General features: G+C 28.0%; 13 protein-coding genes and 1 pseudogene across 16 annotated transcripts; 6 read left to right on the forward strand and 8 right to left on the reverse strand.

Moving 5' to 3' along the window:
* Positions 1–2335: 2335 nt before the first annotated feature.
* LOC132927524 (calpain-A-like) lies at positions 2336–13828 on the forward strand. 2 transcript variants are annotated; one of them, XM_060992067.1, is made up of 15 exons: positions 2336–2597; positions 5633–5828; positions 5911–5980; positions 6678–6795; positions 6862–6996; positions 8534–8714; positions 8809–8966; positions 9054–9301; positions 9384–9541; positions 9661–9881; positions 9955–9997; positions 10078–10219; positions 11314–11441; positions 11503–11698; positions 13277–13827. In XM_060992067.1, the coding sequence occupies exons 2-15, from the start codon at positions 5637–5639 to the stop codon at positions 13360–13362; spliced, it is 2076 nt and encodes a 691-aa protein (XP_060848050.1). In that variant the 5' UTR covers positions 2336–2597; positions 5633–5636; the 3' UTR covers positions 13363–13827. The 2 variants fall into 2 exon arrangements, with proteins under 2 accessions (XP_060848050.1, XP_060848052.1); XM_060992069.1 differs by lacking the exon at positions 2336–2597 and adding an exon at positions 5428–5573 and having other exon boundaries at positions 13277–13828.
* A 5979-nt stretch (positions 13829–19807) lies between these two features.
* Positions 19808–33233, forward strand: LOC132927587 (calpain-A-like). Of its 3 annotated transcripts, XM_060992144.1 has the most exons (16): positions 19808–20036; positions 23160–23355; positions 23439–23508; positions 23690–23807; positions 23869–24003; positions 25327–25507; positions 25608–25744; positions 25831–25877; positions 25950–26078; positions 27111–27277; positions 27389–27609; positions 27683–27725; positions 27802–27943; positions 30854–30981; positions 31043–31238; positions 32987–33233. In XM_060992144.1, exons 2-16 carry the CDS (start codon positions 23164–23166, stop codon positions 33070–33072), a joined length of 1992 nt encoding a protein of 663 aa, XP_060848127.1. In that variant the 5' UTR covers positions 19808–20036; positions 23160–23163; the 3' UTR covers positions 33073–33233. The 3 variants fall into 3 exon arrangements, with proteins under 3 accessions (XP_060848127.1, XP_060848125.1, XP_060848126.1); XM_060992142.1 differs by having other exon boundaries at positions 25831–26078; XM_060992143.1 differs by lacking the exon at positions 19808–20036 and having other exon boundaries at positions 23073–23355; positions 25831–26078.
* A 1663-nt stretch (positions 33234–34896) lies between these two features.
* Positions 34897–35632, forward strand: LOC132923751 (uncharacterized). Its single transcript, XM_060987707.1, has 2 exons — positions 34897–35180; positions 35238–35632. The coding sequence occupies exons 1-2, from the start codon at positions 35099–35101 to the stop codon at positions 35534–35536; spliced, it is 381 nt and encodes a 126-aa protein (XP_060843690.1). The 5' UTR covers positions 34897–35098; the 3' UTR covers positions 35537–35632.
* An 11582-nt stretch (positions 35633–47214) lies between these two features.
* On the reverse strand, positions 47215–48257 carry LOC132925477 (uncharacterized). The gene is made up of 2 exons (XM_060989872.1): positions 48246–48257; positions 47215–48012 (listed from the first exon to the last, which is right to left on the reverse strand). The coding sequence occupies exons 1-2, from the start codon at positions 48255–48257 to the stop codon at positions 47215–47217; spliced, it is 810 nt and encodes a 269-aa protein (XP_060845855.1).
* A 3435-nt stretch (positions 48258–51692) lies between these two features.
* LOC132925478 (zinc finger protein 717-like) lies at positions 51693–53162 on the reverse strand. The gene has a single exon (XM_060989873.1). The coding sequence runs from the start codon at positions 53160–53162 to the stop codon at positions 51693–51695; it is 1470 nt and encodes a 489-aa protein (XP_060845856.1).
* Positions 53163–55242: 2080 nt separating this feature from the next.
* LOC132925479 (uncharacterized) lies at positions 55243–56636 on the forward strand (annotated as a pseudogene).
* A 9280-nt stretch (positions 56637–65916) lies between these two features.
* Positions 65917–66759, forward strand: LOC132925480 (uncharacterized). Its single transcript, XM_060989874.1, has one exon. It carries the CDS (start codon positions 65917–65919, stop codon positions 66757–66759), a length of 843 nt encoding a protein of 280 aa, XP_060845857.1.
* A 14100-nt stretch (positions 66760–80859) lies between these two features.
* Positions 80860–81590, forward strand: LOC132926878 (uncharacterized). The gene is made up of 3 exons (XM_060991299.1): positions 80860–81073; positions 81203–81362; positions 81428–81590. Exons 1-3 carry the CDS (start codon positions 80873–80875, stop codon positions 81556–81558), a joined length of 492 nt encoding a protein of 163 aa, XP_060847282.1. The 5' UTR covers positions 80860–80872; the 3' UTR covers positions 81559–81590.
* A 7346-nt stretch (positions 81591–88936) lies between these two features.
* Positions 88937–90804, reverse strand: LOC132925481 (piggyBac transposable element-derived protein 3-like). Its single transcript, XM_060989875.1, has 4 exons — positions 90800–90804; positions 89953–90072; positions 89750–89859; positions 88937–89628 (listed from the first exon to the last, which is right to left on the reverse strand). Exons 1-4 carry the CDS (start codon positions 90802–90804, stop codon positions 88937–88939), a joined length of 927 nt encoding a protein of 308 aa, XP_060845858.1.
* Positions 90805–94727: 3923 nt separating this feature from the next.
* On the reverse strand, positions 94728–95690 carry LOC132925483 (zinc finger protein 239-like). Its single transcript, XM_060989876.1, has one exon. The coding sequence runs from the start codon at positions 95688–95690 to the stop codon at positions 94728–94730; it is 963 nt and encodes a 320-aa protein (XP_060845859.1).
* A 5629-nt stretch (positions 95691–101319) lies between these two features.
* LOC132925484 (endothelial zinc finger protein induced by tumor necrosis factor alpha-like) lies at positions 101320–101898 on the reverse strand. The gene has a single exon (XM_060989877.1). The coding sequence runs from the start codon at positions 101896–101898 to the stop codon at positions 101320–101322; it is 579 nt and encodes a 192-aa protein (XP_060845860.1).
* Positions 101899–117633: 15735 nt separating this feature from the next.
* LOC132925486 (uncharacterized) lies at positions 117634–120237 on the reverse strand. Its single transcript, XM_060989878.1, is given in 4 exon segments — positions 117634–117797; positions 117800–118050; positions 118145–118200; positions 120088–120237. Coding segments are annotated over 4 exon segments (621 nt in total).
* A 5235-nt stretch (positions 120238–125472) lies between these two features.
* On the reverse strand, positions 125473–127717 carry LOC132925487 (uncharacterized). Its single transcript, XM_060989879.1, has 7 exons — positions 127610–127717; positions 127040–127528; positions 126787–126932; positions 126453–126657; positions 126023–126398; positions 125760–125954; positions 125473–125687 (listed from the first exon to the last, which is right to left on the reverse strand). The coding sequence occupies exons 1-7, from the start codon at positions 127715–127717 to the stop codon at positions 125473–125475; spliced, it is 1734 nt and encodes a 577-aa protein (XP_060845862.1).
* A 5543-nt stretch (positions 127718–133260) lies between these two features.
* On the reverse strand, positions 133261–135619 carry LOC132926877 (uncharacterized). The gene is made up of 2 exons (XM_060991298.1): positions 135342–135619; positions 133261–134194 (listed from the first exon to the last, which is right to left on the reverse strand). The coding sequence occupies exons 1-2, from the start codon at positions 135582–135584 to the stop codon at positions 133376–133378; spliced, it is 1062 nt and encodes a 353-aa protein (XP_060847281.1). The 5' UTR covers positions 135585–135619; the 3' UTR covers positions 133261–133375.
* Positions 135620–144179: the final 8560 nt, after the last annotated feature.

Consider the following 144179-nt stretch of genomic DNA (forward strand, 5'->3'; position numbering starts at 1 on the left):
TTACCTATTATCCAACTTTTTGATAAGAACATTATCTGTGTTCTCTCGTTGGTATTTTACGATATTTTAATTTTCAAGTGAGTTACGAGTATGAAAAATATAAATATTTGAAAACGCTCATAATTCACTTAAAAATTAAAATATCTTAAAAACTCGACGAGAGATCACAGATAATGTTCTCACCTAAAAGTTTAATAATAGGTCAATTCACTCTAATATAAAAACTAAAAGCACACTATTGAAACTGGTGAACGAAAATTTACTATGCCGTACGTGCGTAAGACGGAGACAACACATGCGGGTGCGACGTCCTCTTTAGTAATAATATTTTTAAAGTAAATAATATTTAATTTTATAAACTCCTTATATAATATATATATATATATATATATATTAAAGAAATCTATCGATTGCGCTGCTTATCAAACTATCAACTATGCCGAATTTTTATACATATCGATTTCGCTGGCTATAAATCCGCTGAATATTTGTAAATTTTTTATTTTTACTGTACTATTTTTGCCCTTTTGGAGTTATCTAAATAAATTAAAAATATTTCGTAAAAAAACCAATCACTTTAGGTATTTAAATTATATTATTTTACTATTTTAACAAATTTCATTTTGTATTTAAATTGAATTGCTTTTTTTGGTCATAATATTATGTGTATAAAATTGTGTTATATTTCCCGTTGTGGACCACAATGTTTGAAATGTTTTTATTTAAATAAAAACAATATTATGGTTAACTGGGTGTTCTTTGTACCTAAACTGTTGACAAAAAAAAAAAAAAATACTGTATATAATATAATACATCGGTTATTGTTTAATAAACAGTCGACGGAATCAACATAGACACATATCCGGAGGAATCGATAGCCGACGGAATTGATAATAAAACGGCGGAATCGATAAAACCCCATAAGATTTTATAAAAATGTTTTGTGTCGTATTCTTTTGTTGCGCCCTATATAATGGTCTTATTATATATCGGTGGAGTACGATTGCGCGCGATTTACCTATTTGGGCATACGATTGCGCGCGGTGCCGGAATAACAAAGAACATGCTTTTGACTATTCAAAAGCGTACGATTGCACGTGAAATTGGATGCGACGTTGCCAACTTATTATTAAAATTTAAAATAATTATTATTATTAAAAAAATTATAAAAAATTTTGTTATTGTATTTATTTCTAACAACATTATACAAAAATATTCATTAAAAAAAATCGTTATAATAAAATAATATAAAATATTCGAAAAAAATTTAAATTTTAAAGCCCTGATACCTATTTCCAATTATGGCTAAACACTTAAGTAAGTTTTCTGGTCTTTTATTTTTTAGATATTCTTCGTGTTGTTTACTCACAAATTCGATTTTCTTTAGTTCTTCCTTTGATTTTGGCTTGATTTTTCCTTTGGAAATGGTTGTTATTTAGTGACGGTTTCTGCCGTGTTTCCATAAGCGTACTTATAACAACAAATGTCGGAAGATGAGCACTAGTAAACTGGGCGTTATATGTTCTATGGAAACTTTCAGCCCCGTACGGATCGCTACAATCGGAACCTAATCGGATATTTACCACGCATCTATAATCTGTATATTTGACAACGTTGCTTAAAAGGAAAAATAATTTAGCACGCGCAATCGTATTGCAGCCTATTATATTGATAAAGAAACAGTGATCTTTGATCTCAAATAATTCGTATAAATATACTATAGCTATTTCGGTAGAGCCAAGTTCAAATATTAATTACTGATAAAACTATATACCTAGTTACCTAAAACGTTTTACCTGATATGTATATATATAAAAAAAAAATTATCATCATTATAAATTGTGTGTACCTATTCTTGAATGTATACGTATATATTATAGAAGTAGGTACAAAGAAATAAGTATGTTATGTAGGTAGGTTTTTTTTCTTGTAAGTCGTGGAAGTAAAATATATATTAGATTCAAGTATTCAACTAATAAATAAATAAATAAAAGTCTGTGTTTTTTAAATATGCGTCTATTGCATTTATACTTTTCTCTACCTAGTAACAATAAGTATACCGCAACATGCATTATTTAAAAAAAATAAATAATTATTAATATGGCAAAATAATCAAACTAAATTGATTTTTTTATTTTCGTTGTTTGTAACTAGACACTCAAATCGTCTTGTCGTATAGTGATTTTCGATTTGTCATTAAAATCGTTTTATAACAATATTATGACGCCCGTTGTACACTACCGTACCATCTATGTACTTCGTAGTCGCATACACGCGTAACCGTGAGATTCGTAGAATACGCTGCACAGACACAGAGACTCAGCAAATTCCGATCGCCCAAGCCGCGGCGTGTACTCGGGCACTGGACTGCAGGAGAACCGATCACGGGTTTAGTGTAGTCTCGCAGCTCTATCGTTACGCATAGTCTCTTATCGATTTACTCGTTTCGTGTAAATTCAATTTATTGACACGGACAGACTGTGGACAATTTTTCTTTTGCGTGTAGTTCGGCATCCGGTTGTTCGTGCACATACTTACGAAAAGGATAATAAGCTAAATTAATTTATCAAAGATCAATTTTTTTCAACATTGGGCAAGTGAGTACCTCTCTAGTCTCTATCAATATATATTTACTTACTATAAATTATAATAAGTCAAATAAGTTAATACATTTAAAATTAACTTCATAAATATTAAAAATGAGTTATGAGTTAGTTATTATATATTATAATACATAAATATATAATATGTATGTACTCATTGTACTCATTAGTAACGAGTTATTATACTTGCTTAATGATATTTCTTATAGATACTTGTATAGTTATTATACTTTTAGCAATAGTATAGATGAATACCAACGTCATACTACACACAATAATCCCGGTGGTGACAAAATTATAGGTACTCAATAGGTACTTTTTATGTCTGTTATCACTTTTTGGAGTAGTAATAATGCTTCGATTTTTTACTTCAGCCCCTCTTTAAAAAGGAAAATTCATCTAGTTGGTACTTTTTGAGGGGGGGGGGAGTCAAAAGTAAAAAATTACCAATAGTTTTCAAAAGCGTCGGGAAAAACACTGAAAAAATAACGGAAAAACGGGAATTTTTACGCATAACCACTTTTTGACAAAATCGATTTTTTGATTTTGCTGTAACACAAAAACGAATCATTGTAAATACTTGAAATTTTCACCAAATGTTTATATTATGGTTATCTATTTACGATTAAATTTTTAAAATATTAATTAAATAATTAATTAATAAATTAATTAAAAAAATCAAAAATCGTTGGTCACAATTTTTGTTTATAACTATTTAAAGTTCAAATGTTTACGAAATATATCAAAATTGAGAAAATTTGCAAGGAATTTTGAAGTTTAAAACTCATAAAATGTTTGTGATTTATACTTAAGGTTCAAAAATCCAATACCTTGTTATTCATAAGTTTTCCTTTATGTAATTGTAAAAAAAAAATTCTAGCGTCGATAAAGAAAAAATTTTATGAGCTTAAGAAATTTAATTTTTTACGAAATCGCGTAAAATAACGATATATTACAATTTAAATATAAGTAATAATAATATAATATATCCAACTAATTATCATTGACTGACAAATCATCTCCGTTCAGAATCGTTTTTCGTATACAATGATACCCGTCATTGCATTCAAATTTAACACATCCACACGACCAGTGACCTACTCTCCATCTCTACAATACAGCAGAGCGATACCCACTTGCCCACTTTTTTTTTTATTAATTCTCATAAAAAGTTTCCATAATTCTATTATTGTATAGCTTAAATTTAATAATTATTCAAAGTTTCTTAATAATTAAAAAACTACAGTTTTTGCGTTATCTATACAATGATCCGACTACAACAGACACCTGTCTATAACCGACAATTATTTTGGTTCCGAAACTGCCCGTTATATACAAGTTTCACTGTAATAGTTAAATATACTTATAATATAATAAATGCAAAAGTAAAATAAATGATTTTAATAGCTATATAAAAAAACATATCACGAAATGTTTCTGTTTCCGCTCACAATCGTTTTCGTATAAAATTATATGTAATTGAATTCAAAATTAACAGTGACCCACTATATATCTAATGTACCTACAACAGAGATGTATTCACTTGCCAAATTTTTATAATTTTACGTTTCTCGTGTATTAATTATACTTATTTCCAAGTATATTAAATATTTATGTAACCAATATTTTTGACTGATTTTCTAAACAAATATAAATATTTATTATAATTTTAAGTATTCATGTATAAAACAATAATCAATAAAGTTATGTTTATGTGTTTTATTATTTTGAACAAAAAATAAAAGTACCGACTTATTAATTTATTTAGCTGACATACGTATTATACATATACGTTGTGTATCAACTTCTATGTGAACTAGTAAAATAAATTAATTTAAATAATAATGCTAATTACTACAGCACTACACGATATACCAATATTTAGTCTTTCAAGTTTTAATATAAATAATTTCATTGATTTATATCGCATTTACTCGTGTATAGAATGGAGTCTATTGTCATGTTATCTCGTTTGAACCGAATAATAGACACGCATTATGTAATATATTTTCAAAGAATCGAGTCTGATTAAGATGGAAATTAATTGACATTATTAAAAATAATATTATAATTACATTATTTTACTGTGTACCTACTAATGCGATAAAAATACAACGATAATTGAATACTGTTCTGATACAAACGAGAAGCTTAAATTAATAGGTTGGCAGTGTATTGAATGAATTTTAAAATTGATATATTTAAGTATTTCAAGACAATCAATAATAATATTTATTAATTTTTATAAACACTAGCTGAATAACCCGGCTTCGCTCATATGTTAAATAATCGATTTGTATTTAAATTGTTTTTTTTTTATAATTTAACTATTTAAAGTCTAACTATGTAATGTATAATATTTTTTATACATTTATTTATTTTATGATATTTATAACTGAAATGAAAAATAAAATCAAATTGGAAATAATAATAATGATTTACTCGTAGGCTGTTTTGATACAACCTTGTAACAAAAAAATTATTTAATTATTAAAATGACATACTAAACACCGTAACCATTCGAGAGGGTATTTGGAACATCTATATGTGAAAAAAGTCAAATAGTGTTGTCACAAAATAGAACATGGAAAAGGCTTGTTCTTCTTTTATTTAGTTGTAGTTCAATAGTATCATTTAAGCAATTAATATTTTTATCAAAACAATACAAAATGAAAAACATTATCGAGGGATAATTCGTATCTAATAAATTGGCAATAATATTATTATCTTATGTATAATAATTAATAATTAATAAGTAGGGTACATTAACTAGGTATGTAGTTTAGATATTATAATGTTATCTATATAGTATATTATTTTAAGAAACATTGACCTTTAAATTCAAACAAAATTATATTATTCTTAGGAACACAATAATTACGTATTTAATGTATTTTAGATAGTAATATTGTATATTATGTACGTTACATGTACGTTCTTCTTGTGTCTTAGTGAAACAATCTAGTACAAGTAGGCTTATATCAATTTTTTTTTGTACAATTATTCATCAAATACATTCAATTTTTTAGTAAAATGTCAAATATCGAAGAACGGGGTTTTGGTGTTCGACAGAGACCTGCTGAATTTGTTCAAAACTTTGAAGTGCTTCGAAATCAATGCTTAAAAGAAAAAAAACTATTCAGAGATCCGGAATTTGATACATACGATTTAACTATACATCATAAAAATCTTCGAAAAAGTCGGTTTGAATGGCGAAGACCAAACGTGAGAAAATATTTGATATACGTTCTGTTAAAAATGTAACAATTATTAATCGATAAAATTATAATAAATATGTAATTATCAGAAAATTGCAAACAATCCCCAATTTATCATGGAAGGAGTTTCAAGATTCGATGTAAAGCAAGGAGAATTAGGTAAATAAAAGGAAAAGTTTATTATTTTTAACTATCTACGAGTATTTTTTTCTTGATATTTATTTATGAACGAAATATTTTATTTCATACACAATGTCCCGTAAGGATTTACCCATTTCAATATCTCGTGAAATAATGGAAATATCATAATTTTGGTTTTTTTAATAAGATTCATAAGGATATGACCTACAAATATTTCATATTTTAATTTATTTTAATGTTTTGGTAAAAAAGTTAATAAATATATTTTATTATTTATAATTATTTTCAAAAAAATTGAACATAGCTATTTTGTAGTTTATTTTTCTGAAAATATTGACGTTTTAACATTTTAATTTTATTAATCTCCTGATTTTTAATATTTTTTCTAATTTCGAAAAAAAAACTGTGAATTATTTAATACGATAGTGTTATCATTGTATCAAACAATTTTTTCTCGAAACTAGCAAAAATATTAAAAAATCAGGAGATTAATGAAATTAAAACATTTAAACATGAAATATTTATAGAGCTTGTCCCTGTAAAACTTATCAAAAAACCAGAATTATGATATCTCCATTATTTTACGAGATATCGTAATGAGTAAATCCTCTCGGGACACTGTATTGTACAATTAAAAGTTTATCAATAATAATTATAAATATTAATATGTACATAACAACATAACTAATGTAAACATTTTTTTTTATTACGGAAGGCGACTGTTGGTTATTAGCTGCTATAGCAAATTTGACTTTGAACGATAAACTTTTTTATCAAGTAGTGCCATATGATCAAGGATTCTATACTAAATACGCGGGTATATTTCACTTTAGGTAAATGTGTTATTTTTTTTTATTTGAAATTTGGATCATACCTATTATATTCTTTGGTTATTTTAGATTTTGGCAGTACGGCAAATGGGTTGACGTGGTTATTGACGATCGTTTACCGACTTATGATGGAAAATTAATATATCTTCAATCAGCAATGAAAAATGAATTTTGGAGTGCTCTGTTGGAAAAAGCTTATGCCAAGTAAATAATTAGAACGATTGATTGAAAAAAACTAAAACTACATGATCACATTAAAAACATAAGTATACGCTGTACAGGGTAAATTTAGCGATTTTTAATTTTTGAAACAAATGTAAATAAAACCTTTGAATTAAATTGGCAAAAGATTAAAATTAATTTTAAAATTTTTAAAATGTCATTATGGCATAATGTAGATAGCAAAACATAATAATATTCGTAAAATATTATTTTTGAATAATAATAAAATAATGAAAACCGTTATTCTTCGTTGAAATATCTAATTTCGTTAAAATTTGAAATTTAAATATCTTTTAAATATAATTGTACTTTTATATTTCTAGACTTTTGAGTTTTTAAAACAACTACTTATCTCCATAAACAGCATGAATAAAAACCTTTATACAGATTTCAAGCGTTATAGCTATGTGTAATAAAAATAATATTTCCGGAATTAAACTAACTTTTTTTATAAGTACCTATTGTAAGAAAATTTATTTCATAAATTGTATTAAAATGTTATTGTTTGTTATGAAAATTAAAAATGTTATACATTATTAACTACAAAATAATTTTCAATAATTTACGATTTTATTAAAATTTCAGATGTTTGTAAAAATATAATATAATTTATATATATTTTTAATAGTTTTAAATTGATATAAAAACAATTAATGTTGGATCTTGCATTAAAAAAATTTTTAATCAAGCTTCAATTTTAAAATCACCTTTTTTAGCAAACCTAAAAAAATGTAGAAGTCTATTTAACACCTTAATATAGCTTAAAACTAATTGTCTAAATATTTGAACATTGTTCTCAGAACTTTTAGAAAACAATTCAAGTAATAGACAATATTTCAGGTTCTACAATCAATATTTTTGAACAATAATTAAATGAAAAAAACCCCCAAGATTATTGTGACTTTTTATTGATTTTTTTTTTTTCATTTACAATATATATACTTATGAGTTATGACTTATGAGGAATATTTTATCTAATTGTATTTTATACTATATAGTACAAAATATACTTTGCAATTTTGCAAATGTTTGTGACTGAATAAATTCATAATTTGAATTTTAAATAATTATTCAAAAATTGTTATCTTATTATTTAAATTTTGTATTAGTTATAATAAAAACTTAATAGAATCCTAATGTTAAAATGTCGACATTTTTTTCCCATAAATACGAATTAAAAAAAAAGAAATAATATTTTTATAATTTTGTCATGTTTAATAAATGTTATTATTCATATAAACCTACTATATAGTGAAACCTACAATTTTCTAAAATTATTGATACAATCTTTTTTGTTTATCTTAATACATTTGTAAAGTACTGAGTATTTTTACTTTTGATTTTTCCAAAATATAAATAAGATCCAATTAATTACCAGATACCACCCTGGAAGATAAAGATCCATTTTGTTTTTGTTTGTAACGTATATACGAGATACTCAAAAACACACACTTCATTTAATATATCATATCACTCAAAATCTAATAACTTATCAAAAAAAAAAAAATATATATTCTAGAATCCATGGATCATATAAAGCATTGGAAGATGGTTTTACAATGGAGGGTATGGGAGATTTCACAGGAGGTGTTTCAGAAATATATGATTTAAATGATGTACAACATGATTTATTAACGATTATGCTAAATTCTATTCAACGACAATCGCTCATGTGTGGTTCGATATTAAATTCAAAAATGGTTAGATATTTAATTTTATACAAAATAAAATATTGTTTATGATTCATCTCATTTTAAATATTATTTTTAAATTGTGTTTAAATTATTGTTATAGATTGATGTATCTGAAAAAGGATTACATGAAGCTCATGCATACAGTATTACCAAGATAACTAGTATTTCTATAGAAAATAAGAAAAATGGTACAATAAGTTTGATTAGACTTCGAAATCCTTGGGGCGAAAATGAATGGAATGGTCCCTGGAGTGATGAGTAAGCTTTTTATCCTTATGTCACATCTTATTTTATATTATTTATAAATATTTTAATTTAATGAATGATTTTAAAAATATTTTATAGATCCGTTGAGTGGTTATCTATACCTCAAGCAACAAAAATATCTATCGGTCTGGTGATAGATAACGATGGAGAGTTTTGGATGTCATTCGAAGATTTTGTCAAATATTTTTCTGTATTAGAAATTTGTAATTTGGCTCCTGAATATATAATCTGGGAACAATATGGAGCATGCTATAAATGGGATTTGAGTGTATTTGAAGGTGAATGGGTTCGAGGCGCAACCGCCGGTGGATGTGATATATCTCAAGGTACAATTATTTTGAATAGTTGTTACTTGTTAACTGTTATAATTTTTAGTGGTAAACTAAATATTTAATATTAAATATTTAGAATCGTTTTCAAGCAATCCGCAATACAATATAACATTAGAAGATTCTGATGATAGTAACAATGAAAATATGTGCACTATAATTATTTCATTAATGAAAAAATACAGACAACGCAATAGGAAAGGGGATTCATTTTCAATTAAATTTTTTTTGTTTGATGTAAATATTAAAAAAACAAAAATGTTTAATTGTTGTTTTAATACTTTTATTATAATACTGTTTTACATAGTTTTCACAATATTATTTTTAACGATACTTATTTTAATTTTATTGTTTAGCTCAACAAATCGATGTCTGTGCCGAAACCATTAGACATGGATTTTTTTAACAATAATACTGCTTTATATAAGTTCCATTCTCTTAAGTACAACCCAAGAGAAATTTCTAAGAGACTAAAGGTACCACCTGGTAAATATTGTATTGTACCTTGTACATCTAACCAGAATGAATCAGGGGAGTTTTTACTCAGGGTATTTTCAGAAAAAAAAAACAATTTGGAGTAAGTGATAGAAGGAACTCCAATATATTTTTGAAACTATAATTCGGTGTTATAATAAATTTTTTTTTTTTAGGGAGTTCGATAATGAAGTAGGAATGTGTCCAATTAATTATAAGGTAAATAATAAAAAAATATGATTAATTATTGTAATAAGAAAAATAGAGTAATCTTATATAAACCATACATTTTTGCTTAGTTCAAAGAATTGGTAATTAACACAAACAAAAATGAGGATTCGAATGAAAAATTAAAAAAATACTTCCTCAAAGTAGCTGGGAGTGATAAAGAGGTCGATTGGATGGAACTTAAGGATATTTTGGATGTTGCCATGAAACAAGGTATTGGATAGCTATGAAACTATTAACTATTTTACAAAATGATCATCTGTCACCGATTAGGTTAAGTTACAATTCTTGTAATCAAACTGATTATTAGGTATATTATGTTTGAAGTGATTCGATATAGAATATTGTTTATGAATTTAACATAGAACAATCTAAATACTTGAGTATCGATTGTATGCCCAAGTAATTAATGATTATTAGTATTATTTATAATGGGGCTGAAGTATAAAATAAATACCCAGATATCACTAAACCGTAGTCCAGTAGTCCATGAATTATATATTTTAATAAAAAAACGTGTCCTTTTTCGAATATAGTACATATATACAAAAAAAAAGCTAGTATAAGTACTATAAGTTAGTGGTTTTCAACCTTTTTGGGGTCACCTAATCTCACGGTTGCTTTTGATTTTGGCTTTCATATGAATAGTGATAATGATAAAAAAAAATGTATTACAATTTTATTTTTAGTTTTCACTACAAACTCGGCTCCCTTGAATTATAACCGATGATGCCTGTGGGAGCCGCGACGAACAGGTTGAAAACCACTACTATAAGTCATTTAAAAATAAATTTAAATTCGTGATGAAGTTCACTTACGTGAGAACAATAATCATATTTTTTTTACTTCCATATAATTGTCTTTAATAACTGTTTAAATATTTACCAATTTTTATATTTTAAAAACAAATTTAATAAGAAAATAAGTGTAAAATTCTGAAAAAGTGGACGATTGATCTCAAGTAAACTTCATAGCAATATTTATTATGTGTTCAGATTTTTTATGGTATTGGTAGTTTAATTGGATATGTATTCGTTAAAACAGTTATTATCGGATACTCTTAATACTTTAAAGACTATATAATATGAGTATATTTAATTTAATCATAATAATTAATTATAATAATATAACTATTATACGTATTAGATATTTAATTATATTATTAAAATAAATATGAAAACTTATCAAACAATTATTCCGTCTGATTTCTTTATATCAAAGAGTTACCTTAATAATTGAAACGTTAGTGACTGTATGTTCAGCTATATACTAAGCACGTTATTAACTAACATTTTTGATATTTATAGAACCCGGGAACATACGATTTTCAAATGATGTATGTCGTTGTTTGATTGCTATGATGGATTGGGATAGATCAGGTAAACTTGGTTTTAAAGAATTTCAATCATTATGGTTGAACATTAAACACTGGAAGGTAAGTCACATATTTAATAAAAATTTAATGTTGTTTTAAAATATGTTCTATACTGTTTTAGGTTGTTTTTAAATCATACGATATAAAGAACAAGGGATATATCAAAGGATATCACTTAAGGTCAGCATTAAGTTCGGTTGGTTACTCTATTAAAACACGTACCATAAACACTATGTGTCATCGGTATGCGAACCGAAAAGGATATATAATGTTTGATGATTTCATTATGTGCGCTATAAGACTTAAAACCACAATAGGTTAGTTAAAATTACTAAAATTAGATTAAAAAATAATCATAAATATATAAAATAATGTAAGTTATTAAGAGAACTGAGGGACCTCGTGTTTTAAGAGGAATTATCTGTATAGACAAATTTATATTTTGGTGATTGGTTCATTTTTAATACGTATAAACGAAGATATATCGATGGATATACTATACAATGTCATTTTTTAAGTAGCTTAAAACGACATATAAAATGATTACAATAACTGTGTGTTTATAATACAATAATTAATAATAATTATTATTAATAACAATAATTAATTTTAAATTTAAACAATATAATATTCTTATATTCATTGATATTATTGTTAAAACACAAATATTAAATATCATTTTGATTTCAATATACTAAAATTGTATACAAATTAAATTTGATCAAACCAATGTCCTATAATTTCGTTAGCGATTAGGTCTAAATATAATCGATTTATGTAATAATTGTATTGCTTTAATCAGCTTAATCTATATTACACTAACACTTATGATGCATTTATTATGTAGATCTATGATATAACTATGATATTACATCATCTTTGTTTGGATTTAATAAAACTATTTCATAGACTAGACTTAAATCAGAATGTTATTCCAAATAATTTTAAATTCAGTTGATTTTTGGGCTGCAAAACAAAATGGTGTAAACTTTTGACCTATAAAATTAACGTAAGCTAACGTCAAGTTAAAACTAAGGTTGATTATAATGGCATAAATTTCAAGTTTAAAATTAATTACATAACGAGTTAAATTGCATACGCTATCACTTATTTTGTTGCTTTAATGTTTGAATTTCTTATTAATACCTACTAGTCATTATAACGGTAATACATTTGTAAAGTTAACGTTCTGTTCTCTGATAAAGTGATAAAGTCGATTAAGGGGCCTCGCTACGGTTATTATTTAAGGGACAACGTTTAGGCAATTCATCGTCTTAGCCGGTCGAGATGTATGTGTTGGTTGTAAATGATTATTAGTGTAAGTGAAATGCAATGCAATTACCGGCTGGAGTCACCGACGGTTGCCACTCTCGTGCGCGCATGCACATGTCAATAATTCGATAACAATAAAAATTCAATAAACGAATTTTACAACAACATACTTATCGATTTGACAAAATTAAAGTTAGTCAACGTTGTCTGATCTTAATTCTGAAGAAATATTTAAATTCAGCAGAAAAATGTCTGTAGATCTTACGAAACATTCCGGTTTTAATTTAAATTTTAAATTTTATATTATGATTTGAAAAAATTCATATTTTCAAGTTTTTATTACCACTTCATTAGAATATAAGATTTAATTGTTACAACGTATTCCGTACGATCTATAGATAATTTTATGCAGAATTCAGAATTTTTTTCAGAATCAAAATCGGACATCTTAAACTAACTTTAATTTTGTCAAAACTTTACGTCTTTTGAGCTCAAATTTGAGGCCACCTAAGTGTTTTAATTATTAACCTAATTCATAATTGATCTATTTAATTTTAATTTATTTATTTTGTAATATATATATTTTTTAACTGAATTATAAATGGTTAAATTTTTATTTTTAGACATATTCAAAGAACGTGATCCTGGTAATAAAAATGTGGCTTCATTTACATTGGAAGAATGGGTGGAAAAAACATTTTACTCATAAGTTTATAATAATTATAAGTTTAATTGAGCGTTCTTCGTAAAAATGTAATTTATCAACAATAATATTATACTATACAATATTGAATATTTTTTAAATAATTTTACTGAATTAGAGCTTTTTATAATATTTAGAAATTGTTTCATATACAATTGTATAATTGTACATTGTTAGTTGTTACTTATCGTAAAATATATATTACACTGTATACAAAATATTCGATAAAAAATATTGTTTTTATAAATATTAAAATGAGTATATAATAATAAATATAATATATATATATTTATATTTAGTATATTTAAAAATTGTTTTTTCCGAGGAGTATTCAAGAAAGTTATGATAGTAAAAATCATCATCATTTTGATATTGGAAACGTAGCTTTTCGCACTGTTTCTGCCCTGCACACATCCAACGTCGAAATGTAGTCGTGTTTTTATTGAAATGTACTTATAAATCTATTAAAATAATATTCAAGAACAAAATTTGAATTTTTTTATGTCAAATTTACTTCTAAGAGATTTTCTTATATGTGTTTTTAAATTAAATATAATAATATAAAATTTAATTTTAAAAAGTTGTGTACATTTGTTATAGGTTATATAACTTAACCTTAATAAAATTAATTGAGGGTTAATCGTAAAAATATTATAAATCATGAAACAAATTGCATTATACAATGTTTAATGTTTTTATTAATTTCTAGCTGTTACAAATAGAATAATTTAAGAAAATACTTCAAATATCCACAATGAAATAATAGATTTATTTAATTTATTTATTTTTTTATGATAAAAAAAATGATAATTAATTTAAAGACATAGTTAACTATGCATTTAAATGTACTACATTATTTATGCATACATATTTAATTATTAATCTACATTACCTGTTAATATCAGTTGGTAACTTGTGCATACTTGATAATACTTACAATTTGATTGATTAACTAGCAAAATGTATTATGGTATTGAATTGTTACAATACTCACGACGTTAAAATTTCTTATGTATGAATGTATGTTAGGTCAATATAATGGAAAGGAAAATAGTACCAAATTCATGAAATCAGCAATGCCATTGTAGAATACGTTATAAAAAAATTAATTTTTAGCGCTTAAATATGCACATAAAAACATTAATATCAGCGCTATAAATAGCACTAAAAATTAGAAAATACGCAAAATAAAATTTTTAACAAATTTTTTTAAACATGAAATTTAAGATATATTTAATTGTACAGATTTTTAATGTATTTCATAGATTATGATGGTAGGTATCGACAGGAATACGACTGCAGCACGATAATACAACTAATCCAATGACAGTGCGATAGTACGATGTGACTGACACGATTTTAAAAATAAACAATTTATTGGAAACCAACGGAATTGTCCGATTTAATCGACGATAACAACGGTCTAACTGGTCTAAAAGGCTGTTTATTTCAGATGCGTACCATCTTAAAATATAATAATTTGTTTTCGTTCACATATTCGTAGGCAGCTGTTTGGTAGGTTAACTAAATTTAGTTTTTAAAAATATGCCCATAAACAGCATTTATAACTCCAAATTAGCAAAATAGCAGTAAAAACCGTAATTATGTAAAAAAAATAGCAAAATAAAATTTCGTGTATGACATCAGAGAAGTGTGAAACATATTTGTATCTTACTTTGGATGTTCTAGGACGAACCAAGAAAAATATGCATTTGCTAGAACTTCCGAGCCTCGGTTATAATACATTGTTAATCTGAAGGGTATGATAATAGAGAAAATGTTTTGATTTTCACTTTTTAAAATAGTTTTTGACAACAATTTGAATCAAGTTGGTACATTTGAAAGGTTAAAATCGAAATGATATAAATATAGGAAAAACATAATTAAGAAAAAAAAGAAATTTTTATGCAAAATAGAATTTGATGAAATCAATTTCTTTTGTGGAACTCAAAGAATTTGTCTTTTTTCTTGCAAATATTGAAAACCGTTTTTTAGCTCAATTAAAATTTTTAAATTTTAATAAAATTGATAAAATTTGTTAGGTACTATGGTCTCAAATAAAGACGATAAGAACATTTTCAAATATGTTTTCAAAAATCTTTATTAAAAAAAATAAATTAGGTACCTATTTTATCGGGGCAACTAATCCATTTAAAATGAATATATTTTAATTTGTTTTCTATATGAATTACACAACATTAAAGACATAGGATCACCTGTAACTTTCTTTGAATTATTATTAAAAATTATATTATTTTAAATGTTATTTGTTCTTAAGTCTTAAGTTAAACCTTAATTTTACCTATGTGAGTTATTTTCGTCTTACAAACGTACAACATAGCAAATTTGTGTTCAGCAGTTTTAATTTTGTGTAATACCTACCTAAGTTGTAATATTACAGTGAAGGGAATTCGTAAGTTCCTACACAAGAGTAGCAGATAAAAAAAACATATACGTTAATTCCTACTTATATGCTGTATAAGTTCCTACTTCCTACACGGTAAAAAAAGGTACGTATGTAAAAAGAATAAACTTTATTTTATATAATATAAGTTATCAAACTGATGAAACTGTCATAAAAAGATAAAAATATCATAATAAATACACTTAATAACTTAATTTGCATACATTTTAATATACTATTTCAATAGTAGATATTGAAATTCTCAAACTATTTAAAGTAAAAATACATAAAAATAAGAACTACAGATATCTATAGTCATACAAAAACAAAAATCAGTCAAAAATATGCCAAAAAAGAAAATGTATAAATGAAAAATTGTAAAGTATTCAACAAATAAAATTAACCAATACGATTATGTTAAAAATTTATACGTTTCCAAAAAATCATCCACATAAAATATAATTTTATTTTTTTTATTAAATTAAAATGTATGACAATAGCACCAGAATAATTTTATAGTATAATAATAATATAAAATATAATAGTATTTTTATAATTATTGAATAATTATATATAATCTTATATGTAGTGTAATAACTTACATACGTGCCTTTTTTTTACCGTGTAGAAACTTACATAATATATAACTTACTCTATTGTGTAGGAACAGGGGCGTATTTAGGCACAGGCCCTATAGGCCCGGGCCTAGAGCGGCAACATTTGGAGGGCGGCAAATTTTAACGATATTTTTTTACAAAATTACAATAAGTATTTTTCATTTGATGAAATCAAACTTATAACTAATTTTTTGTTCGCACAAAATTAAACATCTATTTACATGTACCTACTATATTTATACAAATTTGCCGAGGAAAAAAGTAGAAGAAAAAATTTAAATTTTTAATATTTGTAATTTAATGTTCATTAATAATGTATATTTTTTAATATAATATTATAATATAATAAATTGTATATTTAAATATGTTTTATAAATAATTTTAGGAATGATGGAGGGGGAGGCGGCAAATTGGAAAGTGCCTATAGGCAGAAAAACCTTAAATACGCCACTGTGTAGGAACTAATATAATATGTATTTTTTTACCTGTTAAGTCTCGTGCAGGAGTAACATACATTCGCCTGATAAAAAGCGGAATTGGTAAATTGGATTTATGAGAAAAGGTTGCATCCAGATTGCATGCCAAAAAAAAAAAATGTCCAAATTGCATGCCACCTCTTAGACGAGTGTAAATCCAAATTGCATTCTGTGTATCCACAAGTTTATTTATCATGTATACGATTAGATTGAAATATTTTTATATCCGAGTAAACATTTTACCAAACTGTACCTATTGTAGTGTATAATAATTATTGTGGTCTGTTTCATAGAAATACGTATCGGTCACTTCAATGTTTGTTATTCAAATGTATAGGCATTATTATATTAACCTGGAACAATTTTATTATCATTACATTGTAACGTAATTTTTCAGTTTAACTTAGGCCCCTAAATAATTTTAAACTATTCCCTCTTAAATATTAACTGTTATTATTAAATTGTTATATATTTTCCATATTGACATATTTTATTATTATAAACTATCATCTTTATTATTTTATTATTATTATACGTCATATTATAATTATACTATATTGTATATTGTCAAAAATACCACCAAATTTTATAATATTATTATTTAAAAATGTAAAATACATTCACTTGAATACCTTAAACTACAATCGTTTTATTTAATATTCACAGTGTCATATTCTCCAATTTGGTAAAATGTTTACTCGAATATAAAAATATTTCAATCTAGAAACTAATCAGTTGTAACAACTATATCATAAAGCGTTTCTCTTCATGATTTTTTTTTAAAAAATTATAAAAATCAAGTTTAAGTTGTGCACGTAAGTGCATTGTGCATGATAAATAAAGATATACTTGTAAGTACACGGCATGCATTTCGGACAACCTCTCTAAGAGGTGGCATACAATTTGGACATTCCAATTTATGTTTATTTTTTTTGAAATATAATTCGAATGCACCGAGGAGAAAAAAAAAGGTAGTAGGTATAAGTTGAATCCTGGAAAAAATATACAAATTAAAATATATGTAATTTTTTAAAATATCATGATCTAAACAAGTAATATATGGTATATTGGTATATAGCTCGTTATTTGTTTTGTAATAATATTTTTAAAGTTAATAATATTTAATTTTATTAACTCGTATTATAATATAAAAATATTTTATAGTAGTTTTGTAATTATTATTATAGAAATATATTACCTATAATCATGTATAATATATAACGATGTTATTTTATTTATATTTAAAGAAAGTTTGTACAACCTTCGTGTTTTTATTTTAAATGTATTTGTAATAGGTGATCAAATAATATTAACATCATAACAACATTATCAAATATACTAACTTGACAATTATAAAACATTTAAAGTTAAAATATTAAACAATAGTTTATTTTATATCTAATCATATATTTGTATTAGTTATATTAAGTCGAATATAATATATTAGAGCATTTATATTGTTTATACGATAATAATACTAATACAATTATATTTACTTACGGCATAATATATAGTGTTCTCACATAAAATATGTTTTGTGTGGTTCCGAGTACCTACCTACGGCGTAATAATTATCACTAGATAGTAAGATTTTATAAAAATGTTTGTGTCGCGTTCTTTTGTTACGCCATATTTAAATAATCGAGTTTCATATTGACAAAGAAACAGTACCTTTTGAACTCAATTAATGCGTATAAAATATCTACTAGCTATTTCGGTAGAGTCAAGTTCAAATACTAATTGCTAACGAAACTATATAGGTAATCTATATATATGTATATAAAAAAAATTATCATTATTATTTTATCTGTCATGATAAAATGTGTGTATACTCCCAAATGTATATTATAGAAGTAGGTTCAAAGAAATAGGTATTCTTTTATGTAGATAGGTTTTTTAAAAACTCGTGGAAGTAAAATCTATTAGACTCAACTTCGGTAACGTAACTATCCTCGTCAGCGTCCCGAGCCAAAATTTTTATTTCGCCCTACCTAATATAAATCCGATTCTTCGACCTTTGTCATTAAAACTTTGCCGTGACCAAATGTATGTTTTTTTTTATTAGATTAACCTGATTAACCCAATCACACTTGTATCACATTAAACATTTTGTTTCAAATTAAATACGAATAAAATGTACTATTACCCAAAACCAATATTATTTTATTTGTTAGTTTGCGCCCCGAGGCAACAACTGCCTCTGTTGCCCCTGCGGTAACTACGCCACTGCTCAACTTACATAGTATCGCGTCTATGTTTTTTAAATATGCGTCTATTGCAGCGGTTCTCAAACTGTGGTACGCGTACCACTAGTGGTACGCGAAAGACTTCATGGTGGTACGCGGAGGGCCGTTTTTGGATAATAAACCCATTCAATTATTTCTTCCAATTCATATCTTATTTTAAAAAACTAATAAATAAAAAATAATTATACTGCAGTTGTAGTATTTTACTGATTTATTATTTAAAATAAATGTATTTAACTATACAATTTGGAATTTGGATCGTTCTATTTTTAATCATTAGTGGTACGCGACTGATTGATAATATAGTTAAGTGGTACGTAAAAAAAAAAGTTTGAGAACCGCTGGTCTATTGCATTTATAATAGGTACTTTTCTCTACCTACTAACAATATAAGTATACCGCATCACACATTATTAAAAACATATATATAATTATTAATATGGCAAAATAACTAAACTAAATTGAATTTTTTTTTTTTCGTTGTTTGTAACTAGACACTCAAATCGTCTTGTCGTATAGTGTTTTTCGATTTGTCATTAAAATCGTTTTATAATAATATTATGACGCCCGTTGTACAATACCGTACCATCTATATACTTCGTAGTCGCCTACACGCGTAACCGTGAGATTCGTAGAATACGCTGCACAGACACAGAGACTCAGCAAATTCCGATCGCCCAAGCCGCGGCGTGTACTCGGGCACTGGACTGCAGGAGAACCGGTCACGGGTTTAGTGTAGTCTCGCAGCTCTATCGTTACGCATAGTCTCTTATCGATTTACTCGTTTCGTGTAAATTCAATTTATTGACACGGACAGACTGTGGACAATTTTTCTTTTGCGTGTAGTTCGGCATCCGGTTGTTCGTGCACATACTTACGAAAAGGATAATAAGCTAAATTAATTTATCAAAGATCAATTTTTTTCAACATTGGGCAAGTGAGTACCTCTCTAGTCTCTATCAATATATATTTACTTACTATAAATTATAATAAGTCAAATAAGTTAATACATTTAAAATTAACTTCATAAATATTAAAAATGAGTTATGAGTTAGTTATTATATATTATAATACATAAATATATAATATGTATGTACTCATTGTACTCATTAGTAACGAGTTATTATACTTGCTTAATGATATTTCTTATAGATACTTGTATAGTTATTATACTTTTAGCAATAGTATAGATGAATACCAACGTCATACTACACACAATAATCCCGGTGGTGACAAAATTATAGGTACTCAATAGGTACTTTTTATGTCTGTTATCACTTTTTGGAGTAGTAATAATGCTTCGATTTTTTACTTCAGCCCCTCTTTAAAAAGGAAAATTCATCTAGTTGGTACTTTTTGAGGGGGGGGGAGTCAAAAGTAAAAAATTACCAATAGTTTTCAAAAGCGTCGGGAAAAACCCTGAAAAAATAACGGAAAAACGGGAATTTTTACGCATAACCACTTTTTGACAAAATCGATTTTTTGATTTTGCTGTAACACAAAAACGAATCATTGTAAATACTTGAAATTTTCACCAAATGTTTATATTATGGTTATCTATTTACGATTAATTTTTTAAAATATTTTGATCTTTTTAAAGCTACTTATAGACAATTGAAATTTTCGACTTTTCTAAGTTTTTTTTTCTTAAAATGCCAATAAAAAAAATTTGGCTATCCAAAAAATCTTTAAAATTTAATATAAGGTTTATTATAAGTTGTACCTATCGTAGTAAAAAAAAATCAAAAATCGTTAGTCACAATTTTTGTTTATAAGCATTTAATGTTCAAATATTTACGAAATATATCAAAATCGCGAAAATTTGTAAGAAATTTTGAAGTTGAAAATTCATAAAATTTTTGTGATTTATACTTAAGGTTCAAAAATCCAATACAAGGTTATCTATAAGTTTTCCTTTATGTAATTGTAAAAAAAAAATTCTAGCGTCGATAAAGAAAAAAATTTATGAGCTTAAGAAATTTAATTTTTTACGAAATCGCGTAAAATAACGATATATTACAATTTAAATATAAGTAATAATAATATAATATATCCAACTAATTATCATTGACTGACAAATCATCTCCGTTCAGAATCGTTTTTCGTATACAATGATACCCGTCATTGCATTCAAATTTAACACATCCACACGACCAGTGACCTACTCTCCATCTCTACAATACAGCAGAGCGATACCCACTTGCCCACTTTTTTTTTTATTAATTCTCATAAAAAGTTTCCATAATTCTATTATTGTATAGCTTAAATTTAATAATTATTCAAAGTTTCTTAATAATTAAAAAACTACAGTTTTTGCGTTATCTATACAATGATCCGACTACAACAGACACCTGTCTATAACCGACAATTATTTTGGTTCCGAAACTGCCCGTTATATACAAGTTTCACTGTAATAGTTAAATATACTTATAATATAATAAATGCAAAAGTAAAATAAATGATTTTAATAGCTATATAAAAAAACATATCACGAAATGTTTCTGTTTCCGCTCACAATCGTTTTCGTATAAAATTATATGTAATTGAATTCAAAATTAACAGTGACCCACTATATATCTAATGTACCTACAACAGAGATGTATTCACTTGCCAAATTTTTATAATTTTACGTTTTTCGTGTATTAATTATACTTATTTCCAAGTATATTAAATATTTATGTAACCAATATTTTTGACTGATTTTCTAAACAAATATAAATATTTATTATAATTTTAAGTATTCATGTATAAAACAATAATCAATAAAGTTATGTTTATGTGTTTTATTATTTTGAACAAAAAATAAAAGTACCGACTTAGTGAAATTAAAGATAAATTTTTTTCAACATTGAGTAAGTAAGTACCTCTCTATCATTACATATTTACTTACTTTAATAAGTCAAATAGGATAATAAATTTAAAATAAACTTCATAAACATTAACAATAAGTTATAAATACTATAAAATACTTGTAAGAGTTACAGAAACTATAGGAATAGTAGATGAATACCAACATCATACGACACACAATATTCTCGGTGGTGGCATATAGTTAGGTACTCGATAATCAATATTATAGATTTATAGGTAAAATAGTTGTTACACTGTGTAGGTAGGTATAAAATATAAATGTATTATATATTTACCAAGTATTGTTTGATTTAAAATTAGAATTTTGACAACTTGTCAAAATCTCAAAAATTACAAATTATTTACTTAGTGGTTAAAAATTCATAAAAAAGTTCTGTTTGTAACAAAGATTTAAAAACATTATATAAGGTTCTTTATAAGTCTGCAAATCTATATGAAAAATAAAAACAGGAATTAAATTGATATTTGATGACTGTTTGAAGTTATAATTTTAAAAACATTCAAATTCAATTGTTATTAAAATTTGAATTATATAAATTGATATAACATTATTTTATCGTAAAAATATACATTATCATAATAGCTAATTATCTACTAATAAATAATAATTTAATGAATTTAAATATTTTCAGAAAAAAATACATCAAACTACCGTAATACCAAAAGTAAAATAAATGATTTTAATAGCTATATAAAAACATATCACGAAATATTTCTGTTTACGCTCACAATCGTTTTAGTTTTATATTGTTTTTAAGTTAGTCAAGTTAAACTAGGTTCATTATCATCACAGGGCGAGCAATTATTTTAATCGATTAATTATTTTAAGAAGCTACTGTAATGTAAAGTATAATAGAGGCTCAATAAATTGGCAATATTATTAATTTATATATTATTAAAATAATTACCAAATAACTAATAAGTAAAGTATATTGAATGTATAGTTTAGATATTATGTTATCTGTTGCATATTATTTTAAGGCACATTGACCTTTAAATTCAAACAAAATTATATTATTCTTAGAAGTTAGAACCACAATAATTAGGTATTTAATGTATTTTAGATAGTAAGAATGTATATTATATTTGTTACATGTACGTTGGTCTTATGTCTCAGTGAAACAAACTAGTATTGTTTAGGTTTATATCAATTTATTCTTTGTAAAATAAAATACATTAAATTCTTTAGTAAAATGTCAAATATTGTCGAACGGGATTCTGGTGTTCGACAGAGACCTGCTGAATATGTTCAAAACTTTGAAGTGCTTCGAAGTCAATGCTTAAAAGAAAAAATACTGTTCAGAGATCCGGAATTCGATACATACGATTTGTCTGTACATTATAAAAATCTCCGGAAAAATCAGCTTGAATGGAAAAGACCAAACGTGAGAATATATTTGAAATACGTTCTGTTAAAAATGTAATATTTATTCGATAAAAATTATATTAAAAATTGTATATACTATAGGAAATTTCAAACAATCCCAAATTTTTTGTGGAGGGAGTTTCAAGATTCGATGTAAGGCAAGGACTATTAGGTAAATAAAAGGAAAAGTTTATTGTTTTTAACTGTTTATGAGTATTGATTTTGATATTTATTTATAAATAAAATATTTTTATTCCATATATTATATAATTAAAAGTTTATCAATGATAATTATAAATATTAATATGCACATAACAACATAACTAATGTAAACATTTTTTTTATTGCGGAAGGCGACTGTTGGTTATTAGCCGCAATAGCCAATTTAACTTTGAACGAAAAACTCTTTTATCAAGTAGTACCAAATGATCAAGGATTTGATAATAAATACGCGGGTATATTTCACTTTAGGTAAATGTATTATTTATTTTATTTGATATTTGGATCGTATTTTATTCTTTGGTTATTTTAGGTTTTGGCAGTACGGCAAATGGATTGACGTGGTTATTGACGATCGTTTACCGACTTATGAAGGAAAGTTAATGTTTCTTCAATCAGCAATGAAAAATGAATTTTGGAGTGCTCTGTTGGAAAAAGCTTATGCCAAGTAAATAATTAGAACGATTAATTTAAAACAGTTAAAACTACCTGATCTCATTAAAATCATAAGTGTACATATTATAGTGGTTTTTAATTTTCGACTTAAAATTAGGTCAATTTTAAATTTTAAAATGTAAATAAAACCTGTGGAATGTATTGGCAGTAGTCAAAATTTAAAATTTGAATGTCTATTAAATATAATTGTACTCGTATATTTTTAAATTTGTAGATTCTAGTAAGAACTATTTATCCTAATAAATGGCATAAATAAAAATCTTGTATACAAATTTTCAAGCGTTAACTAAATATATTATAAGAAAAATAATATTTTTGGAAATTCAGCTTTTTTATAATTGTTGTAAGAAAATTCATATCAAATTTTTTATTAAAATTTAATCCTTTATCATGAAAATTAATAATGGTATGAACTTTAACTACAAAATAATTTGCAATTTTTAACTTCAGACGTTTATAAAAATAGATAATTTCTATGTAACATTTCAAATACCTTAAAAATAGATAATTAGTTGTCTTAATGTTTTAAAAAAAGTTCTCAGTTACCTAATAATAATGACTTAAATAACAGAAAATATTTCAAGTTACTACAATCATTATTTTTGAATAATAATAAAATGACAAATGATTATTGAGACTTTTTGTTGTCTTTTATTTTTTTAAGTTCTAATACATTAACTTAAGAAGAATATTGTATTAAATTTTACAAATTTTATACTATATATATATATTGCAAATGTGTGTAATTTTAAATAAATTCATTATTTGAGTTTTAAATGATAATATAAAAATTGCGACTGTATTTTACTATTTTACTAACTGTATTAGGTACTTATAACAAAAATTAACCTTATGTTAAATTTTTGAGATGTTTTTGCCATAGTTCTTGCCAAAGTTTGGGTACACATAAAATTAATTTTTTTTATTAATTTGAAAAGTTTAACTAAATAAATATCTCAAAAAGAGGCATTATATTTTTAAAATTGTATCATATCTAATAGATAATAATATATATATATATTATGGTAAAACCTTCAAGCCTGTAAAATGATTGATTTTTTTTTTATATATCCTAATAAATTTGTAAGGTACTGAGTATTTTTACTTTTGATTTATTCAACACATGATTAAGATTAAATATTTAACTAGAATAACTAGAATACTAGATGCTGCCTTAGAAGTTAAAGATAATTTTTTTTTTATTATTATCACGTATACACAAGGTACTCAAAAAACACACTTTATTAAATACATTTATTGCATTACTCAAAATCTAATAATCTAAAAAAAAAAAAAAAATATATTTATATACTAGAATCCACGGATCATATGAAGCTTTGAAGGGAGGTTTTACAATGGAGGCTATGGGAGATTTCACCGGAGGTGTGTCAGAAATGTATGATTTAAATGATGCAAAACCAAATTTATTCACGATTATGCTAAATTCTATTCAACGACAATCGCTCATGTGTGGCTCAATATTAAATTCAAAAAAGGTTAATTATTTAATTTTATACAAAATAAAATTTCCTTTATAATTTTATTCATTCAAGATAATATTTTTAAATTGTGTATATAAATGTATTGTTGTTATAGCTTGATCTAAAGGAAAAAGGATTATGTGAAGGTCATGCGTACAGTATTACTAAGCTAACAAAGTTTGGTATAATATGTTTGATTAGACTTCGAAATCCTTGGGGAAAATATGAATGGAAAGGTCCTTGGAGTGATAAGTAAGCTTTTTATTATTATATCACGTCTTATTTTATATTATTTATAAACTTTTAATTTAATTAATTAATTTAAAAATATTTTGTAGATCTGCTGAGTGGTTATCTGTACCACACACAAAAAAAGAATCAATAGGTATGGTACTAGATGACGATGGAGAGTTTTGGATGTCATTCGATGATTTTTTGAAATATTTCTCTTTATTAGAAATTTGTAATTTAGCACCTGACGATCTAAAGAGAGAGCAAAATGGAACATGCTCTACATGGGATTTGAGTGTATTTGAAGGTGAATGGGTCCGAGGCGCAACCGCCGGCGGATGTGATATATTTCAAGGTACAACTATTTTAAATAACAGATTTTGTTGTTTGGGGTCGTGTTAGATTCGCATTGGCTAGGAGAACTGCAGTGAAGATTTTCAGAACTTTATCTTTCATAGTTAATTTACTACAGAACTTCAAAAAAAAAATTAAAACACATTTTATTGGGTATTTTTTTATGTTTTTCAGATTTATAGCTTTATAGTGAGTTGACCATTGAAGATAAAGTTCTGAAAATCTTCACAGCACTTCTCCTAGCCAATGTGAATCTAACAAGACCCCAAATTACAAAATCTGTTTTCAAGTTTCGGTAATCTAACACGCTAAATGAAAATCTAACAAAAAATAACTATTTTTTTAACTGTAAAAAATAAAATTTCACAAAATCGCAAATTTTGTATCTACTTAATCTCCCTTTTTAATGAGCTATCAATCAACTTTTTAGTTATAATAGTTTTGGAGAAAAGTTAAAAAAATAGAAATTTTGGAACTGTTCACGCCGACGTTTTTGTGGATTCAAATCGTTATACCGCTTGGGTGTGATATCGGATCTCTCTCAATAATATTTTATGTTAAAGCTAGCTTAATTATCCACCTACTCATTACAACTGAATTACATTTTAATAATTTTCCTATTTAACAAAAATTCTCGAAGTTTTAAAAATTCAGACTTTTTTCATTTCAATTACCATACTTACTTGATTAAAAATCAAGAAAGTAATAATATAAATAAAATATTCTTCATTTTGTTTACTAATCAAATCAAATAAAAATAAATACCTCAATAATATATGTATTTTGTTTACTTGGCACTTTCAGTACTGGCCATTGTGTACAATAACTAGTCTTTATATATATATGTATTATTTACTTTGGCCAAACATCTTAAACATTGTATACAATGTCCGGGCATTGTATTACAACGATTGATTTATCCACTTGGACCATAACATATATATTTATATATTCAATAGTTGTTAACTATAATATTTTTTAGTAGTATACTAAATGCTATGATAAATATGTTTATTTAATGTTAAATATTTAGAATCGTTTTCAAGCAATCCTCAATACAATATAACATTAGAAGATTCTGATGATAGTGACAATGAAAATATGTGCACTGTAATTATTTCATTAATGAAAAAGTACAGGCAACGCCATCGTAATAAAGGGGATTTGAATTCATTTTCAATTAATATTATTTTGTTTGATGTAAGACTTAAAATACAAAACTTCTTAAATTTAGTTTTAATATTTTTATAATAATACTGTTCATTTGCACAATATTTTTTTTAATGATACTCTATCTATTTTATTGATTAGCTCAACAAATCAAATTCTGTGCCGAAACCATTAGACATGGATTTTTTTAACAATAATACTGCTTTATATAAGTTCCATTCTCTTAAGTACAACCCAAGAGAAATTTCTAAGAGACTAAAGGTACCACCTGATAAATATTGTATTGTACCTTGTACAACTAACCAGAATGAACAAGGGGAGTTTTTACTCAGAGTTTATTCAGAAAAAAAAAACAATTTGGAGTAAGTGATAGAGGGATCTCTAATATATTTTTAAAATTATGATTCGGTGTTATAATAAATTATATTTTTGTAGGGAGTTCGATAACGAAGTAGGAATGTGTCCAATCAATGATAAGGTAAATAATAAAAAATAGGATTAAATACTAAATGAAAAATGGAGTTGTCTTTTATAAAACATACATTTATTCTTAGTTCAAAAAATTGGCGCTTTACACAAATAAAAATGAGGATTCGAATGAAAAATTAAAAAAATACTTCCTCAAAGTAGCTGGGAGTGATAAAGAGGTCGATTGGATGGAACTTAAGGATATTTTGGATGTTGCCATGAAACAAGGTATGTACTATATGACTGTTATGACTTATGAACTTATTAACTATTTTACAAAATGATTATCTGGCACCGATTTATTGACTGTTTTTTGAATTGTTGTATTGGTAAATTGTTGGTATAGGCATGTTTTAACTTTCCTAAGAGTCACAACTTATTTTATAAACATGACATTGTTTTACAATAATTTGGTATTTATTAATTGTATTCTCTAATGGAGCCAATGGAGGGTAAGTGGATTAGTATTGAGCCCCCTTCCCTCAAAACATTGTTCAACCATTGCTCTTATCTATACCTTATTTTGTTATTATTTTAAATTTTACTTACCACACATTTCATAAGTCATAAAACAAATAAAGAAATAATATGATATCAACATTTTTAATATAATTATATAAACTTATGCTTTATGCACAATAATAATATTACAATAAATAAAAATGAAAATACATTTATAAAATTAACAATTTTGTAAATATGTTGAATACATTTATTAAAATTATTATATGAAATATTGGGTAAATATTTTTGCAAACTATAAATTATAATATTTTTTATAAAATATGCTTTGACTTTTGTTTAGCGAATTGGCCGATATACATCCATCCCATGAAATAGATTCAAGCAAAACAATTTAAAAATTAAGAATGGCAAATGAATTTAAAAAAGTATATCACAAATAATTTTTGATTTTTTTAAGGGCGAAAATCGTCTTTCGGCAGTGGCGGCATCAGATGTTTTCTATTGTGGGTGGTGGGGAGCCCACGATACCGGGCGAAATTTTTGATGGGGGGACATTTATGTATGGTTACTCGATAATTGGTAAAAAATGGCACGGTAATAAACGACAAGGTGAAAAACGTTAATTTTGGTTAAAAGAAATAAAAATAATTGTCGTTATAAATAAAATTATTTTTAAATATATATAGAAATTCGAAAGCACATTTGTTGAAATAAACTTAACATTTATATTAATTTTTACACTTTAGGTTTTGATTAAGTGATGTTAAAATTTATATTAAATAGGTAATAATATAACTTAATTAAGTATATTTATTTCTAAATGCGCAAAAAAAGCATATTTAATATTATAGTCAAACTTAAAATAATAATACATTAATACTCAAGTATACAAACTCTTTAAAGTAATTAATATTATTTGATATATTAATAATAATTTACTACTTCTTTATTTACTTACATATTTTTAACACTAAATTATAGAGGAGGCAATGGAGAGGAAATATAGAAATATAGGGGGGCACTTAACCCCCATTTAGTGCCGCTCCTGTCTTTCGGCGGAACAGTTGAATATGGCAGAGTGCCAGAGTATAATACAATCGTAATGCAATTTCAATATTAGAAAAAAAATTATCCAACACTTAGTTTCTCGAAATTGTCAATATAATTTATTGTGTATTTGGTTTAGCTTGGTTTGATTCATCTAATTTGGGGAAAATAAAATTCACTTTAAAATTCAATTGCAATGAAGACTAAAGAGGTTTATTTAAAAAAAATAATTTGTTTGTTTTTTTTTTATAATTTCATTTTTGCGTTTCGCGCTCTTCTTTTTAAAGACTTTATTACTTGAACGCACAACCGATTAGCTTTTTCGCCAGGGAGTGAATATATTTTAAATATGTAAAATATAAAAATACAAGTAAAATTATAAAATTATAGTAAAGAAAATGAATAAGTTTGTATAAACGGTTGACAAATTAGTAATAATATTACATTAAAAACAAAAATAATCGATGGATATCAATCGATTGAATATTATGGTGTATGTGCGCCGAAAAACCTAACTAGGTTATTTGATATTCGTTTGCTCGTATAGTCGTACCGCATTTATCGCGTACAATGGGTAAACTAAAATATTTTCTAACGTTTGAATAATAATTGTTCACATTTGTCGGGGGAAATGTTATCCACAGTAATTTAACCATTTTATTGCTATTATTTTGTGTAGTGTGTACAATTTTGTGTAAATTAGTTGAAACGCGTAAGTGAATGCGCGAGCCCACATCACACACAATCGTAATCGCCAATAGTATTTTTTCTCTGAATAGGAAATTCTTTAATTTCTTTCATATCTTTCCAGATATCACAATACTATAGTCCATGATTGGTATATTTTAATAAAAGGCATTTATATACCTATCCAATATACCAACAAAAAAACTACAAGCTAGTAAAGTAGTAATGCGATAAGTAATTTTAAAATATATTTAAATTTGTTATGAAGCTCACTTAATTAAGAGCAATTTTTTTCTACTTTCTACTTTTTCTACTTCCATATAATCACTGGTAATCACTGTTTAAAAATTTACCAACTTTTATACTTTTAAAAACAAATTTAAAAAGAAAATGAGTGTAAAATTCTGGAAAAGTAGGACGTTTGATATCAAGTAAACTTTATAGCGATATATTCATTATGTTTTCAGATTTTTATGGAATTAGTTATAGGATATGATTTCGTTAAAACAGTTATTATTGGATACTCTCAATTGACTGTTAAAAAAAATTTCTGGCTTAATAAACGTAAAAAATTTAAATATGTAATTAAATTTGTAATTTGTAATTCTGAGCTGTAGAAATTTAACCTAAAACAATATATAGATACGTAATTTATCAAGAAATTGTTTCACTAAAATAATATAATAATATTAATGAGGTATTTAAAGACCTTTAATAGGAGGCTATTTAATTTAATCATAATAATTAATTATAATAATATAACTATTATACGTATTAGATATTTAATTATATTATTAAAATAAATATGAAAACTTATCAAACAATTATTCCGTCTTATTTCTTTATATCAAAGAGTTACCTTAATAATTGAAACGTTAGTGACTGTATGTTCAGCTATATACTAAGCATGTTATTAACTAACATTTTTGATATTTATAGAACCCGGGAACATACGATTTTCAAATGATGTATGTCGTTGTTTGATTGCTATGATGGATTGGGATAGATCAGGTAAACTTGGTTTTAAAGAATTTCAATCATTATGGTTGAACATTAAACACTGGAAGGTAAGTCACATATTTAATAAAAATTTAATGTTATTTTAAAATATGTTCTATATTGTTTTAGGTTGTTTTTAAATCATACGATATAAAGAACAAGGGATATATCAAAGGATATCACTTAAGGTCAGCATTAAGTTCGGTTGGTTACTCTATTAAAACACGTACCATAAACACTATGTGTCATCGGTACGCGAGCAGAAAAGGATATATAATGTTTGATGATTTCATCATGTGCGCTATAAGACTTAAAACCACTATAGGTTAGTTAAAATTAGATTCAGAAATAATCATTAATATAAAAAAAATGTATGTTATTAAGGGCCCTCGTGTTTTAAGAGGAATGATCTGTGTAGGCAAATTTATATGACTGCGTTTTGGTGATTGGTAATTTTTTTAAGTATCTTAAAACGACATATAAGATGACTGATATTGCAAAAACTGCAGTGTATGTTTACAGTACAACAGTTCAAATTTAAAATTTAAATAATATAATATTCTTATGTTCATTGATATTATTATTTATTACTAAAATACATATATTAAAAATCCTTTTGTTTCCAATATAGTAAACTTGTATATGAATCAAAATTGATCTAACTAATGTCTTATAATTTCGTTAAGTGATTAGGTCCAAATACAATAAACCGGATACTTCTATAATAATTTTAGTTTTATAATTAGTCAAATTCATGTAACTATTTTAAACAAACAACTATGATAAATTTATTATGTAAATCTATGATATTACATGTTTATTAGTCATACGATAATTGCTATCAAATCATTGCATTCTAAAAGCTAATTTTAGGAACCTCATATCATGAAATGATTTTAAATTGTACTTTACATTTTTCTTTGGTTACAATAGCAGGTAAATTTCACTAGTACTTACTTTTCGGTGGAGTATGATTGCGCGCGTTTTACCTTTTTGGGCATACGATTGCGCGCGGTGCCGGAATAACAAAGAACATGCTTTTGACTATTCAAAAGCGTACGATTGCGCGTGAAATTGGATGCGACGTTGCCAACTTATTATTAAAATTTAAAATAATTATTATTATTAAAAAAATTATAAAAAAATTTATTATTGTATTTATTTCTTATAACATTGTACAAAAATAATCATTAAAAAAAATCGTTATAATAAAATAATATAAAATATTCGAATAGATATCGAAAAAAATTTAAATGTTAAAGCCCTGATACCTATTTCCAATTATGGCTAAATACTTAAGTAAGTTTTCTGGTCTTTTATTTTTTAGATATTCTTCGTGTTGTTTACTCACAAATTCGATTTTCTTTAGTTCTTCCTTTTATTATGGCTTGATTTTTCCTTTGGAAATGGTTGATAATTTAGTGACGGTTTCTGCCGTGTTTCCATAAGCGTACTTATAACAACAAATGTCGGAGGATGAGCACTAGTAAACTGGGCGTTATATGTTCTATGGAAACGTTCAGCCCCGTACGGATCGCTACAATTGGAACCTAATCGGATATTTACCATGCACCTATAATCTATATATTTGGCAACGTTGCTACTTGCGTAGAAGCAAAAATAATTTATCACGCTCAATCGTACACTTAAAAAGGTACCGTTGATAAGGACCGCGAGCAATCGCATTGCAGCCTTACTTTTGACCTATACAATAAATGTTCTATTGTTTTTACTAATCATTTTTTAAAATTTTTATGTTAAAACTAAATTTGATTATTATGGCACACATTTCAAATCTAAAATTAATTACATGACGAGTCAATTTGCATAGGCTATTTTTTGTTGCTTTAATGTTTGATACTCTAATTAATATCAACTCACGTGGATCATAATATAGTAATACATTTGTAAAGTAACGTTCTGTTGTGTGATAAAGTAGATTGAGTATAATACTTAATTGTTCTAATTATTAACCTAATACATAGTTGACACATTTAATTTAATTTTATTATTTTGTATTATACCTACACTTTTTTTTACTGAATTAAAAAATTGTTAAATTTTTATTTTTAGACATATTCAAAGAACGTGATCCTGGTAATAAAAATGTGGCTTCATTTACATTGGAAGAATGGGTGGAAAAAACATTTCACTCATAGCTTTAAACATAAATTGAGTTTTGTTTTTACGAACTTAATATTTGTTATAATATTACAATACTGTTTACCATTACCGGCGTTATAGTTCATAAGTTTGATTGAGCGTTAATCATGAAAATATAATTTATCAATAATAATATTATACAATACAATATTGAATATTTTTAAATTGTTTTTTAATGTTATGAACATAGTATTCAAATAATCTTACCGATTAGAGCTTTAAATATTAAATAGTGTAACGTCCCCTCTTCACCGGGCGTTCGTCTCTCGAACCCTACGGATTTAAGTTCTGTTTATTTTTTCGAGGTCTCGAGTACTCGACCTCGGTGTGTAATATTAATACTAAGAGATCAGGGTTACCTTATTGAAGTAAGCACATAGGTATAAGATATATAAATATATAATATAATAAGTGACTTAGTGACAGATATATAATTATTAATGGTTTACCGATCCGGGTAGATGATGACATGCCGTGAGTGTGGATCGTTGATGGGGCCGTCGGATCGTCGCGGAGTCGATGTTAATGTTGTCGTTGTTTCCGTGTCGCACACACTCTCCTCACACACTCTCTCGGTCATCATTATATACGCCGCTGCCGTGTGCCTAAACCCTTAGTCAGCAGTCAGCTGCGATCGCTATTCCTCACACTCAGCATATTAGGTAGCGGGTGCCCTACTTAAGGAATAATGTACGATGCCGATAGACGGCAATCGTTACAATAGTATATCGAAATTGTTTTGTAAGTAGTATAAAGATGTACACACGATAAGAAGAATACACGTTTTGTTTAAACCGTTAGCAAACACAAATTGGGGTTATAGAAATGTAATAAACTAATAACAGATAAGTACATACTACAACGTACAGTAATCTCAGTGGCTTTACAGATTTACTCAATATAAAATCTATGTTTCACTGTGTAATGATCGAGAAAATGCTAGTAAGTTAGTCGGGGACTATTATATATTTCTAAATCATTACTTGTTAAATAATTATAAATTGATGTTTTATGTCGACTTGCTTGTTGCAATCGCAGTTCGTATTCAAGATATAACGTGATGTGACTGATTTATATATTTAAATAATTACACCTTTATTTTTAAATTAACTATTTATATTTAACTTAATAGTTTATTTTATAAAGACATGAATTATACATTAACAAATGTTTTAACAAATTTTAACAATTATTTAATTGTATACGCCTTTTGTTTAACGATCTGCGTAGTCTTTTACACTCGCTTTTGAATCCTTATACAAAAATGACGGTAACAACACACACCGGGGCTGTCGGCGACTACCAGTCTCCTTATATATCTAATTCTTATACAGATAAGACTATGTGCGTGTGTATATGTGCATATGTGTGAGTTTTATCTTATATTTAAAGCTATCAATTATTATAATTATTGTACATATGTTATTATTACAATTATTATATATATTATTGTATACTATAAAATATTATTTATTATACATTTAACATCTAAGATATATGATGGCTAAGCGCACATCATTACATCCACCCTAGTCCTTTTTTACTTAGTCTTTAGTCCGCTATCTAATGCATGCCATGGCTATGCCTTCGGCAGCCGGCGTATGATAGCGGTTAGGGGGGCTGGGTCCCGCGCCTGTCGTCGTCGTCGTAGTAGTCGGAAATATAAATGTACATTTACATTTCGGGCAAGCACCAAGCTCGATTTTTTTCATGACGCAATAACGTATATATATACATATACTGATATATTTTTTATTATAAATAATTAGGTAATTATAATTAAAAAGAACAATACACATCGATTATGATGATCTTTGATATTTACGTAATTATAACAAAAAACTCTATGTATTATTTTACTATATAAAGGCGTACTACATTATACACATTCATTATACGACAATATTTCAGAGTGTGATTTTCTATTATTATTTTCGTATAAATTTTCTCGTGCATTACGTATTTTTTATTAAATATGAACCATAACAGCGATTTCGAATCAGGAGCACTTTTGGACTTGGAATGTTCCCAAACTTTCAAACCAACACAGACATTAGCCAATTTTTTGGAAGCAACGGAAACGGAGTTACAAGCCGAACGAATGGTAATTATTACAAACGTAATTTTTTTTAATTGAAAATTTAATTATTTTTTTTAATAGTCGACACCGGTGAAAACGGCCAAAGTTGGTATCAAGAGGAACATACATCAAGTACAACAGAATCTGGAACTCCGGTGTTCGAAAAGAGCGAAACCGACGAGTTCTTCGAAGAACTTGAAAAGTTCATCAGTGCCTCCGACGACTACGGAGACAGCGACACCGACGGAACAAGCCGAAGTTTCGAAAGGAGAGCAACGCCGTCTCACGATGTTGGAATTGCCAATAACAAAATTGTTGAGTTGGGTCAAGATGAACATAGGGAAAAATCTCCGGGATTCGGAGATTTTTTTTTGAATTAATGAAAGTCATATTCAACCTGCCAACAGAGTCAGAAGATCCTACATTTTACCCACTGACGATAATAATTTTGATGATGACAGTAATTTTACCGAAACAAATACCCGACATGTAAATATATTAATAATATAAAAATTTTTATTTTTATTAATTAATATTTTTTTTAGTCTACACCCGAAGAAGTGGACGACCTATATACCGGAGACAGTGACGGCGATGACGGAGATGAAAACAACGAACTTTCAACCAATAATCCCTCAATTTACAAAATTGTTGACGAATCTCAGGTTGAAAGTAAAAACCTCATACAACGAGCTGCCGATCAACTCGCTCGTTACGATTGGCCAGGAAACATTATATATAATCATTATATTTATCTATGTAACATTTCTTTAACATATTATCTAAAAGTATAGCTGCAATCTGCATTTAATATTGTCGATAAATGACAAATTACATTATTTTAATTTTTTTTAATTATATAGTAATGAATTTTTTTACATTTTTACTCTTAAACATTTTTTAACCCTTTGCTGACCAATTCGTACTATTGAAACATGATAAAATAAACCTTTACTATTTAATTTCAATATATTATTTCAACGGACTTATAAGTCCCATTGGTCTGTTGTGACTTCAAATTTGTTTTTACTATCGTTGACGGGTAACGCGTTCCAACTAACGTCTCATCACTCGTCGTATCTTGTACGTTTTACCGTGTATACATTTAAAAAGTAGAGTGATTTTGAAATAGAAACTTTTAGAAATTTCTGGTGACAATCGTGGACGTACGGATATTGAAAATGATAATTAATAGTGATGATGAATACATCATTGATATAATATTTATAAAGCCAAATATTTCATATTGTATGATAAATGTACAATTTACAAGGACATAAAAAAATATTTAACATATAAATTTTAGATTTGAAATGTTTTAATTAAAATAAAATATGATAACAATTAATTAAAATATTTATAGATTAATTTATTATGATCATTCTTTTCATATAAATTTAAAAAATAAAAAAATTACAATTTCTTTACAATCTCCATTAAAAATAATCAAATTAATTTTCTGTAAAAGATCAATAGGACTTTTAGATCTGCATCGTAAAGGACCAATGAGATTTATTTGTCCCAACTCTTAAAAAACTATACATTTTCAAAAAAACTTTTTTTTTGGTTTTGAAATTTATCGAAGAAATACAAAATCATTATTGTGCAGAAAAAAAATCACACTTTTATTAATCTAGAAAGGATTAAATTATATAAGTACAAATGACAAATTACAATTAACGACAATATTAAATGCAGATTACAGCTATATTTTTAGATAATAGGTATATTAAAGAAATGTTACATAGATAATATAATATTAATGATATTATATAATATAATATGATATTATTGTAATGATAATATTTAATTATGTAAATCATAATAAAATAACGAATATTGACAAATTTTGATAATTTTCTTTACCAATATGCAGTATATAATTAGTATGAATTTCTACAACAATTTTAAAAATATGTACGATCATCGTTCAGCGGCTATGCGGTTATTTAAAAACATTTCTTATATGTTAGATTACATTTCGAATAATTTGTTTTAAAATTAATTACATTATGCATAATTTGAAAATATTACTAATACAGGAGTAATGAATTTTACTACTAAAATATTTTTATTCAATTATTTTATTGAAATTTTAGTAACATCTTGCACAGTGACGTTATAAAAAATGTCATTATAGGGATTAACATGTTTTTAGTAGAAAACTGTAAACTTTATCACTTGCAAAAATTAACCTTTAACTCTATTAAGAACACAATTATTTATAATACTAAAGTTGGATTTTACTAATTCTTTTAGATTTTGAACGGAGTGATGAATGTATTGATTCTACAAAGATGTGTTTTATTTTTTTATTTTTGTGTCTGTCATCACGTTTTAGAGTAGTAATAATGCTTTGATTTTTGACTTCAGCCCTTCTTTGAAAAGGGAAATTCATGTAGTTGGTACTTTAGGGGAGGGAGGGGGGGGTCAAAAGTAAAAAATGGCTAGTAGTTTTCAAAAACGAAAGGAAAAACCCTGAAAAAATAACGGAAAAAACGGGAATTTTTACGCATAACCACTTTTCGACAAAATCGATTTTTTTAATTTGCTGTAACTCAAAAGCAACTTGAAATTTTCACCAAATGTTTATATTAGCGTTATCTATTTATGATTCAATTTTCAAAATATTTAAAACTTTTTAAAACTATTTATAAACCATTATAATTATCGATTTTTCTAAATTTTTCTTGAAATGCCGATAAAAAAATTTTGGCTTTCCAAAAAATTTTAAAATTTAATAAAAGGTTTATTATAAGTTGTACTTTCATAGTAAAAAAAAATCAAAAATCGTTAGTCACAATTTTTGTTTATCAGGATTTAAAGTTCAAATGTTTACGAAATTTATCAAAACCGTGAAAATTTGCAATGAATTTTGAAGTTGAAAATTCATAAAATTTTTGTGATTTATACCTAAGGTTAGAAAACTCAATACAAGGTTATCCATAAGTTTTCTTCAAGTAAATGTAAAAAAAAATTCCAGCGTCAATATAAAAAAAATGTTATGAGCTTATTTTATGAAATTTAATTTTTTACGAAATCGCGTAAAATAACGATATATTAAAATTTAAATATAATATATCCTACTAATTATCATTGACTGACAAATCATCTCCGTTCAGAATCGTTTTTCATATACAATGATACCTGTCATTGCATTCAAATTGAACACATCCATTATAGTGACCAGTGACCTACTCTTCGTCTCTAATATACAGCAGAGCGATACCCATTTACCCACTTTTTTAAATTATAATAATTTAAAAAAGTGCGTAGTTAGTTAGTTTTTTAAATTGTTTTAAATTTGTTTAATTTTTAAAGTATAATAAATAATGTCATTAGTTTTTTATACATGTAGTCAATTGTTTTATTATAATAGTGAATTGTTTTACTAATTGTTGTAATTAATAAATTAATTTTTAAGATAAGTATAACAATGAAACGTCGCGGACGTCCTCGTTCTGTTTCTATAGAGGAAGCGATTTCTGCTATTATGTCATTTAAAGAAGAAATAGTTTTAGACTTTGGTAAGCAACCATTATATTATTAAATTATGTATCTAAATATATTATAATAGATAACTTATACAATTGTAAAATTGGTAAATATTAAAAATTAAATTAAAATTTATGTTTTTAAGTTAACATTCTGTTTAATTACATATTAGTAAAGTTTTAATTTTAATTCTAATTTTAATTACTAACAATATAACAATGAAAATATTTTTTTATTATATGTATATAATGTGATATAGGAATCCCAGGACCAACTGCTTCAGTTTGGAACAGTATTTCCCAAATGGAAAATTTAAAGGGAGATGATGGTAAACCAAAGTTATCCGCAAATGCGATTTATACCATGGTGTGTAAAAATTATTACAACATTAAAGAGTTACTAGGAGTTGTATCCCAGTTACCAACAGTTGATAAAAATGTTTTTAAAGGTACTTAATTTATAGCTTTTTGATTATTTAAATTAAGCAGAATACGTAAAAAAAAAATGCATTTTTATATTCAAAATATTTCTAGATCAAGGTGATAGTTCTGATATTTGTAGTTCAGATGACTCTGATATGTCTAAAGTGCAACGGACATTTACCATTACTTTTTCGGCAGAAGAATGGAATAATATAAAACCAGTGTCAAACATTTGCAAAAGAAAACGAAAGGCTGTAGTTATAGGGGATAGGTCATATTTAACCTTGAAACCAGGCCAATGGACAAACATAGTATTTGAACATTTTCATTTGCACACAAGACTTCCCTGTAGAATTACATTTAAAAGAAACCAAGTATTTGACAATGGTTTATCTTATATCAAAATTGAAGGTTATTGTACAAGCTGCGAGTCATATTTTACCGGAGAAGTTGTCGATAAACCAGGCGAAAATGAAAAGTATTTTAGTCATTTTTGAATTAAAACAAATAATAATATTTTTAATTTATAAATTTTAATAGGACAACTATGATATGCAAATACACGGCAAGTGAGAAACATTTTTGTAAAATTGGCTCAAAAAGGCGACTTTCAGGACAAAATCGACAAAATTATTTAAATTCGATGATAAACAACGGTATTGCACCAAGTGAGCTTAGGAAAGATGCTGCTAGACAAATTATGAATAGTGGTATGTATGGCATATTATTATATAGTATGCATTATATTGTATGCATATACTTAAACCGAAAAACTAATTATATCTTATTAGAGAGCATAACTGACAAATTAAACAACGTTATATTTTTGAACTTATTTTTTTTTTTAATTGAAAGGTGAACCTGAACCTAGCCACATTCCTTCAGCAAATACATTAAGGATTGCTAAGTGTCGGGAAAAAAAAGCAAGACTTCTCCACGAAGATCCGTTTACAGCATTATCAATGATGAAGTATAGTGATCCGTATAGACTATAGAGTATCAATGCATTCTATAGGTTTGTTTTTTTTTCTAATAAGTTAATATTTTTATAATTAATAATTATCAACTTTAAACTTAAAGAAAATTAAATATATTATTTGTATTATTTATTGATTTATAATTTCTGCTGAACATATTTTTATTTATTTTTTTATAAAAATCGTCCTTTTTCTTAAAATTAATGCATTTACTGTGGATAATAAAATATAAATTTCATAAATGAATATATAATCTTCATATAATAGATTTTAATAAAATAACAACTAAATGTATTATTGTGTGTAATTTTATTTTGAAAATAAAAACATTAAATTCTAAGAAAATATTTTCTAAAGATTTGAAAATTTTGTAAAATACCTAAGTATTTTCAAATATGTAAATCGTTTTTTAAATAATAAACATCTTGTGTTAAATGGATAACTATATATTTACAGTATGTAAATTAATTGGAAAGTCAGTAGTTGTAATTAAAAAAAATAATGCAGATATTCTAGCGCAGTTTCTTTCATTGTAATGTAATATGACTAATAGCCCATATCTTTTACAATGATCTAAAATAAAAACAAGTCAATAGCTACTTAAAAATACTCTAAGTAGCCATTTTGTATAGTTATTTGTAATATGGAAAAAAATCAATTTTGAATAAATGAAATAAACTTTTATCTAAAAAAATACAGGATAATATTATGCTAAAATTCTATAGTTTTGGTAACTATAATACTAGATAATCCAAACGTTAATAAAGAATGATAAAATATGTTTGAATAGCAAATTTTAATTATTAAATTAATGTGAAAACCATACAATATTACCTTAATATTTTTTTTATAGAAGTTTCTGTCGTTCATTCAAAATTCAACCGATTTCAAAATTTTATTGTTTTATCTCCATATTACAAATGAATAACTATTAACTATACAAAATGGCTATTTTAAAATTTTTGGAAAAAATCAAAAATTTTCAAGTGGCTTTTGACTTTTTTTTTTATTTTTGATCATTATAAAAGGTAGATTATTAGTCACATATTACAATGAAAAAAATGGCATTAGAATATCTGCATTAATTTTTTTAATTACATCTACTGAATTTCCAATTAATTTACATATTATAAACATATAATATAATAAGATATTTTTGTACAAATAATTTTAGAAAAAAATATTGATAAAATCTTCGAGTGTATTTTTTCAGATAAAATACATATCAAATGTTATATAATAATTAATAATATTATACATATAATTCAAAAATCTCTATAAAAAATTAATAATAAAATACATTTATTATAATTTTCTTTTTTAATACTTTAAAGACACTTTTTTATAGGTTTTGATCCATTTTTTATACACTATTGGACTCCAACTCAAATCAGAATTGCTAAGACATCTTCTACAAAAGTTCAAAAACTTAGGATTTCAGCTGATGCAACAGGTGGTGTTTGTAATAGACTGTCTAGAGTATTTGACAATAGATCGGCGTATATGTTTTTGTATGAAATACAAGCGTACTTTTCTGCAACTCCTACTATTCCAATTGCACATATGATATCAGAAAAGCATGACACTGAGACAATTCGTGAATGGCTTACAAGATGGAAGATAGATATCGGTTCACAAGTTCAAGAATTTGTCAGTGATCAATCTTTGGCTTTAATGGCAGCTGCGGTAATTTCCTTTACACAATTTAGTAGCCTTCAGCGGTATATTGAAGAATGTTTCAAAATTCTGAATGGGAATGAATTTGAATTGCCACTCTGCTTTATTAGAAATGACGTAGCTCATTTTATGAAAAATGTATCGACATGGAAACCGTTGAAAGACTTAAAATCTACAATGAGCAGAAAATTTTTTTTACAGTCATATGCACTCCTAATGCAATCAACATCATTAAATGAAGCAAGAGAAATAACGAAGTCAATTTTAATAGTTTTTGGTGTCAGTCCAACAGATGGAATGAAGGTCTGTGAAAATGTATTTACTGATGAACGTACCATAGTTGAAGAAAAACGATTACAACTACGTAAAGCTATTGCTGGAGTGCCCTATCAAATTTCAGACTTAGCTAACGAAATTTGCAATGAGTATTCAATTGAGGAAGAGCTCTGTCAGGTAATTTTCTTATTTAATTTAATATACTAATTAATTATTTTAATGCATTTTATTTTAGTATTTAAAATTTTTAATACTAATTATTATTATTAAAATCTTTAATAATAATTTATTATGTTACAAGTAATAATTTGTTAAATGTTGACAAAATAATTTTTATAGAAATAAATAAATAATGCTATCGATGATTTTTTAGTAACTTGATAAATGATAAGTAGAACCCAGATTTCAATGCAAAGTGCATATTTTTTTGGTTGATCTTAGACAATGCTTTCCAAGTATATAATTTACTTCATGTAAATGTTTCAAAGCTAAAAATCTTAATTTGCATTTTTAGCATTATTGAGTCATTTTTTTGGTTTTTAATGCATATTTGTTCAATATACTATACAGATTCTAGCAGATTGTAGAAGATCTTTGGTGTTTGAACATATTAAATAATATATTATTCTTCAATGTAATTCTAAAAATTTAGTGAGTATTAAATAGACTAAGGTATAATTTTAATTTTACACAAATATTATTGTATATTTTAGTATGTTTAGCATTCTAACTAAATAATATTGCCCCAATACATATACGTGTCAATACCATAACAGCATCGTAAATTTTTACAAATTTCAGATTTTTTTTAATAAAAAATTAATAATCTTACCTTATTTATAAATTCCAAATCAAAATACCAAATTGTATAAAAAAAAAATATTGCATTTTTAAGGTTATTTTTATGATAAAATGCATTTTTTAAGAGAATTTATGGCTATTTTTTAGAGCATATATTTTATATTTTATTTTATTTATTTATTTAAATTTAAATCTATGAGATTACTGGGCCTCACTAAGACATACTCGTGTGGAGGCCTAGAGTATATGGTTTTAAGTGCATTTAAATCCGAGCCTTATTTATTTATTTATTTATTATAACAATACCGACTGAGCCTAATAATTATCCATAATATGATAATACTAATTAACATTTTTTCAATGAATAAAAACAATAACAAAAGTGATAATTCTAATTATACTTAAATAAAAAACATGAATAACACATGAAAGATATAACAAATACTAAAAAATAAGCTTTAAAAATAATACAGGCAATAATTACAATATTACATGTAAATAAAATAATTAAGATGTATAATATTATTTTATAACTTACTTATATGATTTACTATATTTATTTATTTCAGAATAACACAGTTAAAGAATTTGAAGACAATTTGTTACTGGCATGTAATGAAATGTTTAATAATATGACATTTAAAACTTGGGCACAATCAATATTATTAGAATGCGAAGAATTGGTTGAAGATGGTGATCATGAAAATGCACAGTATATTCCCGCCGTAATCCCTTTTATTTTAAAATCATTGGAATTATTACCATTATGGTCAAACATAATGTGTAAAGCGTTTAAGTTTCCTGTAAAACTTGCTAGTAGTTGTGCATCAGAAGCTAGTTTTAATAATGTTAAAAACAGAATATTTAAAGAATTACCGTGTCGAGTAGACGATTTTGTTCAAAGCCATTTGGATTCATTAGACGGGGCAATGATTTTACACGAAGCTAGTGAATTAGAATCCTATAAAAGTCATTGCAATACAGAGGAGAATATAGACGATCTGACAAAAGAACAAATGACAAAACGATTAATGACAATTTTATAGATTTCCAAGATACACCAATAACTTTCGATGACAACGGCTTACATTCAGTGGTATTTGAGAAAATAAACGACGATGAACTATTAGCAGTTGAAAATTGGCATGGACAAGGAGAGCTAAAATCAACCAATAAAAAAAGATCATATTTCACAAACGATTCAAACGCTTTACATGTAGACCTAAATTCTCAAAACAATAAAAAATCTTTAGGTGTAATTTTGAATGGTAGTTCAATAAAAATGAAGTGCAGAGTAATAAACAAAAATAAAATTGAACTACTTAATACTTGTGCGTTTGATACTCTGGTTCAATTGTTTGCTAGTGCTACAATAGATAGTATTCAATTTGGAAATTATATTTTAAATGAAAAAAATACAGGACTCTTCTTTGAACTTCTCCAATGTGTTACGAAAAATGGTGTAAGTAACAAAGTATATGACTTAAGGGCTAGAATCTTATATCACGTATTTCCACATGATGAACTGTTACGTTCAATTATACGAGTTGGCTGTCACTGTCATATAAGAGAGATGATAAACAAAGTATTGAATGATATAATTATGGCCGATGAAATCCACAAATGCTCTAGTGAACAGTGTCAACGTGAAATGAAAACTGTACATGTTACATGTTTTCCGTTTTCATGTCATTTTAATAACTTTGGGGATTTAGAAGAGCATATTAATGATTTAATAAAATCGCAATCATCAATATGTAATTTCAATAAATGCAAAGGACTATGGACTGTTGAGACAATATTAAAAAACCATATTTTAATTGAAGTGTCAAACATACCAGAAGGTAAATACAAATTGTTATAATTTTTACTAGCAATCCTAAATATTTTCATACAATTTAACTATATTGCACAAGTTTTATTGTTTAATGTAAATTATTTCCATAAGGAAATTATAAATAATTATTAAAAACAATTCAATGTAAATACAGTTTTAAAACAATTAATAAATTAATTTTATGTTTAATAGTGGTCTTAAATGTTAGAATATAAATAAAATTTAATTATTTCTTATTAAAAATTTTGTTAATAAAATAGTTAGTTATAAAATAATATAGTTAAACGTGCCCATTGCCCCATTCTACAGAAATAAAATTATATTATGAATTAAACTTTCGCTAAATATTTGTACATTTTATTTTAGATAAATTATTCAATCAAGAAAACAATAGTAATGAGACAAGCTTATTGGATGTGGCAGAAGCCGTCTCTGATGATGTTGTTTGCAGTTTGGATAACATACCGACAAACATAACAATTTTAAATAAATTATTTAAATTGCGTGGAGCAGCTGTGTTTATTGGAAATAGAAGTACTGCAAGAACTGGTATGGGTCATTATGTAGCAGTGTCACTGAGAAATGACGGACATTGGGAAGAATATGACGATTTTAAACATAAGCCAAAACCCATACCAAAATTAAAAAAATGTAGTATACAAATTCTTTTGTACACAAAGGAAATTTAGATATAAGATATTATAGTAAATAGTTGTGTTTTTTTTTTTAATAAAGTTACATTTTAATTTTAAAGACAAAAAAGTTATTTCAATATGGTTTAAATTGATTATAAAAAAAATAAAAGGTTAAAAAAATAATTTATTAATTTCACGGTTAACAAGTATGATGAAAATAGAGGTAAAAATTAATACAAACTAAGAAAATTAGTATGCAGGTTTTGGTAGTCAAAATAATAACATGTCTATAAAAAGTATTAAAAAATACAGTACCTAATCAGTTTTTTTAAATTTTGGGAAAATATTGTTTGATTTGTAAAAATTATAATTTTTTTATGGTAATTATAATATGATAAATGTTTGTCAAGTAAATTTGAAAAGTCAGCAAAATCGTAAAATAGTATTATTTGCTAAAAAACTACTTGTCCGCAAAATTTGAAAACAAGTACAAATATTTACGCAAATTATCCGCAAAATGATGGTATACCAAAAAATAAAATAAGTGGTTTTTTAAATTTTTGCAGTTTTTTTTGATTTGCTAAAAAACTATTTGTCCGCAAAAATTGAAAACTAGTCCGCAAAATCACGCAAATTATCCGCAAAATGATGATTTACAAAAAAATAAAATAGGTGGTTTTTTAAATTTTTGCAAAGTTTTTTTTTATTTGCTAAAAAACTGTTTGTCCGCAAAAATTGAAAACTAGTCCGCAAAATCACGCGAATTATCCGCAAAATAATGGTATACTAAAAAGTGAAGTAATGGAATTTTTTTAATTTTTGCAACATTTCACCAGCATGTCAACTGTTTTTTTTGATTTGCTTAAAAACCACTTGTCCGCAAAAATTGAAAACTAGTCCGCAAAATCACGCAAATTATCCGCAAAATAATGTATATATAAAAATTCAAAAAATCGCAAATGTACATGCTGTTGAAATGGAGCTACCCAATCTTGTTTTGATTGTGGTAAGTTTATAGCATTGAATTGATTTTTGTCATCTACGACTTTATTGCCAGGTCCTGTAAAATTAAAAAAATAAATCAAACATAGCAGATTATTTTCATTTATTATTTGATAACGTGATTATTCGTATAATTACTAGTTGTACTAATAAATATATAATATCTATCGCGGGAAATTTCGAAAGAGAAAGGTTAGGTTCACATGGACGCGCGTATGACCGTTCAGATGGCTGCATATGCTACGCGCGTCGAAGAAATAAATAAATAATAGGTATTAATGTAAGACATATTTTAGTACTGTTCAGACGTACATCGAGAATGGACGTAGTAGATGCTATGTGTTTGTGGGTTGTCCACCGAAGAATAAGAAGACGAAGGCAAAAAAGGGAAAGAAAATATTGGGTTTATCCAATTTTAAAAACAAGACTTTCAACAAGTCTATATATCACATTATATCCAAAACTTAGAGATCACGAAGATAAATTTTTCAATTATTTTAGAATGTCTATTAAATCGTTCGATGACCTATTGGAGACAATTAAAGACTCCTTAGAAGCTGATGAAAATGCAATAAGATATTGCATTTCACCACAAGAAAAACTTATCGTTACATTAAGGTAAGTCTGTCTAAATTTTATTAAATTTTTTATTTACTGAAAAATATTACAAAATTATAACAAAATAAAAAATCAACCTTTCGACTTAACAAATATTTGCTGAACTACTTAATAAATTATAAAACAAAATTACTTTTAATATTGAAACAAAATAAAAAATCAACCTTTCAACTTAAAAAATATTTGCTGAACTACTTTATAAATTATAAAACAAAATTACTTATAATATTGAAACAAAATAAAAAATCAACCTTTAGACTTAACAAATATTAAAAAACAATACAAAAGAATCACCTTATATATTACTTAAATTATTTTTTATCCAAATAAATCAAGGTCAGACGACTCTTGAGAAATCTCACTATTAGTAGACAAAGGTGAAGGAGCTTGTAGAGGTTCCATATTTTGGTTGAATTGAGTGTAAATGTGATTATAACGAAGCGTATCGTATGTAGGAATAGTTGTATAATTTGGACGATCATATTGTGGGTATGCATATCGTTGCGTATTTTGTTGGCTGTACGGTGTGGATACATGGTTGGATTTAGAGGTATCTGTACTTGAAGGTTGAGTATGAGTTTGTATTGCTTGATTTTTTAAAAGTAGGTTATAAATTTCGATTTTAGTTTTTAAACGCATTGCATCTGGTACTTTTTTAATTTCTTTATATAAAGATAAACAAAATAATTTATCTTCGTCATCTTCTTTTTTATCTACAGTATTCCTCTGATTTAAACTTTTTTCTATGATGTTGGCAAAGTGCTCATCAGCAGGATGAAGTTTTATTTTTTTTCGTTGCTGAAGAGGACTTTTGAAAGTACGTTCTTCGTTTGGAACTCTGGAACTATCTTCCTCAATTGAAGTTTCAGTCGATGATTCTAAATTTCCATCACCGCCAACGTCTGCAATTTCAAAACTACTCTCGGTAGAATTTTTTTTTATGGTTGGTTGTAGAAATTGCAACCTTCTATAATATAAATATGACGACTTCTCTGCTCCCGATCCAGACTTAACTTGTTTCATATTTTTTACTTCTTTTACATATGCATCTCGAATACCCTTCCATTTCTTTTGTAATTCTAATCCTGAAACAAATAATCGGATTGTAAGCTGCGCCTATAGTACAGGTAAACATGACTCATGTAAACTGTGCCCGTGTATTTTTATGCATTAAAAAGTATCCAGAATATCTCATATACTATTAAGTCAAAACTATGAAAATACACGGAAAAAAAGTCTTATATATAAAAAATAATCATAAATTATTTTCTTATTTTATATTTCAGATACTTGTCAACAGGTTTCTCGATAACAGATATACACTATAATTACAAAATTGGAGTATCTACTTTGAGTGGCATAATACGCCAGGTATGCCAAAACATATGGATTAAATTAAAAAATACTGTAATGAGTGAACCTAACAAACAGAAATGGTTAGACATTTCAACAGGATTTGAAAAACGTGCATATTTCCCAAACTGTATTGGAGCTTTAGGTAAGGCTAATTTGATTATTATTGATAAAAAAACGTCAATTTAAAAAAAGCGGGTAAGTGGGTATCGCTCTGCTGTATATTAGGGGGTGGGGTGGACCTCAGACTATGGTAGGTTAAATTTGAATGTAATGATAGGTATCATTGTATACGAAACACGATTCTGAACGGAGATGATTTGTCAGTCTAGGATATATTATTTATTTATTTCATATCTAAAACCGTTTGATAGAAAATCGTTATTTTACGTGTGAATTTTTAAATTTTTATTATTGTAAAAATTTAAGTTTAGACGCTAGAAAAAATGTATAAATTGACTTACAATCGATTTTTTTTATAATTATTATGAGAAAAACTTATGGACCACTTTATATTCAATTTTAAATTCTTAGGTATGAATACAAAAAAAAATTATGAATTTTCAACAATAACTTCAAAATTTCGAGATTTTATCATATTTCGTAAAAATTTTAACTTTCAAACGCTTTAAAAAAAAATTGTGACTTACGATTTTTGATTTTTTTTAATGGCAATAAGCACAAATTATGAAAAACATTGTATTAAATTTTCACTTTTGTCCTTTATAAAGCATCAAGAATATTCACTTTGCTACCGAAAACCACCCCTAAAATTGTGAATTGAAGCATTTTTTCGACAAGTTATGGTGTACACAGTCACAAAAAAAAATAAATAAATAAAAAAACACACATCATTGTAAAATCAATACATTCATCACATCATTCAGAATCTAAAACAATATTTTTTATATAAATTTATGTCTTTTCATTTATATAAATAATTATATTAATGGGAGAGTGGTCACTTTCATTTATTTTTATAAATAAAACAATAAAATAAAATTAATGTAATAATATCGTATATTTATTATCGTTCTGCGCGCCCGGCCCAACTCGGCGAAAGGGTGCAGAATGACTATCTGCTGATAGACATCAGACATACTTAAAAAAACATATTATAATTATTATAAGAGATGCTAATCCAACGTCGGAAAGTGAAATTGAAAGTTTAATTGGATTATTGATATTAGCTGGTGTAAACCGTTCAGGACGGCAAAATCTCGAAGACCTTTGGGATCAGTCTGGTTTTGGCGTTGAAATTTTTCATGTAACTATGAGCCTTAAGCGTTTCCGATTTCTACTTCGATGCCTGAGGTTTGATGATATGGGTGATCGTATTCAACGATGTGAAATAGATAAATTAGCTCCAATTAGAGAACTTTTTGAATTATTTGTTGAAAATTGTAAAAAATGTTTTTCACCGTCAGAATACGTAACAATAGATGAGCAACTGGTCAAATTTCGAGGTAGGTGCCCACTGCCCATTCAGAGTATATTTGCCTAATAAGCCAGCAAAATATGGTGTAAAAATATTTGCACTAGTTGACGCTAAAATGATGTACACATGGAATATGGAAGTTTACTGTGCAAAGTAACCAGTTGGCCCTTATAATATTTCAAACTCTCTATCCGACGTAGTTATGCGATTGATGAATCCAATTTTAGGATCTGGAAGAAACTTAACCACAGATAATTGGTATACCAGCATTCCATTGGCTGAAAATTTATTGAAAAACAAAATTAAATTAGTTGGTACGATGCGGAAAAATAAAAAATAAATTCCAGTTATTTTCCAACAGCAATTTTCAAAAAATCGTGAGCTAAACAGTACTATATTTAGTTTTTAAAAAGACCTTACTCTTATATCCTATAAACCAAAGCCAAATAAAATAGTTATACTTTTATCATCAATGCATCATGACGCAGCTATTGACGAATCAACAATTGATGCTAGAAAACCTGAAATCATAACTTTTTACAACAGCACCAAAGGCGCTGTTGATACGGTAGATGAAATGTGTGGTTCATATGATGCAGGAAGAAATAATCGTAGATGGCCATTGACAATTTTTTTTCATCTTATAAATACTGCAGGTATACATTATACGTTTATAATACTGCTTTCATATTTATTGTTTAATATTTTTTTGATGAATCTATTATTATTTTTTTTTTTAGGAATCAATTCAGAAATTTTGTACCATTGCGATAAATTGACTTCAAATACTCTAAAACGTCGCGTATTTTTGAGAAACTTGGCTATGTCGTTTTAATTTCCACTGATGACTCAAGGAGCTATAACAAGGAGACTATAGCATCCTCGAAATTTTTTAATGCCTGTTGTTATTATTTTACTTTTGTGTAACAGTTGTAACTTCTTATTGAACCATTTCTAACACAATTTTAAATGTATTTTTACTCAGACGGAATCTGACAAAAAAGTCTTGATCGTCCCATTTATTTAAATCGTCTATTCTTGTTGACAATAAATATGGTCTTCGAGGTTTGTTCAAACATTGGTTCATATAACATAACCCAAAAACTCGATTTCTTCATCAGTACTACAGTCACTAGTGTCACTACTACTGCTGCTACTTAAATAAGTCATCTTAAGTATTTTTTAAATTAAATGATAGGTTCCTACTTACATTCAAATAATTACCAATTATAAAGATACCTACAAATCAACGAATAAAAAAATCTTTGAAATTAAAAGTAACATCAAACAAAATGTAATCACATACCAAAATAAATAATATTACTGATAATATTTCAGCTAAACTCTAGTTAAACTCTTTAACTGGTCAAATATCTCGGATTTATTAATTTGCAGTTAAACTCCGGTTAAAATATTAATCAAGTATTAATAAAATCACATTTCTAGTTTAACTGGGGATTGATAAAATGGCTCTAAAAATGAATAGTCTTGCAGTCAGGAGGAATATTTGTTCTAAATATCGTACACAAATTAATCAACGGTTATACAGTCAATTCTGAATTACTAAGTAATTTAAATTTACACGTTCTTCAACGTAAATGTAGGTCTACAAATATTTTTTATATTCAATTACAGAAATCTAATTACTAAAAAAATGGTAACTAATGATAACAATATAAATATTTTTTTCATATTAGATACTGATGTCTGATTTAAATTATACCATGTTAAAATGCACCTTGTTATATATATATATATATATTTCGTTATTGTATAATAACGACTAAATGGTATTCGTCACAATTGTTAATAAATATATAACTTTATTTTTGATGTACAGAAAACAATGCATTTTACATGAATGTGCACTGTGCGTTATTAACTGTCAACGACATAATGATCAACAGTATCATTAATTATTAAAATCATAGTAAATAAATCATAGGCATTCTTTTGTAAAAAAACATCCAGAAATTTACCGGGGTGTCCACAAAAACATCGATTATTATTGTGACTCGTCAGACTGTCCCAAGGACATGCCACTGACATCATTTGTCACACTTGTGCTTTTTTTTTCACCCGTATGCATCCGCTTGTGTATATTCAGTAACATTCTTTGAGAGAATACCATATCACACACGTCACATCGGTACGGTTTTTCACCCGTGTGCGTTCTCTGGTGTCTGGTCAGACTGCAGCTTTGAGAGAATGATGTTTCGCACACATCACACCGGTATGGTTTTTCCCCTGTGTGTGTCCGCCGGTGTGTAGTCAGATTGTTGCTTTGAGAGAACGACTTATTGCATAAATCACATCGGTACGGTCTTTCACCCATATGTGTCCGCTGGTGTACAGTCAGTTTGCTATTACCGATAAACTTCTTGTCACATATTTCACATGCGTAGGGTTTTTCACCCGTATGCGTCCACTTGTGTATAGTTAGTGCACTCTTACTGATCAACTTCTTGTCACATATCTCACATGCGTAGGGTTTTTCACCCGTATGCGTTCGCTTGTGTATAGTCAGGTTGCTGTTTTGAGTGAACGACTTATTGCAAACTTCACATCGGTACGGTCTTTCACCCGTATGCGTCCGCTGGTGTACAGTCAGTTTGCTACTATTGATGAACTTCTTGTCACATATCTCACATGCGTAGGGTTTTTCACCGGTATGTATCCGCCGGTGTTCAGTCAGTGCACTATTACTGATCAACTTCTTGTCACATATCTCACATGCGTAGGGTTTTTCACCCGTATGCGTTCGCTTGTGTATAGTCAGGTGGCTGTTTTGAGTGAACGACTTATTGCAAACTTCACATCGGTACGGTCTTTCCCCCGTATGCGTCCGCTGGTGTATAGTTAGTGCACTATTACTGATCAACTTCTTGTCACATATCTCACATGCGTAGGGTTTTTCACCCGTATGCGTTCGCTTGTGTATAGTCAGGTGGCTGTTTTGAGTGAACGACTTATTGCAAACTTCACATCGGTACGGTCTTTCCCACGTATGCGTCCGCTGGTGTATAGTTAGTGCACTCTTACTGATCAACTTCTTGTCACATATCTCACATGCGTAGGGTTTTTCACCCGTATGCGTTCGCTTGTGTATAGTCAGGTGGCTGTTTTGAGTGAACGACTTATTGCAAACTTCACATCGGTACGGTCTTTCACCCGTATGCGTCCGCTGGTGTATAGTTAGTGCACTCTTACTGATCAACTTCTTGTCACATATCTCACATGCGTAGGGTTTTTCACCCGTATGCGTTCGCTTGTGTATAGTCAGGTGGCTATTTTGATTAAACGATTTATGACAGACATCACATCGGTACGGTTTTTCATCTGTGTACGTACGCGGGTTTACCGTCAATTCGCTATTAGTTACAATGCTCAGATTACAAAAGTCGTTCAGATAGGGTTTCTCTCTCGATTCTGTCCGTCCACGAATCGGCAGATGACTGTATTGAGTAAATGTCATTTCGCACACAAGATTTCGTCACACGTATTTTCACAATTGTACTAAAAAATTTAACAAGTGTATGTCAACTTATTAAGTTACCAAGGTATTAAGAAACATTCCAACTGGTACGAGAACGTAAGTGTTTGAAATAACGTATTTAAAAATCAATATACTGAGTATTAGATTAGTTGTCAACACAATATTTTAAGCCAATATTATGTGTATCTCTGCCGTTATTAGCACAATAATGGGTTAGATATGTATATTTACTATTTTGTTTTAATGACGTCAAAAAAAAAAATTAAAAAATTTAGGGTTTTTGAATCGTTTTTTATTTGTTTAACAATAAATAATAAAAATAACGTTATTACTACCGCACTTATCCTCTAGTTATGTCTCTTATGAACGTAAAACACGGTAAATTTGAGATCACCGATAAATTTAATAATTCAAAATATGAAGAATTAATGCAATTTAATTTTTTAAAGTTAACTTATTGCTTAGTTTTATTTATAGGTCTTGAGTAATTCAGTGGCTAATGGGTTATTATTTTATAAAACCTATACAATTTCTGGCTTCGAAGATTGTGAGCCAACTGCCATGTTTTGTCGTAAATTTAATGATTGCTTTGATGCTCTCAATAGAAAATTTGGCGCTGAAGGACTTAGAGTCGATGGCACTCTGGCCCAGATAGGAGAATATCGAGGTTAAGCTGATAAGACCGCGGTGGCTCATTGTTACGAGACTGTCAACCCCAGTCTCGTGGGTCGCGGGTTCAAGTCCCGTACCGTGCGTAATTTTTTCACCTTAATTCTCGATATCTCTCCTATGACCGGCCACATCACGTGTTGTCGCGTCAAATGGCTCCCCGGCGGGGAATCGACTCATCCATTTTTATCCTTGCACATCACATACTCGCTTCCTCACGCACAAACGCTGAACCTGAAACGATCCTGAGAACATTTTACGCAACGACAATACTCGAAGTAGGAAATACACACTTTACCCCTAACAACTTCATCGGTGGATACTTTGACCGTCTACAACGACCATCAGCTTACTCTAATTGGCTAAATTCTAGATTTGAAAAGATCTTCAATCCAGTTATCGGTCGCGCTCTTATTCAAAGACCTACGCTTGCTAAAACACGCTTACAGTCACAGCACTATCCAAATGCTGAGTCAGTAAACCCCTACGACTTCCTACTATGTTATTCCGAGATGAACATTGAAAAGATTCTTGAAATCATCAATAACGTATCCAATTTTCTAAAATCTGTATCTAAAGCTACTTAAATACTAAGTCAGACACTTGAAAATTCCATAAGTATTAACATTATATATCATTTGATTTGGACCGTTACCTTACCAACGTTCCATACCCTGCCTCCTCCAACGGTAACATCCGTCCAAGATACTGATGAACTTTATTTCGCTCGATATATCAAGTTCCTTCAACCGGCACCCGAATTTAAGTAAAAACTTCCGCCCCCAGTACAAGATATTGAAGCATCACTTTACCTAGTTGGTAAAGAACCATACAATCCGGCACAGTCTCCCTTTTCCTAAGAAGAGTTTGACAAACAACGCCACGTCTATCCAGATGTATTATGGTTCCAACCATACTCAAAGAACCCAAATGCTATCAACTTCTCACTAACTCTCGGTCTCCTCATCGAATCCGGTGACATTGATTCAGTTTCCATTCCCATTCCAAAGATATGGATGAGTCTGACTGAAAACAACTCAATGTATCTCCAAGGCACCCTGCCTATCGAAAACGTCCTTAAGTTTAGTCCAAACTCCGAACCTAATAATATATTCAGACTTTGTTCCAGAGAACTTAACGTAGACGAAGACCAACCATCGGTGGTGCCCGCGTGTACGGCTTGGTGGGGGAGTATGACACGGCCCTAACGCTTACGCTTCGCCTCAGCCGTACACACTGCCACTCTGGCCCAGATAGGAGAATATCGTGGTTAAGCTGATAAGACCGCGGTGGCTCATTGTTACGAGACTGTCACCTCAGTCTCGTGGGTCGCGGGTTTAAGTCCCGTACGGTGCGTAATTTTTTCAACTTAATTCTCGATATCTCTCCTATGACCGGCCACATCACGTGTTGTCGCGTCAAAGATTATCAGGTAAATTTATAACTTACCTAAAATTATTAAAAATGTTTTTTAATAAAAAAATTAATAAATGAAACAGTGTACCTATTATTGTTTATTTATTTATGACTGGTTTCAATTTAAAAAATCATAAGGTTGTAGAATCAATAATTATTTATTATTAATTAGTAACTCCTTATTACCTGATTATGGTTTTCAAAATCAAAAAATAAATTGTAAATAAAACACAATCAATAGTACTCAAGACTAATATTTTTTTATATTTATTTTGTTTTTAACTTACAGTTTCTTCAATCATTTTTAATTTGGATGAATGATTGGGAAAAACAGTTTATTAATGGCCAAATAAAAAAATCTGAATTCCTAACAGACAGTACTGCTTGTAGTTTGAGAGTTGCTATCCAGTCTACACTTGACCTATCCAAATATTTGCATTCTTGTTGGAATTTTGGAATTTCAAATATTTATTAACTGGAAAGATAAACTAGAATTAAGTATAAAAACATTACTTATATGAAAATCCTCAACAATCAAATTTTACCTAGATGTTTTTTGGAATAATTCGTCAGGCTGCAGGATCCAACGATCACCCATCAGCACCGACGTTTCTCCAAATATAAAAATTATTATCAACATATAGCATTTTGAAACCACCCAAAAGTGGAAATTGCACTATAAGTAATGATTCTCCTTTAATTCCATTATTTTCCATTTCTGATTGAAAGAATATTTATCATTCTGAAAAATCAAATTTACTACAAAATTTGAAAATTAAATTAAATACAATAATAGAACAGAAAGAATGAGAGTTCACGGATATAGTTGAACATAATTATGCAAAGGCTGAGGTTGTTGACTGCTTAATATACTATTTAACTGGTAAGTATAACTGTCCTAACCCTCTAAAAATCTCAATATGCATATACATTTTTTTTTTTATAGGATACTTATCAAAACAACTGCTGAAATACATAAAAGATTGTGATAGCTGTAAATCTTCTTTTGTAGTATCATTAGTATCAGAAGTATATTCTCAGCAGATGCCTGCTACTTTAGTAAATTTAAAAACAAGAGGTGAATTAATTTACCCAAACGTACACTTCTTTAATTTTATAAAAAAAATTGAAAAAAGTTTTGCTCAAAATAGTTCATCAGCAAATGTTTTTGATCTTATTATAAACGATTTGATGAAAATTAAGCCATTAAGTTTTCCATGTACAATACATGGTGAACAAATTATAGCATATACTGTAGTCATGTATTATGTTAGAATGCGTATGAGACAATTTTCCTTCCAAGAAAATAAAAAATAAAACAAGGCTAATAGGAATAAAAAAAAAATTGCCAAGTTTTGCAAGACTTAGCTGAATTTTTAATTTATAAAACTAACTTATTAAAAAAATTATACAAACATTTTAATTATTTCATTCTTTATACCGGACCTTTTTTATCTGATCTTCTCAACTCTTCCTTGGATGTCCCAACGGCCTCTTTCCATTTATAAACATTAGGAACACCAAAATGTTGTTATAAATAACAACAATAACAGTAAAATAATAAATAAATAATAGTATATTATTGTTGTTGATTAAACATTGGAATCATTGGATTATTTTTTCTTAACCTTAAAAACGTATAACTGTCAGCGCTCAATTTTACAGTGTCAATATTTTAAACATACGAGGTATGATCAAAAAATACCCGGACTGTGTTAATAATATTTATATCGATTAAAATAACGAAATTCCGATAAAGTAACTTCTAACGAGGATTTGAGTGTTGGTTTAAAATCGATAACAATATTTATTTTTATTTTATGTTATTTTTACAAAAACATGCTTCAGTCGTGTGGCGAATTCCGTAATGGAAGGAATAGAAGAACAACGTGTGTGCATAAAATTTTGTTTTAAATTAGGAAAAAGTTTGAGTGAAACTTTTGAACTTTTGCAGCAAGCTTTTGAATATGATGTTCGTTCTGTCTCGGACAACATGTTTTGAGTGGTTTAAACGGTTTAATGGAGGTAGAACATCCGTCAAGGATAACGAACGACCCGGTAGACCATCGACCAGCAAAACAAATGAAACTGTTGCTCTTGTTCGTGAAATTATTCGAAATAATCGTCGATTAACTATCAGAGAAGTAGCAGAAGACGTCGGAATATCTTATGGTTGGTGCCAAGAAATATTAACAAAAGAATTGAGCATGAGCCGAATCGCAGCCAAATTTGTTCCTCGCCTCTTAACCGATGAACAAAAACAAAACCGAAAGACCATCGCTCAAGAACTTTTTGAAAGAACAGAAAGTGACCAAGACATTTTAAAAAATATTAAAACAGGTGATGAAACTTATGATGTTGAAACCAAGCGTCAATCTTCACAGTGGAAGTCAGCAAATTCTCCTAGACCAAAAAAAGCAAGGCAAGTGAGATCAAATGTGAAAGCGATGTTAATCACATTTTTTGATTTTCGTGGTATAGTTCATCGTGAATGGTTGCCTCAAGGACAAACAGTAAATCAGCATTATTATTTAGAAGTCATGAAAATATTACGAGAAAATGTTAGGAAAAAAAGGCCAGACAGTTGGAAAAGTGGTTCTTGGATGTTGCATCACGATAACGCCCCGGCTTACAGCTCATTACTCATTCGTCAGTTCTTAGCAAAAAATCAGACTCCAGTAGTTCCACAACCACCATACTCATCCAACCTTGCTCCATGTGACTTTTTTTTGTTTCCAAATTTAAAATCAACGCTCAAAGGACATAGTACTTTGTATATTATAGTCGATTGCTCAAAAATTTCTTTATTAATTTATTATAAAACTGAAATGCTGCCATGCTGGTTTGTAATATAAAAATAAAAATAAATAATAAAAATATATATTTACTGTATGTATTTACTATTAATGTTATTGATTACACTTTCTAATTACAAGCAATAAACAACTATAGCCATTTTATCAATTCCGGCGAATTCCGTTCAATTTTATACCTAAAAAATAAAAATATTTTCTATTAACATAATATTTTTTTTTTACTATAACTAAATTATAATGTACATCATAAATCCAGGATTCAGGAGAAGAAAATTATTATTTGTAATAGATTAAACTGAGCCAAACCCACAATTTAGAACAATGTGGGTTTTAGTGTACGAAAAATAAAAAATGTATACTAACTACTTTTTATTACAATACCTGTAATCATAATATTTCTGCTTAGTTGTCATTCAGCATGATCATAATTATGGTGAAGAACTGATACAAGACGAAGTCAATAATGGTGTGTAAGTACTTATAATTGTGTAAGTTTTAATAAAGCTCGTGGGAAAGCATACTCATTTTCTATTATCATCAGCTTTTAGATGAGTAATACTATCATATTGTTTTATTAAAAATAAAATATTAGTTATAATTAAATATTTGTGAAATACAACTTTTTTTTTTATTTCAAAATTTATATTATATCATTTGGCTATTCCAAAATAAGCACAGATATATTTTTATGGTGATAAATAGAATGATATAATATAAAATTATTTTTACTTTGTTACCACCAGATGCTATGTTTTATGATGACCCAGCTGAACAAGTTGACAATGGTATATTTTATACAGTATTATAATAATCCTTAAATTTCTTGACTATCCACATTTTTTGTCGATGTACCTCCGAATGTATAAATTGACGCAAGGCCCGAATCTTATACATTGGTTGTTGGGGTTCAGAGGAACACTCAAATATTTAAAGATAATCTGGGTTTTATAAACTATAAAAACAGAGAAACCCAATTTAAAATGTAAGTTATAGCTTATAGAGATATGAAAAGTTTTTGTTTGCAACATACATAAAAATAAATATATTAATATATAATCTTCAGGTTCTTAATTGAAAAAAAAAACAATAATATTAAAAATGTTTTACAAAAATTACACATAATCTGAATCTAGTCTATTTATATAACTTACTGTTTAGATATTTGGTATGTTATGAAAAAAAACTTGTTAATCAATGTCGTGCTACGGCTTTTGTCAGCACTAACCATAATAATAGGCGTTTGGTGTTAACAAAACGTCATAATCATCTTGTAAGGGATTTTAATGAAGAATTTCCTTTACTTCGACAAGAGTTAACCACAAGATGTCTGGAGAGAAATATACGGTCATACACTCCACGAGGTATCTACCTTGAATCAATCGTGAAGTAAGAATTCAACAGTTGTTTCTTATGTGTTTTGTTTACATTTTAGTTATGTAATGTATATCATTATATAAGGTATCCATACTAATAACTATGAAATTACTTTATTACTTGATTGAAATAATTATAATTGGGATAAATCTATTTATTAGTTACCCTAATGGTGCTCTTAATTACACCTTTGTACAAGCATCGGAAAGAATGCGTCGTATGAGGCGTAGTTATTTTCCACCAATTCCACAAAATGTGAGCCATCTACATACATTAATGGTTCAAGAAGGTAACAGACAGTTTGTAAATACATTACAAAATCCACCTAAAAGGTAAAATTTTTTTCAACATTTATAGAAAAATTAAATAAATTACTAAATTTTTGTAGGTTTTACCAAGGTCCTCTTATGGTGAATGGCAATATAGAGGTTGTACTGTTTTGTAATAAACAAAATATAAGAAATATATATAATTATAATTATATTGGGTATTTGGGTATTGGGTCATGTTTGTGCGGTAATGGAAAGCGCCGCATTTATCTTTAATGTGACCCGTAGGTACGAAAAAGTACCTCTTTAGCTACAAGAAAAAAATAAAACTGATCCAAATTTAGAAATATAACTGTGTAAATAGATGTCAAAGTAAACAATGTACACGAACATTCTTAGAAGTAAACATGCCAACATCAGACTGGTTTTTAATCACGTACAAAAGCTATTTTTAGCATTCTTATCCGCTGGAATTATTTGTAATTGTGTCTAAATTATAAATATTGTTATTGTTTATATCTCAATATATTAAAAGAAGGGACAAAATCATATGAAATGCAATGGACTCAAAAGTACCGTCGGTCCATTAGCTATTTCACGTTAGTCGTTGGCTGTCGTGATAAAATAATGTATATGGTGGTGATCTAATATTGTTGATGAATTATTGTTTTCGCTACCTGTTATACTAATATTTGTTACAATATATAACATTGTACATTATATTAAAATGAATAAAACACACGAATTGGAACAATGGTTACTTGAAGATTTTCCATCTGATATTGACACTGACAGAAATATCTGATGATGAAAGTCAATGCATCAATATGGGTAAGTGCCTATATTAAATTCTACGAAATTAATTTTTTAATTATACTGATATTTTTTATTAGTAAACTCAAGGCCAAATGATTTTACTATGTTGAACAAGTCTCCATAGTTTATAAATACATTCAACTTGATATAGTATGAGTTTAAATACTAGGAATAAAGCATAACTATAATATTACTTTTTAAGGGTTTATATATAGTCTATTCGGAATGAGATCGTACCTCGCGGCCAACTTGTGCGCATGGGCGTGGCTTTACTACACAGCAGATCTGCAGATAGTTGACTCGGTAGGGTGGGCAAACGGGTGTTGTCTGACCCCCGCTCGACGAAAACAGTATACGGTCTTAGACTAGAAAATAATAATAATTATTATAATAATAACAATAACAATTTATTTAAAATGTATAAATAATTTAAACAATTTTAAAATGACCGTGCGCAAGTGTGTGCACGCGGTCGGGTAGAACGTGCCGCTTATCATCCGATCTGTTTATGCATAATTTAGTCGTTCTAACAGTATTGAGCTGGTGTTTAAACGAACGAATCGACACGTTCTCTCTGTACGGGGTATACACCTCGTAAGACCGCTATCTTAACGTCAGTGCTGTCGGTGATGCTGCATTCTGGTGTATTGACTCGACAACTTGTTGCGCGCAAGCTGACGCCCTCAGCTTCCCCATGTAGGAACTCATCGTCGCGTTCATCGGAATCGAGATCGTCGGCGTACTCGTCGTCGGCGAATAAACATCGCTTATGGTCGGCGAACGTGAGGTGATTTCTTATTACGTGCCTCTTAACACCTTTCGCGCGAATGCAGACGTCCTGTTCCACGTCGTAGGCGTAGACGATTTAGCACGCAGCGCTACGTACCTACTCGTAAACGGTACGAGCATTGGTCTCGTTATTGAACAGGCCTGGAATCCGTTTCCTAGCAGTCGAATATTAATAAATGACGAGAACATTACAAAATTGGTAAAAATATTTATTGTTAATAAATAACATGTTTATAATAATTCACTTTTTATTAATGAAAATTTGGTTTCAAAATAATTTGATTATTTCTATTGGTGGATCTGATACCAAGCTGTTTATTAAGAGAGTGCTTCCAAAATTATTTTCAAATAAACTTGCTACATTTTGCTCATGGACGGGCCAAAAGAATAATTTTAGACTTGTTTATCATCAGTTAATGAAAGTTATGAAAAGTATGATACTACAACTTTTTTTAACTTATATCAATTTATATGTGTTACTTCTATTATATTTTTAGAAATTTCATATGATTTATACCAAAATAATGAGCATACATTCGAAATGGTTGTCAAAGATTGGTTTAGGCATGGGGCTCAACGCCTAAAGAAAGAACAAATGGCTTCAGGTTTGTCTTCTGTTTACTGGTCCCAAGAGTACCATACATAATAAGTAACAGTATCTATATTATATTCCATCTTAATTTTTTTTAAATTTTATTTGGAAGATATTTATTTTCTATACTATAAATCAGTCCATTGTGTCTCCTTTCCCTATATAGCTGCATTATAATGCTGTAACTATTTTATTATATTACAAAAAAAAAAAAAAAACAATAGTATTGCTGATAGAAATATGAACTTAACTTTTACTACAAATATTAATGCTAAACAAGTCTTAATACGTTAAACAATAATAAAAACATAAATTTATTTTTTTTCCAAAATATAACAGATTTAAAGTTTTAATTTTTATGAATATATAATGTTTATCTTGTAGATTTCTCGCAAAAAGCGCAAGACAATTGAAGATATGTCTCTTCGACATTTCAAAAGACTTCAATCATGTGCTACAAAAACATCAGATAATGAAGTATGTATATTAACAACTTGTTCAAATACTGATAATGATATTTTTAACAACACGAAGACATTCAAAACAACAATTGAAAACTCCGACTATAATAATTCTGTTTCTGAAAATCCTGCTATACCTCATAATCAAATTAATTTATCACAACAAATAGGATAGACATAATAGATACAACTGATACATTAGAATCAAACAATTATACTACTTGTAATAAACTTAGCATTAGAGATAAACTCCAACAGTGGGTGTTAGCTTTCAATGTTTCAAAAAACAGTGTAAATAATTTGTTAAACATATTAAGATATGAAAGATTAGGTCTACCAAAAGATGTCAGGACCTTGATGAATACCCCTAGATCCCACAATATAATTGATATAAATCCAGGCATTCATTTAGGATTAAACAAAATGCTATTTACTGTATTAAACTTTAATAAACATTGTTTAGGAAACATAAATGAAATCTTCTTGAGTTTTTATATAGATGGACTGCCTTTGGCACACAGTTCTAAACAGCAATTTTGGCCTATACTCTGTTCAATAACAAATGTGCCTCAGTTATCAAAATTAGTTTTTGCCGTTGGTTTATACTTCAGTACAGATAAAAATCCAGAATCTATAGAGGACTTTTTGAACTTATTTATCAATGAAGCAATAGAACTTTTAAACAATGGAATAAGTTTTGAAAATAAAATAATTAGTATACATTTAAAACAAATAATTTGTGATTCTCCTGCTAAAGCATTTTTGCTTAATGTTAAAGGCCATAATGCTCGTTTTGGAAGTTAACGCTCCATTGCGAACAGATGATAGTTTCAGAGCTAAAAGTGATGATGAATATCATAAAGGTATTTATCCTTTAGAGCGTTTACCAATTGACATGATTAAGGATGTACCAATAGATTACATGCATGCTGTCTGTCTTGGGGCAATGAAACGTTTACTGAAATTTTGGGTAAGGGGTAAACAATCAACTAGAATTCCCTCAACAGAATGTGGTGCTATTAATATGGACCTTAATAGTTTAAGAGATAACTTTCCATCAGAGTTTGTCAGGTTATCTATGATGTCTTTAAATGATATAGAATATTGGAAAGCAAACGAGTTCAGAACCTCTTTATTGTTTACCGGTCCCATTGTATTAAAAGGAAGACTCAAAAAACAATTATACTTAAATTTCATTAAATTACATGGGGCAATAAAAATATTGGTAACCCCAAGCCTATGTTTAATTAAGAATGAAATTGCATATAATTTACTTGTCGATTTTGTTAAAGAATTTAGAATAATTTATGGGGCACATTTTGTTACTCATAACTTTCATAGCTTAATACATTTTCCATTTTATGTTAAAATACATGGCTGTTTGGACAACTTCAGTGCATATAAATTTGAAAAATTACTTGGGGCTTATAAAAAAAGTATTTATCATTCACGGTTTCCATTACAAGAAGCTACTAATAGAATACTAGAAAAAGTAAATAATATGTACAGTGTACACTTGTCAGGAAAATACTAATTATCAAAATCATAAATTAGGTAAGGAATGCAAACTAGATAATAACATTTTTAATAGAGATCTGTATTGCACCTTTTATCAAACCATAAAACTTAGTAATACTAATTATATAATATCCACCCAACAAGTTCCAAAAAATAATTATATAATGTTAATTACAAATGAAATTGCATCAGTTAAACATATTATAAAATGTAAAAATGGAGATATTTTTTTTAATGTATATATTTTTAAATCATCTAATTTTTTTAATGTTCCTTTTGAATCACCAGTTATTGGCTCAGTTATTATAGATATTAAATCACAGTCCAACTTATTGCGAATAAGTGTTAATCACATAAAGTATAAATGTTTTTTTATCCCTTTAACAACTGACAATGCTATTGCAATGTCTTTACTCATAATGAGTTGTAAATTTTTAAACAATCTAACATTAATAAAATTTGTACAGTAATATTATTAGTATAAATAAGAACCTATATGAATTCTGTTTTTCTAGGTTAATTATATAGTATTACGAGAAGTGCTATAAGAAAGTTTTTTTTTATATTTTTATTATACTTGAATAAAATTACAAATAATATTATTACACTGTCATTTATGAAAATTTAATTATTTAATATAAATATTATGTTCAAATTCATTCATTATTAATTATTATATTGTATAACTTATGTTATACCTATATTGTATTGTTAATATTAATATTATATAAATTAATGTTAAGTAAGTAATAAGCATCTTACCTTAGGTTAGGTTAGGTTAGGTTAGGTTACTGTTACTGTTTTTAACTATTTTTTAAAATATTAAATATATTTATCATTTAATATATATTTCTGTTTTATTTTTAAATAATTTTACCTAATCAATACCTGTCTACCTATCTAATTTTGGTAAAAAAAAAAAATCGGAATTTTTGAAACATTCAATGGATGTCGTTAAGTGAACATCACATGGATGTTTATTATATGAACAAAAAATATGTTATATAGTGGTTGAGACTTAACTTCAATTAGATGTTACAAATTATCATTGATATAAATGTTTAAATATGATATCGCATTGATGTGTTTATAGGTTATTTTTGACGTGTTATTTTTTAACTGCTTATGGATGATGTTTTTAAAAGTCGATCAACCTGGCATTAGCAATCCCATAAACATATTAAGAACGTATATTGGATATAAATAATAACATCGCACAACTTTCAGTAACAACCTTGGGATATTTCTGGGATTGGATTTTGCACAGTGGGAGGTATACTTATATATAATATTATAATATCGTTTGTATCGTATAAATCGTATGATAGACGCGTAACTATTAATTATTCGTCGCCGGGTTTAAGTATATTATTTTATACATATTAATTTAGTTTTTAAGATAATGATTATTATCATACCCTATTCTATAAGTTATAGTTTTTGGCGGCCGAAGCTTTGTTCACGCTAAATTTTAGCGCTAAAGGTTCAAAATAAATGTTTTACTAATAGTTTTTCAATATGTTATCTACAAAACTTCTTTGTAGACAATGTTCTTCACTGATCTATTAGTAGGCGACAAAATCACCAAGCTACTGCGTGAGCAAGCCACGTAGAACTGCCCATGTGAAACAGTTTTCTCGCAAATCTATTCGTGGAAATTTAAGAGTTTGGCCTTGAGACTTGTTTATAGTCATTGCAAAACAGACTTTGAGGGGAAACTGTAATCGTTTAAATTCGAACGGGTGATCATTCGGAATTAAAGGGATTCGTGGTACAAACACAGTTTCCCCTTTAGCACATCCAGTTAAAATTGTGGCTTCTACTATATTGAGATGTAAAGCTTTGACTTTAAGCCTGTCCCATTGCACAGTTTAGGTGGTTTCAAATTTCGCAACAACATAATAGTAGCCCAAAGTGCACCGTCCGATATAGTCGATTAATACGTCGACTCCCTTATCTCTTTCTTTTTCTCTCAATTAATTAATTACCGTTCTCAGATTTCACGTTAATATCATGAATACAGAATGTGCCAAATGTTCAGAAACTCTAACCCATAATGAAGATACATTAATATGTAATGTTTGCAAAAGTACGGTACATTTCTACTGTACAGGTATCTCTGAAACTAATTTTAAAAAACTATCAAAGTTAAATAAAAGCAAATTTGTTTGTTGTGATTGCAAAATAACGGAATCTAGCGTAACCAAATTTCAACCAACAACCAAGATGGAAACTAAAATTGAAGAACTTATTAGCTCTGTTGAATTTATGGGTAAGCAGTTTGATGTTTTTAATAATAAAGTAGACTCGATGCTCAGCGAAATAAAAGTTTTAAAAATAGAAAACGAAAATAAATATTTATCAAGCGAGGTCTCGTCACTTAAACTCAAAATCGATAATATTGAACAATTCAATCTAAAGAAATACATCGATATAACTGGAATACCACCAACCACAAATGAAAATTGTTCTGAAATCGTTAAACAAATTGGACTAAAAACAAATACTACTATCAACGTCATAGAAGCAAAAAGAATATACATCAGCAACTCCAAGAACAGTATCATTGTTGCCAAACTCGAAACTACTGAGATGAAAAGAACCCTTATACGCAATAGCAAAATTTCCAAACTCTCGGCAAATAATATTCTTAGTACTTGGTCTAATGAAATCAAAGTGTACGTCAATGAAAGGCTTACGAAAGACCGTCGAACTCTATTTGGGCAGGCAAGAAGAACTGGAAAAGATAAACAGTTCAAATTCATATGGGTCAACAACGGAGACATTCTCATGAAAAAAGATGAAAGCTCAAAAACAATCCGTATAAGTATACATCAAGACCTAGAAAAAGTGTAATATCAACGTCAACATCACTATGTAATATAACGCATATATATATATATTTTTAATCTTAATGTGTACATATTCATTAATATTTTCTTTAGCTTATCATCACGAAAAGACCTTTAACACATATAATTTTATATTGCCCCTTAAATTTAAATTTAATCTTAGTTATATAATCAACGTTATTGCACATTCTCTAAGCTTATTATGACTTCAACAAATACACTATTTGAATTTTTAGACTCCGATACAACTCCATTACAATGCATTAATGATATAAATACAAACTTATCTAAACATAACGACAGCCTCAATATTCTACACACAAATATTAGAAGTATAAACAAACATGTAAACGATTTAGAACATTTATATATCTCTTTAAATGAAAAATGTCATATTATAATTACGTCAGAAGCATGGATAGGTAATGACTTCAACTCGAAATATATTCCATTTTGTAAAGGCTTTAATATTGAATCTACAAAAATCCACGTCCGTAAATCCGATGGTATTATTATGTTTATAAAAGAACACATAGTTCACGACACAATCGAATTAATTATCCAAGACACAAATTGTTTATTCTCATTATTAGAACATAATGGCCATAAATATGGCATTTTATCTATCTACAGATCTCCTAATGGCAATATCAACAACTTTCTTATAGAATTCAATAATGTAATTACAAACTTACTCAATACTCATAAAAATACTAAAATAATTATCATAGGTGACATAAACATTAATATACTTGATACATCACATACTACGGAAAACTATTTAGATATACTAAACACACTGAATTTTACATCACATGTGAATATTGCCACACGCCCCGAATCACAAACCTGTTTAGACCATGTTTTTACAAACATCAATACCTATACTAACTCACAGATTTCTGTCCAGGTATCTCTTATCGACTCATTAATAACAGACCACTATCCCGTAATTACTCAAATAATAGATAGTAATTCCAACATAAAGAACATCAATATAAATGCAGAAACAATTATCTATAGTTCAATTAATTATAATAAGCTAAATGATCTAATTAAACTTACAAAATGGGTTGACGTAATAACTGATAGTAATAATGCAAACACTAATATAAATATATTTACAACTACATTACAAAACTTATTAAAACAATCTACAACTGATAACCAGCGCAAGCCAAAAAAAATCAATAATCCATGGATACAAACAGGCATATTAAACTCCATTAAAAAACGAGATAAGTTACACAAATTATCCAGAAAAGAACCGTTTAATATATTATTAAAAAGCAAATATAAAAAATACAGAAACAAATTATCCGAGATCATCGCAAAAGCAAAAATTAATTACTTTAGTGAAAAAATAAAAACGAACATAAATAACCCTAAGAAAATCTGGTCCACCATAAAACAAGCAACTACACAAAATACATCAAATCCATCTAATATCAGATTAAATATAAACAATAGTACATACGATTCTAATACAGATCCACTTCTCCTTGCCAATGAATTTAATAATTATTTTTTAAAAATGGGCAACCACGAAAGTAATACAATAAACCAAAATCCAAATATTTCTAATAATCAATCTCACTCACTATATTTAAGAAAAATTACTAAAACTGAAATATCAAATATAATCTCCAATATGAAAAATGACTCCGCTCCCGGTATAGATGGTATATCTATTAATGTTATTAAGAAATTTAACAAATTCATGTCCAATATATTAGAAATAATCTTTAATCAGATATTAAAAGAAGGGCTTATTCCTGATTCATTTAAAAAGGCAATAGTAGTACCGTTATATAAAAGTAGTGGGCCTAAAACGAGTTTAACTAACTACAGACCAATTAGTTTATTAAATGTATTCTCTAAGGTATTTGAAAAAGCAGTTAAAACAAGACTTCTAAATTACTTAGAAGAAAATAATTTATTGCAAAATTCACAATATGGTTTTAGAAATGGTTTTGGTACTGAAGATGCATTAGCACACCTTACAAATGAAATATATAATAACATAGACAAACGTAATAAAACTATCGGTATATTCCTAGACCTAAGCAAAGCCTTTGACCGCATATCTCATTCTATTTTGCTAAATCGACTACACTCTCTTGGCATTACTGGGACAGCTTTCAAAATTTTCGAATCATACTTAAACCAAAGAACCCAACAAACTAGAATAGGTAACACAATAAGTGAAATAGGTCAAATTCATAACGGAGTCCCCCAAGGTACAGTACTTTCCCCAATTCTATACATTATATACGTAGCTGAATTAAGTAATCTTTATATAAATGGAAAAATTTATTCATACGCAGATGACACGGCTATCATAGTCTCGGACTCTAACTGGGATACAGTTTGGCGAAAATGTGAAGCTGATATGTTAGTAATTGATGAATGGTTTTCGAATAATAGTTTAGAAATAAATTATGACAAATCAAAATTTATAGCTTTTACCAATGACATTAAAACTACACCACTTAAAAACGAGATCATTATACACAAAAAATTTAATTGTAACACTATAACTTGCACCTGTCCAAAATTAATTAAACACCCTTTCATTAAATACCTTGGCATAACAATAGATCAACACTTAAAATGGAATAATCATATAGAATACATAATAGTTAAACTAAGACAACTAACATACTTTTTCATCATAGCAAAAAAAAATACTAAACAAACAGCTAATTAGAATAACTTATTTTGCAATGGCTCAATCACTAATTCAATATGGCATAATAGCTTGGGGTGGTTGCAATACCACTTTAAAATGCAACTTATCAATAAGACAAAAGAACCTAATTAAAATCATTCTAAATAAACAGAAAACCTTTCCTTCATCTGAATTATATAAAATGTTAAGAGTACTTGATATTGACAATTTATACAAAAAGCAAGCAATTTGCTTCATCTTCAAAAATAAATTATTTAATATTAAAAATCTAACATACAACTTCAGAAAAACAAATCTTGAAATACCTTTCGTTGTTACTAAAAAAGCTTCAATGTCATTCTTACAAGTTGGATTACGGTCTTTAAATGAGATTCCTAAAGAATTATTAATTATTTCAAATTATTCATATTTTAAATATAAATTAAAAAATTGGTTTTACAATAATCTTTAAATATCTAGCATTAAATTTTCTTTTTTTACTATTGTATTAATTATTATTATTATTATTATTATTGTTTTTTATAAGGTCTCTTACTATTTTTCATTATTATCACGGATACAAAAAAAAAAAAAAAAAAAATGTACTCTTACTCTACGACACGAGGTTTCACCTCAGTGTAGAGTAATGCCTAGTTAATATCTGTCTTTGTTATATCATGTATTTGTCTTGTAACTAGAAATAAATAAATAAATAAATAAATAATAGGTGTGCCCACACGCAGAATAAGCCTATGATATGGCATGCCCGGTGGTTTCAATAAATTTAAAAATTTAACCGGATAATTAGTTGCATCGTCCATGTTGACCACCGTATCTATCGAAGTATATTCTTTTTCTTCTCCTTCAAAAGACATCAGCAGTGTATCATTGATAGCCGCCGCTTGGTCATTTTTTGGAGTGAGTATAGCACGTTCACACAACCATTCCATAGGCTTATCATGAATATGGGCAATATCTGAATAAATTTTTGATATTAAATCTTGACAACGTATTAAATATACTACGCACTACGATGTCAGATTAAAATAATTTACGTACAGCATTTACACAACAGGCGAGAACGACGTGTGAAAGATAAGTGAAACTTCGGTTCACGTCTTCACCAGTCACGACTCTGCGCTGTCAGTGACGACGACGAGCAACGTTCGTTTACGTGTGTATGTACGAAAAGTGGTGGGGGAAGATATGGGATGGTCGGCGATGGGTTTATTACGACTGAAGTATTATATTTCCGTACTTTAATCATGAAAACGACAACGCCAACGTCGCGGCTAACGACGCGATATTACCTCCACGGGCTCTACGTGTAAATAGCTAGGTAGGATAGCAGGAAGGCTTCTGCTTTTAATTTAACTGTGGATAGTTTATCATTTGAAGGTGAATTATTAACAGGTGCAATATAGGGCTCCAAAATAACAATGTTGTCTTTATTTACTTCTATTGCATTATTGGATACAACAAAATCTGGCTTCATCCTAGTTTGTAGTGTTTGTACACAGAAATGTATATGTTTACAAATATTATTTTTAATGATATAGTCAATACATTCACATGAATATGTATGAATACAAATATTGCATGGAATACAAGTAAAGTAGCAATTTTCACTATCAGGACTTCCTTCTCATCTAAGATTTTCACCACTTCATAAGTAATATTTACATTAGTAAAAGATGTGACAAACCAAATCCTATCTGATACTTGAATTAATTTTGTCACTACTCCGTTCATTGCATTGCGATGACTTAGTAAAATTGCTTCCATAATTTTAGAAGGCTTACTTTTGCATAATTTCCGTGCCCTTTTAAAATAATGGTCACGAACTAGTTTTAAAAGGGCATCAATACATGTATCAAGACGTTTATTTTTCCTAACATCTAAATAATAATATTTGAAAGTTTTATGAAAGCTTTCTAAATACATGTTTGTATTTATAAAGCTAGCTTTTCTATAGCAATAAGCCCATTCATTAACACGTTTTACATAAAAGTTCTCAAAATATAAAGCAAACTCTTTAGTATCATCATCACTATAAGTATCTATTAAAAAACCTTCCACAAGTTTAACAAATTTTTCAACATTTGTCTCTTGTAATAAAACTCGTAGTCCTTTATACACCAAGGCTCTCTTTTCTTGTATTTTAATTTTCCATTGAAGGTCTGTTCTCCAAGCTTTATCAACGTTCCATGTACACAATAATTTCTTCTCAGCAGATTTCATGACAGTCCTCCATGCATTGTAAAATGAGTTATCAATATCAGACATAAAAACTTTTGGATGGAGAAAAATACCGCGAACACGTATTTTTTCAAAAAACGTAATCCATGTAGCAGTATCTTTTTTATTTGATATACCGAATGCTGTTGGAATTCCATTCCCAAACTCGTCTACTACAAGAAGAGTAGTTAGATGAAAATCATATATATTTGTCCCATGTTTTAAATCTATACATACAATATGATTACCAAATTTTTCCAACATACTTAATTGAAAATCATTTGCTATAACCAATATGATGTTCCTATCTTCTTATACATTATTTGCTGAATATTAAATTTTTTCATCGCCTTGTTCTTTGTAATAGAGGACGGACAGGGTTCTCCTCTTTTAAATCTTGAACATTCTCAACCCATAACTTAACACTGATGAAATCATTTGTATGTTGACGGCCTTTGTGTAACTGGAAATCACGTCTTATATTCCAAATGTCTCGTTTTTCTAAACACACCAATGCATTGTCTACATATATATCATTGATCGAATCTCGAATTTTATCAAGAATCGTATCAAAAGGGACACCTTCCTTTACTTTTCCTGTAATAATAAAATTATATAATATACTTATTACTTATACATATTTTTAAACATAATTATTCACTTTTCTGACAATTAAATTTGTTTGAAATATAAATACATAATAAATTTTTACTGTTTGTTTCCTATTCCTAATATATCCTAATATAACTATTATAAGTAGGGTTACCAGATCCTTGTTATTCAAAAAGAGTGCATTTTTTTTTTTGAAAAAGTGAAAAAATACAACAATTTAAAACACTAATTTATTCAAAAAATAAAGTATATATAATCATAAAACTTTGAATAAAAGTATAGTTCTGAAACTCAGAATAAATTAAGTTTAATTTATTTTTCTTTAAGACGAATGCAATCTAAGCTTATTAAGAATAATTGTTATAGACAAAACATTGATATGCGCAAGAGTTAAGTAACTCAATAACGCAAGAGTTTAATAAATAATTCCAATAGGTTTAGAATCTAACAGTTTTTTGAGCAAACAGAACTTATAGAATAATTTATTAATAATAATTATTATTATTGTTTGTTGGAACATATAATCTGTTTGTCTTGAATTAAGTATATTAATAATAATAGCTTTATTATAACAATAGCATTCATAATTGACAATTTCAAAAATAGATTATAATATTACCACTACCCCTAAAAGCTAGAGCTTGTACTGGGGTAGTGATTTTTATGTATTTAAATAAGTATACATATTACATATACATAATAATTTATAGTTCATTTAAATTTAGTTTTTAATTAAGATGTTTTGTATCAGAATTAGACAATTAGAAAATTTAGGGAAAATAGAAAATAAAATTACTAGACAGCTGTATTTTAAATTTATTATGAAAATTATTTATGTTTATATTTAACTTACTACATAAACTTAAACCCATATTTAATATATTATTTTGTCCATATCTGGTATTATATTCATGATTAGAGAAAGATATTAAGTCTTATGCTTATAAAGTTCCATTAAATTTGATAAATTATAAATACAATTAAGATTTTTTACATTTATTCTTTTATAAATTATAGTGGTGCTAGTTTGCATAGATATATTAAACAGGTATGCTGCAATTTATTGTTATATTAATTTTAGTTAAGTGAACATCAAACAAATTGATATACCATAAGAAAAAATTGATTGGACGATTGATAAATAAATTATTCTTTTATACCTAATAGTTGTTAAATACATAAAAAAAATTACATAGGATATTATTTAAATTATTTATATGACTATCCCATTCTAGACTATTGTTAATAATTAAATCAAGATACCTATTTAAGTTTTTTTACATTATTAAGTTGTATGCATTTTGAATCACATGCATTGATTAAATTAGCAGGTACTAGATTTTAATGAATGTACTTATTATAATATTATTTAAGCAGTTTGTAATTTTTGGAGCAAATAAATATAATTTGATTTGCTTAAATTCAATTTTAATTTGTTTTGACAAAACCAAACATACCTAAATTTTATTTAAAATTGTATCTGCTTCACAATATAAGTTTTCTACAGTTTTTTTCGATAATAACCCAGATAGCATTTTCGGAATGATAATATTTTATTAATATTATATTTTCATTAAAATTATTATATTATAAGAAAAATATTAATATAACATTAAATAATCGTTCATTAAATAATATTATGAATATATTATTAATATAACATTAAATAATCGTTCATTAAATAATATTATGAATATATTATTAATATGAAATTATAAATGAAATAATTTAATAATATTCTGTTTATATTATTAATATGTTATTAAAAACGAATTGTTTAAATTATATTATGAATGTATTAATTATATGACATCACAATCGAAATAATAAAATAATATTCTGAATATATTATTATTATGTTATATATATGGATTGTTTAAATAATATTCTTAATATATTATCATTACGTTATCAAAAATGGGTTGTTTAAATTATATTTTTAATATTTGATTAATATAATATTAAAAATGAAATACTAAAATAATATTGATAGGTAGTATATATTATTTTTATATTGTAAGATATTAAGAAATTTATTGTCTTATAATAATTATGACTGGGATTTTAATTTTAAAGTACCTATTTAAATTTTATATGTATTTTTATGCGTATAAGACAATAGATTTTATGTTTTTATGGTCTTATATTAGACTTCCTCTTCCTCTCCCGAGGACCTCTAGCTTTTTTTACTCTTGGAGTACCTATTTATTTACAATGGATTTTAAGGCATCTTTTTCTATCGTAGTTCTTATAATACTTAAATACTGTTCTTACTAATTTTGAAAGAATAAGATATTCAAATCAATTGAAGTTATTATTCGCGCGTCCACGATCTGCATTACATATGTAATAATGTATTAGTGCGTGTTTCCACGATTGTTTTAATTTTTATATCAAATAATTAAAATAGGTAATGATGATATCTGCTGCGGCTTTTAATTGCGTAAAATGATTATTGATTATATTAAATGCTTTGTGTTGTAACGTTTAAGCGAATAAAATCGCATAGTTGGTCTATAAAAAAAATAGTGTTAACAATATAGTAACCATTGTTATATAAATATATAATAATAGTCGTCAGACACCGACTAAAATATTATCTGTATTAACTATTAAGTATAAAATTATTCCCCACTTTGATTTAAAATTAGAAATACGGCTATCGGACGATGGCGAAGACGACGATAACGAATGCATTTACCCGATTTAGGATTTTCCCAGTAATAACCGTCCGTGTGTCTTGCAGTCACAATAAACACATATCTTCTCACTGTTATTTTTCCATGGAACGTCGAAGGTATAGCCGCTACTCGTAAATACTCCGTGTCTATATGTATCATATTGTTCAGATTTTACGGTATTGTGCACATTACATTTTACTTTGGTGAAATAATATTATTATATTACGATTGGCTTTGGCACTTTGGCTATTAATTATCATTATATTATTATAACTTCAGTCTTCAATAAACTACAGAAGTGTCTACCCAGACAACTGTTTTATAGGTAAGTAATATAATAAGGTACATACAAATTTTAATTTTTTGATATTTTTAATTTTTTTTATTGTTTATTTAAATACAATTGTAAGTTGTTACTATAGGTAGGTAGTAGGTACAAATAGTATAAATAGTATATATAGTATAATATATAGTATTAATAATAGGTACGTACCTATATTATTATTCTTTAAAAATCTGATTTCTATCTATTCAAAATGTTTTATTATATACATTTCTCAATTAATATACTTATTCCTATCCATTAGTAATGTGTAAGTAATCTTAAAATATATTGCACGTAGTACGTACAACATACTTATTTTAGTTTTAATGTGTATAATATAATGGATAAAGTTTTCTTTTAATAAGTTATCAATTGTATTTAACTAACATATTAGTTGTTATATAAATATATAACACAATAGAGTGAAACAGTAAATTCCTAGGTACCTATATGATCCTTAAATTTTTAATGTTTTATGTTTTATTTTGTTTTTATTTAATTCATAAACTGTTCTTACACAACATAACACTATATAGTTATTTCAACTGTTTACTCGATTGTATTATTATTATTATTATTATTATTAATATTCAGTGATGGAGAAGAGAATGTTAATTAATTTCTTGTTAGAAATTAGTGTAAAATTATTTGTCATTGATTTAATAATTATTTGGTATCTAAAAAGTTGAGTACCTACCTAGGTACTATTATTTTATAGGTAGTTAATTTTAGGTACTATTTACTACTAGATTTTATTTTTATTTTGTTTTACATTTTGAAATAAAAAGTTGTCTCACTTATTCTATTATATGTATTATCCAACTAAATACTCATAGAAGAATATATGCACACATTTTAGGTACATATATTACATATGCATATAGTATTATAATATTTCATGAAGTATAAAATTGTGAAATATTATTAAATCACACATTAGTACTATTGGGTGTAAGCTCATTATATATATATAATATATATACCCAAATGCACCTACTACATATTATAAAATATTTAAATCGTGAAAGTTATACCCAGTGCAGTAGGTACATAATATAGTACATATATCCCAAAAATATTATTTTAAACATATAATTTTTAGACATTTGTTTAAAACTTAATATTTATCATAAATTCTATCAATTTTAACTATTCATATTTTTTTATTCATACTATAATTATATACTTATTGGACACAAATTATTCAATTATTATTTATGGATAATAACAATAATATATATATATTATTGCGGTTTTATGGGAACTTCTGCTTTAATTTCTATTAGATTTTGTAAGATGGATTTTGAAAAAAAATCTCATTTAAGTGCTCGATCAAAACGAAGACGAATTCAAGAAGAATTAGAAAGGGATAATGGAATTGTTATGGGTGATTCAAATTATGGTCCTACTACAATAAATAGCAATTTTTCTTCTCAAACAAACAATCAATCAGGCTTTCAACCACTAAATGCAACAATTGACAAATCTTCTACCAATCAGAACCCTCAAGAAATAGTAAAAAATCAAGATTTAACTTTTGAGTTTTTAAATAAAAAATCAAGCGTAATATTTACTTCATCTTCATCAGAATCTGAACAAGATGAAGATTATTTTATAAATGAAACATATGATCAAACTTTTCTTTTCCGTACATTAATTGCTAAGTGGGCTGTTGATTTTAATATTCCACAAAATGCATTAAATAAACTATTAGTTGTTTTAAAACAACATAAATGTTTTAAAGATTTGCCTAAAGATTCAAGGACTATTTTGCAATCAAAAACTGTTGAGCCCTATAATTTTGAAACTGTTGAACCTGGAATATATCACCATTTTGGTATATTGAATGGTATTAAAAACAATTTTCCAGAATGTTTGAAAAATAATAATGATATCCATATTGTGGTAGGAGTTGATGGGTTACCAATTTTTAAAAGTAATCCAGAACAATTTTGGCCTATACTAGCATACATTCGTCCGGAAAATAACAAAGTTTTTCTAGTTGGACTTTATTGTGGCAAAGAAAAACCTGCTGATAGCAACAGTTTTATTAAATCATTTACTGACGAAGCACATTTATTAAATAATACTGGTATTTGTATTAATAATAAAGTGTATAATTTGTATATAGACACATTTTGCTGTGATGCACCAGCAAAATCGTTTTTATTAAAAACTAAAGGACACAGTGGATTTTTTTCGTGTTCAAGGTGCGAACATGAAGGTTTATATTTATCAAATAGATTGTGTTTTCCCTTTACTTCGCCTACAAAGTGTCCATCTAAGAGGACACATGAAAATTATGTAATGCAATCCAATGAAGACCATCATGTTGGTAATGTATCTCTCATATCAACATTACCTTCATTTGATGTGGTAAACAATTTTTCACTGGATTACATGCATTTAGTGTGTCTTGGTGTTGTTAGGAAATTGATTCTTTTGTGGATCAAAGGTCCAGTAAGTATTAGATATCCTTCATGGAAAATCAGAGAAATATCAAAACATCTTGAAAATATTAAAGTTAATATTCCATGCGAGTTTGCCAGAAAAACTCGTAAGCTTGATGAAGTAAACCGTTGGAAGGCAACAGAGTTTCGCATGTTTTTGTTATATGTTGGTACAACTGTGACTAAAAATGTATTGACTGTTGAACATTGGAAACATTTTTTTGGTTTGAGTATAGCAATGACTTTACTGCTCAGTCCAGACCATGCTAAATTTATCAATATTGCCAGAAAATTATTAGACAATTTTGTAAAAAACTTTGAAAATATTTATGGTTCTTATTTGATATCCCATAATGTACATGGCCTGACACATATTTGTGACGACTATGATAAGTTTGGACCACTTGATAACTGTTCAGCATTTCCGTTTGAAAATTTCATGGGTTCTCTAAAAAAAATGTTGAGGAAACCGGATAAGCCTTTGCAACAAATTGTCAAAAGGTATAATGAAATCTGTAATTTAAAAACTCAAATTCAAACTCAAATTGCTCCATATCAACTTAGTGGACCACATGTACGTGGACCAATATTAGAAAATGCATTGAAAGGAAACCAATTTACCTGTATTGTATTGGAAACAATGACAATAAAAACAAACATAGAAGCTGATTCCTACCTTCTAACTATTGATGATGATGTTGTAAAAGTTTTTAATATAATATGCAACAACAATTTAAATGAAGTTATTTTAATATGTAAAAAATTTAAAAACAAACACATAATGTTTAATAATCCTATAAAATCATCCAAATTAGACATTTATATAGTTGATGAATTGTATAATAATTTTAATTGGTATGAAATTGGTAGTATTAAAAAAAAAGTTATACTTTTACCTAATAACAATAAATTTATTGCTCTACCAATTATTCATTCTACCAAAATATAAACCTTTTTATAACTTTACTTGTAATACTTGTAATATTTGTACTTAATATATTATTATTATAATTTTTTTTTATTATAATTATAAGTATCAAGATAATTTTATATTTATTATGTGTTAAATCTTACATTCCTAATTTTTTTTATTTATATTATATTTTAACTTGAAAAAAAATTTTTTGTTGGTTTTGAAATTATTAAAGGAAAAATTTTTATTATAGTATAATGTGGTCAATTGTTGCTTTCAAAGACAATTCCGTAGAAGTTGTCCCATCAAATTGGTTTAACAATGAAATGTGTGCTTGGCCAAAAAAAAATTTAAGATCATACATAGATAGTCAAGTATCGCCAAATGAAAAATGTTTTCGTTATTTAAGTGCTCGCAAACTAGGAAAAGATTTAAGTATGAACTTGTTTTTAAATTTTCAGCAATTTAATTGAATTATATTATTTTCTTTGATTCAATATACAGATAATTATAAAATTGCCGAGGAAAAGGCTAATCTGGCTAAACTAACATCTGATTTGTCCACAAATGAATCTTCTCAAGAAAATGACAAAAATAAACCTAAATTGAAAAGAAAACTATCGCTTGATAAACAAACTAAAGACATTGCAAATTTCTGGAGCCCAGATTCTGGTGATGTTTATGGTAAATAAATAAATTTGAATTTATCTTTATTTTTGTAATTTTATGAGATTAAATTATATAAATTAAATTAAATTATATTTTGTAATTTCAGATGATAGTGATACTGATCCACTATACTCTCCAGCATTAAATACTGTTCAAGGTAAAATTAATGTTATGTTTGCATTTTTGAAAAATTGAAAATGTATCATGTTTTCCTCATTTCATTAATATATATTACCAATAGCCATATAAAATATTAATATTGTGGTTAATTCTTTAAAATTACATTTACCAGGCCATTTAATTTAATTCAATTTATACTAGGAAGATAATTATAATAATCTTAATTCTTTATTAATTTATATTATACTCATTGATGATATCATTATTGAATAATTTATAAAAATTAATTTCTGATACTTAATATTACTATTGGATAATGATTTACCTAGTTATTAAATCTGTGAGAATCTGATCTATTTTTCTTAAATATTTTTATTATTATTATTATTATTTAAATATCTTATAGAATATTCTATTAAACTCAATAACTCCATTATCTTCTTATAAATTAGTTAGTTATATTTTAAATATAATATAGTATTTGCTTTGTACATATTATATATATTGATAATGATGTAAATAAATACTTTTAGATGATTTTAAGTATTAGATATTTATACATTTATTATTTAGTAATATTAAATGCTTATTAGAACATATTATTACAGGTAAATTGTCATCGCCAAAACATTTCTCAGCAAGGAAAAAATTAGACTTCGGCAATTGTTCTTCACGTAGCCCATATATTATGTCAAACAAAATTCAAAAACTCAAAAATCCTGGTAAATAAATTGATTTACTAAATTATTTTAAATTTTAATTAGAATTTACAATATATTATTATTTCAGATCAAATTCAAGAAATTTCAATTTTTGATAGTAACAAACATACTACGTCAATCATTAATACTTCATCATCACCATTTAAGGTGACTCATGAAAATTATATTGCAAGTACTTCTCAATCTAGTCAAAAGCAGATAAATAATGTCTTCAATGATAAAAGTGGTATGTATTTATTATTTATGTTAATTTGAGGTACTCCCAAACTTCTTTCATGGCAATAAAAAATCAATAAATATTTTATTTGTATGGCCAGGAAACTGATGATGTGATAAAGTTTATTTTAAAATAATAATATAGTATTTAAAAAATTAAATAACAATTACAGTTTTAATTTTAAATCTATTCATATTAAAGAATATCATATTGTTTTGCCTTTATTTATTATCTAATAAAATTTAAAAGTGTATTTATCAAATACTATTATATAATAATGTAAACAAGTAAATTTCATAATAATGGTAAATAATGGTTTTTAAAATAACATTATGATGGTATAAAGATATATAGTTAAAAATAAATTTTATATTTTTATGATATTTCGTGTCAGGCCCAAAAATTATCAAGATAACAATAAAGTAATTCCGGATATTTTAAATTGAATTTAGATACTCTTGAAAAAATTAACCGTAACGTGTTAAATTTGAAGTATGAAATGAGATCACTTCATGAAAAGATTGATAAAATTGAAGAAATGATCAGAAACAACACAATGAACAGCAATGCTGAATTGAACAAAGATGCAAGTGTATCAGATTTATTTATATCACTAAACAGTGATTTTCCTTTAGTGGATGAAGATGCTCTTCAAACATTTGAAAATAAGCTGTTAGATAACAATTATAGGATACAATTGGTGAGTTGTTATATATATTTAATTTTATATATTTATTTATGAATAAATATAAATATGGGTTTAATGACTAATTGTGTAAATTAATTTTAAATTACCTAAGTATAATTTTTCCATAATTTTATGCTTTAGGTGGCTGAACTTGCCCGTTATGTGCGCAATACATTACCAAGTACCATAAGGGCTATGATGCGTTTTCTTTTCAAAGACACTTTACTACAAGAGTATAGTTATAAGGGGCAAAAGAAAAAAAAAGTGTTTTCAACTCTTGGAGCTAGCTCTATTATATTTGGTAAATTATAGACATTTTACTATGAAGTTGATACAGAAATATTACAACTTTGTTTAAAATTTTAGATGCTGTGAAAAACATGAAACGTTATCAAAAGCACGATAAAATTGATGTGGAACAACCTATGAAAATTTTTATAGCTGGTGCGAAATTTAGAGAGCACAAAATTGTGGAACTACAATCAAATACATTATAATAATATTAAATGTAATCATTGTTATTTATGATTATGACTGTAGTAAAATATATCTACTCTAATAATAAATTTGTTAATATAAGTTTATATTATTAGTGTTATAATTTATTGGTGCTGTTGATGTATTTAATCACATGATTCTAATACAGAATATATAATAAAATATTTAATTTGCATAAAAAAAATGGAAATTATTATATTGTGTTATAATAATAAAAAGGTACCATTTGAAATAATATTTTGATACTCGTTATTATAATAGAACTAAAGTAAAAATATAATCATTTATAATTTTTAAACTAATTTAAATTATTTATATGATATTGATAAAATATTTTGTATGTAAAAAGTATGATTATATAAATATTTTTTTCTACATTTTTTTGATTACAAAAATATTAAAATAATATTTATAAAACAATAGTTGGCCACTGAAGTTATATTTTATAAATGTTATTTTGATAACATTTTAATAATATTCTTATAATAATGTTCTTTTAATATTCTTATAATAATGTTCTTATAATATTCTTAAAATAATATTTATAAAATGTAACTTTAGTGGCCAACCATTATTTTATAAATATTATTTTAACATTTTTGTAATCAAAAAAATGTAGAAAAAAAACATTTATATAATCATGTTCATTACATACAAAATATTTTTTCAATGTCAAATAAATATTTTTTTGCTATCTGGGAAAGTAGCTGTATCATCAACAAAAATTAGAATCTCAATGTTTGGATTTTAATAATAATTAATAATTAGTAGTAGCTACCTACTAACAAATAATTTATATAAGATTCAAGAAAGAAAATTGGATATTCCTCAATCTTCAATGATAATTCAAAAAAGATAAGACATAAAATACTTTTTTTTTCCTACTGATAAGTTCTCTAACACTTACCAGCAATAGAAGCTCGTTCTTCCTTAGTTAAAGTGAGGTGACCTATGTTACAACCATGGTCACAGTGGGTACTTGTATAATTAACAATATAGGAACTATCAAGGTTTTCAGATACAACTATTTTTGCAGTACATGTTACATTAATCTTATTGGAACCCTGGCATTTTAGTTTCCTTATAGAATTCAACTTTCTGTTAAAATAACCATCACGGTGTTAATTCAGATACAACTTTTTCACACCATTTGCAACTTTATTAATACCACGAGTAGAAACAAATCGATATTTAGTACTTCGTTGAACATCCAGTTGCCATTTCTTGAATTCTATACAATTTCAAACTCACAGTTATCTTACATTAAGATTGAAAGTTGCATTCTAAACTTATTTTTCCTACCTGACTTTGAAGAAAATTTTTTGATTTCTTCTCGTAATTCCACATCATGTACCTTCACACAATGTTCCTGCAGTAATTTACGAGTGACGAATTTTTTAGATACACCATTGGACATGCAATACATACATATTATCTTACAACGCTCATCGAAGGTTGATATATGAACCAAAAAATGACGTTTAAAGTTTTGTTTTCTGGAAAATGTCTGATTGCAATAATCACAAATAAATGAATGAGTTGTCGATTGTTTTGAATGTTCTGATGTACGAGTTTTTGAATGAATTCGGGCAAAGTGACGAGTTAAATTATTATTTTTTGAAAAATTTTTACCACATAGCGAACAAACTAGCGTCATACTTAATAATTAATAATAAATATATTTAGAGACATATAAAATAATAATAATAATTAATACTATTTTTAGATATAAAAAATTTACGACGATAAGAAAACGGTGATAACCAGCTCCGAAAAAAGAGCTCGCGTTGCACCCGCGATCCTCTTGTCTAGAGACAGCCCACGAGCAAATTCCTTATCAATTATAATATAATATCTTATCAATAACCTGCACATGAGCTATTATCATATCGTAATTTCTTATCAAATATAAAATTTGAATATCATAGATGTTAAAAGTTAAAAGTTGAGTTCCTCCAAACATTGTAATCGATCAACTGCGTGATGAGTTTTATTACACTATCCAAAAGAAAAACCTTGTGACTCGGAAGGATGTACATAATATTTCCTCAAAGTTTGGATTACACCATAAGTACAAGCTTCATGATATTGATGCCTAAAGTGTTGATCTTCAGGTGAAACGATTTTTTGAAAACTCTTCAAATTCCATAGTAATGTATAAAACACAAGGAACAGAGCATTTTCCATTGGATATCAATGACTTTATGCTGATAATAATGACTGAAACACAAATCGAAGTTCTTAAAAAATTTAGTAGTGGCAAATTGTGTATTGACTACTCACGGCACAAATCAATATAATTTTAACCTAACAACAATTGTAGTAATTGATGAATTTGGCGAAGGATATCCCGCTGCTTTTTGTGTACGTACAAAAATTGATGAGGTCCACATGAGTGTTTTTTTTTTCAAAAATTAAGGAGGTGGTTGGTTGTCTTGCACCAAGTATATTTATGAGTGACGATGCTCCAGCATTTTGGAATGCATTCCATTTATTATGTAAATGGCATATTTATAATAACTGGCGAAAAAATTGAAAGAAGATTGCCGGAACACAAACGGTCAAAGCTTATATTTATAAAACTTTACGTGTTTTACTGGAGAAACTTGATGTAACGCAGTTTGAACATCTTCTTAACTTGTTTCTAGGAAAATTAGAAGAGGAACCAGCTTAACATAGCTTTAAAGCATATTTTGTAAGTCATTATGTACATCGAAAACAGTTATGGGCTGCATGTTACAGACAAGAAGCTATGCTTAACACTAATATGGTATTAGAGGCATTCCATAAGATATTGAAATATGTATATTTAAATGGGAAAAAAAATCAACGTCTTGATATAATTCTCTGGAATTTGCTAAAATTTGTGAGGGACAAGAATTTTGAGCGTCTTGTCAAGTTGTGCAACGGAGGAAAAGTAACGCATTATGTTAACGCCATTAACAGTCGGCATCGTTCTGCAGTCCAAATACATAATTCTAAAATTAATAAAACGTCTGATATTATTTGGACTGTGGTATCTGAAACGTTAAATCAAACATATTTAGTTAAGAAACTTGAATCATGTGAATGTAAAATTATTTGTGTTGCATGTAAAGTTTGTGTACATCTATTCTCATGTACATGTTATGACTACACAATAAAAAATAATATGTGTAAACATATTCATGCTGTGAAAATTAATATGTCAGATGACAATGCTATAAACGCCAAAAACAATTATACTAACTCAATGGATACAGATGAAATTTGTATGAAAATGTCTGATATGCAAAAAACTATTGCTCCATCTGCAGTTAGCATTGCAAACAAAATTCAGCAATTTCATAGCATGTTTATGTCACAATTAGGTAAATTAAATTGTAAACAGCTACATAAAATTAATTTATCCTTAGACTCACATTTAAAAATGCTATATGAACAAGAATTGAATGTTCCTGTTTCATTAAATGAAAATGAAAATCAGGAACCAGCCAATAAAAATGTTCAAAAACAGTTGCAATTATTTTCAACTAAAAAACCTCGTTTAAAAATACCGGAAGAACAACGATTAAATAAACCAACATTAAACGTAAGAAAACAAATAATAGATGACTTGAACGAAAAGAATGGGACTATGGGGTCTCCTTATGTCCACATTGATTCGCAGTTTGACCATGCATATGGAAAATAAGACAAATAATAATGCTCTTTACATTATGCTACCAACATTATTATTATTATATTACTGCATGTATGTATATTTTATTTTATGATAATTATTTTAAAAACAACATTAAGTTTTTCATTATGGATACCATTTTGTCATTAGGTTATTAGTGTTTTTGAAATATGCACACACAAACATGGTAAATATTGGAAGTTTTTCCGTGATAAACGATAGTAAAATATTAATAAATATTATTTTTAATTAACAACTTACATTAACATCAGCTATGATATTCAAATTTTATATTTGATAAGAAATTACGATATGATAATAGTTCATGTGCAGGTTGTGGCGACACCGATTGTCATCACTTTACTGGTCCGACTACTACTCGCCCGACCGACGTTACCCCTTTTGATACGTGAATTATACCTTTTTCTATTTTATATTCGTCCACAATTATTTTGAATTATATTCGTTTTTATACTTTTACATGTATACGACCATTGAGAATTTTATATATGTTTTTATCTACGCGACGCAGCGATCGCGCCCCTACTCCGCGCCATACGCGCCAAACCGTCCCGCGAAGGCTACGACGCCCATCGCGACGTAAAGCTCTTCCTTAGTTAAGTTTTCCTTATGTAAGCAACATCGTGGATAAAAATATATTTATTTTTTCCTGTATTATATTTCTAAACACAATATTTACTTTGATCCCTTTTGGAGCATTTGGAGTAGACTTATCAGTAGCATTAGTAGCACTACTAGTCGTCGATGCCATTGACCCATCTAGAATGCATTTCCTAAACGATCATGAAATGTATTATATTTATACCAACCAATTTCTAGCCTAAATTTTTAGTAGAACTTACTTGGACCTCTTTCCACCTTTTTTCTTTCTACAAGTCATAATAGTTTTTTTTTTATTTTGGTATTTTTTCCTTCCATCCACGTTTTAATAAATAATGTTTACAATGTATTACGTAGTATGCAAAAAATTGCAATAAAACATGTAAAACAAAAACTTACTAAATACAAATTGATGGTAATACAACTATACGAGTGAATACGTAAGTAGTCAGTAGGTAAGTAAAAATAATTGTAAGTGTTGGTTCAATCGTAATAAATGAACGAATACGGATACGAATACGAATAATAATATTATTATAATATTGCTGTTCTGCTTTAAATAACTTCCCGATAACGATGTGGCACTGCCTAATAGGTCTGATGCGGTGGTGGTACCGGGGTCCCACCGCACTCACACTAATAATTAGGGCTCGGATGTTTATGAAATTGCATATTTTTTTCTATTTATCCAATTTATTGCTAACCTGGATACAAATTTGATTCATGTTCTACTGAATAAAATAATGCTATTTTTATTTTGCATATTTATGCATATTTAGTGGTTTTGTATTTTAAATGCATAATTTTTGATTTTAAGAATATAAATGCATATTTCAAGACAATTTAACGTAAATATTAAATTTACGTATTAATAATGTTCCTTATTAGGTATTTTTATATCGTGTTTGTCTGGAATATTTATTAGATAACGATTTAATAATAGAATTTTGTATACACTTCATGCCATGAGTATGTGGCGACGACCAGGCCACGTATTAGTACGATTTTAATCGCCGTGTTTCCCGGTCGGTCGTTAAGAGTACCTATTATTATTTATATTTTTCCGCGGTCAGTTGTACTTTTATTTAAAAATGCCGAAATGTAAGTCGTCTTGTTTAATTCGTCTTAAAAGTTTTGTAGACTAGTTTGGAAACGATGTTTTTTCTACGGATGGAACAGTTTTGTATTGTAAAGTGTGTGAAATTAAAGTTGGATCTGAACGTCGCTTTACCGTCGAACAACACTTGAAGACAGCCAAACATATTCGCACAGCTGATCAACAGAAACAATCTCAGTCACAACAACTAATTTCCAATGTGGTCGGTAAAAAATCATCATTTTACATGGATATGTGTAGAGCGTTTCTTGGAGCCAATATCCCTTTCCACAAGGTGAATAATAAAATATTTCGTAATTTTTTAACAAAATATACAGGTAAAGAAATACCAGAAGAGTCAACTTTACGCAAAAATTATTTAACTGATTGTTATGAAGAAACAATTAAAAAAATTAGGAATGATGTCGTTGGCAAAAAAATATTTGTTTCTATAGACGAAACAACAGATTGCGAAGGCCGCTACGTAGCAAACGTGATTATTGGTATTCTTTATAAAAATACGCCGGGTAAATTGTATTTATTGAACTCTGAAGAGTTAGATAAAGCAAATTACTTCACAATTAGTAAAGTTTTTGATCAATCGATGTTTCTGTTATGGCCAGAAGGTATTCGTCACGATGATGTTCTTTTATTTGTTACTGATGCCGCCCCCTATATGATTAAAGCTGCAAATTCGTTAAAAGCGCTTTATTCAAAAATGGTGCACGTCACCTGTCTTGCACATGCACATCATAGAGTAGCGGAAACAATTCGTGGAAAATTCAATAATGTAGACGGACTTGTGTCAAACGTTAAAAAAGTATTTTTGAAAGCACCATCACGTTTAGAGATTTTTAAAACAGAAGCTTCTGGTATTCCTCTACCTCCGGTGCCTATAATAACACGTTGGGGAACATGGTTAGAGGCGGCATTTTACTATTCTGATAATTTTACAACTATACAAAATGTATTTTCAAAATTAAACCCAGAAGACGCAGTTTCAATCGAAAAAAGTATTAGCATTATGGCTGAGCCAAATTTAGGCCCAAACTTAACATTCATTCAGTCCAACTTTAGATGTTTACCAGTCAATATAACTAAATTAGAATCATCTGGATTAACTTTGTTTGAATCAATTAATGTTGTCAATAATACTAGAGAAACCCTCAAAATGGCTAATGGAAAAGTGGGAAAAGAAATTTACGACAAATTTCAGAACGTAATTGAAAAGAATGCTGGGTTTAAAACTTTGGTACAGATTTCTAAAATACATTCTGGTGAAGTTGATACTATGGAAGGAATAGAACAAGATTTGAAGGTTGAGGAACGCTGATAATTTAATAATGTAATAAAATGAACTAACTAATTTTTGTTTTATGAATTGTAATACATTTTTTTGTGCATATTTTGGTGTTTTTATTGACTAAAAATGCATATTTTATAATTTTTAGCGCATATTTTGTTTGCATATTTCGTAATTTTTTAGTGCATAAATGCATGCATATTACAGTAGTTTTAAGTGCATAAACATCCGAGCCCTACTAATAATCATTTACGACTAACCCAAAGGTATCGGGCGGCGGTTACAAGTATACACATTGCCTAAATGTTACTCCTTATTTATTAGCCGGGAGCAGGCCCCTTAACACATTATATTTTTTCAATGACGATTTTCTCAGTAATATTAAATATGAAACTGAACTCTTCACTACACAGATAAATGTACAACATTTATGGATTCAATAAATGAGCTCAAAAGATATATAGGCATTTTGATTTAACTCAATTTGTATAATCATCCCAAATGTTAGAGACTATTGCAGCGATCATTTAGGTATCTCTCATATTTATACATCGTTAAGTAAAAACCGTTTCGAAGAAATCTGGTGACTACCCCATTGTCTTTCCATCTTGCAAAAAACACTCCACTATTTTTTTCAATTGCCGATTCTGATTCTCCTCTTTCTTTCTTTTGCATAATTTTTAGATTTGACATGGGTCAGTTTTTAAGCAATCTATTTTCTCTTATAGTCCCAGTACCATGATAACCATTTATTTTTAAAAACTTGAGTAAGTTGAGGCCAGTAAAAAGGTTGTAAAAATAAAATCTGTATGGTAAATATTTCTTTTCCTTAGGAAATTTTGCAAGCATTTTTATAAATGGATCTGTGCATTTCCCAAACATGTTTTCGTACAATACTTTTCTTTTCGGACTAATTCCTTGGTAAAAATCAAAATTTATGAGATACCCGTCTAGAGCGTTCAAACACCAAATTTTATATCCCAATCGGATTGGTTTTCCACGTATAAATTTCTTGCAGCTATGTTTTCCGAAGTATTTAACCATTGATTCATCGTAATTTAAATTATGAGAGGGTACGAAATGTATTAAAAATTTATCTTTCAACATATCCATTACTGGCCTCAGTTTCCAAACTTTGTCGTTTACATTAATTTCAATATTATTAGCACAATGTATAAGACGCATAATTGAAATAAAGCGATCTCTGCGCATTGAATCTTTGACTAATGAATTCCCTACGTCATCTGATGAGTCCCAATAAAACCGTTTTCCAGGAAGTCCATTATATCCACTTAGTATCAATATACCAATAAAGCATTTAATTTCATCATTAGTGACATCGAAATCATTAACATTTTTGAAAAGTACATATAATTTGGATTGCTCTACTAAATATGAAATAAGTTTATCGTCAAAAAAAAGTTCAAATATTTTAACCGGTCTCATATGCGAGTACCTATTTAGAAAAATCTGTAGTTGGGAAACTCAAATCGGGCATTTCATAGTCACCTTTTACCCAATCAGTAGTTTTTTCGTTATCAGGTATTTTGATATCAGTATCCTCCAACTCGTCAACAATTTCGAGTGCAATCGTATTTTCATCTATAATATTAGTTCCACTTTTCAACCATGAAAAAAAAATTAAAAATATTATACTGTAATAATAATAAATAGTATACTGCATTTTTTCATTGCAGAATATAATATATTACCTTATTTCTGCTCCGGCAGTTAATTGACGAGCTGATAAATTAGAAGTATATGCACCTTCATCTCCATTGCCCGAATCTTCATCAGTCAATACGTGAGGGTCTGGTGGTTCAATAAATATACTTTCGACATCATTTTCGTCATAATTTGACTCAGTGATGTCGAGAAATTCTTGTAAGGTTAATCAGGGGCGTAATTAAGGGGGGGATGAGGGGGATAGATCCCCCCCAGAGCCTATATAATATGTATATTTATTTATTAATTTGTGGGATTATGTGTTTTATCGTGCTGACATCACAACAAAATATATTAAATAGAAATTCTATCCATTATATAAATCTATAAATAGGTAAGCACATGGAAAATACCGATAATAAGAAAAAACCACGATTAAAGATTTCTTTAATCGTGGAAACAATGACTGGTGACTGCAGCTAATACGCTGAAACAAATATTATTTAATGTAGTTATTATTGTTGAGACTTGAGGTTGACGTTGACGTATAGTATAAAATATTATTCGTACAATTGTACACAGTACATGCAGTGCTCTACGGTTATTATTTTAATATTTTATCCGTGCTTTATTGTTTTATAATATTATTATTAAATTTAAAATTATTTATTTTTCAATAACAACTAAAATTTTTATAACATTATGGAAAAAAAAAGAAAAAATACAATTCTATCTTTTTTTCAAAAAAAAACCAAAATCTGATGAAGACAAAAATATAGGTATTACTAAGGTAAGAATGATACAATTATTACAATTAGATTTTTTAAATATTTAGGACATTAAAATATTATTAATTTTTTTTTTATAAATTAAAGATTGAAAACTTAAACATACTTCATTGTTACAATAATGATATTGGTTCCTTTGTGAATAAAAATTTGTCTGATGCTGATAAACATCTGGTAAGCTTAGTTTTAATATAATATATAAAATATAAATTGATATTATTATTTTATTTCACCTTGTAAGATAAAGTTTAATACTTAAATTTAAAATTTAATAGGTTTATTACATGTATTATACTATTATTACTATATTTTATTTTCAATATCATATTCCTTCTTACTACTAACATAAATAATTTACCTCTTAACTACCGGTTGGATATTAGTTTCAATAATATTATAAATTTAAAACAAAATCAATTATACCTATTTTTACTATGATATATTTATATATCTAATAATTATTTTTGGCGCTTACAAATTTGTGGATACCACCTTCCAATTATATATTATTGTGATTAATTATTATTAAAGTATCTAGTTTTATTTTATTTGAAAATTAAAATAATTATTGGTAATTTTTATTAATTTCAGGATCGATTAAATGGTTTAACCATGATGGCTGTTCATAAATCAATTGCACTAAATCCTGATGACGTGATTAACGAGTTGGCTAAAAAACCAAGAAAATTAGAAATTCTTTTGTAAACAGTACAAAAAAAGAGCTGTACATTAAATTATATTACAAATAAAATAAATTTAATATTTTAATAATTATTATTTAATTTAAAAGTAAAATTTAATTTTAATATATTCAATGTTAACATTTTGAAGAATTTATTATAATGTTGTATAGGTACAAATTATGTAGAATTTTAAAGCAACATTTATTAATACATTTTGACATTTTGTGTACCTATATATTAGTTGAAGGATTTTTAAAAAAACAAAAGGATTCTCAGATACCATTCACCACTGTACTTGAAAATCCCCCCCTAAGACAAATTCCTAATTACGCCACTGAGGTTAATCCATCTCTATAGTTCAAAAAAATAATATTTTTAATACTGTTTATACGATGAAAATTATATTTTATAAATTATTATAGAAAAATATAAGTATTATCAATATATGTTTTGTTTTCATCAGACAAAAGCCTAAAGAACCCATACGGTAAAGCACATATTTCCAAGTCCACTACACAGTATGTAATTATAATGTGCAAGTACAACCTTTTTAGTATTAAGTATACACACACAAATATTAGAAAAAAATATTAATAATAGATTTGAATAAAATATTTATATATAATTATACTTACTCCAGTTGAAAATCCATTGCTGTAAAAAAAGTCTGTAGTTGAACAAAACGGAAAAATCGTTATAAATATTATATACTGTCATTAGTTGGTAACCACAGTGCTAATAAAATCGATAAACATACTGAGAATCTATTGCAATGATTAGATAATAAAAATAAACCCACAGATATTGTTTACGTCTGATTTATAAATAGATTTTGTTGTGTTACCATACGGACACACCGGGCGTTGAACGGTTAAGTGGAAGTGTCTATGCTAATACAACAATTATATATTTGTTTATTTGTAGCTAATAAAAAGTTCCAGACAGAAAAAAAAATGGTTTCATGATCAATAAAATAAAAGGACTCATTAAATATATTTACTTAATCTTATTTGTCATGAAGCTGTGTTTGTGTTAAATAATTTTATGTTATAGGTTTGGAAAAATAACTGTTTTTGAGTAAATATGGCATCATTTTGGGATCTAATATTATTTAAAACCGCCTGTGAATTTTAGAAAAATTGGTTATAATCAGTGCTTGATTTGGAAAAAAACTAGAAGGGGCACTCAGCGGATGTTGGATGAATGAGCGTTCCACGCAGATTAACTGTGACATTACCGTGGGGGGCGAAGCCCCCCACACCCCCCTTCAGTCACCCATAATCCCAGAAAATCATTCAATTTATTATACACAAATATTTTAAAAGAAACAAACACTTGTTTATTAATTATTTTTTTTAAAACATTAAATGTAAATTAATTAATTATTCTACAAAAATAAATAAAAAAAAAACAAAACTTGAACTATGCATTAAATAAAGTCCATAAATGTTCATGTGAATTATCTTCATTTTTAAAAGATCGTTTAGGACAGTTAACTTCATCTGAATTTCTTTTGCCACTTTTAATCCAGCTCTCAACATAATGATCTGGTTTGAACAACTGAACTGGAGGTCCGATACAGTTAAGAAAAACTAATGAAGATATATGCTCTGTAGTTAAAGCATTTCTTTTTGATGTTACTATGTTGTTTATCGCACTGAATGATCACTCAAATTCAGAGGATAAAATAGCAATTGTTCTGACTGCAGTCAAAAGAGGATGTAAATAGTTTATTTGTGAGGAATCTTTTGTATCTTTAAACTCACGGAATCCTCAAATCGTAGTTTTTTCATCTAAATGAAATCTTGTAACTAACCTTCTAACACAGTAATCTCTATACTGAATATCAACATTATCAGGCCAGTTATTTTAATTTAACACATCCAAATCTTTTAAAAGTTCATCAAATTCAATTTTAAAGTCATTTTTATATTTAGACGCATGAGTTGCTTGTGTAGTAAATAGTCTAGTACGCATGTTATTAGCTAAACTCATAAGAAACTGACCATGTTTAATTTTAGGAATTGATTTGTTTGTGACTAATTGTACATATTTGAATATAAAATGTATCCCTTCATCCACAGCTTCTTGTGTTTTTGGCCCACATATATTAGCCATCGAATCAAATATTCTAATGGTACGTTCTATAGCTCTATTTGCAGCTGGAAGTGATAAACTTCTTTCTTGCAACTGCAACGATAAGTCTGCAAGTTCAGACATCTCATACATGATTCCTGAAATAAAAAGAAAGTCGATTAAAAAGCTTCATGTAAATATAAAATGTACTAAATTTGCCTAGATTTGTAACAAATTCTACTGATGTTAGAATACGTTTTAGGCCCACATATTTAGATCTTTATTTTGAGTCTCTTTTTATATCATTAGCTGCTTTGGAAAAATGATCAAATAATGGTACATAATTATTCCAAACTGATTTTAATGTTTTTTCACTAGAAGCAATCCATCTAATAGTGAAGATTTTACCAATATGTAAGAGTTTCATTTCTAATGAAGCAGCACACTTACTAAGTTCATGCATGTTATTGGGTGATTGATGATACAATGCATATACTTTTTCTATGAATGACTGAAAATGATTTGTTCCTTGAACTTCTTTTAATGCATCAGATACTGCTAATTCTAGTCGATGGTTACAGCAATGCCAAATTAAAATTTTGGGATACATGCTTTGTAGCTGAACACCGACACCTGACAATCTACCCCGGTTAAAATATTAATCAAGTATTAATAAAATCACATTTCTAATTTAACTGGGGATTGATAAAATGGCTCTAAAAATGAATAGTCTTGCAGTCAGGAGGAATATGTGTTCTAAATATCGTACACAAATTAATCAACGGTTATACAGTCAATTCTGAATTACTAAGTAATTTAAATTTACACGTTATTCAACGTAAATGTAGGTCTACAAATATTTTTTATATTCAATTACAGAAATCTAATTATTAAAAAAATGGTAACTAATGATAACAATATATATATTTTTTTATATTAGATACTGATGTCTGATTTAAATTATACCGTTTTAAAACGCACCTTGTTATATATTTATATAAAATATTGTATAATATTTTTATATATATATCGTTATTGTATAATAACGACTAAATGGTATTCGTCACAATTGTTAATAAATATATAACTTTATTTTTGATGTACAGAAAACAATGCATTTTACAAGAATGTACACTGTGCGTTATTAACTGTCAACGACATAATGATCAACAGTATCATTAATTATTAAAATCATAATGAAAGCATTATTTTGTAAAACACATCCAGCGATTTACCGGGGTGTCCACAAAAACATCGATTTTGTTTGTCCTTTTATTATGACTCGTCGGACTGTCCCAAGGACATTCCACTGACATCATTTGTTACACTTGTGCTTTTTTTTTCACCCGTATGCGTCCGCCTATGTATATTCAGTAACATTCTTCGAGAGAATACCATATCACACACGTCACATCGGTACGGTCTTTCACCCGTGTGCGTTCTCTGGTGTCTGGTCAGATTGCAGCTTTGAGAGAACGACTTATTGCATATATCACATCCGTACGGTCTTTCACCCGTATGCGTCCGCTGGTGTACAGTCAGTTTGCTATTACTGATAAATTTCTTGTCACATATCTCACATGCGTAGGGTTTTTCACCCGTATGCGTCCGCTTGTGTACTGTCAGTTGACTGTTTTGAGTGAACGAATTATTGCAAACATCACATCGGTACGGTTTTTCACCAGTATGTGTCCGCTTGTGTATAGTCAGATGGCAGTGTTGAATGAACGACTTATGACAGACATCACATCGGTACGGTCTTTCACCCGTATGCGTCCGCTGGTGTACAGTCAGTTTGCTACTATTGATGAACTTCTTGTCACATATCTCACATGCGTAGGGTTTTTCACCGGTATGTATCCGCCGGTGTTCAGTCAGTGCACTATTACTGACATACTTCTTGTCACATATCTCACATGCGTAGGGTTTTTCACCCGTATGCGTTCGCTTGTGTACAGTCAGATTGCTGTTTTGAGAGAACGACTTATTGCAAACTTCACATCGGTACGGTCTTTCACCCGTATGCGTTCGCTGGTGTACAGTCAGATGGCTGTTTTGAGTAAACGACTTATGACAGACATCACATCGGTACGGTTTTTCATCTTTGTACGTACGCGGGTTTACCGTCAATTCGCTGTTAGTTACAATGCTCAGATTACAAAAGTCGTTCAGATAGGGTTTCTCTCTCGTTTCTGTCCATCCACGAATCGGCAGATGACTGTACTGAGTAAATGTCATTTCGCACACAAGATTCCGTCACACGTATTATCACAATTGTACTAAAAAAATTAACAAGTCGGTCAACTTATTAAGTTACCAAAGTATTAAGAAATATTCCAACTGGTACGAGAACGTAAGTGTTTAAAATAACGTATTTAAAAATCAATATACTGAGTATTAGATTAGTTGTCAACACAATATTTTAAGCCAATATTATGTGTATCTCTGCCGTTATTAGCACAATAATGGGTTAGATATGTATATTTACTATTTTGTTTTAATGACGTCAAAAAAAAAATAAAAAATTTAGGGTTTTTGAATCGTTTTTTATTTGTTTAATAATAAATAATAAAAATAACGTTATTATTACCGCACTTATCCTCTAGTTATGTCTCTTATGAACGTAAAACACGGTAAATTTGAGATCACCGAAATTAATGTTAGTTATTATTATTATATTATGCTATTAGTCGGTAAATTGACTAATGAAATTAGTTATTTAAAATGCATGAACGATAAACTGTACTGAACGTACTGTAAAGCCTATAATAATTTTAGTTCGATTTCGATCGTGTTGTTGGTGTAAACGTTTGTGTAACCTTTTTTTTTTTTATGTAAATAAAACTTTAACTCTTAAAATACTATAAAATGACTTCGGTGATTTTAAGCGAAAAAAATAAAACATTAAACAATATTGATGGATGCAATTTTCGTTATCAAAAAACATTAAAAAATGATATTTAACGTTGGAGCTGCTGTAAAAAGACGTGTAAGTCATACATTAAAATAAATAATGACAATGAGATTATCGAACGTGCTAATGATCATAATCATATTAAAGATTCTGTTTCAGTATTTAATAGACAACAATTGAATAATAATTTAAAGTGAAAGGCTATAGAAGAACTTTATGATAAACCATCAAAACTTATTCATGGAGCTTTATCAAATGCTTGCATATGGGGCTTACATTAATGGATGTTAGGTTAATGTTTATATTTTAATGTTATTTAGTCAACTACCAATAATACATTTTTACAGGGTCATTGCAAAATCTTATTTAGATAAAAAAGGCATTATAGTTGAATCATTTTCAAAAAATCTTCCTGGTATAGATTGGGCGCGTAGTATGGTAAAAAGACATAACAATATAGTTAGTCAACACGTAGCTACTAATATTGCCAGATGTCATGCAGAAGTCTCTCCCCAATGTATTTCAGAATATTTTGATAATTTGCAACAAGTACTTGAGCATATACCCCCTTAAAATATTTATAATTATGAGGAAACAAATTTACAGGATAATCCAGGAAAAAAAAACTTATTTTTCAACGTGGAACAAAATATCCTGAGCGTGTACAAAATCACTCTAAGTCAGCTACATCTATTATGTTTTGTGGTTCAGCATCTGGAATTCTTTTGCCTCCATAATTCATATATAAATCAAATGACATGTGGACTGAAGGAGAACCAAAAGGAGCTCCATGTTGTCCCGAACTTTGTTGCTCTAGAGGATCTAGATATAATCGTTCATCTCATAGATGGATTGATAGTATTACATTTAAAGACTGGTTTACAACCAGTTTTTTACCACATACTAAACGTCAGCCTGGAAGAAAAGTTTTAATAGGGGATAACCTATTATCCCATATTCAACAAGATATTATTTTTGAATGTGAACAAAATGATATTGACTTTGTTTGCCTTCCAAAGAATTTCACACATTTAACCCAGCCTTTAGATGTAGGGTTTTTCAGACCGTTGAAACAAGCATGGCGAAATGCATTAAATGAGTAGAAAAACCAAAATACAAGATTGAATACTAGAATTTCCAACGATTTGCAAGCATCATTTAAAGCAACAGGCATCTTTCCATTGAATAAACAAAAAGCGATAGACAAATTACCAAATACTGAAAATTCAGATAAATTAATTAATGACACTGTTACCGATTATTTGAAAAGTCAACGATACCCAAACACAGATGAAAACTCAAGGAAAAAAAGAAAGAAGATAACTGTAGCTGCAGGAGCAAGTATAACAATGGCTACACTTGGTTTCAATAATAATGACATTTCTGAAGTAAGCAGTCTTCCAATTCTAACCAATGACTCTGAGTCTGATGAGGAAGTCATAGATAACTCTAATTCCAGAATATCAACCGCCAAGTGTAGAAAACATTAAAATTGGAACATTTATCTTAGTTAGTGTTAAATTTGGTAAGCGTGGAATGTCAATTTATATTTATCTTGCTGTAATATCAAATATCAAAAATAACATTATAATAGTAACAGGACTTAAGTCATTGGATACTACCAAACAAACATTTAAATTGATTAAAGATGATGTTTTTGAAGTAAATCTGGAACAAATTCAAGCAGTCTTGAAGTATCCTAAAATTGAAGGTGTAGGAAAATCTATTAAGTATAAGTTTTCTCATGCATTGGATGTAAGAAAAGCTTAAAGTTACATAGTATGACATGATAAAGACCTTGTAAAGTGCGCTAAATGTCAACACGGTTGGCATCTCGCTTGTACATCTCTTTCTAGCTTTTCTGGTGAGTCTCTTAAAAAGCGAATTATTTCATGGCTTTACACCACATGTGAAGCTTCAAAACTTGGAATTAAGAAAACTGCATTGTCTACTCCTTTGAATATTGATTACGTTTCTAAATAGATAACATTCTGGCTGCAGTTAATGAAATTAAAACTACACTTTCTAAGCACGAACAATTTTTTGGTAAGCTCAATAGAAAAATCGACGATGTTTCAAATCAATTGCGTGATATAGGTATTCGTATTACTAGAAGATAAAGTAACGTTAACAGAAACCCGTTTATCTAAATTAGAGTCCACGAATACCTTAACAGATAATAACATAATATCTGAAGTTTCCGACAGACAGTTAAGATCACGTAATATGATTATATTCAATGTTCCAGAATCTGATGTTAATATATCGGAAAATGACTCATCTGTAATTAAATCTATTTTCGATAGTCTAGCTATAGTTATGACTCCTACAGCCATCATCAGATTAGGTAGAAAATCTACAAAACCTCGCCCATTAAAAATTACTCTGCAAGATGCATCTGATGTATACGTCATTCTTCAAAATAAACACAAATTGCATTCAACTACAAGCTACAGCTACATTCGTATTTCTCCGGATCGCACCCAAATGCAACGTGATCAACTTCGAAACATCTATACCAAGCTTGAAGAACGAAAAGCAGGCGGTGAGACATATTTAATTGTCAAGTTCTTAAAGGTATTTCAACTATTTCAAAATACTCGTAAACGGTCCTGTTTCTGATCACTTAAATATATACTATCAAACTGTCCGCGGAATAAATACTAAATTAAATGTCTTAATGCGCAATGTATGCTTATCTGAATATGATATCATTAGTCTTTCTGAAACTTGGTTATCGCCAAATGTCACTTCATCGGAATTAGTTTTTAATAACTATACTACTTATCGCCATGACCGTAATTCAAATACAAGCAACTGCTCTAGAGGGGGTGGTGTTCTATTATCTGTTAATAATAAATATTGTTCTCGTGTGTTATCTGTACCCACCAGTCCAGTTGAGCAATTATTTGTACTAATTAAAATTAATGCTACCTATATACTAGTAAGTAATGTTTATTTTCCATTTCGTTCTGACATAGATAACTAAAATATTCATTTTAATATCATTAGTAACCTACTGTCTAGTTTACCTTATGTAAGAAATATAATAATGGTTGGTGACTACAATCTTCCAAAATTACTTTGGCTCCCTAGCTCTGTAGGCTTTTTCCATAGTTTATACAACTTAATATTACCAGAGTCGGAATTATTGTCTAAATTATCTTTTTTAAATATTTTTCAATTTAATCATATAGTAAATAACAATGACTCTATTTTAGATTTAATTCTATCTGATGCAAATAACGTATCAGTGAATAAGTCAGATTTCCCGCTTCTTCTTTGTAATGTTTATCATCCAGGCTTACTTATCACTTTCCCCATTACTATAATTAATCCTATTGATTATAATTTATGTATTTATAATTTCTATAACTGTAATGTATTGTACATTGTTTTTTTTTCTTCTCTATTTCCATCAATTTCCAACGACATGTGAAATGATATTGCAAAACGCAACGAGTTGCACGATCTAGTTACAGTTTAAGTTTCTTTAGTGAGAACAAAGCCTATCGCGTTGCTGTCATCAGTTGCTTTTGGTGAGAACACGGCCTCAAAGATTAGATTGGCTATAGATGAGTTGTGGCCCGGTAATATTTTAGCATTAGGTTAGTTCTGGCCTGGGAAACCTTTCCATCTAATCTAATTTTATTAATATTGTGCAGCATCAAAACCAGTATCTTATATAAAGTATAGCGTCGATATTTCAGACGCAAAATATTACAGTGTCTGTTAGTTTACACTGCTATTCACCACTCAGTATATCTACGAAGACTACAAATTCTGTTTGTGTGTGTTATACAATTTATTTTTATTATATAAAATTGATGTAAAAATAAATTAAATGCAAGATATATACGAGGTAATGTAATTTTCTAGATACAGAATTTCTATTTTCTTAATTATTATTTAAATAATATTTTGCATTGTCAGGTGACTGAAAATCTAGATTTAGATGTTACGTTTTGTTAGACCATTTCATTCAATAAACATTATTTCTAAAAAATCGTCATCAGTTCTAGGAGTTATAGGTAGGGGACTTGTATAGATTTTAGTTATCCTATATCCTTTAAAACACTATATTTTTCACTAGTTCGTTCTATTCCCAATTATAATTCAATAATCTTGTCCCTTTTTGTAAATACTCTTAATATTCATTTTCTTGGAACTATTCAAAATCGCTTCCCACGCTTAATATCTTGAAAATGGGATATTCCACGTTAACCTTGTTCATCATATAAGCTATTGCTAGACACACTAAATATGAATAGTCTTGCAGTCAGGAGGAATATGTATTCTAAAAATCCTACACAAATTAATCAACGGTTATACAGTCAATTCTGAATTAATAAGTAATTTAAATTTAAACGTCCTCCAACGTAAAAGTAGGTCAACAAATATTTTTTATAATCAATTAAAGAAATCTAATTATTAAAAAAATGGTCCTTTAATAAAAAGAGCAATGAAGTAAGCGAAAGATACCCTAATAGATTCATTTAATTTTAACAACATTAAATTCTTTTTATAATTATATTGTTTGACATTTTTACTGAACTTATTATTATTTATTAAATTATTACAGTTTATGCGAACTGTATTAAATTATTATAAAATAATTAAAAAATAATAATAATAATATATTGTATTGGGTTTTACATTGTTTAAATGAATAGATAATGTATAATGCTCATAGCTTTACTAATTTATTAAAAATAGATAATAACGACATAATGATTTTCGTCACAATCGTTAATAAATATATAACTTTATTTTTGATGTACAGAAAACAATGAATTTTACATGGGTGTGCGTTATTAACTGTCAACGATATAGTGATCATTATTTTGTAAAACACATCCAGCAATTTACCGGCAAGTCCACGAAAAACATCGATTTTGTCCTTTTATTGTGATTCGTCATATTGTCACTAGGACATGCGACTGACAGCATATATCACACTTGTGCGTTTTTTTCACCCGTATGCATCCGTCGGTGTTCAGTCAGTGCACTATTACTGATCAACTTCTTGTCACATATCTCACATGCGTAGGGTTCTTCACCGGTATGCGTCCGCCAGTGTGTATTGAGATTGCTGCTTTGAGAGAACGACTTATCGCACATTTCACAACGGTACGGTTTTTCACCCGTATGCATCCGACGGTGTATAGTCAGTGCACTCTTACAGATCAACTTCTTGTCACATATCTCACATGCGTAGGGTTTTTCACCCGTATGCGTTCGCTTGTGTATAGTCAGATGGCTGTTTTGAGTGAACAACTTATTGCAAACATTACATCGGTACGGTCTTTCACCCGTATGAGTCCGCTTGTGTACAGTCAGATGGCTGTTTTGAGTAAACGACTTATGACAGACATCACATCGGTACCGTTTTTCATCTGTGTGCGTACGCGGGTTTACCGTCAATTCGCTGTTAGCTACAATTCTCAGATTACAAAGGTCGTTCAGATAGGGTTTCTCTCTCGTTTCTGTCCGTCCACGAATCGGCAGATGACTGTACTGAGTAAATGTCATTTCACACACAAGATTTCGTCACAGGTATTTTCACAATTGTACTAAATAATTTAACAAGTATAGGTTAAAATATTAAGTTATTAAGACACCAAGAAACATTCCAACTGGTACGAGAACGTGAGCGTTTGAAATAACGTATTTACAAACTGAAAATTAGATTAGTTGTCAACACAATATTTCAAGCCAATAGTATGTATATCTCTGTCGTATGTGCTAATAATGGGTTAGTTATGTATGTTTACTATTCTGTTTTAAAGTCGTCTGGTTTTTTGAATCGTGTTTTGAGAAGTTTAATACTAAATAATAAAATAACGTTATTCAATCCACACTTTATTATTTAATATTTTGATAGAAGAATAATCAAACATTTAGAGTAGGACGTCATACCCGCAACTCACAAGTTGTGTCTCCGTCTTACGAACGTAAAACAGCTAATTTGACATCAGCGGGATTAATTGTATGTTGATAGTTATTATTATTATATTATGCTATTAGTCAATTTACTTACCTATTATCAGTTTTTAAGAATTAATCATGTCGATAGGTTTTACAAATCGCCAGGGAGGCGGTGAAAAACAACAATCTTTATACATTTTTATGTTGGTAATTGTTTATATTTAATCTTTTTCTGGAACTGTTAGGGTAGATTATAGAAATATATAATTATTAATACACGTATGCATTTACAACATCACCAAATTTAATGAAATAGTATTACTTATTACATAAATACATGAAATATTTTAATATTTAATTGGAGCATTTGGAACCGAAAATACCCGAAAAATTCACTCCCAACAAATATTGGGGTTTCGGTTCCAGATTAGGTTCCTAAGAAAATCCAAAAAGGGCAAAGGTACAGTTCCTGTTAAATTATTTGTACTTTTAATTTCGGTTCAAAGCCCTGTAAACTAGACAATCGATATAGGTACTATACTTATTATTTAATAAGTAATAATTATTAAAATGTATAACATAATAATATTATCAATTTATTTAATCCGTAGGGAGCCCTCAATTATGTTTTACATTTTACTATGTTTGTGCACTATATTTTTATATTAAAACACCTTTATGATATAACTAATTAATTACAATAATTGGCCAAACTGAAAAATGGATATAGGTATACGGTTTTAATGGATACGTTCAACGATGCAACAACACTGACACATCCCATCTCCTCAAAATTTATTCGATGGAGCCTAGTTATATGGTTTCAATGGATACGTCCTGTGTAACAGGTGAATCGCAACCCCGGTTAACCATACCCCCGGGGTATGCTTTGCCAAGGTTTATAATATCCCCGGTAAAAATTTCCTAGGATATTCTCCCCCCCCCCAAGGTGAAAACCGTGGGTGCAAATATCCTAGGATATGTTACCCTCTAGCTTTTTATACCGGGAGGGGCAAATAGCACAATTTATAAGAAACCTTGTACTACATTTTCAAGATTTATTGAACTGCTTAAATTTTTTATCGATATTTCCAAAAAAAAATATTTAGAACAATCGAAAATTTTAATTGTTAATAAATAGATCGATAAAGGGAAAAAGTCGGTTTTACAAATTGGCTTTTTTGAATATAATACATTTTAAAATATTTAATATTTTAATACCAAATAAGTTACTTCTTATGTCAGAACATCCTGAAACATAATTTATATATAAATTATAAATACAGGGTGATTTTTTTTTTATCATAAAACACTCTTTATTTCAAAAATTATTCATGTTTTTGTAAATATTTTTTACATAGTTTCAAGTTATTAAAAAATTATATTTTCAAATATTTTTATCCTTATATTTGTTTATGTTTTTACTTTTTTGATGTGCTTAAGAAATGCAGCAGGCGAGACAATAATAGCATAACGTGACCTGGGTAACCAAAGATAAAACATGGTACTGCAAGCAAACAAAAATTAAAATATCTATCTACGGGGAATATGATGATGCCAGTAGGGGTATTCTAAGTTTTCTAAATGCCATTGCTATTTTTTTAGTCCACAGAAATTGGTGCGATAAGCGACTTTATTCGGAAGAAATAAAACAAAAGGTTTTGATTGATTTTTTGTTTTAGTTTTGGGTCTTGATTATTTCCCCAAAAGTCCCCGGTGATAATGCATGTGCTAAAGTTTTAAGTGTAGTTGTAAGGGGTGAAAATTGCTTAAAAATCAGTTTATCACAAAAATCTCCTAAAATATCAATTGTACAACTAAAATATCTATATACTAAATTAAAGCTGAATAAATTATCTATAAAAAAGTATCCCTAGTCATTAAGCCTACAATCAAAAGGTTTCAAAAAAAAAAATTAAAGTAAAAATAAGCATTTATAAGAATTTTTTTTTCCGAGAGAGATATTTATGAAAAATCATCGTTGTACGGTCTAAACTAAGCTAACACACTTTAAATTTTATAGGTATTATAGTACATCTGATATATCGGATTATATTAATTATATTTTTATTATTACATACTCGTGTTTGTGAATGAACCTCGTTTGTTCAGCTGACACACCGCTGCCTAATCAACGGGTTTTTCCCGCCAGACATTAAATATCCGTCGATGGAACTATTAATAAATATTAATTATAATCGTGTTATCGTTTTATTGGTTGTTCGGGCAGACGTAACAGCAATGTGGTAATATTCATCAGTATTGAGTTGTTTGCGAGCGCAACTCACGTATTTTTCGTTTCTTGGTTTCGTTAAAATGGCAGATTTATGTGCGATTTATGAGAAACTCTTTAGCTATGGAGATATTGTGCAGGTCGATTGTGGACTTCAAACGTTGATTAAGGCAAGTATTGAAAAAGATGGTGTAAAGACGAAATTATGATGAATGTATCTTCAATTGAAGCTCGTGTAAATTTTCGAGCATCGAGTATTACTGCATTTAAAAGAAATCGTGAAAGTGAAGGTGTTATATCGAGCCTACCAAAGAGTAGGGTACGATCAACTTTTGATTTTAAAAGATTGTTTTATTTGAGGATTAGTAGCTGACGAAGAAAAAGAAAAATGCAAGTGATTTAATAAATTGTGTTACCGCTATTAACTGCAGACAACAAACTGGAACTTGCAGACAAAAAAGGTGATGGATGTTTTAAAAACTGTAAAAATATATTGTATGTTTCGAAATTGATTTAGTGGCAGCGGAAGCACGATACCACCAGAAATGTTTGCATAAATTACATAATCCTGGTACAGATGAGAAAAGGGTCTATGTAGCTGTTGCAGTAGACTATTTTAGTAAGTAGTGCGAAGTTCGTGCTTTGCATGACAAAACAACAAAAAGAGTAGCTCGATTTGTTTATGGAGATATAATTTGTCGTCAATTACTCGTCATGGATGTCCTACAATAGAGATCAGTGGCTAGAACACGATTGAGCAAGAAAATAGGCGCGTCGTTGCCACTTTGTACCGTAGAATATTATTATTAAAAAATAAAATAAATTTTAACATACATATTTATCGGTGCAACACGATTGCGCACCAAATTATATATGTATATAGTATATATTATAGGTACTATGTATAATAATTTATGTATAACCTAAAACAATATATACAATACAAATTGTTTTTTTCCTAAATTACATGTATGCTAAATGTATAGGTTATTACTAGAGCTAGGATTTTAATGACCTAAAAAATACACAAAAATGCACTAAAAAAAATGCAAAAATGACCTAAAAACTCTAAAAAATGAATTTAAAAAATGACCTAAAAATGTACTTAGATGAGTGAAAAAATTTATTTTTAAAATATTAATTAATAATTATGATTTATGAATAAAATAGGTATAAATTTGACTTGTGAATTCAACCGCTTCCTGGTATAATTATTCTGAAAAATCAATAAAATCATATATTAAAATAAATTAATGAAAAATATGTCATATTTTTTTACCTGTACACATATTATTGCATTGCACAATTAGATGATTCTTAAGATTTTCAAACAGGAAGCAGCGACGGCGGTCAGATAAAATGTTTTTATATGAAGAAAAACTTCGTTCAACGTCCACAGAAGTAACAGGGGCATATTTGAAATGAACCATATCATTTAAAGTTAGGTCTTCCGGAATACCATCTCTACTTGTATTTTCACCGTCCAGAATAGCAGATATATTTTTTAAAACTTTGAACCCATTATTTTTCATCAAAACATTATTCAATTTGTTTGATATTGTTTATCCGAATACATTAGGAGCAAGGGACAATGTAGTTTCAATTTTTTTAATTGTATTAATAGTTTCTGATAATAAGACTCCAGAAGCCTCCAGCTTTTTTATTTCTGAAGGAATGAAACCAAAATTAGATTTTATATAAATCAAATTAGCCTCTAAACTTGATTTAGACATAAGTTCTTTTGCTTCTTTTATATTAGTCGAATCATCATGATTTAATTCAAGTACAACTTTTTTTACATAAGAAAAATTCTCACAATAGTAATTTACAGCATCTAGCCAGGTTCCCCATCGCGTGATTACGGGTTCGGGTGGCAATGGAATACCTGGAGCAAGAGTTTTAAACATTTGTGTACGATATGGTGATTTTAAAAATATTTTTTTTACGCAACTTATAAGTTTATTGACATCTTGAAAATTTGTTCTTATTTCTTCCACAACTCTATAAATTGCATGCGCCACACAGGTTACGTGCACCATTTTTGAATATAGAGTGCAAATAGCTCTTCCTGCTTTCACCATATATGGGGCAGCATCAGATACAAAAATTACATTATCGTGTTTTATTCCTTCAGGCCATAATGTAAACATGGCTTTATCGAACGCTTTTGCAATGGTTGAATGATTTGTTTTTTCCAAGACATCAGAATATAACAAAAATATTTTTCCTGAATTTTCTGCTTCCAGGGTACCAATAACTACATAACGGCCTTCAACGTCTGTCGTTTCATCTACACTAACCCAAATTTTTTTATCGCCTACATACGTAATAACTTATTACGCATACCTACTAGCTGACATAGTCAAGTCGATATTTTTTTTTGTTCATATAAAAATAATCATACATATACCAAATTTAATGAGTAAGCGCATGTGTATTTATTTTTATTTATATAATTTTATCTGATCGTCGACTTGGTTTAACTCGGTTAACTACTAGTACTAGGAAAGACAATGTTTGTATATTTTTAGCATATTCCTATTCCGTCATATAAGGAGATCAAATTCTGTACAGAAAATTGGTCTACCAAAAAGCGCACGATTTTTTTCAGCCACCAGTAGCAGGTCGTTCGATAAGGGAGACACTATAATTCGTGTATAACAAGGATTGAATACGTTTTATAAAAGATTTTCAAAATAAATAGGTATGCTATTTTTTTTTAATGTTATGTGGTGTTAAAATCTATGTTAATTGATGAAAATACTATTCAAACGTAACTTTTTAAAATATGTTTGATTGATAACTTTAAACCTTTGATTTTTTTTTCATTTTAAATTAAATCAATTACAAATAAATTATACAATTTTTAAGATTAGGTAGGGTTACCGGATTTCGCCGGACAGTCCGGATTTCAAACACATGTCCGGATTTGAAAAATGTCCGGATTTTACAAAGGTAATCGTTTAACGTGGTTAAATTGATATAAAAAGTTATATCAGGTGGCAGATTTTTGGGTTCACTCTGTATAAATGAATAATATCTAATTTCTATTTTTATACATATTTTTTCCCGGCACGTCACGATATGCGACTACCTATTGGCTATTATTATCGTTGTTGCCATAAAATAAAAGATTAAAGTATTATCAAATATAGTCTTACTAAATTGTTAGTTATCTAGTATTATTATATATAATATAGTGTGTTAATTTGTTCACATGTAATGCGTACTGGAAAACGACTCGTATAATTCACTCGTCAGTTTCTTTTCTGTTTATGAGTGAAGAGGTGGTTGTCATTTGTTTTTATTATAGTTGTGTTTTGCTTGAAATATTAAATATTATAGTATTGTTAATTTTTGGTACTACGTCTTCACAAAATGCCTAAACGCAAGTGTGTTTTTACCGACAAACTAAAAGAAGAATATAAGTTTCTAAAACAGTGTCAAAATAGTAATGACCGCGTGAGATGTTCGACATGCAATTCCGAATTTTCTGTGGAGCATCGAGGACGGTATGATATTGAAAATCACATACAAAGTGACAGACACAAAAAGGCTAATCATGCAGTATCCACGGCAAGTATAAAATTTTTTTTTAAACACATTGATAGCACAAATGACGAATTACAGTGTGCGGCCAAAGAATCAACTTTTGCTTACCACACTGCAATACACGGATTAAGTTTTAGAACGTCAGACTGTACTGCCAAACTTATTAAAAAGTTTTTTGAGCCTAAATATTCAGGAGCTAGGACTAAAACGGAAGCAATTATTGTAAATGTTATATCTCCTTACATATTTAATAAATTACTTAAAGATCTCAGGGACGTAAATTTTGTTACACTAACGATTGACAGTTCTAATAGAAAAGAAATTAAACTGACTCCTATATGCGTTCGTTATTTTAATCAAAATGAAGGAATTAAAGTTAAACTTTTATATTTTGATCAATTTCCGGGTGAAACCTCTGATATTTTGGTAGACATCTTTTAAAATGTATTAAAAAGTATTCTATTGACTCAAAAGTTGTTTGTCTTTGTACTGATAACACTAATACTAACTTCGGTGGTGTAAAAAGAAATTGTTAAGAAAACAAGAATCCTAGAAAAACGATATTTTAGAAAAGGTAGTGAAGCCTTTAAGTGATACTTTGTTTGTAGGAAAGAACTGGACCTTTCAGCAGGATTCAGCGCCTGCACATAAAGCAAAAACCACACAACGCTGGTTAGAGGTCAATTTACCTGAATTTATCGCCGCTCAAGATTGGCCCTCGGGAAGTCCAGACCTCAATCCTTTGGACTACAGACTGTGGAATATTTTACAGGAGAAGGCCTGCTCTAAGCCCCATCGAAATATCGAATCATTAAAAGCCGATTTGGTAAAGTCAGCTGCCTCAATACCGTTAGAAGTGGTGCGTGCTGTCATAGACGAGTGGCCAGATCGTTTGGAATACCCCAAAAATACATAGCTCTAGTCAAAATGTGCAACATTAATACCAACTTTAAGGTACGATTCTGGCAAGAAACGTCAACACAATTTAAAGTGCAGACTGGCCTCCGCCAGGGCGATGCATTATCTCCAATGCTATTCAACATAGCTCTGGAGAAAGTGGTAAGGGAGATGTCAGAAGATCGAAAAATGAGTCTCGGCGATCTGAATGTTCTATTGGCATATGCTGATGACATAGTCATAATGGGAAACTCAAGAGATGATGTTATACAAACCACTCGAAAACTTCTGAAGACGAGCAAGAGGATGGGATTAGAGGTGAACCAACAGAAAACCAAATATATGTGTATGACACGAATAGATATAGATAACTCAGATCTAGAAGTAGATAATCTTACCTTCGAAAAAGTTAACCAATTCACATACCTCGGAGTAAAATTAACAGTACAAATATTATGCACAATGAAATTAAAAATAGATTATCAAGTGCTAACAAATGTTATTTTAGTTTATTAAAACTACTTAAATCAAAGCATCTATCTTATGAATCAAAGAAAATCCTATACACCAGTTACATTAGACCGATCATAACATATGGATGTGAGACATGGTCAACCACCAAGGGAAACCACCAGAGCCTAATTACCTTTGAAAGAAAAATACTAAGAAAAATTTATGGCCCTCTATATAACAGAGAAACAGAGCAATTTGAAAGAAGACATAATAATGATTTACGGGAGCTATACAGAAGACCAAATATTCTGTCATATATAAGGAGCAAAAGACTCGAATGGTTAGGACACGTATGGAGGGCGGATGGCCGAATTATTAAACAAGCTATGATAGCCAAAATGACGGGTAAAAGACCCCTGCGCAGACCCAAAACAAGATGGAAGGACTCAGTTGTGAAGGATCTAAGAGTGCTTCAAGAAAGGGCTCAGTTAGACATTGCGTATAATAGGGAAGAATGGAACAAGTTTGTGATGGCAGCGTTGGACCTCAATGGTCCCTTAAGCTGTATATGATGATGATGATGATGACACCTTTGTATAAGGGACAGAACTTATGGCACGACTAAGTAGAGTATAAAAGAGTCCTTTCACATGGAAATACGAGATTTTTGAGCTTATTACCTGCCATAGAACGGATACTGTTATTGTTTGACGCCTTAAAGTCGTATTTCATGACTATTGAAAACTGTCCTGCTGTGTTACTTGCATTTTTTGAAGACCCAGTATCTGAACTTTTTTTAAAGTTTGTGCATGGAACTGTTCAAATGTTCCAAATATCTATTCTCAAACTTGAGTCTGACCATATAACTGCTTCAGAAGCAACAGAAGTGTATGAAGAATTAGTTATCAAACTAGAAGAACGGAAAGCAAATAACTTTATACCATTTGCAGCTAAGCAGCTACTTGCTAAACTAAAAGATGATAATACAATCGATGCTGATAAGGAAAATCATTTTCGTAAAAATATGGAAGGTTTTTATCAAGCAGGGATAAATTATTTAAAACTTTGGGAAAATAGCTTTGACAAAGCTAACAAATTCAAATGGTTATCGTTACAAAATGATCCTACTTGGGAAGAGATGGAGGCTAGTGCAATAATTGTTGTGAGTATTGTACCAAATTCTATCAATGTGGATCAATTATTTGATGAACGGTCGTCTCTAGTCCAAGTACTATGACATCTGAAACCTAACTGGGCTTCACAACCAAAAGAATTGACACCAAAAATGCATGAAAAATGGACGAAAATATTTGATGCATTTTTTAGAAGCAACGTTTCCTTTTTGAATATTTTTAAAATAATAGAATTTGCCATGTATCTGCCTGGCACTTCAGCTCCCGCCGAGCGTATTTTTTCAATGATGGGGTCTATTTGGAGTGCTGAAAGAGGAAGATTGTCAATAACAGTTCTAAAAGAGCTACTTAATATGAAAACAAATTCTGATTTGACATGTTCACAATTTCATGATAAAATTAAAATTGACAAATGTTTTCTGAAGAAAATTAACGCATCTGAAAAATATGAAAAGAAAAAAGAATCAGGACCAAGCACGAACTAAATAATGAACTAATAAAAATTATTATGTAACACATTTTATAACATATTTAACCTAATTTATAGATCTAAATAAAATTGTATTAATGAAAGAACAATTTTTTTATTTTTTATTTTACCCCCCCCCCCCTCCCCAACGAAACAGAACTGATGTCCGGATTTGGTCTACAAACAGTATGGCAGAGTTTGGCATTATTCGAATAAAACGTTATTCGAATAATCATTCGAATAAAATATTATTCTTTATTCATTTATTTTTCATTTGATTATTCTAGTTTATTTTTATTCATCATTTTAATTTTTACGATGATTTGTTATTCTCTATTCTTATGGGTTATTCTAGATTTTTTTATTCATCATTTAATTATTCGTTATCCATTATTCTTTATTGTCGACCTTATCTCAAATGATTCGTGGATAATTTAAAATTCCAACTTGATTAAAAATTGAAACCGGTGTGTTTCATTTGTATTGGTATATTATATTATTATCTGCTATCGAAAATGTCAAAACCAAAAATCATAAATAATATTTTTATCTCTACATATATTGTACTATTTGTCCTCGACATCGACATGTTATTTAGTATTTACCCGCACATTGGGTTTTACTGCTTTAGTAACATTTGTAATTAGATTAAAATAAAGTCTGATATAATTTGATGTAGCTATATTATAATTTACAAGTGCTGAAATTGTATTTAATACACTATCGACGTTTGATATCGACAGTTCACAGTAGTTATTTTCATTTTTCTGTAAGTGTGTAAAATTAATACAGTTATGAATGATTTGAGTATTACGAGTGGCAGTGACACTGTTGAAGTTTATAATGATGAAAGCGGGTCAAGTTCATCTCAAACTGTAGAATTATTGGAGGGTCAGAGTCAAACTATTTCCCAAGATGACAGCAGTCATCAAAGTTGATAAAAACGGCCACTATACTTGATGGAACTTTTTTTAAACTGATTTCTTCTGACTCTAAAAATGTGATAGCAAGTTGTGTTAAATGTCAGCCAAAAAATGTAAACATTAAAGGATCTAAATTTTCATCGTCAAATTTTAAATCACATTTAAAGAGGAAGCACGATAGTACAGTTTTAGATGAATATGAAAATTATATAAATGACGCACGAAAAAAAGAAAAATATGAACATCCCAATAATACGAACTGTAAGAATAAATCAAAATACTCTCAAAATCAATTTGACGAAGATGTAACTAATTATATTATTCATTCAATGGCACCTCTCGGAACAGTAGAAAATCCATTTTTTTTTAAAAATTTTTATTGCATCTGGAATTCTTAAAAATAATAGTTTAACTTTAATGAGTCGCCGGAGCCTTAGTAGAAAAATCGAAACTCGTTTTAATACAAACATTGAAAAATTAAAAAGTACATTCGAAAAAGTAAATTACTTATGCACAACAGCTGATGTGTGGTCTGCAAAATGAAGAAGTTTTATGGGTGTAACCGTTCACTGGATTGATGAAGACTCGTTAGAGCGAAAATCAGTTAGCCTAGCATGTCGCCGTTTTAGAGGTGCTCATACACACGATAGAATCGCAAAAATATTACATAATATATACTACAAGTACAATTTGGACGTGACTAAGGTAAATGGTATATAATATAGTTAATTAGTTTTAATAGTTTATGGACTATTGCACACAAACGATACCTTAAGGTATGAATTATTTATATAGAACTTTTCTATAATTTATCAGACATGATTTTTTTGCGATTTATTTTTATCATTCTATGACGTATTTTTTGCTAAATAATAAACAATTTCATTAAGGGGATCGCAGCACACGTATTTTTCATGCGTTTTAGACCAATAAGCGGTAGTAAATTACACAGACTTCAGAATGTCCGATTTTAATTACGCTGGAGCCCCCTTAATAAAAATTGTAAAAAATGTATTTTTATTGATTTTTTGATTATTGTGGCTTAACTCAATAATGATAATAATTATCTGGTTTAATTTAATGAACTTGAACATTTTTTTTTTGGTCATAGGTAATAGCAACGGTTACAGATAATGGCAGTAATATGGTTAAAGCATTTGATGTATTTGGTGTAAAAATGACACATTTTAGAAAATTGAGTGATAGTAATGATACTGACGAAAGCGATAGCGATTCAAGTGTTCATAGTTTTCAAAGTGAAGATTTAGAAAATGAACCTTACGTTATTCTTTCTAGGCATATTCGATGTTGTGCTCATACATTGAGCCTTTGTGCTACTAGTGATATAATGAAAAATTGAAAACCATTATATCATCGCCACATATCCATGAAATGCATACTAGAGTCATGCAAAGGGTAATATGTTATGGAATGCGGCAAGTCGACCAAAATCAGCAGAGATAATTCAGTCAATTTTAGGACATACCCTATCAAGACCAGGTGAGACGAGATGGAATTCACTATTTGACTCGTTAACTCAAATTCAAAAAATAAAAGAAAAATCTAGTGAACTTACTAAAGCACTTAATTTAAAGCAGTGCACATTTACTGTTTCTGACCATAGTTACATTGAGGAATTTTTATTTTGTGTTAAGCCTTTATCACAAGCACTGGACATATTTTTTACCTTAAGATAGGCAAGTGATGTAATAAGTCATATATAACATATATAAATAATACACTAAAGTTTTGATACTTTTCCATTAAAGAATGTACCTACATTGTACATATACTGTAGGGCGCACAGTGGTATAAAAAACAATTTTAGGCGACCAAAAATACTATTTTTAAAACTAAAAAATTATTGTTTTTTTTTTATCAATAATTTATCTTTACAATATTATATGGTTAATTATAAAATTTCAAGTAAATTAGTTAACATACACCTGACTTATAGTGCTGTTCGTATAAAATATATACATTATTTGATTGATATTTTTAAACTTTCACATATTTTATATTATTTAATTCTCTCACTTGGAACGATAAAAAATATATTTTTCTTTTATGCAGTTATTATATATTGTCTTAAATGCCATAATAACAGATTTTTTTTTTTAGTATTAGCTATGTATATTATTGTGTTGAAATATTGGGTGTTTCAAAGGTTATTGAACTTTGGAGTAATGATACTTAAATTTACGCACTTTTACCAATTGTTCATTATATACATATTGTATAGGACATTGATAGCTATTTAATAATATAATAATTTTTTGCATTCAGTTGCAACAGTAATTTACAAATATGGATTTCTTTAAATAAATATGACGAAATATTGTAAAAACCATGGTTTTGGGGCTTTATCAACTTTTAGAAAGAAAAGGTATACAATCAAATAATTTATTACTGACAGTTGTAAAGATAAGACATGCACACTATTATAAAATATTGCACTAGTGAACAATTTGTTCAGTTGGTTATTTTCACGGGCGCATATTATCTATCGACTGTTGGTAAGATAATAAGTGCACTATTTGATTTAAATCGTTCTTATTTTTTGTTTATAATACTTCGTTTTTAAATTTAAAAATTATAAATTTTGAAGAATGGATAATCAGTTAATTAGTAAGTTACCTGCCATTCACGTTTATATTTATTGAATTAGATTTATAATTTTTCGTTTTAATTACGTCTTATATACTAATATTTCAATATCTAGTTAGGTACTATCACTTGATATTTTGTTATTTTTCGTTATTACTTATACAAATAATTTACGTATAGATATTTTTTTTTAGTTAATTCCACCTCTCGAAATGCATATAAAATACTATATTATCACGATCTGATTGAATTTTTATACCAAAAAGAATTTATCCAATGTATAACTAGTATCGGATCCCTTCTCCATCATCCACTAAATTTTGCCGTCCAATCAAATATATGTTTAAAAAAGAAACTATCGAGAGTACTAAAGATGAAGTTAAAGATATTGAAACACAAATACTTAAGCTTATAAACACAGATGTAATTTTTAACGAATCAGTCGTTCATGTTAAACATACTCTCATATTTTCAATGGTCGATGGAAAGGTACGTAAATATTAGCAAAATTTAACTCCAGAATTATGATTATACTTAAATTTACTTTAGGTTTGCAATTCTATGACTGAAACATCTAGTCAAACGTGTTACATTTGTGGATGTAAGCCGACACGTTTTAATGACATCGATAGCATTAAAAATATTCCAAATAAAATTGAAAATTATAGATTCGGACTATCTACTCTACACGCGTGGATACGGTTTTTTGAATATTGTTTACATTTGGCATATCGTTTAGAGTTTAAAACTTGGCAGGTATACATCTTAAATTATTTTCATAACTAAGTTAAATTAATATTTATATATATTATTAAAATTGTACAGGTCAGAGCTATCAACAAAAAAGCATTTATTGATAGAAAAAAATTAATTCAAAATAAGATTCGGTCTGAAATGGGACTTTTAGTCGACGTGGTATTACAAGGTAAATACAACTATATATATATATATATATTTAAACTAACGATTTTTTTTTTTAAAACTCAGGACATGGCACTTCTAATGATGGTAATACTGCAAGAAATTTTTTAGAAACGCTGAAGCATCTGCAAATTGTACAGGTTTAAATGTGGAATTGATTCAACGGTGTGGAAATATTTTATCAGCTAGGGCAAGCGGAAAAATAATTAATATAGATTACTTTGAAGAGTATTGTTTAAAAACTGCAAAGATGTTTGTCACGTTATATCCATGGTACTACATACCTGCGAGTGTGCATAAAGTGTTATTACACGGTGCAGATGTTATACGATTTGCACCACTTCCTATTGGTAATATTAATCGAAGAGTAAGTTTTATTATATAAAATTAATATTATACATTTTAGGTAAACTATCTGAAGAAGCGCAGGAGAGTCGAAACAAGGACTATAAACTATACAGAGAACATAATACTCGTAAAAACTCTAGACTCAATACAAACGAAGATTTGTTACATTGTTGATTTCGTCAGACCCGTACATTTCATCCATTCGAAATGTTTCAAAACAATATGAACATGAGTTATCAGACGATGTTAAAAAATTATTGATAATACCAGAATCAGATGAAGTTGAAGAAAGTGACATAAATCAATCTTTTTCAGAAATCACTTTGACTTATTAATCAATTAGTTACCTCCGTAGAATATATTGTATATAATTATTTATATTGAATGGTTAATTTGGTCCATTAATTTTTTTATTTCTTAAATGTGTATATTTAAAGGAAAACAATTTAATTTAACACTAAAACCAAATTTATTAAGTACCAAAATCGAGTTTTTTTTTAATAGTACACGTCATATTTATTTAAAGAAATCCATATTTGTAAATTACTGTTGCAACTGAATGCAAAAAATTATTATATTATTAAATAGCTATCAATGTCCTATACAATATGTATATAATGAACAATTGGTAAAAGTGCGTAAATTTAAGTATCATTACTCCAAAGTTCAATAACCTTTGAAACACTCAATATTTCAACACAATAATATATATAACTAATACTAAAAAAAAAAATCAAAATCAAAAAAAAATCTGTTATTATGGCATTTAAGACAATATATAATAACTGCATAAAAAAAAATATATTTTTTATCGTTCTAAGTGAGAGAATTAAATAATATAAAATATGTGAAAGTTTAAAAATATCAATCAAATAATTTTATACGAACAGCACTATAAGTCAGGTGTATGTTAACTAATTTACTTGAAATTTTATAATTAACCATATAATATTGTAAAGATAAATTATTGATAAAAAAAAACAATAATTTTTTAGTTTTAAAAATAGTATTTTTGGCCGCCTAAAATTGTCTTTTATACCACTGTGGGGCGTTCTAAATAGGTTATGATCGTTGTATGGCACTATCACAACCACTAATACATGAATTAAATAATTGAATAATTAATTATTGCACTACGGCGCATTTACATTTTATTGTAAGAATACAATATAAACAAAGCACACAACAGAATAATACAATATTAAGATAAAATTTAGAACTTGACGTCTTGGAGCTGGTCCACGAGCACACACACACACACACACACACGAGACAAGACCGCAACGGGTCGTGAGTCGTCAGTTTGTACCACGATTATAGATAGTATGGTTGCCCATCGACCCATGATTCACATACCAGAAAAGTGTCTACCGAAATGAATGTCTACTTATTAGTATTAAACAGCTTGAGACTTAAACACTAGCGCTTGCATGTGTAGTGACTATAAACTCAACTACTATTAACCATACAGAACAATATTCTTATACTCCCGCGCTCATAATTTTTCTTTAAATAATGCTGAATAATAATAATCATTAATCACTCATATTATGTAAAATACTATACATACATATACATAATATTATGTATTCTAATTCTATAATAACTGTTTCAATCTTTCTGAAGCATAATAATTAAATAATAACGTATACTCAATGCTACTAAGCTGTAGCCCATTGTACATTTAACTGCGACCAATGTATTTTTTTCTATAGTATCGAATAAAATTACACAAATCGATGGAAGTTATTAATTTTATATTTATATTAGGGCTTAGGCACCTATAATAAAAAATATATAATATTATTTTAGTAAACTTTTAACCAATTTTGAAAGATTTTTTTTTGTTTTATTAATTTTTTTGTTATTTTGGTTCTGTTGATAGCTGTATTGACGCATTCTCATAATCAGGTAATATGAACAAATATCCATTAGTACATCTGTTCGATGTTCAGTACATGGAAAATCAAGTTATATTTTGACTTAAAAAAAAATTCAGAAGCCTCTTCAAAAACATTATGTGCATCAGCAAATTTAGTAAATGATAACTCTAATAACTTAAAAATTTTAAAAATGTTATTATTTGGATGGGTCAGGTAGCCTCTACTTTTTATATTCACCAGATCTGCTTCAGGCCCAGTTTTAGAAGTATTTAAGTTCATTAAATGTAACTTACATAATTCACATTTAGTTTTGGCTACTAAACATTTTGATATATACCTATAAAATATAATATATTAATTATAAAATTAATAGTTAGAAGTTCTGATTTGTAAAAAACTATCTAAGTAAATCAGTTAACCATGATTAATACCCAGCCAGATAATACACTAGACAATCAAAAACAGTTGAGTCTGAATAACTGTGTTTCTGAATAATTTAATTTTTGTTTAAATTTTTAAATTTTATTTATTCTAGCTGGTGTATTTGTTGGATCACTAATTATGTCTTTTAGGTCTGCAATTGTCTAAAGAAAATTAGTAAAATTAAGTGTTTCTGTAGGTATCTAAGTTTATATATATAAATACAGTATATTATTTTTATTTACAAAATATTTACCTTAAAAAATTGTACAATTACCATTTTTAGGAGGTTTTAAAATTATAATGGTTAAGATTTCATTGTTTGATATAACAGTAACCAAAAATGTCATCATAAAATATACTTATAAACAATCCTGGTTTAATTTGGCCGTCAAAACATATTTATAATTACAATCATTTAACAAATAGTCAATAAGGTCTATTGTTGACTTCAATGTTATTTTGAGGCCATCAGCTGTCGTTGTTGTTAAAAAATCATCCTTATTGATTAATTGGTCTTTTAAATTTGATTCCCATTGATTAATAAATTCAAATGCTTCTTTTAACATCTATTTAAAATAAAATATTTAAAAACTGCTGTGTATTATATATACTTACCTATTTTAACATTCAATATCTACAAATCCTAGATAGTACAACTATATAAAACAAAGGTTATAGTTAAATTAATTATAAACATTTAACACATACACAATAAAATTACTATAGGATAGAGATTTTTCTTAATTAATTTTTCAATAGGCATATTTCCTTTTCAGTTGCCTTATTAAGTTTATGTTATTGTTAAATTTCATTGAATAATAATTATTATTAGCTCAATGACTAAAAATAAATCAAATAAAACTTAAAAATTACATAGGGACTTTGTCTAGTAATTTATTTTTTATTAGAAGTTACTAAAATCCTTGTATATATTAAATAAAAATTGTACTTTACACAACATTAAAAAATAAAATAAAAATATAACTGACATAAGTAAAAAATAACAAATTTGGTAACCTTACTTGGTTAATATGACTATATAATATGTAACAAATGAAAATAAAACAAATTATAATAACATAATATTTTATAAATTCATAAAGATATAAAAAATGATTTTTAAAATTAACAAAATTAATAAATATTTAAATTTGAAAAATAAAACTCATAAAATTAAATTTTATGTATTATGGAATGGGTAAAAACATACAAGACATAAAACAATATCACACTTCTTGCATATAATATTAGAGCGTTTAGGTTTATTTTTTGTACTACAGTAACCACAACGACGATAAGTTCCCTTGGTAGGTTGACCTCCAATATTTTGTAATTTATAGAATTCATTTACAACAGTTTTGCCAGAATCTTTACATAGTGAGTTAATTTTGATGATTTAGGGTCATGGAGATCACTAGTTACTTTATATAAAATATAACTATTTACTATAGATGCATCCAAAAAGTAATAAAAAATTTTCATCCACCAACGTCTAGATTTCCAAGAAATATTATAAAAAGAATGAAATTGATCAAAGTGATCAACGCCACCCATATATTTATTATAATCAACTATTGAAATTGGACATTTTATCAAGTGTTTGTTACCAAAATGGTCTTTTCTATGTACAACACTGGTATCATGAAAATTACTGATGATATTGACACATTTAGTGCCTCTATCTTTCCACTTACTAAATACTAACACTATGTTCTTTTTTTGAAGTAGCAATATCAAATTCTCCTGTTATAAAACTTTTGTCATTTTTTAAAATAGCTGAAGGAAAATACTTTCTGTTTGATTATATGGTACCACAACCAAAATTATTTTTTTTAACATTTTTTCTATCATTGGAACATATTTACTAAAAAAAACCATCAAAGTAAAAACAAAAGCCTTTATTGTCAATAGGGGAGGCTAAAGAAGTCACAACTCTTTCTCCGAGGCCTACTTCTGGGTCTTCTTGTTTCCCTTGATAAATATCAAAATTTAACAAGTAACCAGTTTTAGAACATGCAGCTGCCCATACTTTTATACCTCTTTTTATTGGTTTGAATGACATGTATTGTTTTAATGTTGTTCTACCTTTACATGCAATCATGCTCTCATCTATTGCTATATTCCTAGAGGGATTGAAATTTGAAATAAATTTTTTTTTTAATTTTCAATAAGTGGCAAAACTTTATACAATTTGTGATGATTGGGTTCACCATATATTTGTTAATATATCAGTTTGGTGTTCTATACAAGGAAACTTTAAACCAATATCCATATTAAAAAATTCATTATATGCATAGGCGCAACTAGGGTTAAAATTATGGGGGGGCTACAGCCCTCCTAACAAACCTATGAACTTAAAATATCCCATGGGGTGCCATCCCCCCCTAGTCCATAAATACCATCATAAAAATGGTATACTCTACTCAACATTTTATAGCAACCACTAGTAATTAGTATCTTACTAGTTTCTTAAAAATGTAATATTAATTATTATTATAACTAAATTTGTTTACCTCTAATATGAGAGTAAGAAAAAAGAAAACAAGTCAACTTTTTATAGTAGGTAACATTTTAATAAATTAACGGTATTTTTCTATTGTTAGCACTTGAAAAATCGTTTAAAATGTCTTCACTGTTAATATTGTTTGATATGTCTCTCTCAATATGAATGATAGATAAATTTGAAAACCGTTCTTGTATCATAGTAGACCGTAACCATGTTTTGACTCGCCTCATCGCAGAAAATGACCTTTCACAAGTTGCACTACTTATTGGCAAAGTATATGCAACACCAAGGAGTTTGTATAGATTTGGAAAAGTAGCTTCATTTATGATACTTTTCATTTGCTCTGGATCACCTAATACCTGATCTTGATACACAGTTTGAAAAGCATTTTTTGCAACAGTCATTTCCGCCATTAATGTATCAGTATCAATTTGAAACAGATCCTATAATACAGTAGTAAAAAAATATAAATTAAAGCATATAATCATAATATTCATTGTTTAGAGATTTTATTGAAAGATGATGTATTCTTACTTTATAATGGTTAATGAATAATTTGCTTTCTTTAAAATCAAGCAGAAAAAAATTGTCGACGGACTGAGCAAGCTCTAAACTTTGATCAGAAAAACGACGAATAAGATTTTCTATAACAGAATCAAGCACAGCATAATATTTGATTCGCCAAAATGCTTCATTTGTTACTTGAGCAGAAACTTCTTGTTGAAATTTAAGTGTCAGGTAGCAACATAATTGAATAATAATGCATTTTATTACAAGTCTTAAGTTAACAAAGTACTTACCAAAATGGCAAAATACTATTATGATTTAAGCAAAAGGGAAGTAGGTTCATAGGTACTCATTTATTATAAAAAATATTTACATACCTACACCTAAAGGTTTTTGTTGCTATATACCTATTTTATATTAAAATAGTTAGGCTATTTATGATAAATGTTGTAGGTATTTATATATTAAGGCATTAATGACATGCAAAAATAACAAAAAAAAAATAGAAGTTAAATATACACAATTTTTAAAATTATTTAATAATGAATAACTTACCTGTAATATTGGTCGGTATGGCCCGGTGTGAATATCACCTAAATCATTAGGGCTATTCGGCTGTATTTTCTGTGCTATTACGGGCTCTTCAGCTTCTACTATGGAAGTTTCTTTGACCACTACGGGCACTACGCATTCATCATTTTTTTTTTTATTAATATTGAAAATATTAAAAACTTTATTGTTCATCTTAATATCGTATAGCAATAAATTCATAAAACTAATAAGAAATAAGTAATAACAATAACTGAAAAATACAGAGGCGTAACGTTTTATAATTGTAAATATTCTTCAATATTCCAACCTCAATTACAAGACAGATGACAGTACGACAAAGCTTATCAATGCAATCCTAAATATCACAAAATAATATAAAACCCACAGTCCCTGTCTAAAAATAGATATTTTTCACTCAATATATTTTATCAAACATAATCGTTATCTCTTATCTATTTTACTTGAAAACTTTTCGAGATTTAAAATATTCATTTCTTTTTTTCCAAGTGACAAAATACAATTTTACGTGTAATATTTAAAATTAATAAAGGATATTTTTGGGGGGGCTAAACCATAGCCAGGGGGGACTAAGCCCCCCCTAGCCCCCCCCTAGTTGCGCCACTGATTATATGTATCTTCAAACACATCATGAGAAGCTGCATGTTTTGAAAAACATGTTTCTAAATGTTTCAAAATTAAATATAAATTACGATCTGGGTGTGTTAAGTATCCTCTTGATTTATTGTTAAGTAAATCAGTTTCAGTACCTACAGATGAAGTATTTAAGTTTTTTATACTTACAATACATAACTGGCATTTAGTACTTTTTACCAATCGTTTAGCAATGTACCTATTTGAAGTAGGTAAATAAAATTATTATTTAACACGTTGGCTACCATGTAGATCACGGGTGACTCTTACATGCACTATCCTAGCGTACCAGACGCGATAAGAAAGAACTTAACTCATACACCATAGGAGTCACGGGTGTCTCACGTTGCACGATTCACGAGGTACCATGTGAGTTACCTGTGACTCTCGCATATTTTCCACTTTACGTGGTAACACTGGTAAATCCAAACAGCTGTTCTCAATAATTCTTGCACTAAATTATTGTAAATTGTGTTATCATTATATGATCCACTTGGGGTATCACCAGTGACTCAAAATCAAAAAACAAATTTAAAAGAAAAACAATTTTTTTGTATTCAAATAAAATAAAATAACACTTCTTTCTCAAGTAATGAACAAATTACAAACAAAATTAACAAAAAAAAAATATTAAATAACTTGAAATAACATTAAAATAAACACTATTCTTTGTGTATAGTCAACAGTTCATAAAAAGTATTAAGAATGTCGTTGACAAAAATCTAACGTCTCTTTTATCCTTCCATATACTGATACTTGTCAATTTGTCATTTTCTTTTCCTTTTATTTCATCTACTCTTAGTTTTACATTTAGTACATCCTTAGGACAATTTTTAACATTTTTCCTAAGGGTACCTACTATATGAGTGTTATTGTCTAATAAAATGTGAGCAATATGAAGACCTGTGTAAAAATTATATACTATTAGAGTTCTTCATTCATTTAAATAATTTTCCATTAATGATAGAATAACTTTACCAGCACAAGAAATGTTACTGTTAGATCTGTTAGTATCTTTACCACTGTACACACTTAAGTTATATGTTATTGCGATTCGCAATAATAATAAATTAATATATTGTTAAGAATTGGCGGGAAATAATATAGTATATTATCAATTTATCATTATCATGTACCTAACCATAGCATTAAAAGTACGATACCTATATTGTATGCATGAAGATTAGAGATAAGGAGACAAAACTCCGTATACAAAATATGGCCCGACAAAAGTCGCACGGTTATTCTGCCACCAGGAGCGCGTCGTTCGATTAGAGGGCTATGTTTTACCACATATTATATGTATTTTACTATAAATGTGCGTTATTTTTGTATTTGAATGAAATATAAATTATCATTCATTACTTATTACCTGCTTATATTAAAGTATACTTAAATATACAAGTAAAGTTCAAAAGGTGTTTCCTGTAAAAAAAGTTTAAAATTCAAAATATTCTATAATGACTACGAGTTTAATGAAAAATGGTATGTATATAAATAATACATGAACTAAAGTTTTGATAATTTTCTACTATACTTGGTTTTTTTCCTTTTTTTTTGTAGTTTCATTGTAGTTTGAGCGTCTTACAATGAAATGTATACGCATTGTAATAAAAAAGCGTACAATACTTTTTGTCAAATCCATATTGTGTTCTTCACAACCAACAAATGGTAAAGATGCTGTGTCCGTCCATAAGTTAGAAGTTATAGAAAAAATTGTGTCTACATTCAATTCTTCAGAAATTAAAGTCTGTAATGTAATTTTTTCTAGTGTTGAAATGAGAACAAAAAGACAATCTGATGGATGAATCAAATATCCTTTGGAACGCATGTCAATAAGTTTGTCTCTAGATGAAGTAAGCTCGTTTTTTAAAGTTAAAAGACATCTTTGGCACTTGGTAAATCTGGTTGATTTTCGAGCAATGTATCCAGCTAAGTAAGATAAAATTAAACTTGAAGTATCAGGCAAACTATAATCATGATCATGAATATATGATGCAAATTCAATTTTTTCAGAATGTCCTTTGTCAAAAATTTGATCTAGTTCTTGGTTTATTCTTTGGGCTCGTTCATTAGTGTTGGTTATATCTTTAATATTCAAAAGAGTATTTAACATATCTCCACCGGAAACATTGGAACCCTTTGGAGGCTTTACAAGTGAATATGTGCTTAGTAACCTGAACATTTGAATAAAAAGAATGGCATCCGGATGATCATTTGAACAACAAGCTAAACGCATCTTTCCAAAAAATCTCTAAAAGCAATTTTTATTTTTAAATATATAATTTATTATATTGTTGATGAATATGGCAGGTTCAATTACCTCTAAACTATCCTGGTTTAGGCGTGATGTCATTAGAAAATAATAATCACATTCAGCACAGAGAAAAGATAAAAGTTCTAAAGTAGCTTTTAAAGTTACTTTTAAGCCATAACATGTATTGAAACCATAACCTAAACTTTTGGCTCTTGACTCCCAATCAATTAAATATACAAGAAATTCTTTGATACACTATAATAAAAACAAAAAAAAATTGTATGTAATATATAATGCTCAACTTAACTTAAAAGTTTGCATACAATTTTTTTTTATAGGTATTAAAAATTCTTACATTTTCTTCTGGTGAATTTATTCTAAGGGCTCCGATTTGTGTTCGAGAGTTCATTGTTTTTATTAAGTTGTATACTCTTTTTATAAGACTAATACTATTTTCACATCCCTCTAATTTTGTGTTGTTGGATTTATACAACTCCATCGCTATGGCAGTATCTTCACTAAAGAACTATTGATAAAAACAACATTTTTAATAAATAAAAATAACTTTATTATAATTATTAAATGTTTTGTATGAAAATATCTATGTCATAAATTACTCTAAATGCAAGGCCAACATTCATTTTTTGATAAAATTTTGGATGCACATCTTCCGTTTGTAACTTTGAAATTTTCAAAGAGTATTCTTGTAATTTCTCTTCATCTATGATAGCATCCCAATGTTTTATTTGTATTCCTCCTTCAGGTGTCTAATTGGGTTCATAAACAAATCAATAAAAAAATATTTTCTCAAAGTAGGTATATTATATAATATGTTTCTATTATACAAATAGTAATTTCTTATGTTAAAAAGAGATTATATTTACCCATGTTTCGTTTTGTTTAATCAAGGAATTTCTCAAATTTTTTATCAGGTGTGGGAAATCTGACATAAACCATAGTCTTCTATTATTATCAAAAATATGTTCACAGCTCACATTATTTTCACTTATTCCAAATTTATTCCACATTCCTCTATTCCAAGCAGCTCCATCAGTAGTCACCACATCCACAAAAAAACCTGATTTTTCAATTAATATAATTGCTTCTATAACTATTTGATGAAGCACTGCACTGTTTGCTGCTCCTCTACTAAGGAAACATGCAACTGCTTGGACCCACTGTCCTCTAAATGGCTGAAACATTAATACCAAAGCATGGTCTCCCTTTTTTTGTTTTTGGTCAAGTGGAGTATATTTTCCCAAATCTGTAAATCCATTTACTTTTAAAGTTTCCTTATCAAATACTAATTGTTCTGAAACTTTCATTTCATCCAGCAATAGAGTACCTTTTTATTAATTAAATAAAAAATTAATTGCATTTTTTTCAATAAATAAACAATAAAAAAAATTGTACCTCTTCTTTCATTTATATTTATATGTTTTGATTTCTCCTTTAAACATGTAAAAGTACTGGGCTGAAAACCATAAACACCTTTAGTGTGTTTTAAGTACTTTCTAATAGTTTCTACAGAGGGAAGTGTCAGGATATTATGTATTCGTATATGTTTATAAGTTTTTCTGCTTTTTATTCTTATAAGCATACACTCATATATCCAATTAAGAGTATAACGACGACCATTAGAACTTGCTACTTTAGAAGCGTCAAAACATGTTTTTAATGCTTCATGCTGATTTTTTGGCAGTTTTTGGATTGACTTAATTAGTATTTCCTCATTTGTGGAAGCACACAACTCTTTTATCTTATTCATCTTTCTTCTTAACTCAATAACCTATTGTGACATAGATGTAATATATTTGATTTATTTAAAGCATTGTTAACTAACCTTATTTCTAAGCCTAGACACTTTTCTTTTTAACTGTTTAGCTGATTTCTGAGTTTTATTTCTAATTTTACCACGAGGATTGAAAACTTGTTTTCTTATTCTATCAGCCATTCTTTTTCGTTCTATCCTACAGTCAAAACAATAACTACTCATTGGTCCACGTTGCCCTAGACGTTTTTCAACATAACCTTTGCATGTAATAGACCTGATAGAAACATAAATATAGGTATGAAACATTATTTATTAACTAAATTAATACCTATTACTATTTATTTTTATATATTGAATATAATATATTAGTTAAATTATATAATAATTACATCACATTATTTACCTGTTAATGTTATTTGCTGATGTAATCCCTTTACATGCTATTAAAGAATGTATATATTTCAATAACTTATTTGTATCATTCATACTCAATAAAATTGTATTAATAATGTTGCAGTCAAATAAAATTTCAATACCATTCAAAAAAATCTGTCAATATTTAATGTATAAAGAATTGGAATAATATGAATTAATATAAAATACAATTATAGGTTTGTACAGTTATTTATTTTATTTTTGAATAATTAATTGCTTACTTTTACTATTAAATTATTTGAAATTACTATTCTTTTTTCAGAATCACTATTCCATATTGCAAGCACTACTTCATCATCAGTTAATCCAAACATCCATTTATTACCTGGTTTTTCTAACAGATTCAGATTCTCTTTTAAATACTGAAAAGAAAATTCTTCGTGGGAATTTTCAACTGTATTTAAACATGCCTGACTTGGTTTAGATATCTTTTTATCAATATTTATAGACCTTTTAAGAGGAGGTTTTCTATTCATTGTATGCTTTGTTAGATAAAATGGCAAGTTCGGAAATATAGATGGAACTGCCCCTGCTTTTAATATGGGTCTAATTCTTTTAATTTTATTGACTGTTCCATCATTTAAGATAGTCTCGTCAAAAAGTAGAATATCATTCTCTTCGAAATGCAATTCACATATATAGCACTTTTCTGTAAGCATTTTGTCTTTTCTAGGTATAGCTCTATGCCATCTTGCTAAAAGCTCTGTATTCTAAATAACATATGTAACAAATAATTAAATAAGAAAATTATTATTCATAAATAAGGTTAAGATATTTTGTTTTTTTTTTACTTTGGGTGCTTTAAATAAACTTTTATTTTTTAATCCAATTGATTTTTGTTGTTTGACATCTAAAGCATAACCAGTATTACACCCTGGTACAAAACAGCACTTAACCATTTTTAATGTTTAGGTAAAAAAATAAAAAATACAAATTACTCTGGTTTTATGTATAATTATTGTATTTAAATAATCAAACAAATACAAAATAATAATACAAATTATTTGAAACCTTATCATTGTATACATTGTCTATTTATAAATTTAATATTTTGATGAATTCAATAATAAATAATCATATGGAAATCATTTATGTCCATGTGTTTAATAGCTAATTATAATAATATATTTGTTTTTTATTATTGAACCAATTCAACCAATATCCCCCTAATTCTGTATATATGTTTTAGATCTGATCTAAATCATAAAGTAATAAATTATTTGCAAAGAATAATAAATCATGTTTAATTAGAAAAACATACATAATTCCTATTATATATAGTATAATAATACTACATGTCTACATGCTATAATTGTAAAATGTAGCCCTCTAATCGAACGACGCGCTCCTGGTGGCAGAATAACCGTGCGACTTTTGTCGGACCACTTTATAAACGGGCGGCTCGTAGGAGTTTGGTCTCCTTATCTCTAATCTTTATGATTGTATGGTAGGTAATATTTATTATCTATGAATTGCTTGCAAAACTTAATTATTATTGAATAAATACTGGCATATTATCACTAATAAATAAAAAAAGAAATCGAGAGACACCAGTGATACTCAACGTATAATACACTTAATTATATTAACTAGGTACCATGAGTATCACCGGTGCTTCTCATTAAAAAAAAAATGGATAATCGTTATGTAACTGCTATATAGAAAATAATTTATATCGAACATTTTTTTATAAGATTTTTAGTTTCAAAGATATGGACTCGGTAGACAGAGAAAGTTATTTGAAATTTCTATTGGTACACTAAAAACTAAAGTCCATGTAAGAGACACCAGTGACTCTCATGGTACACACGATTAGTTTTTCGAAAATAGGTCTGGTAGCCAACGTGTTAATGCTATTAGGTTATTAATTCATAAAATAATTTACCCAGCCATAAAATAAACGACACAGTCAAAAACTGTAGAGTTGGCATAATCATGCTCTAACAGAATATCCAGATACCAGCATTCGTCTTCAATAATTTTGTTAATTTTTTCTTTCAACAAATCAATTTTTTTGGTTCGTTCTGAAATATTTTCCGGGTCATTTATAATTTCTTTCAAGTCTTTAATTGATATTACAGGAATTGAATCTATAAAGGGTTTAAGAGTATAAAATTAATAATTTTTATTCTGTTTTAAGAAATATTGATTATAATATGAAATATTTTGTTTTTGTTTAAAACTTAAACATTTAATTTTTCACCTTCAAATATTGTACAATTTCCTGTTTTGGGAGGTTTGATAACAGTATAGACTGAAAGCATGCGATACAGTTGTAGAAAAGTTGGTGCTGTAGGATGGTCATTAGGACCTGAGACTTGTCTAATGATTCCAAAAAATTTCTATTAAAATTTCTATAATAATCATCATTATATTTGTACAGAAAAAAAAATATAATATATATACAGGTTATAAAGATAATTTAATTACTTCTAGTGAGTCTTGATTAAATTTTGCAGTTAGGACATAACTAAAGCCACATTCGTTCAAAATATATTCTATTAACTGTATAGTTGAACTTAAGGTGATTCAGAGTCCCTCACTAGTTCTAGTTAGGAACTCACTTTCTTTAATTAGTCCTTTTTCCAAATTTAATTCCCATTCATCCAACCAGTGTATAGCATTATTTAATATCTAAAATCAAAACTCAAATGAATTTTTGATCTCAACTAACATTTATGAAAATATATAAACATATAATATAATATATGAATTAAAATTATAATATTAAATTAAATTAAATCAACACAATATTAATTATACACAATCAACAGACATGCGTCACAAACACACACGCACAAAACATAAAAAAAAAACCTCCAAATCATGACTATTTTTTTTAATTCCTTCAGCTGTATGTCTCTATTTAATGCATCAAACATATCATTTATTCTATTTGTAAATGCTACTGTCTCTTCAGATCCCTTAAAACAATCATAGTTCTTATTTCTATACAATTCAATACCTACTGCCATCGATTTGCTAAAGACCTGTAGAAAATTATTAATAAATGTAATAAATAGTTGTAGGAATCAATTATTTTATTTATTACCTGAACTGCATATTTGACCTTCATCTTTGAAAGATTGTTCAATTCAAAATGATGTTTAGTGAGTTTTGGACAAACTTTAATAATATTGTTATTTTCTATTTTAATTAAATTTGTATAAAAATCCCATTTAATTAATGACTTAAACGGATCCAACTATATAAAGTTTAATAACATAGGTACATTTGGTTAAGAAACATTTACATATTATTATATAATTGAAATTTATTGAACAATTTTAATTTACTCTTAATTCTTTATTTGTGAATAATCGATTTCGAATTGTTTTCATCAAATGGGGCACATCAGAAAAAACATAGACTTTTCTTGCTGTATCGAAAGGATTTTCAAAAAAATTGCAAAAGTTATTTCTTTTGCCCGATACTTATTCAAATGACTTAATTCATACTCAATAGTATCAATACAAAATCAAGTTTAAAATATAGTAATTTATTAATAAATTACCCCTAGAATAGACCACATATTACGATTGGTTGCTGCTCCATCACTCGTCATACCAACTATTTGACCTCCAGTCTTTTCAAATAAAATAATGGATTTCATAATTAATTTAGTAAGATCAATTCCTACATTTCAAAATTAATATGTAATGTAAATATTTTTACAATTTTCCTAATGTTATTTGTTAATGTATAATACCTTTTACAGGACCATGTGAGGCAAACACTAGCACTATAACACTATAACACTAACACAGCTATAGGCTGTACAAAATTCTCAGCTAAACTTTGCCACATTAAGACAAGTCCATGATTTGCTTTTTTATTGCTGTCTTTTATGGATTCTATTTCCTCTCCAAAATCCTCAAGTCCAATGTAGGTAAGTTCTCTAGTGTTAACACTTAAGCTTTCTCTTAAACTAATTTCATCAAAAAGTAAAATACCTTTTTTTTCAAAATTATTTTTAGTTGAAAACTTTTTGGTTAAAAGTTTAAATAAATTTTTATCAAAACCACATCCAATTTCTACTGCCAACAAATGCTTTCTAATGGTATTAATACAGAGAAGTGGTAATATATTCTGCTCTCTCAAAAACTTGTATTCACTAGGAGAAAAATAAATTTTATTGTTTTAAATCATGTATTTTTCAAATCATTTTATTAAACTAAAATTGTACATTTACCTTAAGCCGGTGCTACACGATGCGTCCAATACCTTCAAACGTTGGTCACACGATAGTTCGCCACATAGTGTAGCCGTCATGCATGTGTCCAGTGACAAATGTTTGTGTCCAATGTTGGCGTTGGAACGATTGCCGCCAAAAGTCGGTATTTTTGACCCGCGTCAAAGGAGAATCCAACGTTGGAAACAAGTTGCAACCAGCATTTGGTATACAGCTACACGATGTGACATGTGTAGTCGTGTGTCCAGACTTGAATATAATCATGTGATAAGTAGTGATAGTAATGTGTTTTCTTCTACAAGAGTCTCTGTTTAGTTTTGTTTTTTTAATATTAACCTACAAGTGTTAATTTTTTTTTAAGTAGGCACTTAGTTTTACTCTTTTTTACTTTTATTCAGTAACTGGTAAGTATTGTTTTGATCGTTTATAGTATTTTGTAGAATTATATTTTTATAGTATTAATATCAATAAATTATACAATGCAAATGCACATATTAATTAAGTTGTATTTAAATAACGTCGATTTTAATCATACCTATGTACCTATACCTATGTCTATAATAAAATGTAAATCTTAAGGGATGAGAAGTTATTGGACTCGCATACTTTTGTCTATGCATTATTGTTTTTAGATTCTGAATGGAGTGAAGAATGTATTGATTTTACAATGATGTGTGTTTTTTTTTTGTGTGTCTGTCATCACTTTTTGGAGTAGTAATAATGCTCCGATTTTTTACTTCAGCCCCTCTTTGAATAGGAAAATTTATCTAGTTGGTACTTTGGTGGGTCAAAAGTTAAAAATTTTCAATATTTTTTAAATGAGTCGGGAAAAACCCTAAAAAAATGAGGGAAAAACGGAATTTTTTAGGCAAAACCAGTTTTCGACAAAATCGAATTTTTTATTTTGCTATAACTCAAAAACTAAAAGATGTAAATACTTTAAATTTTCACCAAATGTTTAAATTAGCGTTCTCCATACACAGTTAAATTTTCAAAGAATTTTGACTTTTTTTGAGCTATTTATAGACAATTGAAATTTTCAATTTTTTGTTATAAATGTTGATAAAAAAAATTTAACTGGGACAAATTACTTGAAAATTTAATTGAAGGGTCCACATAACTTGTTCTAACTCTCATTCAAAAATTATAAAAATACATAGGCACAATTTTTTTTTATTAGCATTTGAAGTTCAAATATTGACAAAAATTCGTCAAAATTATGAATATTTTTCACTATTTGGTAGTTGAAAATTTATAAATATTTTACTATCAAAAGCTAAGAATTGAAAATTTAATACTATGCTGTCCATAAGTTAAGCTTAGAATAATTATAAAAAAGTTTGATAATTATTCAATTAAAAAAATTTTACGAGTGTTTAAAGTTTTAATTTTAATTTGAAATCAAAAATACACGAGTAAAATAACGTTTTACTACTAAATAATTTTCGATTTTTGTATTTTTTAAAAAATAACCAAACGTAGGAGCTTGAGACTTTTACTTAAATGTTTGAATTTGTTTCAAAATAGAATATATGACAATATTTAAATATAATATATCCTAGACTGACCAATCATCTCCGTTCAGAATCCTTTTTCGTATACAATGATACCGATCATTGCATTCAAATTTAACCTACCCTAGTCCGAGGTCCATCCCACCCCCTAATGTACAGCATAGCGATACTCACTTACCCGCTTTTTTTTAAATTTTTTTTTTAATTTTTTATTTATAATTAAAAATTTTATGTATATTTTGACAATTTTTCCTCCTATAATTTCTTCAAACATTTAAATATTTTATAAATGTCCTATTAGCATATTTGAATTTTAATTTTAGCTCTAAATTAATTTTTTTATGTATACATATATAAGTAAAATATTTATTCATAAGTAAATAAATACCCTATTTTTCTATAGTTGTATCATTTCCGTATACAAAATGGAGTGGAATAATGAATTAACGCTCGAATTTCTGGAAGCGTATGAAAAACATCCAGTTCTGTGGAACAGCTCTTATCCAGGACATAAGAATAAAAACATTCTACAGGATGCATGGAATAAAGTAGCTAATGAGTTGAGTGTTACAATGACAGTTGTTGCGTTGAAAAAGAAGAAAGGATCACTGATGTCGACCTACAGGACTTTGAGAAAGAAAGTAGTGGATTCAGAGACCACCGGAACGGGTTCACATGAGGTGTACTTTCCATCGTGGATTGCCTATAATGCGATCGATAGGTTTATTAGAGTCCAAAATACGAAGATATCTTCTCTGAATTCGGAGGTAATTTTATTTATTTATTTATATTTTAATTTATAATCTATTATTTAAATACAAAGTTAACCAAACAAAAATAATTATAAACCACTAATCAATATAATTTTGCCATTCTACTGCTCCACTTGTCATACAGTATTCTCCAAACTCTCGCCGAATATCCTTTGCTTCCTCGGAGGGTTTTCTAGGTTTGTTAATCAGTGAATTGAAAGATGCCATCCCTTGTAGATCATTGCGCCATGTTCCGGGAATCAATTCACCATCCTCTTCATAATCGAAAGTACCAGGTGGGGTATAGTTTTTTCTTGATGTTGCGCTTCTTCGTAGAAAATTATGAAGTAAACAGCATGTCATACATATTAAAGTAGCTTTATCAGGTTGTAGTAACATAGGTGATCTGAATACTCGGAAAACTGATGCTAAAATACCAAACACATTTTCCACAACTCTACGTGCGCGACACAAACGGTAATTGAAAATCCGTTCTAAACTTCCTTTAGGATGATTTCCTCTGTAAGGTTTCAGAAGAGTACTACTCATAGGAAACGCATCGTCACCTATAAAAACATATGGCATCTCCTTGTGTCGTTGTAATAAGGGCTCGGGTGGTGGAAGCAGAAGTTCGTTACGAATTATTTTACGATAAATACTCGTGTTAGCATACACACCTGAATCGTTCATTCTTCCTTGCGCGCCAACATCAACAAATGTAAAACAATATTCCGAGTTAACAAATGCCATGAGTATAATGCTGAATGACTTCTTGTAGTTGAAGAACATAGATTCACTATTAAATGGAGCTTGCAATAGTACATGCTTTCCATCAACTGCTCCAACGCAATGTGGGAAATCCCAATGACGTTGAAACCCATTTGCTATTGTTTTCCATTCCTCCTGTGATTTAGGTAGCTGTAAAATACAAATATTTATAATTCACAAATGAAATGGGACCTTATTGAATAATTGTTTTTTTTTGTATATATTATAACTGTAATAATATTTTTACAAATTAACATAAAACTTTAAAATTTTAAAATAAATTTTAACAATCCATTTATTTTTAGGATATTGCCGATGGAAATATATGTGGAACACAGGATTTTATGCAAAATGAAGGAGGGTCAGTTCATACTGGTTTTGAAGAGGATGTCTTAGAATCTTCTACACTTGGAGACAATGAAATTCAAATTGCAGGGGGGGACACCCAACAAAACATGAATATGTTCTCAGTCCCACAAACACCAACTATGAAGAGAAAACAGAGAAATGTTGATAGCCAACTAGTAAGCAAACACTTGAAACAAGCAAGTGATGTTTTGCAGAGTTTGATTAAGAAACCGAATGTACCACAAAATCAAAAGGTTACTGACGGCCCTGAGTTATTTGCACAGCTATTAGCCGAGAAACTTCGCCAACTATCTCCCCGGACTCGTTTACTACTGGAACATAAAATTGATAACCTGGTTTTTGAAGCACTAATTCAGCAAATGGATTCACAAACTCAAAATCATACTCCCAGAAGTATTATTGTTCCATCTCCCTGTTCATCGCTGGAAAGTTATATTTCACCTGGATCGACATATTCAACACATCAATTTTCTCATACGCCTTCTCCATATGAAGAACATACTAGTGCATCCTACACACAACCTCTCACTGCTAATCATGTGTACTTACAACCATCTCAACCGCAACATAAGGAAGGCATAAACATAACTGTCCCACATACACAATCAAGTACTATCCTTGGCTTTTATGGAAATGCTGAGGAATTCGTGGATGGTATTTAGACAGGAAACGATAAATAGTTTTAAATATAATGTAATTTGTAAACATTTTATGTTATTAACGTACCTGATATAAAATATGATTAATAAAAAATTTGTATTTTTCTTGTGTACTATAATAATTATAATGTAAAATGTATTAAATAAATTATCATTATAAATTTAGTATATAAATATTATTTTTAAGCGCCTGAATATCAAAAAAATATTGACCAGTCCAAATAGGTAGAAGCGTATGTAGAAGCACATTTAGGTGTTAAATTGCTTACTTTTATTTCATCTTTCAGCGCATCAATAATAGCTAGGCAAACTTCCGGTACGATAAGGCTTATTGATTGATGTGATATCTTAAATAGATATTCCAAGCTTACAAAGCTATCACCTGTAGCCAGAAATCGAAGAGTGACTGCTAAACGCTCTTGAATTGTTATTGCCTTCCTCATGTTAGTATCTTGTTTTCTTATTTTCGGTCCAATTTTTGTAAGAATAATTTCAAAATCTTCGGACGACATTCGACAGAAGTTTAGAAATTTTCCTGATTTTTCTGTCCTTAGAACCTGGAGCATATGTGAGGCATTATATCTAGCAAATAGAATTTATACGATTAAACAACCAACACTGCATAAAATATATTTAAATAAAAATATCAATTTTAAGTTCAACTTTATTATTACCGTTCTCTACTTCTATTTAATGAAGTCATCCACCACCTCCTTGCACGTCTTTTTTTCTGTTTTTGATCAATCAATACCTTACTACAAGATAAAACAATTACAGTGGCTGCAGCTGCAATTACGTCATCCATTTTTTATATTTATTTTTAAGCTTTTAAAGTTTTTTAAAGTGTGTTTATATTCACATTCAGATATACACTGGAGGGAAATATTCACCCAACATTCCGACTTGACACTGGGTCCAATGTTGGCCACAACGTGTAGCTGCAACCGTTAGACAAACATTGGTCCCAATGTTCAGCCAACGTTTGCACACCTATGTTGGACCCAACGTTCGACGCGTCGTGTAGCACCACCTTTATTTGAAACAATAAACACAATAACATCCAGTTCTCACTGTACCTACGGTTTTTGGATTTTTTAATTTTAGAAGCGTTATATATTTCGTATAATAAGTCAGTTTGATTTTTTGGTATATTGTTATTTTGAATTATTTGTTGGAAACTGTTAGTAGAGATTTCTTTCATTTTATTTTACATTTTGTTTAGTGTAGATTCTAAAATTGTAATTTTACGTTTTGCTCTAAATAGACCTTTGGAAACATCTTTTTTAATTCTTTTTAAATTATTAAGCTGTTTTTTATTGTTATCGATAAATATTGCGAATAATAAAACCCATTTGTAGCGATAATACGCAAGCTGTGTATAAAATTATAAAATCAACTGAAAAATTAAACACAAAATGGGCATTTATAAGTACAAAAGGTAAAAAAAAAGGCAAAAAGACTAACACCACTATTCAAATACTACAACTAAAATACTTTACCACTACGATTAGTACACCTTTTCTGAAACACAAATTAATGATTTAAGTTGTAACATTTAATAAAAATAAATCTACTAAATAATTATAAATGTAATATTTTGCATTTAACATAAATTCACAGACTGTGTGTGCAACATATAAAAAAAACCTGCAAATCTTTGCTATTTTTTATAACGCCTTCAGTTGGAAATCGGAGATTTAGAGCATCAAACATATCATTCAGAGTAATAGCAAATAATTCACTTTCTTGTGAATCTTGAAGAGCTTATAACCTCTTTTCCTACGTACGTGTCCCCAGCCCCCCCACTTTATGTTTTCGCAATTTTTTTTTACTCGATATTTAGTACGAAATTTGTACGAATTTGTACGATAAATAAAACAATTTGTACGAATTTATTTTTGCGGTTAAACAAAAATTTGAGTGGGGGGGTTATAGAAACGTTTCTCCAGCCCCCACCACTCAGGAAATACTTTTTTGCACAAAACACCTATGCAAATATTTAGTACGAAATTTGTACGAATTTGTACGACCGAATAAAAAATTTTTCGAAAACACCTTCCCACCGATAAACACATTTTACCCATTTGCCGTTTCCCCAGCCCCCCCACCGCTCAGGAAATACTTTTTTTCACAAAACACCTATGCAAATATTTAGTACGAAATTTGTACGAATTTGTACGACCGAATAAAAAATTTTTCGAAAACACCTTCCCACCGATAAACACATTTTACCCATTTGCCGTTTCCCCAGCCCCCCCCCACCGCTCAGGAAATACTTTTTTTCACAAAACTCCTATGCAAATATTTAGTACGAAATTTGTACGAATTTGTACGACCGAATAAAAAATTTTTCGAAAACACCTTCCCACCGATAAACACATTTTACCCATTTGCCGTTTCCCCAGCCCCCCCACCACTCAGGAAATACTTTTTTGCACAAAACACCTATGCAAATATTTAGTACGAAATTTGTACGAATTTGTACGACCGAATAAAAAATTTTTCGAAAACACCTTCCCACCGATAAACACATTTTACCCATTTGCCGTTTCCCCAGCCCCCCCACCACTCAGGAAATACTTTTTTTTCACAAAACTCCTATGCAAATATTTAGTACGAAAATGTATTAAGAATATTTATGAAATTTGCATGAATTTTTAATTATTATTATGAGTATTTATGCAAATTTTAAACATTTAAACCAATACTTGGTAAACTTGTATTCATTTACGCAAATTACCACTTAATTATAAATTTTAGAATTCAAAATGGAATTAATTTTATTTATATGTTTGACCAACACATCTATGATTACTACAGAGTCATTTTTCATTTTTGACTTACATTCTATTCATCACTTTCGATTTATAATCAAAGTTTTTGGGCTCACTCTGTAATCCTTTGCGCACGTTTATGTAATTATTTATCACAATATTCTTAGGTAATATTATATTTTGTACAACATTAAAAAGGTGTATAAAATAGATTAGGTTAAGTGAAAAAAACATCCTTTATTTACTTATAATACATAATTTGTATAATAATATCTCATATATATTATACAAGTAAAATTCAAATTAAATTAAATTAATTTAAATACTATATATAATGTATTCACAAATTACTTTTGTGTTCTCTTTCGTCGGAACAGCTTTCTTTTTTTGGTCATCTATTAATTCCCAATATTTCCCATCTCGTTTGCAGTAAGCATTATAATGACCTACTGATGTTCTTAGCTTACTATTTCCACGACGATAGTTGACTAAACCTCGTATCTCATAAGTTAAACCGTTATGAGTTAAAACTTGAGGAATATCACCTAACTCTATTTCAATTAAGCGACCAACTTCTGAACTACATGTTGTTTCGTCATCTAAAATGTACCAAAAAATGCATTAATTTTTGTTTAAAAAAATAAAAACTGAATTTATTACTTACTATTCCAGTATAGAATTTCTATTACTATATGTTCAGTTGAAAGAGTCGGTGTTAAAGTTTTCATTCCAGTACAATATCCATAACTACATACATTACTCTCTGTTGCCATTCGTTCATTTAAAAACATTTGCAAATCCTGTATGTTCTCATTAGAGGTTTGATAGGTTATGTAAGTTACTGGGTGTCTTGTGGGCCTTTTGCACTCAGAGTTCGAACAAGAACTGATTTCAAATATTGTTGGGGTTTCTTTCAACATAGATTTAATGACCGATGCTATTGTAGTGTCACATTCGACTAGCGTTGTATTATACTCTAAAGGTTTTAGTACTGGATTGAGATAATTTATAATTATTTTTGCTCGACTTAAGTAAGTTGATGCCGTTATTCCTTTAGTAATTATATTAAATATGAAATTAAAAAAAACATTGTTTTCTATAATGTTATCAATATTTTTTTTATAATTTACACTATCACAATACGCTGTCATAAACAATGAGACTAGCGTGTCAAATGCGCACGTATTGGTAAGTACTACATTTCCTATTTCCGATATATTACAACTTTTTAATTCGTCCGCTCTTGATCCATTTTTTAGGACTGGGAATGATTTTATTTTTTTAGGTTTGTTTAAATTTAAATGACGTAATAGAGGGTTTGGCATTAAATAAGATTTATTTGTTTTTTGTCTTTTGCTCTTCCTATTCCAGCTTTCGGTTACTACATCTTCGTCTCTCAAATTGGTATTTGCGGATTTTGTGGAGCATTGTTTACATATTCTACTATCTTCTTTTCCCAATTCGTGGCTTGAGCAAGAAGAAATTGCGTGTACGGGTATATCACATATCACGCATTTATGAGACCCATTTTCCACTGGAAAATTACCAGTCTCACATAATGGATAATTATCAATAAGAGTTGATATATTTTGAGGGGTTACAATAATAGCATCTTCACTTTCAATAGCTTCACTTTGATTATTTTCTTGAATCTCTTCACTTGGAGATACAGCTCTCGATTGGCTATTATAACTTGTCGATCGAAAAAGTGATGCTCCTTGTAGTGATTTTATATGATGCTCTAAAAATTCTTCTATATCCACAGGTAACGTCATATGTTTAAATGTAATATTTTTTAATTTCTTGAAACTTGATTCAACAGCCGCTGAACTCGTCGTTGTTTCACCATACCCAAAAAATGGAACCATTATAGCCGACCACAATGGTAAAAGTCTCATACATTTTATTATACAATTAACCACACTTGGCAAAAACATTGCATTTAAACCACTTCCTTCACGAATATAACATTTACTTTGCTGATATATATCTTCAGCCCACAGTTGAAATTGGTTATCATTTTGTTCAAACTCATTATTTTGACACTCATATTCTGTTAATTCATCTATTTCAATTTCAATAAACCCTAATATATCTTCAATTTCAATGAAATCAGTTGTTACAGCTTGCAGAATAATTTTTTTATGTTGTTGACACGGTGTATCGTCTCCTGTTACTAAATCAATTCCATCAGTTTCATTTGTGATAACAATAAAAAGTGATAAAAGTATTTGCCGAATAAAAATAATAGATTGACTTTTTAAAATAACTCCTATAATACGTAAAATTATTTCTCGCACTCTTCTTGGTGAAGCTTTAAGTGGTGTCCATTTACTCACTAGTTTTATGAAATGGGCAACATCAGTTCTTATAAAACACTTTGGTAACCAATATGAATCTGATGATATTTTTTCAAAAACTATGTCTGCACAAATTTGTATATAATCATTTAATGATGAGTATTGTGTAAAACATCGTGAAATCGCTGAAAGAAGTGCTATTGATTGGTCACAAACTGATTCTTTGGGAGTAGGTACATCACAACTAATCCATTTGGCCAACCAATTAAATATTGCGATGCTTGTGTGTCTTTCACTAATCATATTAGTTACAGTAAAGCTGTATTTTTTAATGTTGTCATAAACTAAAGCTTCATAGACAAAAAGACAACGAGTTTTTTCAAAACCGAATTTTGAGAAATTTTTTATAACCGATCCCGTAGCATCAATGACCAATCGCGGATGTTCAACACTTTTGCAATAACTTCGATAAATATGAGTTTGTTCAGTACAATGATAATGGATAAAAAATGGATCAGATCCCATGTCTCGTAAAATGTTTTTAAAATCATCTTCTTTTTTCATCATAGCTAATCCTTTAAGTGTATCAACGTCTCTTTTGTTTTTTATATATTGACGTGATTTCATTATACGTAATGCATTACCTGTTGGAATAATTGCAGGATCTGGTGCGCCTAAATAAGGTAAAATAATATTTATAATAAATTATTGTGTGACTATTAACTGATTTTTTTTTTTTATTATTATTATAAAGTGTTCCTGACAGAGTCATCTAACTTATTGATAATATTAATTAATATTTTAGCTGTTTAACAATTCATAATGCATAATTATTTACAAATCATTTACAAAATAAGATATAATATTTATAAAAAAAGAAATTGGATAAAAACATAACTATAAGAATAAAATAAATTATATAAGAGTAGAATTACTGGTGTTGAGACAGGGCATCATGAGGACGTCAATAACTGATAGATATTATGTAAACTATAAAATCTTATCTACACTAATTTCAAAACCAATAAGTGTAGAGAAAAATGAGTGTAGAAACGTAAGTACTAAGTATTTATTATATGACATGCATTTTATATTTATATTATATTCATATTCATATTATATTATATTTATATTTTATACTTTTACTTTATTGGCATTAGAGCACCTCAGGTCAATACTAGACAAAACATATTATTTCATATTATACACAATAAACGTATTTTTGTTAATCATAGTCCCATAAATAGAATCATACCATATAATAATGAACATCTGTTTTATTTTTATTTTTTATTTTATAATAGTTATAAGTTAAAATCATTTTATGTGTTCATTAGTTAAATGTCATATATTTATACCACTTAGGACTTATCTATGTTATATGTATATATTGTACTCGTTTTTCCTAGTGGGCGTTATTATTATACATAAATAAAAATAAATTTTCAAAATATTCAGGAAAAACTAAAAACTAAATTTAGAAAAACGATGATTTTCACGCAAAACCACTATGTTAATTCTGATCCTAATTTAACATATAAATGACAATGGCCTTACTAGTAACGAGGTATATTTCACACCTACTACACAGCAGAGAAACTTATCTAATTTTTTTAAATTAAGACTTATAAAAAAATATTAATTTAATTTAAATTTTAAAACTAACTAACCTATTTTCATCAAACGACAAGCTTCGGATTCTCGATAAGATTCACAAGATTTGCCATTATCAACAATAAATTCCAACGCTTTTTTAATTTCAGATCCAACCATTCGACGCTTTTTAATTTCTTTATGTTCCTCATCATAATTGCCAATATAAGTGCATTGCATTAGAACTCTAGAAGTAAAATACACATATTGAAATTTATACATATGTTGTTAAAATAATTTATCAAGTAACATAAGCTTTTTATGGGAGAGGTGTTATGGAAAAAACCATAGGTATAAAAATGGCATTTTAAGGAATTTTTAAATGTACTAAAAATTAAAAATTATTATAACTTATAAAGATTTGGATAAATACCCTAAAACCCTATAATATGATATACGTATTATAATATTACATTACACGTAATAAATATTTTTCAATTTAGATATTGAACACTTATAAGTTTTACATTCAATAATCAGTATTCACTGCATATAAATATATATTTCACAGTCATGTATTATTGAATTAAACAGCTTAATGTAATTCAGTTTTAAACAAACCTTGAATTCCCAGACGGTTTTTCTCCAACAATTCCTTTAAAATGAGAGCAACAAATCGAACATCTTCCAATGACACAAATATACATATTTCCTCCTGTGAATACTTTAGCTCTCTTAAATGAGATACAGCATGGCAAGTTCGTGTGTTCCCAAAAATGTTCAGCCAACAATGGTGTCCATGCACCTTTTGGCAACACATAATAAGAACGACAGCTTCTCATAGGGCGGTTCTTATCATTTGCTTTATAAACTATTTCTTGAGGCTGTATTTGCTGCCATTCGGATGGTGAAAATGTAAATACAAATTCCTTTTTTGGCAAAAAATTGGGATTGTCGCTATCATCATCAGTCAAGTCTATTGCAAATAAATCAAATTGTTTGAACTAATTATTGTTTATATACAATAATTAAATTTAATATCAAAATTGTATATAATATAATAGGTAATAGTTAAGTTATTAGTCCTATATAAAATATAATCTGTATAGTTAAAATTATCAATGATTTTTTTTTTACAAATGAATTAATATATTATTAATTAAAATAAAAATATTTTTTAAATGTTACGTTTTTGTAAGATCACATATTTTTCTATAGTATTTGAATAAAATGTTTGATAAAAATAATAATAAAAGGGCAATTTTTATGGAATATTGGGTTTTAAAAATTCATATAACTTTCAATTTTAATAATTAATGCTCAAAAATCGAGTAGAGATTTTATTGTGTTTTATTTATCTTTATTTTACCATTGGTTACATTGAACATCCTAATTGTTATATTTAATAAAACTTTTAGAACTAGAAATCTACACTGCAGATTAAAAATTAAAAATTAAATTTCATAAATTATTAATTCCTTGAGCCAATAGGTAAATAATTTTTATCATATATTTCTAAAACGTGCTATGTATCTACTGTTATTATTTATATTTTAAATACAGTAAAACCTCTAAATACAATATTAGAGAAATAAAAATTGAAATTATAATTAAAAACGTATTTATTTATACATAATTTATATTATACAAAGGTACATAATAAATTTAATTTATTTTAATGTATTTTTAAAAATGCGAAGGTAAAAAGATAATAAAAATTGATAATATAAAAATGAAAACTAACATATATCCCTTTTACTGCTATGGACGCACATACGCGTCCTATCATTTTAAAAATCAACAAAAAAGCTGTTATCGATAATGTGATAATATCATTAAATGGTAAAAATTAGACGAATCCAAAGAGACAATAAAAACAAATATATGATAATTAATATTAAGAAAGTTAAAAGCAAAATAAAATATTTGATTTTCCAGGGTTCCCGTATTGTCATTATTTGATTAACTGAAATAATAGTTCATTATCGACTATTTGGGAACCAATCACTAACGTATAATTAACTAAAATCTGCTAAAAAACAGACTTACCTATTCTTATTTCTATTCAAATTGCAATAACTTTAAGAAAGTAAATAATAATAATAATAATAATAACAATACATATTTTATTACTGAAAAGTTAAACAATTAATATATTTATTTTTTATTAATTTACATATATAATAAAATTATGGTTACAATCAAGATAGATTAAATAATTCAATTCATGTTTTGCTAGGTAACATAACTATAATTATCCTTAAAAATTCAAAAACCTAATTAACTTTGTCAAATTGATTATTAATTATTTTTTCGAACTGCTTTAAAAAATATTATTAATAAAATGGTTATCTTGAAAATTAAAAAAAAAATTGCATAAAAAATTATTTAAATCATTTTTGAATTTTTTAAATAAAAATCGAATCCTTGTGCCATTTAA

This window comes from Rhopalosiphum padi, chromosome 3 (genome assembly GCF_020882245.1).
Source record: "Rhopalosiphum padi isolate XX-2018 chromosome 3, ASM2088224v1, whole genome shotgun sequence".
Classification (NCBI taxonomy): domain Eukaryota; kingdom Metazoa; phylum Arthropoda; class Insecta; order Hemiptera; family Aphididae; genus Rhopalosiphum; species Rhopalosiphum padi.

Bases quoted from the DNA above. Each gene is read 5' to 3' on its own strand.
- LOC132927524 (XM_060992067.1), top strand. From the start codon at position 5,637: ATGTCAAATATCGAAGAACGGGGTTTTGGTGTTCGACAGAGACCTGCT. The intron at 5,829-5,910 runs GTGAGAAAATAT...TGTAATTATCAG, and splicing joins TTGAATGGCGAAGACCAAAC to AAAATTGCAAACAATCCCCA. The intron at 9,998-10,077 runs GTAAATAATAAA...ATTTTTGCTTAG, and splicing joins TGTGTCCAATTAATTATAAG to TTCAAAGAATTGGTAATTAA.
- LOC132927587 (XM_060992142.1), top strand. From the start codon at position 23,164: ATGTCAAATATTGTCGAACGGGATTCTGGTGTTCGACAGAGACCTGCT. The intron at 27,610-27,682 runs GTAAGTGATAGA...ATATTTTTGTAG, and splicing joins GAAAAAAAAAACAATTTGGA to GGAGTTCGATAACGAAGTAG. The intron at 30,982-31,042 runs GTAAGTCACATA...ATATTGTTTTAG, and splicing joins TGAACATTAAACACTGGAAG to GTTGTTTTTAAATCATACGA.
- LOC132923751 (XM_060987707.1), top strand. From the start codon at position 35,099: ATGTTCCCAAACTTTCAAACCAACACAGACATTAGCCAATTTTTTGGA. The intron at 35,181-35,237 runs GTAATTATTACA...TTTTTTTAATAG, and splicing joins AGTTACAAGCCGAACGAATG to TCGACACCGGTGAAAACGGC.
- LOC132925478 (XM_060989873.1), bottom strand. From the start codon at position 53,162: ATGACATTTACTCAATACAGTCATCTGCCGATTCGTGGACGGACAGAA.
- LOC132925480 (XM_060989874.1), top strand. From the start codon at position 65,917: ATGAATACAGAATGTGCCAAATGTTCAGAAACTCTAACCCATAATGAA.
- LOC132926878 (XM_060991299.1), top strand. From the start codon at position 80,873: ATGAGATCACTTCATGAAAAGATTGATAAAATTGAAGAAATGATCAGA. The intron at 81,074-81,202 runs GTGAGTTGTTAT...TTTATGCTTTAG, and splicing joins ACAATTATAGGATACAATTG to GTGGCTGAACTTGCCCGTTA. The intron at 81,363-81,427 runs GTAAATTATAGA...TTAAAATTTTAG, and splicing joins AGCTAGCTCTATTATATTTG to ATGCTGTGAAAAACATGAAA.
- LOC132925481 (XM_060989875.1), bottom strand. The intron at 89,860-89,952 runs GTAATATATTAT...ATGGTTGAAAAG, and splicing joins ACTGCCGGAGCAGAAATAAG to TGGAACTAATATTATAGATG. The intron at 89,629-89,749 runs GTGACTATGAAA...TTTCATATTTAG, and splicing joins AACTACTGATTGGGTAAAAG to TAGAGCAATCCAAATTATAT.
- LOC132925483 (XM_060989876.1), bottom strand. From the start codon at position 95,690: ATGACATTTACTCAGTACAGTCATCTGCCGATTCGTGGATGGACAGAA.
- LOC132925484 (XM_060989877.1), bottom strand. From the start codon at position 101,898: ATGACATTTACTCAGTACAGTCATCTGCCGATTCGTGGACGGACAGAA.
- LOC132925487 (XM_060989879.1), bottom strand. From the start codon at position 127,717: ATGGTTAAGTGCTGTTTTGTACCAGGGTGTAATACTGGTTATGCTTTA. The intron at 126,658-126,786 runs GTAAATAATGTG...TGTTTCTATCAG, and splicing joins TCAGCAAATAACATTAACAG to GTCTATTACATGCAAAGGTT. The intron at 125,688-125,759 runs GTAGAGGAGCAG...TTGAAAAATCAG, and splicing joins AGCAGTTGCATGTTTCCTTA to GTTTTTTTGTGGATGTGGTG.
- LOC132926877 (XM_060991298.1), bottom strand. From the start codon at position 135,584: ATGTCGTCCGAAGATTTTGAAATTATTCTTACAAAAATTGGACCGAAA. The intron at 134,195-135,341 runs GTAAGCAATTTA...TGTATTTTACAG, and splicing joins CGCTGAAAGATGAAATAAAA to CTACCTAAATCACAGGAGGA.